This window comes from Pogona vitticeps, chromosome 7 (genome assembly GCF_051106095.1).
Source record: "Pogona vitticeps strain Pit_001003342236 chromosome 7, PviZW2.1, whole genome shotgun sequence".
NCBI classification, from domain to species: Eukaryota; Metazoa; Chordata; class Lepidosauria; order Squamata; family Agamidae; genus Pogona; species Pogona vitticeps.
Window position 1 is genome coordinate 16,384,405 of NC_135789.1, and position 133,225 is coordinate 16,517,629.

Genomic DNA, 133,225 nt, shown 5'->3' on the forward strand with positions numbered 1-133,225 from the left:
AGAACCCTCGGCTCTCTCGCATCAGGAGCTGCAAAACCTGGAGGCGTTTTAAGGAGGTGCTTTGCAAAAACACCGGAAGGGTTTTTGAAATTTTATTTCACGACTAGCTTCGTGCAATCTGTGGGAGAGGTTTCGAATGCGCTCCAGGAAACCGGATGGAAAGGAGCCAGTCGGATAGCTTTCGCATTCCTAGCATTCCCACGTAAGCTGGGAAGAAGAAGAAAGTAACATTGCCAAATGCAGCTGGCACCATGGCAGTGCCCGCTGCCAAATATTATTCCCCAGGTTTTGTTTTTTTCCAAGACACGCCTGGGAATTGTGCAGTTTGTGGGACCAAAAAGGCGAGCCGCATAGGGGTATTGCATTGAACGAATAAAGTCCAAGGCATTGGAAAACCCATAAAACGCAAGAAGCTGGAAAGGTCCATCAAGGTAGGAAAAGTTAAAGGCAGAAGGGAGAGAGGAGGACCCGGATGTGAGATGGATAGATTCCATGAAAGAAACCACGACCTATTCTCGGCAAAATTTTCAGCAGGGCTGTTAAGGATAGGACCTTCCAGAGGACAGGAATTTATTAGGGCCACTGTATGGGGGGAAGATGCTTGATGGCACACCATGGCATCCAAAAATACTTTGGTCACGTCACGAAAAGACCGAGGCAGGGAGACGTTTCCAGTTGATCCTTCGAGGGGGAAATTAAAAAAAAGAAGAGAAAGGCCATTTTTGAAAGAAAGCTTTAAATTAAGACAGATACTGCGGTTGTAAGGAAGATCCCCTATAGGGAAAGAATCAGGGGAGAAGCGTACATTTTGGGATACACACCTTTATCTTGACACCATTCCTGAAAGCTGGAATGTTGGCTCCTGTTCAGGCCCCTGTGCTCTCCCCCCTGGGCTAAATCTACCATTTCACCAGAAATTTGCGGGAAACTGGGTTTAGCCAGGGGCGGATTCGAACCCTCTCTTCTAGGGTGATGGCTCTCCTTTCTCAGCTCCTCGGGAGGAAACCACAACCTGCTTGAGCGATGAAATTGGTGGGAATCAGGAAGATTTAAAACAGCCCACAAAATTGCCTGCTGGCCCATTCATTCCTCGCCCGCTGGCCGACCTCGCAAGACCGGCGTGCCAATAAAATAGGCAGGAAGAAAACTTTGCTGATAAAAATTTATATATATTATATATATATATATACCACCTCATGCCACCTCAGACGACCTTATTCCTAAATGGACTTACACTCTTTTCTGGTCGGTTGAAAAAAACGGAGGGGGTCTGGCGACCCACCAGCCCGGACGCCTGGGTCCTTTTCTGGAGCCTACCAACGGGGCCCCCTGGGTTCTTAATTCATCCCTGGATGGATGGCTCCCATTTTGCTCGGACTGAAAAGCGGAGGGGATGCGGCGAACCGGCCCGGACGCTTGGGTCCTCTCTGGCGCCTGACAACCCGGACGCCTGGGTTCTTTTCCTGGAGAGGAAGCGGGGGGGGGGTGCGTGGCTGGGAGGGAGGAGAAGGTGGCTACCTGACTGTGGTCCGGGCGAGCCCGCTGGCTCCCGCGGAGGCGACTCCCAGCTGCGCCATCCCGGCGGGTTTGGGCACCGCCGGGCAACCGGGGCCAAGGCGGAGAAAGCGCGCAGGATCGGATCCGCCTGCCTGCGCGCCTCGCCGGCGTCGGTGGGTGTGTTTGCGGGGGAGCCTCCCCTTTCGTGCTCCTCCTCCTCCTTTCGGGGAAACTGAGGCAGCCCTGGGGCCGGGGAAAGGCGGCGGGAGCCGGGATGGCCATCCGATTCGGAGTGTGATCCCGCCCGCGAAGCGAAGTGACTCCGGATGAAGCGGAGCCAGAGGCAGGCGGCGGCGGCGGCGGCGGCGGCGGCGAAAGGGCGCCCTCTGGCGGCGGCCAGACTCAGCCTGCGGCGCTCTTCTCCGCGGGACGATGGGCTTTGTAGTGCGGGGCCGCGAAAGCGACCCTCGGGGAGGGATAGGTGCGCCCAAACGGGTGGAAGGAACTTTCACATTTCTAGGAAACCTCATGGGCCCTGGGGAATCATGGGCGGGAGGACAAGGCCCATCATCCCCAGTGAAGGTGGTGGGTGTTGTAGTGCGAACCCCCCCCCACACACACGCACAGGTAGGGGAAAGGTCGGATCAAATTCCCACTTTGTCCTGGGCCATCAGAAGGATGCAAACCCCCCTCCCCGATGGGTCTCAGGCGGCCTTGAAGACAAGGGATGGCGCTGTGTTTTGAAAAAAGGCCACTTTGGCCCAGGGCTTTGGCAACGTGCCTTGACCCCGGGCCCAACGTCCAAGGAAAAAGAGATATACTGTATAATCAGGCTGATGATGAGGATGATATGTCATCAGGTCAATTCTGACTGCTGGCGGCCCTTTCCTCCGAGAAAGAGTTTGAAATAGGTGATTGCACTCTGTTGTTTTAAATGTCTTTTCATATTGATTTTATGTGCCATTTTTAATCTAACACTTTTTTAAAAAAAAAAGTATTTCTCCATCTCTTATTTTTTGCCTTTGAATCTTGCCTTTTTAATGACGGGAGCAGCCGTCAGGCCCTCTCTGGGAGAAAGGTGGGAGGGAGAGATTTTAAACTGGAAAAACCAATATATCAAGGAATCAATAAAGTCAAGTCCAAGAGGTGCCTACGAACCGGAGTAAACCTCTGAAAGCTTCTGAAAACTGGAGTAACTTTGGTTCAAATGGTTGACACAAAAGCATCACAGCTCTGAGAAGTTACTTCGGAGAACTCACGTCCAACCACTTAGAAAAGAAAAATCAGAAAAGGCCGGGCGGTCCTTCCATGATGCAAGAACACGATGCTGTTAATTAAGTAATTATCATGTGCTCTCAAGTCAGCTCTGACTGATGGCAGACTTTTCCAAGGTTTTGTAGGTACAGAGTCTTCAGAAGGGGTTTTCCCCTTCCCTTCTTCTGGGATGGTGCAAGCTGGGCCCCCAAGGCTAACCAGGCTGGCTCTTCTCCCCCAAGAGGCACCGTGCAGGATTTGAACTCCTAGCCTCCAGCTCCACAGCCGGAGACCTCAGCCCTGGAACTACCCAGCCGACCCCTTAATAAGAATCTTAGAATGGCAGATCTGGAAGGGACCCCTAAGGATCATCCAGTCCAGCCGCTGTCAAGGAGGCCCCGTGAGGGATTCGAACCCCCAACCAGACACCTCAACCCCTGAGCTACATATCCAGCCACACACATACATGTAGACATGTTATAAAACTGTCCCAGCATAGACTTCTCTTGGCCAAGGAAGTTCATCAGGGTTCTATCATGGTTACCAACTGTGTAATACTAACATAGTTAGCACTTACATTAAGTTACTTAACTACTCAGTACTTAGTTAGTAGTTAGTTACTTTGTGCCTCCAGCTGTCCCGTCCATCAGTATCATCTTCAGCTTGTGGTGCTGTCGTGAAATGGGTGGATAACTCTTAGTCTGAATCCAGGGCCGCTTTATCGTTGCCTTTTCAAATATTGGAGAGACACCAAATATATTTCAGAACTGCCAGAAAGACGGACACGGGGGGGGGGGGATGGGGGGTTTCTAGTTCAAATCAAGCCTGAACGATCCCTGGAGGCAGAAATATGGAACCTGAGGCTGTTCCTACTTTGGGCCCATCGTGAGAAAGCAGGATTTCCCCGGAAAAGACGAAAATACTAGAGAAGATGGAAGGCAGCAGGAAAAGAGGAAGGCCGAATGTGAGATGGACCGGCTCCCTCAAGGAAGCCACGACTTTTGAGTCTGCAAGAGCAGAGCAGGGCGGCCGAGGACAAGACAGGCTGGCAGTTCATAGGCTCACCAGAAGCCGGATCTGACTTGATGGCACGTTAACAACAAGCTATAAAACCCAATGGTTTTATAACTCAGGGTGACCTTGACACAGGAGCAGGTTTTTTAAAAAAAGGAAGAACCGCAATGGCCGCACACACACAAAGGCCACCTCAAAAAAAGAAAAAGAAAAAAAAGAGCAAGCCTGTTTAAATCCAGATGCTTGAGGACTGGAAACTTAAATTTGGTTTCTTGGGGGCGATGGAGGAGAAGAGATCAGAAACCCTAGCTCCCATCAGGAGCCTCGGCAGCAGAAAGGAGAAAGAAATTGCAATTCGTGGCGACCCCGACAGAATTTGCGCAGGACACAAAATAGGGGAAGCTCAAGGTTCCTGTTACCACCTCCTAATGTGTTTCTGTGCCTGGGCAAGGATTCGAACCTGAGCCTTCTGCACCCTCCTTCGCCACCACCCTGGCCTCCAAAGCGGAGAACCCAGAGGCCGTGATAAAGGACCTCCTCTGAGTTTGCTGTCCTTTTCTTGGGGAGCTGCTCACGGCTTGAGGTCTCAGGCTGGGAGTTCGAATCCTCACCAGGTCTCCCAAGAAAAGGGCCAGCCTGGGTAGCCTTGGCCCAGCGATAGAGTCCCAGAAGAAGGGAAGGGGGGAACCATGTCTGGAGACTGTCTACCTAGAAAACCCTGGAAAAGACACCCTAAATCAAAATTGACTTGATTGCTATTTTGGAGCATAAATCGTGGCTTGAGCCTGGTCTGCAGAAAACCAGATTTTTTTTTTAAGGCCCCCTGGCGTAAGAGAGAGCCCAAAACCACCTCAATTTCAGGTCCAAAATGGAAGAGCATCAAGACAGGGGGCACTTACAGGTCAGGAGATCTGGCCGAGGTGGCATCTCCGGGGGATTTCTCTTGGTCCATCTCTTCCAACGACCAGCCGGTCTCTCTCCTTCTCCGCCTCTCTTCCTTCTGGCTCGGCTCTTCCTGCTCACGCCAGGTTGGTCCACGCCCCTGGGGTTGGGAAAAGTCCAAAGCTCAACCCGGCCAGGATTTCACCTGCCGCAGGTGAGACCAGGAAGTCCCAGGAGGACCGTTTTCGAGGGATCTCGGCCGGCTTGGCCAACAGAAGCCTTCTCGTCGCCCGTGGGCCAAGTTGCTGCAGAATCTGGATCCTCTTCGCCTGTCTTGTTTCTACGGAGACCACCGGCGGCTCGGCTCGCCTTTCCAAATTGGTTCCGAAAAGAAAGAGAGAAAAACCCACACGCTTTTTTGTAGCGCCGGCTGTGCCGTGCGCAGCGTGGCACCCGGCCTCACACGCTTACACAAACACACGAGGGGAGAATACCTCGTGAGCTTCAAATCCTGGGTTTTCCACCATCTCCCTCAACAGAATAGACCACCAAACACAGTTTAATGGGTTCCTCTTCACTGCTCCGGTATTTTGGCCGAACGGGCGGCTTTTGTTTCATTCCAGGGATTCGCACTCAGAACATTAGTGATCTGTGGCCCCGAAGGGCGTATGTGCGAGCTGAGCGATTAACTCTCCATCTCGCAAGAATAGGGCGCTCTCGGTGGGCTGTCTATGGGCCTCTCGTAGGGCCTGCTCAGAGTTTTGAAACAAGGGGGGGCACGATCCCACTTAAACGCAACCATCACCATCACCCACGGTCCGTTGGTGGAAGATGGGCTTAGGGATCCAAGAAAGAAACGCCTGCAAAGGGTCTAAAGTAATTAAAAAGAGTGTGTTTTGTTTGTGTTTAAACAGCAGCAAAACAAGATCAAGAGGGAATCGCCTCTTGCCACAGGGTTGCCAACTAAAAAGGCACAACAGGAAAGGAAATTGGGAAGAGGAGGGTAGAGGAAAAACAGAGGCACCAAGCCGTTGTGGGATAACCTCCAACCGTCAGCTAGGCTGGATCAAGACAGGTTTGTTCTTTAAACCAGGCCTAAACAGGAGGTTTATTTGGCTACCTCCAGATGGAAACCCTGCGGAATTAGCCCTGTGCAGCTCTTGCAAACTCAAAAGTCGTGATTTGCTTGCGGGAGTCAGTCCATCTCACATGGGGGGGTCTTCCTCTTTCCCTACTGCTTTCCATCTTTCAGCATTGCGATCTTTCCCAGGAAATCCTTCCTTTTCAGGATATGCCCAAAGGAGAGACTGGTTTTTGCCGCCAGAGAAAGGCTTGATTTGATTCAGGACCACTTGTAGAAACACTTTATTCTTTTTAAAAAAAAAAAAAATAATGCAATTAATTAAACATCAATACCGAGGATTCTGGTCTCACAATTCTTGGCACTTTTAAGCGGGGTTTATATTTTTCCTCCCTGCCTCAAATCATCGCAGGTGAAACTGTATCCAGCCAACACAGATCCGTTTAGAGCAGAACTCCATAGAAACCTACCACATTTTTATTTTTAAAAACTGGATTAAACCTCCTACAGAAGAAGAGCCCGCCCATTCGCTGGTTGTGCCAGCGAAGCAGCCTTTCCGCAGAAGATGACACAAAATCCAGAGAAAGCTGGGTCTGAAATGACCTTAAAATGATATTAAACTGCTGGTTAGTTCAGTGGCATGGGTCTGTGGTGGCAGAGCCAGAGGTGGGGAGTTCGAATCCCCCACAAGGCCGCCTTAACAGGGCTGGACTGGATGATCTTTAGGGGTCCTTCCCAGCTTTGCAATGCTAGGATTATTATAAGAGGACTCTTCAATCAAAGTCCGATTGCAAAGGAGATCAGGGGACCTGTACAATGCCTATCATCCACAGCAAGTAGGCACTGCCCCCCCAAAAACAGGCCACTCAGCTCCCATCGTCCCCTTTAGACACCAAGGGCTGTGATCTTCTTTTCAGACCAACCTTTCTGAGCTGGCTAGGCTGGAGGTGCAGATTTGCACCCATGGCTTTTGAAGGCAGCTGCCCCAATGCATCCGTTTCATCTTCTCAGATAGACTGCCCCGGCACAAGGAAGATCTCCGGTGTGCACACCGTGAACGTTCCCTTGTATGCCTTGCAGCAAATCAGCCCAGGCCAAATCAACACTGTAAAAAACACATTTTTTAAAAATGGGTTTCAATGCTTATTATAGAAATATGTTATCCCCCCCCCCATTGATTTGGTGTTGGTGGAGACAGGAATCTTGATGCACGCACATTAAAAAAAAGCTTTTATTGACATAACACACCCTGCTACATGATTCTCAGTTGTGGCTCTTAGTTATGTACAGAGTTCAATGCGTAGCAGGAAAGTAGGATCAGTCATGTGACTCCACGAGCTAATTTACTATGTCATAAATTTCTGCAATCATCTGTACAGCTCAGCATCCTTGACCTTGCCCTTGACTCTCTCTTCTGAAAATCATGGTTTATTTTTAGCCACATTTTGTTGGAAGCTGAGCCCCCGGGAGGGTCTCCCGGATGGAAGCCTTGAACCCAAACAAACAGGGAAAGCTTCAATAGAGAAGCTCCAGGACAGAAGCGGATTTTCTCAAGATGTCTAAAAGACTCAGTAAAGATTTCCTAAAGAGTTTTTTTGAAAAGGTGAAAATGGGTGCAAATTACAGTAAATGACATAATAATAAAAATAAGAAACAGGAGCGTTGGGAACAATGCCACTGTATTTTATATGATCAGCTAAACACCATCAGAGCTGCAAAAGAAAAAACAGGCAATATTAGGAACAGCATACATAGGACGCTGATATATAATTGATACTTCGGTTTTTGGTTAGAATGGATTACAGTACAACCTCTATATATGTGGGGGGTTCCAGGACTCACCCTGCAGATATTGAAAACCGTGGATGATAGCAAACGCTGTTTTAATAGTTTGCCCTCTGGCTCCATCAAGTGGTCACTTCTGCTAACTTCTTTAGAAATCTATATTTCTAGGCTTTTTTTTTTTTTTTTTAAATTTCATAGGGCAGGTAAGTGAATCCGTGGATACGGATCCCACGATTGCAGGAGGCCCTACAGTTATCTGTTATTTAATACCTGCCAAAGACCCACGTCTTGTATCTTTGAATGAAAATAATAATCAGGGTAGCCTTGATTTGAGTTTTCTTGATACGCTGGAGCGTTCGCTCTGATCCTAAACACTCTTCTGAAGGTGTAAGAAGACCTGGGTGTGTGTGAAAAATAGGTTTGCACACACTTGTGAACAAATATCTTCTTTGTGCTAAACCTCACAATCCAGTTTTGTTGATCTTGGCGAAGCGGCCGCACTTCAAATAGTTTCTGGCTTCCCGTCAACCAGCAGGTGGTAAATTCTCGACCTGGATCACGCCCAGATCAACCTTCCTCGAAATGTCCCAGAAAAGGGAGGGGGGAAATGACAGTTATACATAAAACGGTCTACCTGAGTAGGAGGAAGTGAGAGATGAGCCGAGCATCACGCGACCCGTTTACGTCAGCCAGAAAGAGAGGCTGGCAACCAGCTGGATAAGGAATGGGGAAATTACGTTCAATAAATATATTCTATATTTCAGAAAGGAATCAACTCTTATTAGTCCGGCCATCTTGCTCTGTTGCATGTTTGCAGACTCGCCTGAATCCCGATCGCCATAATTTCTGATGGGTGAGAAACTGATTTTCTAAGAAGGGGGCCGTATTGGTTCACCAGAAGAACCATCACCGCCGGTTCACGTAACCCACAAAGCCCAGAATTTGGGGCCTTGAAACCCTATGGAGAAGGAGCAGTGTGCCAGGGTGCACAACCAATTCGCTCCCCCTCTCACACACATACGACGTGGGAGGATTTGTTTATTGTAGATGCGAGGCGAGGAACACTGGCGAATGCATTCATGTGTCACGACGAGCCAGGGAATTGAAAATTCCAACTCGTATGGAACGGTTGTGTGCCGGTGTGCACAACTCACCTTGTTCCTGCTCCACCGGGATGATGCGCCATCGCTCTTGGGTTCCAAATGAGGAACAGGGTGTGGGCGATACATTCACACGTAACAAACAGTAAGGGACACGGGCTTATAAAGACATGGCGTGAACAAGTTGTGCACTCATGCACGCAACATTTTGCTCCTTAATTCTTCTGAGTTATTTGCTTCTGCTTTTGATGCAGGTTGGGAATACACAGCTTGTAATACGTAGAAACACTCAAAATCTTGTATGCCGACACACTTTCAGGTGATCTGGAAGGACCCAATCCATTACTTCTCCCCCAACCAAGTGAAAATATTTCTGGTTGATTTTATATATTTTTAAACTTTAAGATCAGTCATTTCGGGAACAACGTTTCTTTCACAGAGAATAGCTTTCAAAATGCTGGGGAAAAGGGATCCCACCATCACACAGAAGAAAATAAAACCAGATTCCTCTTTTCTTACAAGGGTATAATTTTTCTTTAATAAATAAAAAAACAAACACTTCCATTTATAATTTTTTACATGGCCTGTAGCGAAAAAAAGAGGCCCTGATCCGTCCATGGTCATGGGGTTAAGAAAGGAGGGGGCAATGAAGTCTACGAACTTGGGTGTTAGAGGGGGTGGAAGGAAGGGATGATGGAAGGAAGGAAGGTAGGAGCTGATGATGGAAGGAAGGAAGGGCCAAGAAACCAGTTTCCATCAGGAAACAAGAAGGAAGTTTTGTGCAAAATACGCCTTGTGGTCAAGGTGGGAGCGAAACTATTAGTATTCAAGTCTGCAGGAAAGAGTAACAGGGGAAACCCACTTGGCTCATGGACAGCCCGTTTTGGGTGGGGGTCTCCGATGCCCCCCGTCCATCCCTTTTTCTTCCTTTCCTTTTTGGTTTTCTCCTTGCTCCTCCACACATCAGTTGACCCCCGCTGGAACGCTCGCCTTCCGGGGACCTTCGGAGCTGCCCGGATCCGTCCCCCGCCAGTCCTGTCCACGCTGATGCCATCTGCGGGAGAGAAAAGGACGAAAAGGTTTGTTTTCAAGAAGCAAGACCCTCCGGGGTGGGGTGACGAGCTGGTAAAAAGGGCCGAGGATCGACCGATTCCCGGTCTTTAGGATCGCCTTTCTAAATTATAACCTTCAAAGAGGAACAAGGACCCCCCCTTACAGGCTAAGTCCTTTCCATGGGGCCGATCCTCCACATTTAGCTCAGTAGTGGCCAGACGGCCTTGAAACAAGGAAGCCATAACAAAAAACCACCAGGCTGGACTGCAGATCTTGAAGAAAACTGCATCATCTTGAGGCTTCCACAGAACGCTTTGTCATTAAAAAAAACAGCAGCAAAAATATATATAGGGCTTATTTTGCTGCTGTTTTCTTTTATATTTTAAAGACAAAGCATTCTGTGGAAGCCTCAGTTTCAAGGTCGTCCCATCTTAGTTTTCACAATTGTAATAGCCACCTAGAGTGGTCGAAATGACTAGATAGGCGGGGTATAAATACAATAAATAAATTTTTAAAAATTAAAATATATAATATAATATAATATAATATAATATAATATAATATAATATAATATAATATAATATAATATAATATAATATAGAACTGATGGATAGCTCAGGAGTTCAAGTCTGTGGCTGCGAAGCTGGAGGTTGGGAATTCGAATCCTGCGTCCTGGGAGAAGAGCCAGCCTGGGTGGCCTTGGGCGAATGCTGCACCGTCCCAGGGCGCCCCCAGTGGAACGAAAGGGTAAACCTGGGCATTTATTCTCTCCCTGGGAAACCCTGGAAAGGGTCACCATATCTCAGAATTCACTTGATGGCACACAGTTATTATTTTCAGTTGTGGTGCTTTTCTCCACAGCTTAAATCAAAGGCACCCACATTTCCAAGAGTTAAGGTGCTTTTGTTGCAGTATAAAACCAAAGGTGTGCAGATGTTTCTGTAGTGTAGTGGCTATCACGTTTGCCTCACACGCGAAAGGTCCCCGGTTCGAAACCGGGCAGAAACATTAACATTATTAGGGGACGTGGTGGCGCTGTGGGCTAAACTGCAGAAGCCTCTGTGCTGCAGGGTCAGAAGGCCAGCAGTCGTAAGATCAAATCCACGTGACGGAGTGAGCTCCCGTTGCTTTATCCCAGCTCCCGCCAACCTAGTGGTTCGAAAGTATGTAAATATGAGTAGATAAATAGGTACCACCTCGGTGGGCAGGTAAAACGGCGCTCCCTAGTCACGCTGGCCACATGAAAACGGAAAGTGTCTTCGGACAAGCGCTGGCTCTACGGCTTGAAAAACAGGATGAGCGCCACCCCCTAGAGTTGGACACGACTGTACTAAAAAATGTCAAGGGGAACCTTTACCTTTTAAAACCAAAGGCACCCAAATTTCCAAGAGTTAAGGTGCTTTTGTCCACAGCTTAAACCAAAGGTGCCCAAATTTCCAAGAGTTAAGGTGCTTTTGTTGCAGTTTAAAACCAAAGGCACTCAATTTCCAAGAGTTAAGGTGCTTTTGTCCACAGCTGAAACCAAAGTCGCCCAATTTCCAGAGATTTGCTTCGTTCCTTCGACCTTAATTCCAGTTGCCCCCCCCCCCAAACTGTAGTCTCCCTTTCCTGAAATGTGAAATCATGTGAAATGCTGGTTGGCACCAGAACCTTGAGCCTAGATCTCTCTCACACACACTCCCAAATGGCCCCCTTTCTCTCTTCCTCCACAGCCCAGGGTCGTCATCATCCCCCAAAAACGCATTCATCAAATGAGGGGGATCCTACTCACGGAACCGAATGCGGATCGGCCATATCATGATGCAACAGAGGCACAGGGTGGCCACGGCGGCCACGCCGCCCGTCACCGGCCACCATCCACCCAGTGATAGAACGCCACACAGCTAGAGCAGCACAGCTGAGTCCTAACGGTGGGGAAAAAGAGAATCGGAAAGAGGATTCAGTCGCACGGCAAAGAAGAACTTTTTGGCAATGGGGGCTCGGGAATCCCCTTCCGGTTGGAGTGCCCGGCCCAGTTTTGGAGAAGCTTTCTGGAGACCACCCCATGAAAAGATTTTTTAACTATTTTAAATTTTCAGAAAATTATTAGGAAATGATCAAATTATGGGGTAACATAGAAGGGAGGTAGATCTGGAAAGGGCCAGATTCGAGTCCAGGAAAGTTAAAGATGAGGACTTACGGGCAAGGGTGTAGGTTCTGGATCACCATGACGGCCACCCCGTTGGCAAGTTTATCTGTGAAGCTCATGGCCCCGTAAACGAAGGCGCCGCTGTGCTGTGGAGAGACAACGGGAGACGCCCTTGGCTCAACAGAGGATGGCGTATCGGAGCTGTGAAGTCTTCCTCTAGAGGAGAGGAAGGAAGGAAGGAAGGAAGGAAGGGAGGGAGGGAGGGAGGGGAGGGAGGGAGGGAGGAAGGAAGGAAGGAAGGAAGGAAGGAAGGAAGGAAGGAAGGAAAGGAAGGAAGGAAGGAAGGAAGGGAGGGGAGGGAGGGAGGGAGGGGAGGAAGGAAGGAAGGAAGGAAGGAAGGAAGGAAGGAAGGAAGGAAGGAAGGAAGGAAGGAAGGAAGGGAGGGAGGGAGGGAGGGAGGGAGGAAGGAAAATGACAGATAAAAGGAAGGAAGGAAAATGATGGATAAAAGGAAGAAAGGAGGAAAGAAGGAAAATGACAGATAAAAGGAAGGAAGGAAGGAAGGAAGGGAGGGAGGGAGGAAGGAAGGAAGGAAGGAAGGAAGGGAGGGAGGGAGGGGGGGGGGAAGGGAGGGAGGGGGGAGGGAGGAATAGATGGATAGATGGATGGATTGAAGGAAGGAAGGAAGGAAGGAAGGAAGGAAGGAAGGAAAATGACGGAAAAAAGGAAGGAAGGAAACCCCAAAGCTTAGGTATTTGGGAGAAGGCAAGCTTGCCCCTCAGCAACATACCGTGTTGGTGCCAATGAGGTCCGCCGTCATGGGAGAGGGACGTCACCAGGATCGTGGCTGAGCCGGCCCCAAGGAGAACCGCTGCCCCGTAAATCTCCACCCCGATCCGGTCAGCCAGGGCCACCCAGGCGGAAAAGGACCAAGACGATCAGCAAGCCGAGGAAATAGGTGAGCTGTTTAGAGAAAGCCGGAGACAAGGATGCTGAGAGGTGGGCTCAGCCGGGGACGAAGCCCTGGGCAGGATAGGACCCTAATAATAATAATAATAATAATAATAATAATAATAATAATAATAATAATAATAATAATAATAATAATAATAATAATAATAATAATAATAATAATATCACCAGATCTTCAAAAATGGCAATATTAGGAACAGTATGCATCCTGCATTGATATTTAACAGATACAGTGGTGCCTCGCATAGCGAGGTTAATCCGTTCCGGATTAACCTTCGCTATGCTGAAGCATCATTGAACGGGGCAGGGATTTCCATTGGAACGCATTAAACATGGTTTAATGCGTTCCAAATGGGCCAAATACTCACCGTTCAGCGAAGCTTCGTAATGGCCGGCAGCCATTTTTGCGCCCTCGCCTCGCTTAACGAGGGCGCGAAAACGCTGCGCGCGGCCATTTTGGGCCATTTCCGGGCTTCCGGCAGCCATTTTGGCCGCCGAACAGCTGATCGTCGGGCTTCGTTTTGCGAAGATCGGTAAGCGAAACGCTTACCGGTCTTCGCAAAGCGAATTGTGCCCTATAAGAAAAACGTTAAGCGATCGCATTAGCGATCTGAAAAAATGGATCGCTATGTGATTTCGTTGTTATGCGGTGCGCTCGTTAAGCGAGGCACCACTGTACTTGTTTTTGGTTAAAACTTGTTATCTGTTATATAACACCAGTCAATGCTTTTATACTTTTGATTGACGGTGCCTGGGGTTTTTGAATAATAGTAATAATGATATTTAATTTGTTTTTGGTTAAAAAGTGTGTCTGTTATACCATACTGCTCAAAGGTTGTGTCTTGTTATTTTTGAATAATGAAGCAAACCAGGAAAGGAGCCAGGTAGATTTCATGGGGCAGAGAGTTCCTCTGGCCACAATGACATCGTTATTTCTGTTAATGAAATCTTTCCAGTGAGAGCCAAGAGTAGGTGAAGGAAACCCCTGGGAGCCAAGAAATGATCAAAGCAGATGAGTCCTACACTGCAGGGGGAGTCTGACTCACTCACATTTCTGCCGATAATCCGGTTGACGCTTTTCATCAAGAAGGAGGAGAGGAAGCCGCTGACGTAGACCACCAGGGGAATGGAGGCGATGTATTTCTGGGGTGGAAAAGGAGGGGGGGGGAAGCCAGAATTCCCCATCAGGTACTTTTTGAGAACACAGTTCAAGACGAATTCTCTGGTAGTTCAAAATTACGCACCAATTAAAAAATTAAAAACTGCACCTCTACAGTTTTTGGGGCACCTCTTTTGAAACATGTTCAGATCTCCGGATCTTGTCTGAAGACCCGAGCCCCATCTTTAGAACTCCTTTGAGCAAACTTTAAAGGAGGGGTTAAAAGGCAGAAAAGCACAGCTAGCTAGCTAGCTAGATAATAAACAGAAGAGCTGGTGGTTTCAACAGCTAAGTAGCCGAAGACTACAGTGTGGTTCCCCCCACATCTCCGTCAAATAAAATTAGACCCACCTTTGGTAGAAACAAGGAGTTGGTTAGGTAATTTGCTATGTAGGTCTGGGAGAGATTTACGATGAGACGAGTGGACATGTACAGCATCGCCACCTTTTTTAAAAAAAGGGAGAGAGAGAGAGAGACCCACGGTTATATGACCAAGTGCTTGGCTGGCCGTGTTTTTGTGCCACATGGGGTTTGTAGTCAAGGACACCCCCCCCCAGCGGGAACCAGGCCAAGGGGAACTCCCCAAAGGGTCTCTCCAAAAAACAGAAGGGGACCTACGGCCCAGCCCGTTTCGTCTTCCACCCCCGGGGTCTGGCGGAACTCCCCACCACCAGAGGAAGGAAAGGATGATCTTGACAGGGCCCCTAGGTTGGTTGGCGGCAGGAAGTGGGAACGGGGATGGGAGGAGAAGGGGTCGGGCTGAAAAAGGATCATGCCATGCCCAGGCCACTTTTTTCTGGACCGTTCTGCAGCCTCTCTGATTTTTTCATCCCCCAAACAAAAGCAAAAAGTGTCTCCTGGAAACAGCTTCTCTTTTAAGACCAGGAGCAGCAGCTGCTGACGTCCCGGCCAAAATGAAAAAGGATATTTGATTAAAAATAAATATATCTATCTTCACACTCCTCTTGCTAGTTTTGGGGGTCCCCCCCCTCCAGCCTGTGGCAGGTCTCGGGGAAACTGGACGGTGGATGCAGCAGAAAGGCGGAAAGAGATCAGAACTCCCTGTTGCCTGCCTTCGCCTCCGCTCACCTGGTAAAAAGCGGGTTCCAAAAGCCAGTGTTTCCAAAGGAGGAGAGGCTGGATGCGGCCCCTAGTATCCCCTGGAGAAGGCAACAGCGGGGTGCGTTCCTCGGAGTCCGGGATCCCGGCCGACGGCTGGGATTTCTCCTCGGTGCCGAGATGGAAGACGAGCGAAAAGACGGCCCCCACCCCCACCACGATCAAGGAAAGGTTCTGGGGTGGAAAGAGGAAATTACAGCTCTGGGGAAGACTCCCCAAGACTACGACTTCCATGAGGTGTAGCCCCCTCAGCTAGGGGATTCTGGGCTCCCCGGCCTACGATCCGCCAGGGCACCTTTTCGTCCGCTGCAGTTCTGCCCAGTCATGGGCAATCTCCGAAAGGCCCCCGTCTTTAAGAGCAACCGCTCGGGTCTTGCAAAGTCCCCATTGTGGCTTCCTCAAGAGAATCCACCCCTCTCACATTCAGCCTGCCCTCATCTCCTACTGGCCCCCATTTCCCCCAGCGCCGTCTCTCCCAGCAATTCCTGACTTCTCGTGAGGCTCCTCCAAAGGATGGCCACAGCGCCGTAGCTTCTGCTGCGAGTTCGGGATTTGCCCACCTAAAACACCCACCCGGGACCTCCCGGCTCACCCGAAAGACAGGGATGTCGTGGTGCCCGAGGTGCTCGGCGTGGTCCTGCCGGCCCGCGTGGCCTGCCTCCAAGTGCAGGAGAAGCCAGGCCACTCCGTACACTGTGATGTTGGCCACGACAGTGAACGCATACCTAGAAACGGGGAGAGGAAGCTTTTCTTAAGGAACGTAAGAAGGCGAGAACGCCCCTCCTGGATGGATCGGATCCAAGGTCCTGAGCCTCCCCGTGAACCCCCCCCCCCAAAACTAGACAAAAAGGTAGCGGCTCTTCCTGGTCTCAGATCCTCAACAATTTGTAATGTAAGATAGACTGCTCCTACGCATGGAGGATCCATCCTGCTCTTGGAAAAGGCCTCCGTAAGAGCAACCCTCCAAGGTCACCCCGTCTAATCCCCCTTTCTGATCCCACAGAGGCAAACCCCTTGCCACAGGGAAGCTCGCCATCCGGCCACGGGTACAAATGCACCCCCCCTCATCTCCCATTCCTCCAGCAACTAATAGACAACAGCATTATGCTTCTGCTGTTAGGGGTGGTAACCTCTGTGATCTCCTTCGGGGGGCATCTTGTGGCAGGGAGTTCCACCGCCCACCCCTGTCGTGTCTGAAGATGCCCTGCTTCTTCTTCTTTTTTAAAAAAGCCATTTTGAATCTCTTTGTGGTTCCAAAATTCTCTAAACCTCTAACCACGGGCCACACTCGCCAGAGCAACGAGGGATTTGAAACCCGACAAGATAATGTTCCAAACCACAAAGACACAATCGCTCACGGCTGAACAGAAAGGGGCCTGTTCTTCTGGCAGATTTGAAAGCCACAATCTTCCGAGTGGCAAAACCCAAAGAGAGAGGGGGAAAAAAAATTAAAAATAAGATTTTCTCCTAATTTCAGAGTTCACAACTTTGGCAAAAAAAAAGAGTGAAAAAAAACTAATGTAAAAGTTTAATCAGCATATTTCCTGGAAGGGAAAGCTGTAAATGTTGCCACAAAGCTGGCCAGGTTAAGTTCAAATAATACAGTACTGCCCTCTAGTGGTATATTGCAATATTTTTCTTCACAGGATTTTTTTCTCTGGGTGGCTCAAGGTCCCTTCTGGGCAGGGATAAAGGCCTGAACGTGATCACAGCTGAATTTTGTGGAAATGTCTCCCCCCCCCCCAAAAAAAAAACCCTTTGAAAAGAAAAATATCCCAAAGAAAGTAAGTTCCTAGTCCTCATGAAAACAAAGTTAAAGACTAAAGAAAAGTAGCTAGAACGGTCTCAGGAGTCAAATGGGATTAGGAGAACTGGTTCCAGTAAAAAATCCAGTAAAAACAAAAAACAAATTCAGGCCTGCCTATTGATTGATTGATTGATTGATTGATTGATTGATTGATTGATTGATTGATTGATTGATTGATGGACTGATTTGTTGGCATGTCTGTCTGTTTGTCTCATTTATAGGCCACCTTTCTCCCAACAAGGGACTCAAGGCAGCTATTAAAAACACAATTATACATTTAAAAACAAACAAACTACTGTATACTAGTCATTAAAATACACTGAATGATAAAAAACTTTCCCAAAATGTTCCTGGAAATGGGTTTCCCAGCCCTTCTGGCCCTGGATCGCTTGGCCGTGAGGGGAGGATGATGGGACTTGCCATCCCCGACGAACGTACCTGAAAGCCGTCAGCTCCACTTTCTCGTGGTCGCTGGAGACCAGCTCGGGGATGAGGGAGAGGTGGGAGATCTGGGTGGCCGCCCACCCGAACTGGAAGATGATGATGAACGGAATGAAGTAGACCAGGGCGGCCCACTCGGGGGTCTTCTCCGAACAGGCGAAGCAGGGGTTAAAAATGAACGGGAAGGAGAGGAGAACGCAGACGGTGCCTGGCGCCCCCCAAAACGTGGGGGGGGGAAGGAAGGAAGGGAGGGAGGGAAGGGAGGGAGGGAGGGAGGGAAGGAAGGAAGGAAAAGATAGGGAAAGAAAGAAAGGGAGGGAGGGAGGGAAGGAAAAGATAGGGAAAGAAAGAAAGGGAGGGAGGGAGGGAAGAGAGGGAGGGAGGGAAGGAAGGAAAAGATAGGGAAAGAAAGAAAGGGAGGGAGGGAGGGAAGGAAAAGATAGGGAAAGAAAGAAAGGGAGGGAGGGAGGGAAGAGAGGGAGGGAGGGAAGGAAGGAAAAGATAGGGAAAGAAAGAAAGAGAGAGGGGGGAAGGACGGAGGGAAGGAAGGAATAAAGGAAGGAAAAGATAGGGAAAGAAAGAAAGAAAGGGAGAGAGGAAGGAAGGAAGGAAGGAAGGAAGGAAGGAAGGAAGGAAGGAAGGAAGGAAGGAAGGAAGGAAGGAAGGAAGGAAGGAAGGAAGGAAGGAAGGAAGGAAGGAAGGAAAAAGTTAAGCAAAGTTTAAGCATGCAAACCATCTTAACAACAAAAAGATATCCTTAATAAATATAGTCATCTTGGAATAGCAGAGCTGGAAGGAACCCCTAAAGATCATCCAGTCCAGCCCCTGTCAAGGAGTCCCCGTGGGGGGGGATTTGAACTCCCAACCCAGATGCTTAAACTCCTTAGCTATTCGGCAGTTTTTTTTTTTACTTTTTACTTTTCTTAGATTTTTTACCCTGTCCCCCTAAGACAAAGTCTACTTGGGGCAGCTTACACACATAATAAAAACATCACAATATAACAAATATAACAGAATCATTTAAAACCTCATAATTTGACACATTTTAAATCGTAGCTAAGATGAAATAGTTTAAAAAGATAAAGACCAGTTAATTGACTAACTGGAGGGAAGGCCTGCCTAAAGAGCCAAGTTTTTAAATGGCTTTTTAAAACACCCAGCGAAGGGGCCAGACGGATTTCTGTTCTGTTCGGAGGCTGTTCCACAGCCGAGGGGCCACCGCCGAGAAGGCCCCTCAGCCGTCCCTCCTAGCTATGCCGGGTGATTCGGGTAGATCTTGGTGGGAGAAGATGATCTGCCAAGTATCGAGGTCCCAAGCCGTTTAGGTTCTTAGAATACATGCTGCTTGTTTCTCTCTCTCCTTCTTCTTCCGCTTTCTTTCTTAGGGAGATTGGGCCGGATCCTGGCCACTCCCGGCCTTCCCCCCTTCCTTTGCTGTCTATCCTTTCTGGTTCTCCCCCCCCCCCCAGTGCCTGACCCACTGCGAGGCTCTAGCATCCGGACCTCTTCAGCTCTGAGGCAGTGGAGGGTGGAAAGACGGGTAAGATCAAGACCTGCTTATTCATCCTTTACTTTGCCAGGGTTAATAATGTCCGTGTGGGCCTTAAAAGAATACGTAATAAGTGGAATAGCCAATAAGTGTGGAATTGCTTTTAAACGCAGGCTTAAACCATCAGATCTATTTTGAAAGAATGTCTCTTCTTGACAAAACACAGCCGGGTGAAGACGAATTTAGAAGGAAGAAATTATGTTTCCAATAATGCTAACAAACAAACACACACACACTCAAAAACAGCCGCTTTAAAAAAGAAAACTCAAAACACAGCCTGCTACAATCTTCCCCGAGATCCAAACAGATAAAACAGAAGCAAGCCAGCGAAACCAAAAACGGTCTTAAACCATATTTTTCGCTCTGCAGCAGGACTTCCTTATCTGTGGGATCCGTATCCACTGATTCACTTATCCACAGTCTGAAAATATGAAAAGGAAAAACCTCTTTTATATATATACCTCCGCGGATATGGGGGGTTTCTACAGCAGAGGGAGGAAAAACACTCTTGCAGAGCGGGCTAACCGGAAACTAAACATGGATGTGAACCATCATTAGGCTGAGCATTGTAAACACGGCGCAGTTCAGTCACATACTCTTTTGGCGCAGCAGGATAAGTCCCAGGATCCGGTAAATAGCTAGAAGCATCGGATCTCACCCTGGGCTACTCAGAAGAGCGTCCCGGATATCACAAGGGGAAACAATCACACACACACACCCCGGTTCCAGCCAGAGATGCTTGGAGAGGTCGGCTCTTTGAAAATGGGAACATTTCCTTCACAAATGTAGCAATGCGCCGCGAGGAACAGTCTGTCCTTCCAACAGGCATGGTGCAAAGTTACATATTAAACCAACACCACACACACACGCACACGCACACGCACAGGTACACATTTTGCAAGGGGGAGGTTGTTAATAGGCCATCAAGTTTCCCCCGACTTATGGAGACCCTCTGAACGCACGATCTGCTCCCGGCGGCTCAGCTCTTGCAAAATGAAAATTAGGGAGTCGATCCATCACACCTTGGGCCTTCCCCTTCTGTCGCCTTCCCCCTTTTTTTCCTCCAGTATTTACGGACTCTTCCAGGGAATCCTGCCTTTCTCATGAGGTCCCCAAAGCTGGCCGAGCCTCCGTTTCCATGTTTTTGCTTCCAAAGAAAGTTCAGGCTTGGTTTGATCTTGGCCCTCCCACCGGTTTGGTCCTGTGAATAGGAAAACGCGAACCCTGGAAGAAACTCTGATTTCTATGGTGCCAGAAGAAGATTCTTGATTCTTTGAAAGAAAGGGTCTCTGCCCCCAAAAGCTTACAGTCTACAACACGGCAGCCCCGACTTACGGGGACCCTATGAAGAAGCGGCCCACGAAATATATTCCGCCCTTCAGAGCTTTGCTCAGCCCTTGCAAACTCAAAAGTCGTGGTTTCCTTGGGGTGGTGTGTCTGTCTCACATTTTGGCCTTCTTCTCCTACCGTCTTTCATTTCTCCCCGAATCATTGTCTTTTCCGGCGCATCTCATTTCCTCCTGATGTGCCATCACTTAACAGCCTCCGCTTCGTCCTTTTTTTTTTTTGCCGGGTTAGCTTTTTCGTACAGGCTTCCGAAATTCAAGTCCGCGTCACGCCGAGGCTGGTTTGGGATGATTAAGTGACTCGTGAGCGGAGGAGCCATACGCCGGAACGGCGTATGGGTGGAGAAAGAAAGGAAAAAATAAACCAAGAAGGATTTGTGTCTTAACTTGTTGATAGCTACGACAGTTTGCCCACAGAGCAGATAAATTTATCCCCGTCCTGTTCTAGTTTCAGCAGAAAAAGGAACTTGATTCTTGAAGAGAGGATAAAGGAGGAAGAAAATCACAAGTCACAGGGTGGGGGCCCACTGCTTTTAAATTCCTCTTTAAAATAAACTGTATCTCTTCTGCGCCTGCTCCCATCTGCTCCTTTATCAACTTCGAACACACCTTCTGACACGGTTTGTCTCGAACGACGGGCTTTCTCGTCACGTAAATAGAAAGTGCTGCGCTATAACACTAGACAGTTCATAGAATCACATTACAGTGGGAAGGGGGCCTCGGAGGCCATCCAGTCCAACCCCATGCTCAAGGCAAGGATCCACATCCAAGCAGATCAGAGAGAGAGGGTGATTCAGACCAGCGCCAAATAACGGGGGATGAGCACCTCATGGGGTTTGGAGACAAGACTTCTGTCAAGGCAGCCTAAAATTGCATGGGCAATTTTGGATTGATGTTTTTTCCGCTGCTTCCAGGTCTATAGAGCCTGTGTCCTGAGCATACTCCTGTACTGCAGTGAGTCCTGGACCCTTTGTGCATGGCAGGAGAGGAAGCTGAATACCTTCCATATGCGTTGCCTCCGACGGATTTTTTGTATCATTTGGCAGGACAAAGTTCCAAATAGAGTAGTCGTAGAACGAGCTGGAATTTTCAGCATGAATACATTACTGAAACAGCAACGTCTACGTTGGCTCGGGCACGTTGTGGGAATGGCTGATGGTCGGATTCCAAAGGATCTCCTCTATGGAGAATTACTGCAGGGAAAGCGCCCCAGAGGGAGACCACAATTGCGATACAAGGACATCTGCAAGCGAGATCTGAAGGCCTTAGGAATAGACCTCAACAGATGGGAAACCCTGACATCTAAGCGTTCAGCCTGGAGGCAGGCACTGCATCACGGCCTCTCCGAATTTGAAGAGACCCTTGCCCAACAGGCCGAGGCAAAGAGGAAGTCACAAAAGCAGCAAAACCAGGGAGCCGGACAGGGGACAGATTGGATTTGTCTTCAGTGTGGAAGAGATTATCACTCTCGAATTGGCCTTCTCAGCCACACTAGGCGCTGTTCCAAGTCCTCCATACAGAGCACGTTACCATAGTCTTTCGAGACTGAAGGATGCCTAACTAAAAAACCCTGTGGGCTCATATTCAGCTTGAGATCTCCAACGACTCTAAAATCCTTCTTCCTCATTTCCTTATTGATTTTAGTTTGAATGACTAACAGCTCTGTGGGGCCTCTCATGCTAAGAGCTTGCCCTGCACACACACAGACCCTTTTCTGCATTTGAACCCATGACATAAACAGTCCTAGGAGGTAGGACAGACAACGAGGTGGTGGCTTGGTGGGAATGCCACCAGGCTGTCTAACCAAGAGCAAATTCAGGAAGAACACTGGTGCCACTTTAGATCAACACAGACACTTCAATTTTTGCTTATAACTTGTATCTTTTATAGAATGCCCATCAATGTATTTATAATTCCGATTGATTGTGCTTGGTGTTTTTGAATAGTAGTCGTAAATTATTACCAATCTGCTCAAGTGAAAGCAGGTTCCTAGACCTCATGGCCGGGGTAAGAAAAAAAAGGCAGCATCTGCAAATCTTGTTTATCGCTGGCCGCAATCCTCATCGTATTGTGTGCAAAGCATTTCTCTTTGTTTCTGCGCCTGCCGGGGGGGGGGGAAGAGTCATTTTGGATTGATGTGACCCATTCGAGGTGGACTTTGGTAGATGGTGGGGAGGGAGAGAGAGCAAACTCAAAGAGGAAACCAGCCTGCTCTGAACCGTTTCCGTTTGCCTGGCAAGAATTTGCACCCATCAGCAGTTCAACTGGGGAGAGGAATCTAAGTGGGCTTTTGCCCGAAAGAAACAGAAAACACGACACGGGTCCCTGGCGCCGGAAATATTCCAGCAAAACATGTTTTCTTTCTTTCTTTGAGATCCAGGCAGAGATAGTTCCAAAAATCAAAAAGGAGCTCTGCCCCACTGTCTTCCAGTTCCTCCTGCTATGGAAGGCATCAGAAGAGAGGATGAGAATACTTTACACTCTTTGGTTTGGAGAGGGGGTCAGCCACAAGGAAGTGGCCCGGTTTCACTACCGCTCACCCAGAGATTTCTGAAACCTCGATTTTCCAGAGAAGCCACTTGCAAAAATCTGAGTTTAAAAAAATAAAATAAAAGTACACCAGCGGAAACCCCAGTTCTTGCCAGGTGTACTTGCTGGCGAGAAATAAATGTGCACAGACACATATTTCTGATGTAAAGTGGGGGGAAGACCTCGAGGCTCCGAAAAATGAGGTGGAGGCCCTCCTTGAGTTTCATAAATGTGGGGTCTAAGCTATGATCCAAGCATGAGTTGAACTCTGAAACATCTGGGCCTGGATAAACACATCCATCACCCACGTTTTTATAAGGTCCTTCTAACTTCGGGGGGGGGGGGAGTCCATATTTTTGTAAACTCCAGTTCAAAATGGACCGGATTCTCCTCAACCCTTTGAGTGATATTTACGGGGAAATTTTGAGAGGGCGGGAACTCAGAGACGGGGCGAAAAGATCCGAGTGTAATTTGTCTGGGTCAAAAGGCTGCTTCCCTTGGAATAAATAATTTTTAAAAATCCTCTTCCCGGGCTGGTCAAGGATTCAGGAAGAGGCAGGAGAGATGTTTGCTCTTACTTTTGGGAACAAAACACTGGACTGGGGGAGGGCAACAGACTTTTGATAAAGAGCAGATTTCCACGTTGTCTGACTCACTGGATGATGAGCCATCACTTTAGAGGCCACACAGCTACAAACAATACCACCAGCAAATGTTTAATTCCAGTGAGGAAGAACCATCCCAAAGCGAGGCCTGTCCTGCAGGGGTGTCACATTTCACATAAAAGCCGAGGGCATTCCCGGGCTTGGCTTGCTGTTTTCCTGCGCTACAGAGCCTCTCCTAAGAGATGTTCAAGACCCCGAGAAGGGGCCATGGCTACCCGGCATCCTGCAAACTTGTGGGTTCTGTGCGTGGATCCATCCCTCTCACATCCACCCTCCTCTCTGCCTCCTGCATTATTCCTAGCATTACTTGCTTTTTCCAGTAAGTCTTATCTCCTCATGACACGCCTCAATTACAACAGACTGGGTTTAGCCAAGTTTCAGCATCCAGAGAGATTAGGCAGCTCATTCCAGATCAGACGTCACACTACAAACCCCAGATTCCTCTGGGCTGGAACCATGCCAATTACAGTGCAAAGACACTCACAGCAGACTACAGTACCCATCACCCCTCACTTCTCTACCCAGCCTTCCCTCAAAGAGTCTCGAGGAGGCCTTTCACAGCAATCCTTTCTGTTCTCTTCACAACGGCCCTATGAGGTAGGCGAGCTGAAACCCGCATACCGGCCTCTGCTCCTTTGGAGAGCTTCGGAGCTCTGGTGCGAATCAAACCCTTCCTTCCAAATCCTGGGGAGCAAAATTTCTGAAAACAGGAATGGGCTAGGGGGCATCTGCCACTGGGCTGGACATGATAGGGGTGGTAGTTCAACATCTGTGTGATGGGACTTGTAGTTCAAGAACTTTTCTTTTAGACGTCAGCCTTCCCAAATCCAGCCAAGACCCCCAACCGACCCTTCTGGCTCTAGATATGGGGGGGGTGGTTTTGACGAAGTTGCCCCCGCCCTCGCCGCCAGTTACACTCGAGGCTTACCTGCCAGGTGCCAGGACTTCCTCCGGCCGTAGCGTCCGCAGCCGCCGGCCTGATCCGCCTCGTAGCCCACCAAGGGCGTGCACACGCCGTCGGCCACTTGCCCGGCCAGCAGGAGCGCCCCCGCGTGGCGGGTGCTGTAGCCCAAGACGGAGTGGAAATAGACCAGCAGGTACGTGAACCACATGGAGGCGCACAGGTCGTTCAGGAAGTGGCCCACGGAGTAACTGAGGCGGGCGCGCAGGGACAGCGGCTCGGGGTCGCCCATGGTCGCGGATCGGGACCCCACTGCCTTCCCAAACCGCGCAGCCCGAGAGCGGAGCCTCCCGGTCGTGCGCAAAAACGCGTCGGGGTCGCTCGCTCGCCCGCCCGTGCGTAAAAACGCACCGGCTTGGGCGCATCAGCTGGAGCGCACGAGCAGCCGGCGGGGGCGATTAGGGCGAGTGGCCCAAGGCAGCCCCGCCCGGCCGCCGCGGGGGCAAAGGAGGTCAGCAAGCCCGGCTAGTGCCCGGCCCTGCCTAGCCATGCGTCCCCGGGGGTGGCTTTTATGGCCTCTGGAAACCCCCTCCCCGGCCTCCAGGATTCCCCCCGGCGGCTCCGCGGCGCCTCCAGGCGGGCGAACAGGGTGCACCCCGGGCCACCCGGCTACCGGCCACTGCGCCGCCTCCGGCTTTTCCAGCTTCCTCGGGCCACGGCAGGGGGAGCCAGCCGGAGCCAATGGAGAGGCGGACGGGTGGAGGAAACCCCGCCCGGTCGGGAGGAGTCGGCCCGCCCGGGCTCGGTTTCTCCGCCTCCCCAAAGCGAGTGGGCGGCGAAGCAATCGCCGGGCCGAGCCGGGTGCGGGCTTTCCAGATCGTGGGCTGGTGGCCCAGAGAAGGGAACCCAGGCGGGCGCCAGGGCGCCTTTTCAACGGCGACAGTCGCCAGTCTCACGGAGAGAGACGCCGGCTGGACCAAACGCCGGTTCTGGGCTCCCCACGAGGAGTTAACAGGTGCCTTCGGCCGGGTTAAAAAAATACAGTAAATAAACGTATCTATCTAGCACACCAGATCGATCTGTTCCTTCTTTCCTGTCGGTCTAACTGACGGACTACAGGAAAAGAGGAGGACGGAATGTGGGATGGATAGAGTCCGTAAAGGAAACCACAAGCTTGAGTTTGCAAGAACTGAGCAGGGCGGTCGGACAGGAAATGTGTAAAGTCCTGTCCTCCAAAGCCCTGCTAATCTCTTGCAAAGGCAAGCTGGTGGCTTCCTTTATGGGCTCTGTCCATCCCACACTGGGCCTTCCTCTCTCCCTGCTGTCTCCAACTTTGGCCAGCCTGTTTGCCACGTTTCAGAGAGTCCATTTAGCCATTTTAGCTGATTTTCACCCCCACAACGCCGTAAGACGTTTGGCGTCTGTAACTCAGCATCTCTGCATGTCTGAGCCTGTTAGATCCCCTTGAGCTACCTTTAAAATCCAGTGCCATCTGTTCTGTCACGCTTCATATCAGCTTCTGAATCCATCCCCCTGAGGATGAAACTGGATCCAACGTCTCAAGTTTCTAGTCCTCAGTGGAAATAAGTCTTAATTGAGTGATGCCTTCAAGCGCAGAGACCGGCAACCTCATGAGGTGGCGTCAGGGCCGGTAAGGAGGCCATGGGTGACCGAAGACCTTGAACCCAGGCCTTGCTTGATTGTTTCTGTATTTTGGTGCTGTCCTTTCCAAAGTGGGGACATGAGAGAACAGTGAGAGGATTCCAACAAATACATTAAATGGATCAATAAAAGAAAACCACAGTGTTTTAAATGGAATCTTTAAAAATGCTCTCTCTTTTTAAAAAAATCCGTGGATAACACTCCCCCTGCAGAGAAGAAAACTCTGCTCCAGTTTTGGATTTCACTGCTCTAATATTCCACCCTTCCGATCACGATAGGGATCGTTCCGTCCCTACTCCTGGAATTCAGATGATTTAAAGTGTTTCATCACTTTTAAAGAGTGCAGAAATTTTGTACATCTAAAGGAGTGTGCTTCTCGGTCTCTGTGTGAGTCTGTTCTCAGTTTTGCTCCCTGGCCTTTTCTTTGAAAAGAGCAACTTTAGACAGGCTTCTCCATGGGGCCTTGTCTGTTGCACCCCTCCGGAGCACAGAAATGGGGTGTTTGGACCCCCTTAAAAATCCAACTTCCATGCTTCTCCTCCTCTGAACTTTTCCTTCCTTAAATTGCTTTGAAATTTTAATCACACAGTTTCGCCATCTGCCGCTCCACCCCCCAATCTTTGGATCCAGCCTGAAATGTGAGTGCTTTAATTTTTAAAAACGAAAATACATGGGGGGGAGGGCGGCTCTTGGAGCAAAAACGTGAACCAGCCTGATAAGTGGGAGGAGGAAGAGAAGAAAAATCCCAATAAGAGAGGTTAACAGCTTTCTTGAAGATAAGGCATAGGAAATAGGAAACTGAAACATTTTTGCAAAGAATTTTGAAGAGTTCTAAATTAAACAAGAGTGATATATAAACTTGTCCTCTATCTATCTATCTATCTATCTATCTATCTATCTATCTATCTATCTATCTATCTATCTATCTATCTATCTATCTATCTATCTATCTATCTATCTATCTATCTATCTATCTATCTATCTATCTATCATCACAACAGTAGGTATCTTACAATGACATGTTTTTATTAATAAATCTTCCACTTTCCGAAATTCCCCCCTCCCCCAATTATTCATGAAGATCAAACAAGACTGGAGAAACAACGGACAAAGCTAGATTTGATTTTCAGAGCTTTGCAAAAAAAAAATTTTTTTTTAAGAGTCATCAGAATGCAGGGAGATTCTCCATTAGAAAACGGAACTCCAGAGCTCACGTGGCTTTCTTTTTGGAACCACAAAGCCCATGACCCTGCCTCTGGGTGGGGAATCTGGGTTTGGAGTCCTAAAGGAGGTAACGTGGATGAGTTTACACTCCTACTGAGACCATAAAGATCCTTCTTAGGTTTTCCTCTTCCTGACTCTTCGCCTTTCCTCACAAGCTGGTCAGTTTGTTATCCTCCGTCTTCATTTTGTCGGAGGGCCCCTCGTCTGATGTGTCCACCACCAGGTTATCGTAAATATTCGGGGTCACTCTGCGGGAGGAAAAGAGAGGGAATAATGCCGAGTGGGATCACAGTAACGATGCTGGGAAAAACGGAAGCCAGTAGGGAAAGAGGAAGACCTAATGGGAGACAGATCAAAACCATAAAGGAAGCCACGACGTTTGAGTTTACCCAAGCTGAGCGGGGCTGTTAACGACAGGATTTTTTTGGGGGGGGGGGTTCATTCATTCCTCAGTGGAATCGGAAAGTCCTTGGCAGTACAGAAAGATCTTTACCTGAGTTCCACGTTTTGCCTCTTTGCCTCATCGTCCTCATCGTCCTTCCTGTGGAGGAAGCAAGATCGTCGCGAGAATTATGAAGGGGGCAGATAGAGGTGGGGAAAATACCAAGGAGAAAAGCCCCACCCTGCTTTACCTGCGTTGCTAAACTTTGGACCCCGGGTGCTTTTTTCCCGTGCTTTCCAAACAGCCAGAATCTTTGCGAATCTGATTTTTAAACGATTAAAGGCAGGTCCTGCTCTTACATGTTGTTTAATTTTGGGGTAGGTGTTTTCTTACTTTTAAAAAAACCTGAAGTAGAACCTCTTGGTTAGGAGCAGTATACCTGAGGATACCAGTTACTGAGAAGAAGACAAACAACCAGTACCGAGGGATGTTTACCATGTTAAATGGTACGGGGGAGGAATCTGTTTTGAATCCCCAGCAACCCCCACTGGGCAAGGCTGGCCCCATTTCTCTCCTCCTGCTGCCAAAATTTGACCTACCTCACAAGGCCGTCGGTCAGGATAAAGCACAGGTGCGTGGGGAGAAGTGACTTTATACCCCTGTCACAGCTGTCCCCAAATCGAAATGGTGGTGCTCTGGATTATTATGGGATGTGCGAGGGTGGTGGTCTCAGTTATGGATTTAAAGGTTTGGGAAGAGGGGGGGTTTAAAGTCCAGAGAAAGAATATTTTTTTAAAAAATAGAGACAGAAACATACCTCTTATTGGAGAAAAAGAAACGGTTGATGAGAGAGCCTACGAAGACCACCCCGAGGAAGCCCAGGACCGCCGCCAGCCCCACCAGCCACGGCTGCAGGGTGCTCGACCTGGCCGTGGTTCCAGTTCCACCTAAGCCACAGAAAGGACACCTTATGGAACCGAACCCGTCGCTCTCGGAAATGTTGTCTGCATGTTACCGAGCGGTCTCTAACGTGACCGGGAGCGCATCGTTGAGATTCAGACTCACACACACACCCTTGGCGCGGTGGTTTTAGGCGTAAACACTGTGCCAGGTGGTTAACTTATTTTCTTTAATCTGATTGCGGGTTTTGGGTGGGGGTAACAGCAAGAGCTATCCGGATTTGTCCCTTCGGACGGCAGAGCTGGAAGGGACCCCTATCAGTCATTCAGTCCGGCCCTTTCCAAAGAGGCCTGGGCGGGGGAATCGAACTCACCACCCCTGGCTCGGCAGCCAGAGACCCACACCTTTGACCTCTCCACGTTCCCTACATCCGTGGCCTCCTCAGAAACCGGACGCCGCCTTTGGCTCCGAACCATTTTGTTTAAAAAAGGAGGGGGAAAGGTGCCTTCGGGGGTCGAACCCGCCCTTCGGGAGCAACGGTGGCCGTCTCCGGGGTTTAGAAATGTTTTCCTGGCGGGGAAATCTCCGAGGTGCCCTTATGTGTGGCCTGGCCTTTCTGAGCTCACACCGGTCCTTACCTTGGGCGTACAACCCAGGTGTGAAGACGAGACCAAGGAGGAGAGGCAGAGTCAAGATTGCTTCCATGATGCTTTTTCCGCTTGGCGTCCTAGTGTGGTTATGGGAATACTTTCCCCCTACCTAGCGTGCACCTGGCGCTCCGGCTCCCCTTCTCCTGAGAAACTGAGATGTGTTTTCTCCGTGCCACGGTCGACTCTGGACCTGGAGCCAAAGGGCGCTTTATCACACCTCATTAGTACAGTGTGGTGCACGGGGATGATTATGGAACAGCTTGGCCTTCACGTGGGACTGGGGTGTAACCCCATGGACTTGTTATCGGGGCCGCAGTGGGAGGGCAACAGCCACCCCTGGGAGCAGCTCTCACCCACCCGCTGGGTCCCAGCATGGAGAGGAGAGAAGGAATTAAATCGTAAGCTTGCAGGGTGATATTAACACCAGACATGAGCGATGTACTTTACTGTAAAAAAAAAAGAGAGAGAGAGAGAGAGGAAGAATTAGAATGGAATTAATCAATATGAGCTTGGCAGCAGCTGGTCTCCCAGAAATAACTGTATATGTGGGGGGGGGGGGAATCCAAGGTTAAAGGAAGAGTAGAAAACAATTGGTTTTTTTTATTCCAATTTGCTCTTTATTATCTAGGGTTTGTGATTAGAGCAGCTTCAGGAAGTCAAACAGGGGAAGCTTCAAGGAGTCAAACAGGGGAAGCTTCAGGGAATTAAACAGGGGAAGCTTCAGGGAATTAAACAGGGAAGCTTCAGGGAGTCAAACAGAGGAAGCTTCAAAGAGTCAAACAGGGGAAGCTTCAAGGAATCAAACAGGGAAGCTACAGGGAGTCAGGTGGGGAAGCATCAGGGAGCCAAAAAGTGGAAGCTTCAGGGAGTCAAATAGGGGAAGCTTTGGGGAGTCAAACAGGGAAGTGTCAGAGAGTCAAACAGAAGAAACTTCTGGGGTGCTTGAATAAAGTGGCTGGTGACGATCTTCATATAAGCCAGGGCTCTGATCTTCCCAACTCACACAGCAGAGATCCAAAAAAATTATGTATTACTATTCTCCTTCTTTAGATCTAGTTGCCCTCCTCATGTGGGAATCCAGTCAGGTAGAAGATTTGATCATTGACATCCAAAAAGAGAGAGAGAAGGATGTTTCCAAAATTCACTGCTTTCTTGGCTCCCAAGGATCCGTGGGATTGTTTTCATTTGAGAAAGCCAATTGAGGGATAGTGCTGGAGGAAAGAATCCTAAACTCAGTGGCACAACGCCAAAAGGGGGTCTCGAATGGAGGGGGAAGGTTATGGGACAGACGGAGCCGACACTGAGCAGGTGTCCATCCCAGGCAGGCTGTGGGAGTTGTGACCTTCTCGCACCCACATGAAAAGTCTTTCTTCCTGCCCATCCAGGGGATTCATGGAGGATCCGAGTTCGCATCCATCTGCTTCCTCCTCCAGCTTTTTCTTCTCTTCAACTTTGGGCCCAAAAGCCCAGTCTGAAAGATGAAAGAGTACTCGGTGATTGTGCCAAACACAGCCCAGCGGGCCAGTATTACAAGCTTACAGCTATAAAATGCAAGTGGACTGCTCCGGAAAATACTGCAAAGCCATTCAGGGATAGTGCTGGAGGAAAGATCCGTAAACTTAGTTGTGGAAGCTTTTTATTATCTAGGGTTCGTGATTGGAGCAGCTTCAGGAAGTCAAACAGGGAAGCTTCAGGGAATTAAACAGGGAAGCTTCAGGGAGTCAAACAAAAATTGGCAGGAACTCATGTTTGAGTCCCACTTTTTCTCAAAGGAGGGCATAAAGGGTAACTAGCTTTCATGATGAAGGAGGAAAGACAGGGCAAGAATTAAATACATCAAATGTGTGAATCACATTGAGTGGCATAGTGAGCAGGTCAATAGCAAAGCGAGCTCCTTTAAGAGAGAAAACTCTGTTTTATCCTAGCCTGAGTTTGCTGCAGCTCTGTCTGCTCCAAATGAGCTTACTTTTGCTTTGCGCCCAAGTCCTTGGAGAGTTAAGTGCAGGCGTGGCTTAGAACTCTGCTCAGGAAATGGAGTTTTGAAGAAAATGTGTGTCTGGAGGGAAAACATCATACTGGCAGGAAACTCGCTCTTTCTAATGTGATTGTTAGAACGGACAAGAAGGACGAAGCACTCAAACTTGCCTGCTATTTATTGGACTCATCAGGAATGAAAAGGTTATAAATGTTTAACCCATTCCCTGCCGTTCCGGTGTCGAGATGGTACTCACCAGCGAAGTCATGCACCAGATCATCGATGAGGTGGCCCACGATGGCGTAGGCCACCCCAAACACGATGATTATGGCCATCACCAGGTACAAGATGTACCGAGGCAGCCGGATGGCATCCAGAGCCGGGGGTGTGTAGTCCATGAAGGGGGCGCCCCCTTCAGTCTCCTCCAGGGACTGCATCAGGGCCAGACGTGGCCACCGCTCTGGATTGGGCCCACCAGGCAGACCAGAACCGCTCGAATCCAGAAAGGACCTTTTGGGGGAGGAAAAAAATTGCTACCCTGAATTTCACAAAGAGGTGAAATCCTTTTTTCTTCTAAGCAGAAAGTCCTAAATTCAAGTTCATTTCCTATGAAATAAAATCTCAGAAAGCAAGCTGAGAATGCTGAATTTCTGTACCTCCCCTTTTTAAAACCCAGTAAAAAAAAAGCACTCAGTGCATGCTCAGACGCCATAAACACAGGCAACCACCTATTTCCGGCCTCGAGGCTCAATCTGAACAAATTATGCAATAAAGCTAGTGGCTTCTTGAGATGTAGGTTTTAGCACAGACAAACCTTCATGGACTCCAGCCTGTGCTGGATTCATTTCCGTAAAGAAATTAAAAAATGACTTGGTAATGTGCCAATGAATTCAAAAATTTTTTTTGCCCCCTAAAAATTCCAAACTTTTTAGAGAAAACTAGACATTTAAAAACCCACCTCCTTGGTTAAATAGCCTCGGCAGGTTTTTAGGAAGGCTAGAAAACCAGAGAGACTGGTTTGAGGGCAAGAGGAAACAAAACGAACATTTGCATTGACTTCAACTTTGGGGGGAAAAGAGCGAAAATGCAAACCAGGTCCCCCCCCCCCCCCGCTTTGAACTGAAGACCAAGCTCCAGGGCTTAATTCTGGATTTACTCACCCAGACACAGAATGTTGCGCGATTTCCAGAAGCCAAAACAGTCCAAGGTCACAGCTGGCCAAGAACTAACAGCGGACTTTTTCTGCCAACACTGTGGACAGGTGAGAAATTTGGGGGGTTCGGTTTGGTGGCTGGCAAATGCGGCGACCCCCCAATTTTTCCTTAGAGAAACCCTCTCCGATCCAGCCAGGAGACGCTCCGCCAGGTTCCTTCCAGACCTCTGAGCTGAGCCCTAAATCGAGGAAACAGATGGCTTCGGATCCACGCGGGGACAAGCCCTGGGATTGGGGGGGGGGGGTCGGATTTAGGCATGTGCTGATCCGGAAATGGGGAGGGGCAAGACATTTTGGGTGGGTCTGGAGAGAAGATGAAAAACGGAACCACTATTTTAAGCCCACGATCCCACCTGTCGCTTCACCCGTGTGCCTATATTTGAAGGGGCTCAGATTTTTTGCTTTCTGCGCCGGCCCACCGAGAAATGCCCTTTAGACCACGCACCATTACTTTCTTCAAAACTCCCAGGAAAACAAAACTCCCAGTCCCACATCTGGCAGCGTGGTATCACACCAGTTGTTATGTGCCATCAAGCCACTTCGTGGCAACCCGGTGAAGGAGCCGTCTCCAAAATGGCCCATCCTCCACAGAATTGCAAACTCAGAAGTCATGGTTTCCTTGAGGGAGTCCGTCCATCTCGTGCTTGGTCTTCCTCCTTTCCTGCAGGACTTCCACCTTTGCCAGCATTATGGTGTCTTCCAGGGAATCCTGCCTTCTCATGATGCACCCAGAGTATAAAACTGAGATCTTCCCAATTTTGGGAGGTTCTATTTCCAGGTCCCAACAGAAAGCTCATAATTCCCTGGGCACTGTGGGATATTTTTGTCCTCTCCTAAATCACAGACTCTTCCCCCCACCCAATGCGTCCTCAATCAGAGAGCAAACCAGCATCTTCCTCCCCTAAATCCAGGCTACCACCACCCGGCTCCTTCCCAACATATGTTAAAGCCCAGCAGGCCCGGGGCTGTTAATAGATTTATAAGAAACAAACAAACAAAAAATTGAAATCAAATTAAGAGGATTGCAGGAGATTGAGGTCTAAAGAGCTTTGGCAGAGAGAGAGGGCGCAGCCTGGGGGTTGGGGGTGAAAGCCGGCCTTCCTAGCCAAATGGATCCTGGAAAATATATATTTTTTTTTTCTGCCAGGAATTAAACATTTTGAGAAGGATCAAGCAAAACCATCGGCCACGTCACAGCAGGGGAAAGATGAGCGCCCAGCTCATTTATCTCCCAAGATCAATCTGTGACTGTATTTAATGTTTGATGTTCCTTCTGTTGATCTCGAGAGAAAGGCAGGATTACTTGACATTGCCTTACAAGGAGAGAAGAGTGTTGTCCAGCTAGAGTTCTCCAAAATAACCCCAATCCTCGTGGTTGTGAATTAAGATGATTTCAACAGAATACAAGGAAGCCTCTTATACTGAATTGGAACTGGGGTCCGACAAATTGAGAGGAGGGCAATAAGGATGATCTGGTGATTTGAAACCAAACTGGGCATGTTTCGCTTTGAGAAAAGACGACAAAGGGGTGACAGGAGAGCCTTTTTCAAAGACTTCAAAGGTATAACTACACAGGAGTGGCAGGATCTGTCCCCCATCATCCCAGCATGCCGGACATGTAAGAATAAACTCAAGCAACAGTTCCTCACTGTTCGAGCAGTACGACGACGGGACCCCTGACCTTGAGAGGTGGTGAGCCCTCCAACACTGGAGCCATTCAAGAGAAATGTAAGACAACCACCTGGCAGAGATCCTTTGATTGGTATTCCTGCATCAAGCAGGAGGTTGGACTTGATGACCTCAGGGGACCCTTCCAACTCCACTATTCTGTGATTCTGTTTCTACAGAATTTTCTGGCCAGCTTGACCAAGGAACCGATGTGTTTGGGAATCCAAATCACACAACCGCATGGGGGCTGGACCCCGATTTCCTGCAGACCTGCCCCAGCACAGACACTGCCTGTATCTCTGCTACCTCTCTAGAGCGACCCTCCCCCCGTTTCTTCCCAGGCCCAAAGAGAGCAGCGTTCTAAGTTCCTAGTCCCTCTTGTGTGAGAAATCAAGCCAAACACAGATCATAGAGAGACCCAGAAAGAAAGCATCGGCCAACACAAGGCTGGGACTATTTGGGTCGACGGCCCAACCTTTTGCAAGGGACATGTTCCAAAATGAGAGACACAGGGGAATATTTTCTGTTGCTTTATAAATACAGAAAAAGGGCGAGAAGCAGGTCCCACAGCCCTAAGAAAAAGCAATTGGGTTCCCCCCCTTTCCAAAAACTGCAGGATCACCAACCCAACTCCAAAGTTCTCCAAAGCAGAAATATAACCCTTCCCGTCCTACTAGAGAAAGAAGCAGGTCATAAATGATCATCCAAGGCCAGCTGGTTTCCCCGGTTCCTGTTTCTCAGGGCTGGTATTGAAGATTCTCCCGAGATAAACAATGGTAAGAGTGGGGGGGGGGGCAAAACCAGGACAGTGGGGCCAGCCCCCTTTCAGCCTGAAGCCTTCAGCTGGCTCAGCCCGTTGGCGTACTGGAGCTCGGGGCTGTTCTCGTAGTCGTACATGTCCAAGGCCACCTCGCAGCTCTCACGGACCACCCGCTCCTCATCCTGGGCGTACGTCTGCAGGGCGGCCAGGCAGGGGGCTTTGGCGATCGCGCCCAGAGCCTCGGCGCACTCGTGGCGCACCATGGGGCTCTCGGCCTGGCACTCCAGCGAGGCCGTCAGCTGCGGGACACTGGCCTCGTGCTGCATCTGGCCCAGGACGTAGGCGATCTCGTGGCGGAAGAGAGCGCTGCCACACCGCAGGCCTGGAGGGGAGGGAGAGAATAAATGAACTGGGGGCCACAACAATTCTCATCTTAAACGTCAGCTTCCTCTGTGTTTGTCTACCCTTGTTCCCCGGGCCGAGGAACCCCATCCCATTCTGAACCTGCCTGAGAGAATCCTGGTTTTTCCTCTTTCCTCCCCGTCGCTCTTTCCTTTCCTGCTGTGTCCCTCTGACAACCCAAATCACAGGGACCTTTTTATCGACATACCAAGCCCCTCACCGGTTTCACTGTTATTTCCATTCAACGTGGTCTACCTACGAGCCCTCCAGATGTTGTCACCGGTGGCTCGGCAACATATGGACGACCGCATTTTGCCAACCGGCTGTGCTTCCTCTCTCAGCCTGGCGGTTATGAGGATTAAAATGGGGGAAGAGAAGGACGTACTGGTCTTGCAGATAAAGGGGGTTCCTACTATATATCCCTTGTGGCTCAAAAGAGGAAAGCCACGATCTCTTCATGCCACAAATACAAAAGAATCGGTTTCAAGTCCTCCACGGATCCAGAAAAACATAGAAACCGCAAAAAGCAATCCATTGTGTGGTCTCTAGTGGCCAGTTTTGATAAATACGCCCTGGGCAATGTATGTCTATCAGGGAGGTGTTATTTAGTATTTTCCGGCAGTGGGTAAGTGAATCAGCAGATACTGATCCAGTGGATAAGGGGGTCCTGCTGTCATAAAAGAGACACAAACCCGGGCAGGAAATGATTCCGTCCCACGCTGTCGGGTGGGCGAATGAGGGGACTTCTGCTCACCGTCAGCGAGGGCCAGGACGGCAGCTTCTCCCCCAAGGTTACGCAGGGCAAACATGGCCCGGTAGCGGTCAAAGAGTGGCTTGGATTCGTCCAGCAGGGTCTGCCTCAGTTTCTCCACGTCCACCTCTTCCGCTGGGGGAGCCGGATCCACGGAGCAGTAGGGGTTGGCGGACGGCTCCTCCCTGTTCTCCTGAAGCCACTCGAGGCGCTTCACGGCCAGCTGGCAGGTCTCTGCAACCTGTGGTGGACGAGAAAGTGAAGCTATACGTCAGATGGCCTTTTACTCTTATTCATTCGGAACAGGGAACTTCCTGAGCCAGCCCGGCCAGAGAGACTGGCCTTGCCAAATTAAGCCTTCTCAGTCTATAAGCTTTATAAAGAAATAAAATTAAGTCTGTTCCAATGAGCCAACCACATAGAATCACAGAAACGTGGAGTTGGAAAGGGCCCTCTTAAGCCATCCAGTCCAACCCCGTGCTCAAGGCAGGAATTCAAGTCAAAGCAGATCAGACAGACGGCTGTCCAATTTCCTCTTGAAGGCCTCCAGGGATGCAGCACTCGACACCTCCTGAGGTCATGGATTCTGTTGTCGTACTGCTCTAACAGTTAAGAATTTTTTCCTCATACTCAGCCGAAATCTGCCTTCCTGTCACTTGCGCCCATTCTGACATGTCCTGCACTCTGGGAGGATGGAGGACAGATCCTGCCCCTCTTCTGTAGGACGCCCTTTCAAGTCTTTGCAAAATGCTCTCCTATCTCCCCTCTGTCTTCTTTTCTTGAGGCTTGTAAACATCTCCATTTCTTTCCAACTTTCTTCCTAGGACTTGGTTTCCAACCCCCTGATCATCCTTGCTGCACCTTCTCCAAACTTGCCCCAATTGGTCAGCATCCTTCTTGAACTGTGGTGTCCAGAACTGGACATGGGAGTCAAGATGACGCCTAACCAGTGCCAAAGAGAGGTGAACTAGCACCTCATGGTATCTGGAGACTATACTTCTGCTAATGCATCCTGAAATCGCATTGGCCTTTTTTGTAGTCATAAAGCACAGCATGCTAAATGCAAGATGCAGGAGCAGGGGGAAAACTCATGTGCTGAGAGAAACATGGCCGTTTCTTATTGAAAGATGCCCTGTTTCTAAATGTGTGTATCTTCCAGCTTGACTCTGAAACCATGCTCTCTCTGGGTGCCAATTTTGGCCAAAAGAGTAGGAGATAACAACGCTGCTAAAAGGCCTTCAACTCAATGCTGTCTGATGGATGGATCCGATCTCTATCCCGCCTCCCTTTCAAAATCTCAGGGTGGATCCTAACAGGACTGAATCAAAAGCATTTTAAAGCCCCTTCCATGAAGGAAGCACACGGTCCCTGCCTCTTGAAAGACCCATCCTCAGCCAGAATACTCCGGGACTACCCCTAAACTTATCTAAATAAAACAAATATTTTACCTCGACGATGGGATCATTGGAATATTGCTTCAGGACGTCCAGTACTTTGGGATTCCCAATCGCGCCTAAAGCTTCCCCTGTTGAAAGCAAAAGGGGAGTTTAAAAAAAACACCTCAAGGAGACCAGAGAGGCAATGAGAGAAACTTCGGACACTCTTATAGGCATAATAGTGGGATTCTCCTAAATATAAGCAAGATCCTGTTGGGTTTTAACACATACAAGGGAACATCAGAAGTGTTCTCTGGGACATGGCTGGTCCCACGATTGTCTAAGGCACATAAAATGGCACACTTTGTGCAATTCCCCTGAAAATCGGTTCCTACAGCTGGAGACCAGCCTATATATTCCTACCTCTTGCTTTTCTGCTTCTGGGTCAGAGCAGCTGGACGTCGGACCCTCGAAAATAATACAAAATAGCTGCTTTAAACTGAGACATGACACAGCTGCTACCACATAACACCCACTGTGATGGCCTTGACTTAGTGCCACAAATGGGCTCACGGGCTCCCTACCTGTTCAAGTGTATGTTGCCCATTAGGACAGTGAACGTATTGCTCAAAGATTTTTTTTATACAACTCAAGAGTTGGATCAAATTGATCAGTGACATGGCTCGGGCCTTGAAACAGAATGGAACCGGCTAATTTCACTCCCACTTTTCTAAAATGTAACAGAATTATTCTGCTTTCCTGAAACGTAACGGAACTATTCTGCTTTCCTGAAACACAACAGAATTACTCTGCTTTCCTGAAATACAACAGAATTATTCTTTCCTGAAACACAACAGAATTATTCTGCTTTCCTGAAACGCAATAGAATTATTCTGCTTTCCTGAAATGCAACAGAATTATTCTGCTTTCCTGAAACGCGACAGAATTATTCTGCTTTCCTGAAACGCAACAGAATTACTCTGCTTCCTGAAATGCAACAGAATTATTCTGCTTTCCTGACAAAATTATTCTGCTTTCCTGAAATGCAACAGAATTATTCTGCGTTCCTGAAATGCAACAGAATTATTCTGCTTTGTTACACCTTTTGTAAAATGGAAAATAATTACTCCACCTTCCTCAAGAGATGAAAACATGACTCCGTTTCTTTCCATGTTCCCCAAAATGGAATGAAACGGCACCCTGAAATGGCTGAAATGGAAGCACATAGAAGGAAACTGAATTCCACCCAATGTCAAAGGGTGCTGGACAAGCCGCTGGGGCTGATTCTGTCCCCGTTTCCATTGCACCTGCGGCACCTTCTTTTACCTGCTTCATGTCGGACCATGGGTTCCTGGCTTGCATCTTGCAGGACCTCCACCAGCACGGGGATGGCACTTTCGTCCCGCATCTGGCCCAGGCAGTAGGCCAGTTCGTGCTTGAGCAGGGCAGAGTCATCCCTGAAACCTTTGCTGATCCATTCCACAGCCGCGGCGCCCCCAAAGTTGCGTAGGGTGAAGAGGGCCCGGAAGCGGGCCTTCAAGGGCCAGCTGGCATCCACCAGGATGCGGCCGATCTGCTCCACTTCCTTCTCCGTCACCATGATGTCTGGGTGGGAAGACCCAAAGGGAAGACGGAGGCGCCGGGTTCAAAACTCAGAAGGGACCTAAAGAGGCAGTGGAAATGAAAGAGATTGCCGAGGTTTTAATGGGCTTTTCAAACGCTTTTTTACTTAGAAGAACACCGATGATGAACTACAGGATTCTCAGATTTCTTAGATCTTGTAATTCTCCATCCTGGGAATTACACTTGACAAACCAGCACCTAACTGTGGCTCGCCTGGGGAAAAGGCCTGAACTGGAAGGCTCTGAGGCCTAGCTCCACCCAAGCTTCCTGTTCCTGCCCCAGTGCTACCTGGGAAGCTTTCCTTCCAAATATGAAGCTAGGCAGAGCTAGGCCTAGTGCTGCTCAAGCTTCCTATTCCTGCCCCAGTGCTATCTGGGAATCTTTCTTTCTAAACAGAAAGCTAGGCCTAGCTTGTCCTCAAAGGCTTCCAGGCGAGCCGCATCTGGGTGGCCGTCATGTCCATTTCCCCAGAAGATGGGAAACCTCTTCTGAGTAGAAAATCCTGGAAGTAAATCGGAATCAGCTGGCCAGCACACGATTATTGCTTACACACTGAACTCAGATGCAGCTCCCGTTGTGTAGCAACCCGAAGATGACACGACTGTATTTGAACAAGTGTAGATGGTTCTACATGAAAAATAAAAATAAAACATCCTCTGAAAATAAGCCCTAATGTGGCGTGTGTTTTTTTGAGCAAAAAATTAATATAAGAACCTCTTATTTTCGGGGAAGCACAGTATATGTGATTATTTTTATTAAACATGTGTTACTATATATGTGTGTGTGTGTACTGTATATGTGTATATGTATATATGTATATGTATATATAAAAGATACATGTAAGCTTACAGAAACGTACGATGTCTAAATCTGAACTGATACATTTAAATCAATAAAATTAGATAATTATCGCATCTACAACCAAATGTGTAAATATATGTAAATCAGGGCGAAGGCACACCCTGCTCCCCCCCCGCCTCACCGAGGATGCTCACCTGCCCTCTCCCATCCCGTCTCCATGGAAACAGGGAGGCGACTAGCTCCCCCTCCCCTTTGGACCCACTCACCCAAAACCCACACGGCGCCATGCATCTTCCCGCGCCTGCGCACTCACCGCCCCAGCCTCTCTCCCCTCCTCTGCGCCTGCGCGCTTACTTCCCACAGCCCTCGCGCTTCCGTCGAGAGCCTTGGCGCCTGCGCAGTCGTGGCCCAGCTGGCGGAAATCAAGGGGCGGTCTGAACCAAATGAGCGTGGGGGGGTTGGGTGAATAAAACCGTCACCCCTTTCCCCTTTTCAAAGGAAAAAAATGAGAAAGAGAAAAGTAAAGGTGACCAGTCGAGCGCTTCTAGAAGCAGCTTGCCTCAAAATTGTAGCTTTCTTTTCACTCCCTCCGCGCGGCGCCCGAAATGGACGAGCCCTGAGCGAAGAAAAGGATGAGAGCATATTGGATAAAGCGCATGCGCATCGACACGGAGACGCCGGCGCCGCGCTTTCCGACAGGCGCACGCTAGTCGTATAGCCATAGACTTAATCTTTTAGAACCTTTTCTGCTGCACAGTTGTTATATTCCGGGTTCGCTCACAAATTCCCTCCCCCGCAGCATAAACTTTCTCATTCTTATTTTTAGAATGAAATAAATTTGCTTTTTAAATATTAGCTAGGATTTTGCCATTCCGTAGGACGTTGGACTGAGGGTCCAGCAATTCCTGTGTTCCGGGGTGTATATTTTGGCATGTTGAGATATACTCTGATGCCATACAATGAAATCCTACGAATATCCTCCAGGGTCAGAAAGACAAACCAGTGGGTCCTACATCAAATCGAGCCTGAACTCTCTCGGGAGGCAGCAGTGCTTGAAACGGAGACTCTCCTCTTTTGGGACCATCATGAGAAGGCAGGATTCTCCAGAAAAGACCATCCTGCTGGGAAAGTTGGAAAGCAGCAGGAAGAGAGGAAGATCCTAATGTGAGATGAAGCAACTCCATCAAGGAAACCCAAGTTTTTTGCATTTGCAGAAGCTGAGCCGGGCGGTGGACAACAAGATATTTTGAAGATTGCTCCTTCATGGGGTCATCATAAACCCACAAACACCACCGTCAGATCAAATCAAACCAAATAAATGAATAATTCCTTATCACGTCAGGATGTCATGCTTTGGGCACATCCCAAGAAGATAAGATTCATCAGTAAAGACAATCATGCTGGGAGAGCAGTAGCAAAAGAGGAAGACCCCAATGGGAGTCAGGCAGTCGTCCCCAACCTTGGGCCTCCAGATGTTCTTGGACTACAAGTCCCAGAAGCCTTCACCACCACCTCTTCTAGCCAGGATTTCCGGGAGCTGAAGTCCAAGAGAACATCTGGAGGCCCGAGGTTGGGGAACCACTGCCCTAAAGGAAGCCGCAACTTTTTCGCATTTGCCAAAGCTGGCCGGGGCTGCAGAGGACCACTTTTGGACAGATGGGTGAACAATGGCAGCTTGGACACAAGACACGGAGACCCCCTTTTCTCATTTTGTTTTATTTTATTTAACTGTTAACAAAATATTTGTATAGAGCCCCAAAGTTTCAAAATAGTGCAAAACACCTGACATGCATCCTACAGTTGTTTGGAACCAATCCACTTCAGGTACATTTTATGTACAGAACAGACGACCAGACGGCTGGAGGTGGGGGGGGGAAGGATCACATCTGTGCTACACAAGTAGGACCTGATGGTTTTAAGGGTTTGGTTCATTTCCCCCGCTTCCTACATTTGTTGAATTAGTTCTTGCTTTTTAAAATAATTTTGTCAATTTCAACCACATGCCAAACATAAATTAGGGAGCATATCAGTTTGGACTGGCGGGGCAGATTGGCGGGGGGAAGGGGGGGACCCCGGGGATCCCATTTTGTGTGGGGCAATGGGTCTCATCCTGCGGTCTAGGATGAAGGATGGGATGTGAAGTCCATTTGTGTAGAAGTGGCTCGGGAACCTTGGAAAATGTACACTGGAAACAGCATTGCAGGCTCCGGATGCATCCAGACGACACGCTGCTCCTGAATTTATCTGGCTTTTCCCACATTAATTTTATGGGGCGTCTTTCTTCCTTTCTCCCCATAGGTTTTTTTTTCTGCCTTTTTCCTTCCCACCGAAAGTCTGTTAAATTCGGGGTAAGATGCAAAATGTACAGAGTGTCTTTTTATTAAATAAAGTTGAAAAGTATCTTAACTCCAATGCATCCCCATATTCTGTTTTATTTTCCCTATCAATTCAGCTTTAATCTCTTTCAATTTTCTGATCAACACAGTTTGAATTTGATTTACTTTCCCATAAATACAGTTCAAATCCGCTTTAATTTTCCACTAACATAGTTTGGATCTCTTTCCAACCAATACAGTTTGCATCTGTTTTTTAGTTTTCCAGTCAATACACAGTTTGCATCTGTTCTCATTTTCCAACCAAAGCAGCTTGAATCTGTTCTAATGTTCTGATCAATGCACTTTTAATCTATTTCCTTTTTCCAATGAATGCAACTTTAATCTCTTTCTTTTTTCCAACTTTTTCCAGTTAAAAGCTGCACAAATTCTTCCTAGTAATGGCATAAAAAAGAAACACACAAAAAATGGTGTATTGCACCCCTGTCTGTGTAAAAACATTCAACTCACATTCTGATGTTTTGGTCCCAGGCATGAAAATATAGATATATTAAAGACATAGTTTATTATTTTCTAAGGACATGGAGTGTAGAAAGGAGAGAGGGAGAAAAGAGAGGCTAAGGGGGCTTTGAGAGAATGCCAAGAAAAGGAAGAGGGCCTGGAATTGTATATTGTTCGGATGAGATGAACTAAGGAAGGAGTTTGAAAGGAGGTTAAATCATTTCAGAGCTGAGAAAAGACATTTGTCTCCCAAATGCTACACACTTCAATTGGCCGAAACAGTTATTTCTCCTTCCTTTTGAATCAAGGATGAATTGAGGATGATTCCCAGGAATTTCACCAAATATTTTTTTTAAAAAAATAATCATTTATGGTTCGGATGAAAAGCCGGAGCGGATCCGTTAGCCCTTCCCAGCCCTGTATCAGAGCGCCCCCCCAGCCATCACTGAGTAGTGATGGGAAGGGCGTCTTTCTCTCTGCTTGGAACTTGGTGGAGAGGTCGGCAAGAACAGCCCACGAGGTTGAATTTTAGGGGAGAGTTCCCCGATTTATCTGGCTTACCAGGAGAGTTCCCCGATTTTTCTGGCTTACCCAATTTCTATCTTCCATGAGTTTCTGGAAGCTTCCTTGTCCTCCTCAAAAAATCCCCCAAAGGAGATTAGCAGACCTTTAGTTCTGCCCCCTGTTAAATTAAATTAAATATGGGCTCCCACACTCCCCTGGCGCTTTTTAACGGCATGGGGTTTACCAGCCCTTTTTTTGGGGGGGGGTGCTGGGAATACCGAGAGACATTGGCACAGATGGAAATCCATCCGCTTAGCCCCCCCTTCAAAAGAGTTAATGGATCCACTCCGGCTTTTCATCGGAACCCCCAGATCAGCAGGACAGACTGTTTCTAGATCTACTTCGACTCAGTGAGACACAGTTGCTCAGTGGGCAGAGTCGCCCCTTCACTGGAACTCATCACTGGAGTTTTAGTCTCTGGAAGGCTGAATGAAGAAAGGATCAGACTTTAAAACAGTAGAAAAATGGTTTTCTTAGCTGAAGATGACTGTTCCTTATGGGGGGGGAACACCCCTGAACCCTTCCCTTTTCTTTGGTTCAGACTACACTCCCTTTCAGCCAGAGTTTGGATAGTCCCTTTTAAATATACATTTGGCTCTCTTTCTTGGAGCCTGGGAAAATTTGTGCCAATGACTACAATTCCCAGGATCCCCTACTGATGATAGCCAAGGGGAACTCTGCAAATGGTCACTTCAGGAAAGGAACTTGGCCGAACTTTGGGTTAGCGTTTCTGAGGGTTTTTTCAAAGCTTTGTTGACACTGGAGTTACAATTTTTTGGAGTAACTCTTTTCTTTCCAGGCTCCCAAAGGTAACTAAAAGGATTTTTCAAGTTAATTTAGAAAACAACAATAACATAAATATGGATGTAGCAGCATGAGGCACAGGACAAGCCAACACTAGGGACAGTGTGGTGTTCCTCCTCCCTCATAAAATGAGGCCGTAGACCCATAACTATTGAAAGTAACTTAAATAGTTACTATTACGTTGCAAAAGGAAGGTAGCTCTCTCTTCCATTTGCAATGCATTCCAGGGCTCTTCCAGCAGAGTATTTGTTTTCTTTCAAGTACTGGGTTCTAAATTCATCTTATGACTACAGTAAGTCCCCCATATCTTCAGCGGATCGGTTCCAAGATTCGCCCCGTGGATGCAGAAAAATGCAGATAACAATGAACCCGATACATAGCATGGTCTCTGGCTCCCTCTAGTGCCCAGTTCTGGTCACTTCATCATTAGAAATATATATATTTCTAGGATTATTCTTTTAATATTTTTGGACAGCGGATACGTGAATCAGCGGATACTGATCCTGCTGATGCCACTGCCTCCCTCTTGATTTTGGCCCCTTTTTGGTTCCTTTTGGCGGCATGGTTGATTAGTCCTTTCACCTGGCATGGAATTCTGCCCTTTCCATGTCCGCAGGGCGCCTCCTGCTGAAACCTTTCAATGAGTGCTCAACGGACACTGGAAAGGAAGGGATGAAAATAAAAACCTCTTCCCCAAAGTGGATGTCTTTAAAAGATTTCTTGAAGATTTCTTAAAGAGGCTTTCTCACATGGCTTCCAGGAGCAGAGAAAGAAAAGTTCGGTTTCAAATCCGGGTTCATGCCAGGCTCTTTGAGCACCAGATGGGAGAAACGGGGGAAAGAAACCAGGGTTCCGTGTGCAAGCGCCTTCCGTGGCACTTTTAACTTTTGAAAAATGGGTCTGTTTGTCAGCCATGTGTTTCCTTCCTGACTCGATTCTACCCATCGAGAGGTGAGGGGCAGCCCCCTCTCTCCCTTCTGCCCCATTGTGGCTTGGCTGTGGAGACAGGGGAGTGCAGGAATTTGGCCACATGAATACATTTGGGAAGGTATGTCGGCAGGTGTTCCTTGGCAGTGAGAGAAAATCTCCCAAATTAAGGGGGCGAGGGTTTGGCAGGGAGGTTTGAAAACTCGTATGGCTTTGACATGGCTGTAAAAAACCAGGAAGAAGTGAGGAAGGAAGGGGAGGATATTTCTAGTTGATTGTGGGAGAAGGTGGGCCACGAACTCACGGCCACGCAGAACGGTGGCTTAGCTGGTGCTGCCCTCTTCGGCTGAGCGTGTGTCGGACTTCAGCTTGACAAACTCCTTGGCCACTTCGTCATTGTTGCGCTGGGAGAGGATGCGCAGCACGGTGAGCCCCGTGTCATCCATGTGGATGCGCCGGCCCAGCGGCAGCCAGCAGGCGCAGCTGCCACGTTGCATCATGTCCTTCAGCTGCAGGATGGCAATGCCCACCGTTCGGTCTTCCCGGGCGAAGCAGTAGTCTTTGACGCACACCTGGAGTTCGTAACATTCGGGACCTGTCTCTGAACCCAAGGTGCTGCGAGGACCAAGAAGAAAATAGAAAAAAAAACAGGGCAGTCAGAAACAACTGAAGAGGAAACGAGAGAAAAACGGGACAGTCAGAAACTATTGGGGAGGAAACGAGAGAAAAATGGGACAAGCAGAAACAAAGGGAGGAAACGAGAAAACTGGGACAATCAGAAACAACGGGAGGAAACAAGAGAAAAATGGGACAATCAGAAACAACGGGTGGAAACAAGAGAAAAATGGGACAATCAGAAACAACGGGAGGAAACAAGAGAAAAATGGGACAATCAGAAACAAAGGGAAATGGACAATCATAAACAACGGGTGGAAACAAGAGAAAAATGGGACAATCAGAAACAACTGGAGGAAACAAAAGAAGAATGGGACAATTAGAAACAATGGGAGGAAACAAGAGAAAAATGGGACAATCAGAAACAAAGGGAGAATGGACAATCAGGAACAACGGGAGGAAACGAGAGAAAAACGGGATAATCAGAAACAAAGGGAGGAAACAAGAGAAAAATGGGACAATCAGAAAAAACGAGAGGAAACAAGAGAAAAACGGGATAATCAGAAACAAAGGGAGGAAACAAGAGAAAAATGGGACAATCAGAAACAACGGGAGGAAACAAGAGAATAATGGGACAATCAGAAACAATGGGAGGAAACAAGAGAAAAATGGGACAATCAGAATTACTGGGAGAAAATGAGAGAAATGGGAGAATCAGAAACAACGGGAAGAAACAAGAGAAAAATGGGACAATCATAAAAAAGCAAGAAAACAAGAGAAAAACAGGACAATCAGAAACAACGGGAGGAAACAAGAGAAAAATGGGACAATCAGAAACAAAGGGAGGAAACAAGAGAAAAATGGGAGAATCAGAAACAACCGGGAGGAAACAAGAGAAAAATGGGACAATCATAAAAAAGCAAGAAAACAAGAGAAAAACAGGACAATCAGAAACAACGGGAGGAAACAAGAGAAAAATGGGACAATCAGAAACAAAGGGAGGAAACAAGAGAAAAATGGGACAATTAGAAACAACCGGGAGGAAACAAGAGAAAAATGGGAGAATCAGAAACAAAGGGAGAATGGACAATCAGAAACAACAGGTGGAAACAAGAGAAAAATGGGACAATCAGAAATGCTCAGGAAGGAAACAAGATAAAAACAAGTCAGTCAGAAACGCTCAAGATGGAAACGAGAGAAAAACAGGGCAATCATAAACAACCAGGAAGGAAACAAGAGAGAAAACAGAACAGTCAGAAACAACCAGGAAGGTCTGGGTGTCTCGCTCCATCAGAAGAAATACTGGAATATATTTTCCTCTCGGTGAAGATGGGGATTCTTATCAGAATGCCCTGAAGTTCAGAGTCTCAGAGCAAACTCTGTGATTTGAGATGCCACAACGATAGAAACCTGCCACAGTCCGAGGCGGAAAGGGGAAAATGGAAAAACAACTCACAACTGGACGCTCTCGTTGTATTTTGGGGACCAGCTGTTGTTCTTCGACTTGGTGGCAAACTTTCTCTTCTTGTCGCTGAGATGAGGCCCAATGATGTTGACTTCGATGAATGGCCGGAAGATGCCAGACGTTTGCCACTTCAGATCATTGGCAGCCACCACTTTCGGAAGAAGAAAAGGGGGAGAAACAGGCATGAACTCAATTTTGAGGCGACCCTCGCCTTTGCCCAAATCTACTCTAAATATTTCAGGGGGTTGGAAGCCACTCGCAACCATAAATCTTCACAATGCCTTATGAGGTAGGTGTTTGCTGTAATCCACATGTTTCTGTATCCATGTGGGGCTTGGGACCCACTGGATTCTACGGTATTTATATTCTTCTTTTTCTCCCAATGGGAAAGCCAATATGGGTCCCGAAGAATGAAAACTACGCCACGCTCTTAGTTCCAAATGCCATAAGAAACCATGCTGGGGGGGGGGGAGCACAAGCCGTTTCAAAGTAGGGGTTATTATTAGCAAGTAACTAATTACTGGTAACTAGTTCTTTCCCTGCTGTGGGCTGGCTACGACATCTGTAAATTCAGCTTCCCTCCACCTCCACCATCATAATGGCCCTGGAATAATTCTTTGCAATCGAAGTTATGCTTCCACACTGACCTTTGACTGTCACCTTGTGTTCCCCTGTGCCCGGGTGGGTGAAGAGTTCCACGTGGATTGAGACTTCCCCAACCGGATCATCCACTCCGGAACCTATGTGCCAAAGATAGCCCCCCCCCAATGCAGATCAAGAAGTCAGCTGGCTCATTGATCCCCCCCAACACACCAGCCCCAGACAACTTCTAGACTCCGTAAACAACGACTCCGCACCACTCCGCCACAGCTGGTGTGCCTTTTGTGGGCGAGCCAGCTGAGGAGCATGGGTGGTGTAGTCCACCAGAAGTCTGGAAGGCTGTCCTGCTCCCACCGACATGAGGATGGACCCAGGGCATCCGCTTGCTATGGAACGTTGCTCATTTCCGGGCACGCTCTGGTTTTTAGTTTTAATGGTTCATTCTTTGGTCCAAGATGGGCCGGAGCTGTAGATAGTGTGATTCGTTATCCACCCCACCCCCCGCCTTCCCGGGAAATGAATGAATTCATTGATTAATTAGCCCGGAGTTCCAAGGTCACAAGCTTCCGCCGCCTGAGACACCCACAGTGTAGGTAGACCGATCCTTTGTGGTGCCGATCACAGGCTTATCCTTTTGCCTCCCTGGAGGTTTTCCACCCCTGGCCCCCCGCCCTTCCAAAAAGAAAAAGAAAAGCATGGGCCGCCATTCCTCAGGCTCCCTCTGCTCTAGATGTTCACATGCAGGAAAGGTAAGGTGGGGGGAAAGAGGGGGCAGGAGGGGGTGGCCCACGGTACGATCCCCTGGCTTGCACCTTTGGGCCAAGCCTAAGGAAAGAATAACTTTTCCAGTTCTTTAGAAGGGGTGGGTGGGTCTTTTGCAAAGTCAATGGCTCTCAATGGCCGGTGGCCGTAAAATGAGCCATTGAGAGCCATGGACTTTACAAAAACCCACCCTTGGTCTTTTGTAGAATCGCCTGGTTGGTACATAGAGATGAATGCCAGTTTCTGCTTCTTAGCTAGCCGATACCGACATGGGTTGACTTGTGCCAGCATTCACAAGTGACAAGATTTTGGAACAATAATGAATTTCTTTCAACAATGGGCTATCAGGGGTATATTGCTTCCTGATCTTCTCTTCTTTCAGAGAAACCTTCCTAGCTATTGACGGTTTCTAATTTTTATGTACTTCTCCTTCTTTTATTTCTAGCATTTGGAAATACAGACCCCCCATCCGCGGATCAGTATCCACTGATTCACTTATCCGCTGTCTGAAAATATTAAACGGGAAATCCCTAGAAATACTATATTTCTAAAGATGAAGTTCCCAAAACTGGCCATTAGAAGGAGGCAGTGACCCTAGCATTCACTATTAAAATCGCAATCCCTGTTATCCATGTTTTTCAGCATTCTCCACACATACAGGCGTCCTGTTGTACTCTTTAATTTATTGCTGCCATTTTATTGCCAGGGGTTTAATGCCACCTTAGCTGCACTTTGCAGGGCAGGCCCCCCTTGAGAGGATAATTGTTCTGAAGGGTAGCAAAGGGGGAAAAGAACATTTTAAAGGAAGGAAAGGAAAGGAAATAGACAACAGAATGGGATTTTTTTCTGGATCTGCAGCCTTCCCACCCCCTACATGCTCCCATCTCCAGCATGCCTCGTTCCTTTCTTGATGTAAAAGGAAGAAAATCCATACACACCATTCCCCCCCCCCCGACCCTATGTCCAGTGTCGCATGCTTGGATTGGCTTACAGTGGTGTAGTGGTATATCTGTAAACTGTGACAACTCCCCCCCTCCCCCCAGCCATCCAGTAAGGAGAGTCTGAAATTGCAGGCTTAACTGGATCAGGCCATAACCATAATGAAGGAGCAGGTGTTTTTTAAAGCCAACGGCTCACAATTACCCATTGTAATATAACAGGGGATCCCTTGCCATGAGCAAACAGCCGAGCTCGGAGGATGCAGGGAAGGCCAAGGGCGGTGGCGGGAGGTCCCTGCTCCCTAGCAGGGCCCAAGGACCGGATCCGGGGAGACCTTGTTCCACTACACCACTGCTCACTCCATCTGGACCACCAATGGGGAGGGGGCCTGAGGCTCAAAACAAACCAGCCGCTTTCGAGGGCTCAACGCAAAAGCATGGGTGCCAATCTCCTTGGTAGGAACCTGATCCTTTTCTCCGCCTGGCGAGGTTTTAGTGCAAAAAGGGTCTCATTCTGATGCACTGGATGCAGTTGCACTAATGAAGCCGCAGCCTGTGGGGAAGGAGCGCCTGGGGATTGGGGGTCCCCCCACCAAAGTCCTCAGCCGGAAGGGAGAGGGGGAGCGATGGGGGCCACAAAACGGGCGGCTAAGGGGTGCTTCCCCATCTGTCTCCCAATCCGAGGCTCAATCGGGGACTTCAGTTAGCTCAGGCCAGGGCAAACCGAGGGGTGGGGGTGTCATGGGGGGGGATCCGGAATGGGCACATGTCAAGAAGGAGAAGCGGGTTTGGGATGATGGAATGGCACCTACCCTTCTCTGGACATGTCTCCTCACTAATGAGAGTAAACCTAATACCTTTTCCGCCATGGACTTATCATGGGGAAAGGGGTGCGAGAAAGAGAGGAAGAGGGAGCAGCCGTGAGGAGCGGAGGCGGAAAGAAGGGGAGAAAGGCAGAGAAAGAAGAGGAAGAGCGAGGAAGGTGGGAAGACGGGGAGGGAAGGGGAAACGAAGGGGAAAGGAAAGAAGGAAGAAAGAAAGAAAGAAAGAAAGAAAGAAAGAAAGAAAGAAAGAACGAAAGGCGGAAAGGAAGAAAAGGAGGAGGAACAAACAAAAAGACAGAAAGAAAGGAAGAAAGAAAGTGATAAAAAGGAAGAAAAGAAGAATGTATGAATGAAAGGTAAAAAGGAAGAAAGAATGAAAGATTAAAAGAAAGAATGGAAGGCGAAAAGAAGGAAGAACCAACGAAAGGCGAAAAGGAAGAAACGAAGGAAGAGTGAATGAAAAGATAAAAAGAAAGAAAGAAGAATGTAGGAATGAAAGGTAGAAAAGGAAGATGAACATAAGGTAAATAGGAAGAATGAAAGAAAGATTAAAAGAAAGAATGGAAGGTGAAAAAGAAAAAAAGAAGGAAGAATAAATGAAAGATTGAAAGAAAAAAGGGAATGGGGAAAAGAAAGAAAAGGAGAGAGAAAAAGTGAAAGAAATGTAGAAAGAAAATAAATGAAAGCAAAGGAGAAAGAAAGAATGAAAAATGAAATGTAAACAGACAAAGGGGGAGGGAACAAAGAAAAAAAGAAGGAAGGAAAGAGAAAAAAGAAGAGAGTCATTAAAGAAAAAGAGAAAGGTTAGAAGGAAAGTAGAAAAGAAACACAGAAAGAAGGAAGAAGAGAAAGGAAAAGAGGAAGGGGGAAAGAGAAAGAAAAGAAGGAAAAGAAAACAAAAGGAAGGAAGGAAGGTTGGTTAAATATATAAGGAAATGTAAGAGAAGGAAAATATGGCAGAGGAGATATGAAAAGAGGCAGGAGATGGAGAGAAAAGAGAAGACCAATCAGCACACTTACTGGCCCCAAAGAGAAAGCTGGAGAAGTCAAAAGATATATTACAAAGAAATAAAAGCACAAAACTCCAAGACGCAGGGTGGCAGAAAGGTCCCTTTGCTAGCTACGTCAGCCGCGTGCCTGAATCTCTAAATGGGCCGAGCCAACGGTCTCTGTTTTGCGACACCCATAGAAGAGAAAGCCATTCCCTGCTGCTGGGCCCAGGGTTATTAAGAATCCAAGGTAGAATTCTCCTGGACATGGAGGCTCCACCGAGCGACTACACACCCTGGTCTGGCCAGATCCCGAAACCCAAGGAAAGCCGACCGTCTCGTAAACAGTTTTCGCCACGTTGCTTTCCTCTGGAGCGTGACTCCCATGGGTGGGTACAAGAGTCCCCCTTTCTCTAAGCTGTGAGCTGGAAGGCAGCTGGAAGGTTTCAGAGGTAGACTGCCCCTATAGAGGGAGGCTCTCTCCCAGCGGCCATTGAGTTAAGATGTCGCTTTCTGCCTACCGTAAAGAGCAGGAAGGGAAAGCTGGTGGGGGGGGGTTAAACCACTCCTGTCCTGAGCTGTTCCCCACCCGGATGTTTCCTAACAAGGGTATCTGGCCCCGATCCGGCTCGGTAGAGGTTGCTTACCCTGAGCGGATTGTGTCTGGACAAAGGTTTTGATGAGGAGGTCGGTGGCCTGAGTGTAGAGCGACAGGGCGTAGCGGAGCGACTGAAGGTCCGGACTTTTCTCCAGGAACGTTTTCTTGAGGCCCACGCCTCCCGCGTGGAAGTATTGCTGACGGGAAAAACATGGAATATGGTTGGGTCTCCAGTTTATGAAAAGAGGAGGGGGAAGCTCAGAAACACAATGGTTTCAGGCTTCGAAACCTCAAACGGCCTTCCCTGCAGCCCATTCTACAGGTGATCTCGCTGACATTCATGCCACGCTCTGATCACTGGACCAGACTTCCCCATAGTCTCAAATGTCTCAGGATTGTTTCGCAAAACACCCCCTTCAAAAAAATCTTTGCCATCATCCTGGAGGTTAGGGGGGAAGGCTGTTGCGAGCCAGAGGGGTGTTCTTCTGGAGGTGGGCTGGAGAGGGATTCGAACCCAGAACCGCTTGACAACCTATCCACTGTCTCTCGATAGGAACCCTGAAGAAAAAAGCGATTCGTACAGAGATGGAGGCAGGCGCTTAAACTCAGCCATACGTCGGCTTGAATCCAGGGTGCAAGTGTGCACGGCCGTGCAAGGGGTACTTAGATACCGATCCTGCGTCATTGGGACACTGACTCCACTCTGGATTTGAGTCTGAACATTACACAAAAGTTCACTGCACCCCCAAATTAAGGTTCAGGGTCGTAAAGAGACCTATTTGGGTTTGACTGGACAGGACCCTGTCCAGGGTGCTGAACGTTGGAATCAGTTCAGGACCTTGGCCAGCTCCTCTTAAAGTTCAGACTCCTCTTAAAGTAGCCGCCCAGAGTGGTCAATTGAACAGATGGGCGGGATATAAATAAATAAATAAATAAATAAATAAATAAATAAATAAATAAATAAATAAATAAATAAATAAATAAATAAAGCCAGAGTGAATGTCCTGCCTTTGTGTGTGTGTGTGTGTGTGTGTGTGTGTGTGAGAGAGAGAGAGAGAGAGAGAGAGAGAGAGAGTTTGTAATAATTCATTACCTTGATAGTGTCAAGTGCTAGTTCCACCACTGCACATTGTTTGGGAGTCAAACTTTTCGCTTCTTCACGCACCATGTGGTCCTAGAAGGGGGACAGCACATGTCCTTTGGTGGTTTAAACAACAACAGCAGCAGCAATATTATTTCGCTCCGTGTTTTTTTTTTGGGGGGGGAGGTACCCTCAAAATTGGGAGGCTCTTACCTTGAGTTTTGAAAGCTGACCCAACTCCTTGGCTGCGTTGAAGATCATCTGTGTCCCCTGGAGAACAGGAAGGAAGGAAGGAAGGAAGGAAGGAAGGAAGGAAGGAAGGAAGGAAGGAAGGAAGGAAGGAAGGAAGGAAGGAAGGAAGGAAGGAAGGAAGGAAGGAAGGAAGGAAGGAAGGAAGGAAGGAAGGAATCAGGAAGGAAGGAAGGAAGGAGACAGGGAGAAATCAGGAAGGAAGGAAGGAAGGAGACAGGGAGAAATCAGGAAGGAAGGAGGGAAGGAAGGAAGGAAGGTGACAGGGAGAAATCAGGAAGGATGGAAGGAAGGAGACAGGGAGAAATCAGGAAGGAAGGAAGGAAGGAAGGAGACAGGGAGAAATCAGGAAGGAAGGAGGGAAGGAAGGAAGGAGACAGGGAGAAATCAGGAAGGAAGGAAGGAAGGAAGGAAGGAAGGAAGGAAGGAAGGAAGGAAGGAAGGAAGGAAGGAAGGAAGGAAGGAAGGAAGGAAGGAAGGAAGGAAGGAAGGAAGGAAGGAAGGAAGGAAGGAAGGAGACAGGGAGAAATCAGGAAGGAAGGAATTTATTTAAAAATTTTCTCCCCGCCTTTTTCCTTCAAAAGGACCCAATGCAGTTTACACCATTGAAAGACAATATTTAAAGCCCTAAAAGGTCTGCTTGGCCAGGCAATAGGGGCAATCCACCAGAGTCTCCCTGCTGGCCCACGGATGAGGCCACAGGCCCATGTGGTCTCCGTGGCTCTAAGCCAACCTAGTCTTGTCTGCAGAATGGAAACATTTCCTTCGTAGTCCCGGATGGTCTCATTTTTCGGAAAACCAGAGATTTCGATAGGTGCTGGAGAGAAAGGGAGATCTGATGTAGGAAACAGTTCTAAAAAGGCACCTGGTTTGTAGCCTGAGAACCCGTTTGTGTAAAAAGCTGATGGAGGGATGTTAAGAACCACCGCAATATATTGCAGCTTAGAAAGCTGCAGAAAGGAGACCCGGTTTGCAGCCTGGAAGAAGCGGAGCTTTTTAACCCAGAAAGTTCTCATTGCAAGGCTTTGAAATGGTGGAGGGGTCTGAATGAGGCCTGGTTTGTAGTCATAGTTTGCATAGCACCGAGCCCCTGGGCAGTCAGCCAGGTCTGCAAACCGCTGGCTGCAAACCAGGTCCCATTCAGACCTTTCCAGCATGTCTCAGCCATCAGATACATGTCAGGTCTGCACCTCCCTCTGAGAACAAAGGTTTCCAAATCTGGACACCTGGGTTTTTCTTGGGACTACACACCCCAGAAGTCATAGCTAGTACGGCCAACGGCCAAGACGCCTGGGACCTGTAGTCCACGGATGTTCGGGAATATTAGAAACTGCTTTTCAAGGGTCTGCTGAGCAAATGAACACTGAAAGAGGCAAGCAGGAAGAAGCTGTTTCTCCTGCCGTAGCACATTTTTCACATTTGTTAGAATTTTTCCATAATTCAAGACTTGAGGAGGATGGATAAGAATTGTGTTCCACATCATTTTTGGTCCTGTGTAAAGGTCTTTGTGTTCAGAACAAGGGGAAAAAAAGAGGAAAAGCTCAGAATCCAACTTTTTAAAACAAGGGAGAGATGGAGGGATGTTAAGAACCACCACAATATATTTAATTTCTTAAAGGCACATTTTCAGCCTGTATTGTTCCCCTTCCAATCGGCACCAGCACAAAACATTCCTGGATTTCACAGCTCCCTACACAGATGAGAAACGGTGATGTTTAGCACAGTGTAAATCACAGTTTCTCCTTCTGGGTAGCCGTGCTTCATGTCCCGTTACTGGAGCCAAATTTCTTAGAAATAAAAGTTTGGCCCAAAATCCGGGGCGGAGGTGGGGTGGGGATGGAGCCAAAGACCTTGGCTGGCCTGGGGAGGGGGGGGGTTCCCATCCCTAAAATTTCCCTCCTTAAAAAAAAACCATGAAAAGAAAGAAAAGGTAGTCTCAGCCCCTTCTCTGCCTTATTAAAAATCTCCCCAAGTCCTCTTACTGTCCAAACCTCATTGAGGACTAGCCACCTATGATGGCAACATGTTCCAGGCTGCAAAGTCTCCCTTTGTGCAGCGTGTTCATGGAACTACTATGGACCACACAGCACCTCCTGGAAAAACCAGATTTTTTTGAACCATGGGAAAAACGCCATCCTGATACCCCCCCCTCCCTGGTAGTTTTCCAGGAAAAAAGAGAAATCTCAGCATTTTCTTCTGTGTGACAGAGAACCCCCTGACTGTTATCTTCCTAAATCAGCCTTCCACAACCTGGCCCTGTCTCATCACCTTTGACCTTTGTCCTGGGGTTGGACCTGTTGTGGGGGGGTTGAACTGCCCATAAATATATGGACCTTGTTATGCCACGTGCTTTTAAGTTTTCCCTGACTTATGCCCTATGAATGAGTGCTCTCCAAAACCTCTGTCCTCAACTGCACGGCTTGCCCTTTGCAAACTCAAATGTCGTAGCTTCCTTTAGGCAGTCAGTCCATCTCACATGCAGTCTTCCTCTTTCCCTGCTGCCTTCTGCCTCTCCCACCATGATGGTCTTTTCCAGAGAACTTTGAAAGCCATTGTGAATTCTCCATAATGGAAGGACCTCCGTTAGGGAAATGCTCAAATTCTCCTTGCTTCCAGAGCTTGGGGGAAGTCTGTCTATGTTCCTGGTGCAAAACACAGCCACAAAGTACAACCCATTGCCCTGGGCTACACCTGAACACAGACCTAATGCCTGTATTATGTCCAAATCCATATCATCATGCGAGCAGGGAACATGAATCCTGGAAACATCGCTGTCTGTACCCCCAAAGGCTTAAGATGCCCATGCCTGTACTAGTCATAGCAGCAAAGTTCTGGACTGAGCAACAGCTAACAAACCCCAAGCTTGCTTCGTTAGGACAGTAGGACACACACACCCCCATATCCACGGGAGATTGGTTCCAAGCTTCCTTGTAGATGCTGAAAACTATATATAAATAGCAAATGCTATACTGTACATAGCACAGTAAAAGGGGGAGGGGAATGTTTTTTAAAAATATTTTCACCATGTATTACCAAAAATGGACATTAGAGGGAGCCAGAGGACATGCCATGTATTCTTCAGCATCACACTGGCTCCCTCTAGCGGCCAGTTCTGTTAACTACATCATAAAAATACAAAGTTCTACTTGTTTTTTAATATTTTAAATATTTTTCAGACCATGAAGAAGTGAAACCATGGACACTGATCCCACGGATACGGGGGTCCTACTGTAACTTCCCCCCCCCATATGAACCCATAAAAGTGAGTGCCTGATCCACCACTGTTTGAGACTTCCTAAAAAGAGAATTACCACCAATCCCAGGAAGTTCAGCCTGCCAGTTCCTACGTGGGTTTCTCCATGCCCCTTCTTTATCCACCCGGCCCACCTTCCCCCAGCTCTCGAACTGAGAGCCATCTCTGTCCCGCCATGCAGACAGACAGGCAAAGCAAAAAAGCCACGGGACAGACTCGGGCTGGCAACGTTTAGGTTCGCTTTTGTGGGGGAGGGGGACAGGGATTTTTTGGGGTTTTGCCGATTTCTTTTTAGGGAGGTGGGAGGATTCGAAAACAGAGCTCAACAGACAACACTCCAGCCAGTTCCAGGTAAGCCAGACACCTGTTCCAGAGAGAAGGACAGAGGGAGACGGACGGACGGACAGAGGCAGACTCAAAGGACCACAGGCAAGGAAGGGAAATTTCTGTGTACAAAGAAGGATCAGTGCGTAGCAAGGGGTTAAAAAAACACACACACAACTAAACAGGCTAATATTTTAAAAGAGAAAGGTTCTTACTTCAGTGTGGCTGATGGGTTTCCCCCTACTCTGAAAAAAGAACAACAATATTTATACCGTCACGACACCCGAAATGCCTCATGCTGACATCAAACCTCACTCTCGCTAGACGCTCTCGAATGGCTAGGTTCTAACCCTAACCCCCCCTCCCAAAAAGCAGGGGGGCAGATCTAATTCCTTTCCCCCCAAAATACCCCCCTTTTGGTAAATCTTACCAGTTGACCTATCCATAATTTCCCCAGTTGAGGATGTGTCTTGTCTTCGGACAGGGAGTGGGAAAATGGATCGGATCGGGAGCGTTTGTGTATTTTGAGGCGGGGGGACCATGGGGTAGAGCAAAGAGCCCGGAGTCATTCACGAGGCAGAGCAGTACCCCAATCCCTGGTGTTAAATCTGGGAGTTTGCACATCAGAAAAGAAGTGGGGAAACTGAACCAAAAAAAAAAAAAATCTTAAGATGCTGCCGAGTTAGTGCGAAAGGAGAAGGAGACTATGTTCTTTACATTAAGAATGGGTATTTCTTGTCCTGCTGCAAAGTCATTTATTTACTCAAGGGGTCGCAGCACCACTGACTTCTGATCCCGGGAATAAGAAAGGGAGGGGGAGAAAGAAAGGATGGGAAGGGCAAAGAAGCAGACTTCCTGCATTGCCCTTTTAAGAGGGAATCACAGAAACTTATGCCATTGGCCTTTTAAAGTCCCTCTCTTACTCCCTTCCATGTATCTGCTTTAGGAAGTCAACTGGCAGAGAAAAGGAGGGGAAATATAGGTAAAAATGAAACAGATGTCCTCCTCTCCAACCTGCATCATTTGGTCTATAATCTTGCCGTTTTCTTTTCCTGCAGAGTTGGAAATGCATAAATATTGGCACGGATCTAGACAAGGATCAGGTGGGAGTATCTCCAAAGGGCCAGGAGGGGGCAGGCATGAATCTGAGCACCCTTATTTGGGAACAAAGCCAGTCCATGAAACAACACACATCACTAATTGACCTTAGAGGCATAAATCAATAACTTCCTTTACATTTTAATGCATTGCATTCAACAAGCCATTGACGGAGAACAGACAGAGGGGATTGATAAGGGGCTTGTTTAACCCTCTCTGCCCTCCCCATGCTGGGAACGTGTTGTTCAGTGCCTTCCCCCAACTGCTCCCTACTCAGCCGAAAAAGACCAACAACACACAGAAACACACACCTCAACAACACCAACCACAGAACACCTCTGAACAACACCCCAGCAGACCTCTTCCATTTTCAACCAGAGTCACACTACATGATACAGTTAGCGACATCATTAGAAGCTGAACAGTATCTTTTTCCTACTGGGTACGTAGTTCCTTCAAAGCTCCATGCCCAAAAGGTATGGAAAAAGACACCCATCCTTGCCTCTTGATGACCCATTGCAAACTGATTTGCAATCTCTGGAACCAAGGTAGCCTTCTCGATGGACTGACAGGTGTCTTTTCTCTCTGCTTCTAATGATGTGCTCCCTGCACTGTCTAGCTGGACCATCAGTCATTGGAAGTGGGATGAGGAGGTATGGCAATGGGATGAACAACCTCATTTTGGCCTTTGCGCAACAGACAGAGAGAAGAACGGCTAGTTACCTTCTCAGTCCCCTTGCCGTGCTTTCTTAAGAGAGTCCCCTGTAGAAACAATATGACAAATTGATCAATGCAGCATGGGAGGATGAGTTATCCAGAAAGAAGAGATGTTGAAGGCGCTGGTGATGGGTGGAAGGGAGGAAGGAGCTGGTGATTGGTGGAGGGAAGAAGGAGCTGGTGATGGGTGAGAGGAAGGAGCTGGTGATGAGTGGAAGGGAGGAAGGAGATGGTGATGGGTGGAAGGAAGGAAGGAACTGGTGATGGGTGGAAGCAAGGAAGGAGCTGGTGATAGGTGGAAGCAAGGAAGGAGCTGGTGATGGGTGGAAGGGAGGAAGGAGCTGGTGGTGGGTGGATGGGAGGAAAGAGCTGGTGATGGGTGGAAGGAAGGAGCTGGTGATGGTGGAAGGAAGGAAGAAGCTGGTGTTGGGTGGAAGGAGGGAAGGAGCTGGTGATGGGTGGAAGGAAGGAAGGAGCTGGTGATGGGTGGAAGGAAGGAAGGAGCTGGTGATGGGTGGAAGGAAGGAAGGAGCTGGTGATGGGTGGAAGGGAGGTAGGAGCTGGCGATGTGTGGAAGGAAGAAAGGAGATAGTGATAAGTGGAAGGAAGGAAGGAAGGTTAGACTTGAGTATGGATGTAAGGAAGGCATACTCATGAACAGTCACCCCAGGACGTTCTCCAAAGTGGATCACGATAATTCCTTCTGTCCTTTGTCTGAACTAGAGAAGTGATCCATGAGAGAGAGGGGATGTCAAGCCAGGAAGGGGAAAACCAGGGAAGATGATGGCTCCCTCAAGGGCATCTTCTTAGGATTGCCTGGGTTCAGAGCAAACATCCTTTTCCTTGGGATCGTGGGAGGCTCCTGAGCTAGGTGGCCGATTGGATTTGCCATGGCTGAGGACGTGGTGGGAACTTTGGGACAAGGCCAACAGGAAGGGTGGTAAGTATGAAGGGAGAGGCATGAAGGAGGAGGCCGTGAAAGTTTGTGCCAAACCAAACTTGTTAGCCTCCTGGATGTCACAGGGCTCTGGGCAGCATCCACAGCCACAGGCCACCCCCTTGAAAAGTGCCGAAGGGCAAGCCGGAAGCTCGTGCCAATGCCACGGATTCAATGGGCGTGCTGTCGTGGGGATCGTGGCCTTATCTCCTTGGGGACCCTCAAAGGAGAAGGCCCCGGCTGCCGTGGAAGAGTGCTGTGCCAACCGTAGGTCTGCACAGTTTGCCCGAGCTGGTTTCGAAGGATCTTTTTTCTGCTGTGGGAAGGCAGTGCAGCCGGAAATCGGGAGATGGACGGGGAGAGAACCACTTCCAAGGGCAGACCCAAACAGCAAACTTATCGAAAGAACAAGTCTCTGGCGCTTTCAGCCCAGACATCACCCAAACCCTCCCCTTCCCGGGACATCCCCCAAAATAAGAATCTAACGGAGGTTGAGCAGAAGGAGCAGACTTTCCAGGGAGACGTTGAACAGCTGGCGTGAAGCAGCTCAGCAACAGAGGGGAAGGTTTGGCAAAGGAGGTAGAGGGGGTTTTTCGGGGGGGAGGGAGGTTGCGCAGGTGCAGGAAGAGAAAGGCACTCGAGGTGCGTGGGGGACGAGGGGGAGGCAGCCACCACAGAACGACAGAGAAACCAGCTGGAGTCACCGAGGGAAGGGGGTTTCGGGGAGACCAGACGCCAGGCACACGGACGGGAAGAGAGAGACACACGGAAGACAGGGGGAGGTGGGGGGGTGTCCTGAGATACTTACAATCATCTGCCAAAGTGAGGCGAGCGGAGCAATTGGAGAGAACAACCATCACATAAGCAGACTGTCATCTACCCCTCAGCGCTCCCGTCACCCTTCCAGCCTGACCCGCCCCCCTGCCCCCCCAAAAGCCAGGGCGCAATCTTTCCCGACACACCGACTCGACCCACACACAATGGGGGCCCCAGTCCAACCCGCAAAACAGAAAAAGCCCCAGGAGCTAGGAGTGTGAAGGACCTCTGCCCATGCCTAGAGGGAAGCAGAAATATTGTGTATGTATTCAGTCACTCATCTATCTATCTATCTATTTTATACCCTGCCTTTCCACTAAAAGGTCATGCTCAAGGCGGGTTGCAAACTTAGGGAAAGAAGGAAAACATTGGAAACCACTGTGACACAAATAAAATGAATACTGTACAAAATAATAGCAACAGCATTAAAGAAAATTAATAAGCTCTTTTACACCTGCCCCCTTCGTGAAACTGTTCAAATCAAGCAGAATTCGTATCCGAATGGCTCCAGACCCCCTTAGGAGCAAGACGTTTTCCGGGGCAGCTCCTCTCTCTTGCCTTTCCAGACTTCCCTTTGCAAAACCTAGAGTTGCTGTTTCCTTGTCTGGGATTTATTGAATTCACACAGAGAGGCGCTTTTCTCCAGGACCTGAAAAGGCGTTTATCTTGTTTTGCTGTTCTGCAAAACAGGAAAAACGCCAGCTCTTCTGAAAGGTGGAAAGAGCTGTAAAATCATAATTTCTTATGGAACTTTAGTGAACGCAAAAATGACCGTGATGGAGAGATTTTAGATGGGTATGTGTGTCTTCTGGGGGGGAGCAAGTTCACTACACAAAGATCTAAGACAAATTTGGTTTTCTTCACATATACAGTTGGACCCCTGTAGCTATGAGGGATCAGTTTGAAGCCCCCGCCCCTGTGGATGCTGAAAACCGTGGAAAAGAGCATACCCTATACCTAGCATGGTCTCTGGCTCCCTCTAGTGCCTGGTTCTGATAATTACATCATGGAAATAAGTATTTCTGGGTTTTTTCTTTTCTTTTTTATATATTTTCCAACAACCAGCCGATAAGTGGCTACCAGTTTCGCGGATACGGGGGTCCTTCTGCAAATTATATCCCCCCCACAAAAACCAACTAGAAATGTGTCAAAAAGTAATTTATGCTTTTCTTCATTAAACAGTCCTGGCTACATATCCCCAAGTCCCCAGCCTCCATATATCTTGATCTGTCCACCTGTCTCCTAATTTTTAAAATGGGAAATGTGAGTTTTCCACAGTTTGGTTTGCTCCTAAGAGCTACTCTTTATTGAAATCGAGGCCTGCTTCTGAAGTTCTCCGAAAGTGGAATCCAAGGGGTGGTTAATGGACAGAATGCAATCCTTGATCATGTGCAATGTGCTCAGAAGCTCCCCCCGCATGCACACTAAGGCACTGTGGAAAATAGACCCAGTAGTTCCTGAAGGAATTTGAACCCTCCATGACCCAATTATAGGATTATTTGTGACTGAAGCATAATAATCACAAAGCTGTGTTTCCTGCCTGAGGCTTTGAGGGATCTAGAAGGTGCCTGTCCCTTGGGTAGAAAACCCAGAATGGGGAAGGATAGGCTTTGTAGTCCAAAAAATTTGAAAATTCCATTCCTGGCTCAGACATCAGGCAGTCTGAACTCCGAATTTATCCCAGCGATCTACAGCATTGAATCCCAGCCAAACAACAGGCTCAGAAACGTGGCCGACTCCTTTAAAGTTCATGGCAAAACTCGGAACGGATTCATAACACCCCCCCTTGCAATGTTGCTGCCAGCGTCCACTCCTCCTCGGCTCACCATACCCCCAACACAAGCATCAGGCTTCACCTCCTTCTGCTCAAAAAGTCAAGCGAAACAGACCGGCTCAAAAACTGAAGTCAATTTCCTGCTCTCGGCCTCCCCAAATCCCTGGGAATGAGAGTCGAGGGCCATTTTTTTGGGTCCGTGCTAGAGAATCTGCAGGGCTGGCAAATTTTAAGAGGTCCCGGCTCAAAACCGGGGCCGAGGGGAGGAATATCTGCCTTTTAATAAAATTGATGAGCTACATCGAGACATACATGAGAAAATCCGTAACCTCCACCCCCATGCTTTAAAGCATGAATAAACCTAAACGCCTCTTGCTATTGGCTTAAATGCAAAAGGATGGGGGGTTTGCAGAAAACCTACAGACGAGTGAACCGTTAGCATTTTGGTCATTTTTATCCTGGTTTGGCTGGCCTTGGGGAGAAAGCTAAGAGAAACCGTGGAAGTCCCTGGGGCAATCTGGATTTCTGCTAGGTCTGCATCCCACCCCCCACCCCAGGCTTCCAAACAAGCTTTTTCTGGAGATGTACATTCCAGAACTTAATCTCAGGAGGGCAAGCCAGTGAACTATGAGGGCTAGAAGCTTGTTTCCTTCAAAATCAACCTTGACGACCTCGAGATGATAAACTGGATGGCCAGTAGATATTTCGGTGGAGACACTGAGACCTTCTCATGATGGTCTGCCATGCCTTTGGGGTTTCAGCGACCCCCCCCCCCGCCTGCTGGTCAGTGACTTTCAAGGGAGGGGGAAAGGGTTGGTTCTATGAACCCAACACCGGCGGGAGACTCACCGTCTGATCCGTCAGTGGCGGAAGAACGATGGTCTTCTCCATGGTGTTCATGACCAGCTTCCAGAGTTCCTTCAGCACTCGCTTCAAGACCGTCTTCTCGCAAATCTTGGCGAAAAGGGTCAGGCTGGGAGGGGAACCGTCGAGAAAGGGAAGGTGAGCGGGCACCGTCAGGTTTAAGGCGGAAAAAGCAACTTTTCAAATGTGTTCAAAGACGTCTAAAATTTATAAATTCAAAACATTTATCTCTTGCTTTATGTCACCAGATCTTGCGGGGTGGGGGTGGGGGTTAACAGAGCCAAATAAAACAATTAAAAAACATAAAATTTTTGGAATAAGTTGAAAAGTTCTAAATCGCATCATATTTTTTAAAAAAGGATAGCTCAGGGGTATAGGTTTCTGGCTGTAGGTTGGGAGTTCGAACCCCCTACTACCTGGCCTCCTTGACAGGGGCTAGATAGGATGATCCTTAGGGGTCCCATCCAGCTCTGCCGTTCTAAGAGTACTACTATTATTAAAACATTGAAGCCACTGTGCTAAAAGCTGTGCAGGCCATGATACTCAACCATCGAAAAGCTTTAATAAATACAGTGGTGCCTCGCTTAACGAGCGCACTGTATAACGACGAATCCGCATAGTGATCCCTTTTTCAGGATCGCTAATGCGGAGGCATAGCATCGGTCCCTATGGCAAAAACTCGCATAGCGACAATCGGTAAGCGTTTCGCTTACCGATCTTCGCTTTGCGATGCCTGCGGATCAGCTGTTCGGCGGTTACAAAATGGCCGCCGGAAGCCCCAAAATGGCCGCGCGCAGCGTTTTCATGCCCTCCCCTCGCTTACCGAGGGCGCGAAAATGGCTGCCGCTATGGAGAAAATTTCGCTGAACGGTAAGTTTAGGGCCCATTGGAACACATTAAACGATGTTTAATGCGTTCCAATGGGTTTTTACATTCTGTTTAGCGATGTTTTCACATAGCGAGGGTTAATCCAGAAAGGATTAACCTTGCTATGCGAGGCACCATTGTAATTTGTTTTCACTTGGCACCAACATGAGGCCCGTTTGGCACCAGTTGAGCCTCCGAGCACCGCTTCTAAAGGGTGTTAAACATGTGAAACCCATTTTAACATCATCCTCTTATCAAGCCAAGCAAATGTGGTTTTGTTCTGGATTTCTGTCTCAGTGCATTTCCAAGGGTGCAGTATCAAAGCCGGTCACTAGGGGGAACCAGAAAGGCTTTCATTGTATTTTCCTGGCTTGTGCTTCAGCTCAATGCCATGTATTAGGAAATATGCAATTGTAATAAATTGTAGCAGCCAAAGAGGGGAAGTGGAGAATCCTTAAAAACAGACAAAAAAAAAGAATATTCTAATTTTCGGCAGGTACTCACTTGCTATCCAGAAGGTCCATAATAGGTTGTAATACGTTGTCGGCGTCTTGTGCCACACTGCTGCAGGCGCTGGCGGGCACATTTCCGGTGCCTTTCACCTGGCTCAGGATGTCTCCCATCTGCTTCACACAATCCTCAATGTGAGGCTGGAAACTGGACAAAACAAGAGGAGAGATCTCGCCAGAGGTTCGGCTAAAATCCAAAATGGACAATTGGCCCCAAAGTTTCCAACCCGTGGCCCCCAACCATACCACAAAACTTGGTAGCTTGCTACTGAGGGCAAACTGAACCTTCTGAAGCATTGGGTGTCTCTATGAGTGGAGTTGGTTTGTTGTTTTAACATACCCCTCATTCTGGGTTTAAAATGGGAAAATTAGTGCTATATGGAGGATGTGGCACTATGCAGATGGAGGATTTGTTGATTTGATTTAATTTAGTTTAATTTAATTTAATTTCCAGATCACTCAGGGGTTGAGGTCTCCAGCTACAGAGCCTGAGGTTGGGAGTTCGATTCCCCCCTCCCCCCGCGCGTGCCTCCCGGGTAGGGGCTGGACTCCATGATCGGTACGGTCCCTCTCAGTTCTGCCGTTCTAAGATCATTAATTTAATTTACAGAAGCGGCTTTGATTCCTGGGATCCTGAGAATCTTCCAAGGGCATTGACGGACTGGGGAAGACAATCGTGTAGGCAAAGAGGAGGAACAAATGTGAGATAGATAGACACCCTAAAGAAACCACAACTTTGAGCAGGGCTGTTGAGGACCAGCCCTTCTGGAGGCCGACCATTCATAGGATCATCTTAAGTTGGAGGGGACTTGATGGCACATAATAATGTATTTAAGGCAAAGGATTTCTCGTAGGTTCTTTTTCAATGGCCCGTCGGTCCTCATCAGACTTACCTGGTGGCGAATACCCGGCTTAGCTCGTCTAAGACATTGTTGAGTTTCACCTGGAGTTCCTTGAGGATGTCGCTGGCTTCTGTGTCCAGCTGAGAAGACCAAAAGAGACCGCCGTTCCGGGTGCGAATCTTCCCCTCTGACACCCACCCACAAGCTCTTAGTAGCAGCCCTAAATTTCAGCACCTCTCCATCTACATCAAGTTGGGAATCACACATTTTGAGGACCATTTAGGGTCCCAAAAGGAAGGGGGTAAATATTTATAACACTTTTAAGGGGGATTTCCACCCCAAAAGATCATTTCTCAGGGGCGTATGATTCAAAAGTAGCTACTGGATTGTATACACTTGATTTGAACTAGAAAATAGTTTAAAGCAAAAGTCATTGGGGATTTCTTCTGCTCCCGTTGGGAGGGATGGGGTGAGTGGTTTCGGGGTACGGAAATGGGGCCCCAGATCGGTTGATATAGGATCGCACGCACGCCAACCCTGTTAATCACGGCAGATGAGAAATGCACACCTCTTTCCCTCCCATGGCTTCAAACATCTTCTCCAGCTGGACACGGAGTTGTTGAATGTTGTTCATCAGGATGCAGGGCTGAAATTTCAAAAACAAAACAAAACACAAAAACAAAACTCAGATCCTTATAGGGTCAGGACCATCACAAATCCAGGTGGCATTTTTCCTTTCTAGAAGTCCCCTGAGATAATTTTCCTCCTGGGAATCCACCGCACGCTGTGGGTTCTCCTGCCCGTGCTATCGGCCCGAAAGCTTAGCCTATTTTAAAAAAAGCTTTATCCCACGTCCGTAATACGGACACTTTTGGGGTTCACGGCATTTACAGCTGCTCTTCTGGGATCAGTGGGTCTCTTCTCTTCCCCTGCCCGCCCAACCTCTGTCTCTCTGCCGTCAACGTTCGGGAAGCATACATGGGGGGAAAAGCACTTATTTCCGTGTTTCCTTCCAGATTGGTTTGCGCAGCGCTTCAGCGGCGCTTCTCTGTGTTGTAGACTATGGCACTGGTTCTTAACCTTGGGTTACTCAGGAGTTTTGGACTGCAACTCCCAGAAGCCTTCACCACCAACTGTGGTGGCTGTGGTTTCTGGGAGTTGCAGTTCAAAAACATCTGAGTAACAAAGGTTAAGAACCACTGGACTATGGGATAATGATAGAATCATGAAGTTGGAAGAGGGGCCTCGAAGACCATCGAATCCAGCCCCCTGCTCAAGGTAAGAATCCAACTCAAAGTAGATCCGCCAGTGGTTGTCTCATTTTCTCTTGAATGCCGCCACAGTGCTGTAGCGTTCACCACCTCCTGAGTCCCATTGTCATACTGCTCTAACAGTTAGGAAGTTTTTCCTGAGATTCAACCGAAATCTGGCTTCCTGTCACTTGAGCCCACATCGTGGCATGTCCTGCACACACGTCAGTGGATCCAGATCCATTCCGGGCTCTGCTCCGAACTTTACAGGGCCTCCACGGGCACCCCAGACTTGGGCTTAGCCACGCCGGAGAGCGCCTTTAGATTTCTGGACCCAAATCGGTGATTTCCTGGCAGCCGGTGGCATCTGAGCCCCTTCGCCCTCAGTGAAGTACTGCTTCGTATTAAGTGTTCCAAGAAACGAACAAATTATATGAGAGCGAGCCCTCTGACTCACCTTGACGGTGCTGGCGACTGGCTGCTGGGGAGCTGCATCTCTTCGCTGCTGTTGTGACCAGGCAGGAGGGGTGGGGAAATTAAGAAAGAATTTTTTTAAAAAATGAAACAGATAATTGGTCTCTGGTCACTGGGTGGCCAGGAAAAATAGTTTAATTTTGTTTTTAAGAGAGGTTTTGCTCAGTAAGTTCTCTTCTGCTGATCAGGGGGATTTGGAAGACAGTTATGCCCAGGTTTCTCCCTGTCTTATTTATTTTGATTGATTTATTCAACACATTTTACCCCACTTTTGTCTTAAAATATAGCCCAAGATAGGATATATATGTCTGTGCGTCTCTGTGTGTTTAATTCTTTTTTAACATTACAATAATTTATTGCTTTTCACTTTTTAATACCAACTACTAATACAATATTTAAAAAAAGAATTAAATAAATAAATATAAAATACGTACATATTTAATAACTAATAATATTTTACTATTGCTTTTATATTATATTATATTATATTATATTATATTATATTATATTATATTATATTATATTATATTATATTATGTATGTTTATGTTTGTGTTTGTGTGTGTTTAATTATTTTTAATACAGCAATAATGTATTGCTTTTCACTTTTTAATACCAACTACTAATACAATATTTTTAAAAAGAATTAAATAAATACATATGAAATACATACATATTTAATAAATAATATTTTACTATTGCTTTTATATTATATTATATTATATTATATTATATTATATTATATTATATTATATTATATTATATATGTTTATGTTTGTGTTTGTGTGTGTTTAATTATTTTTAATACAGCAATAATGTATTGCTTTTCACTTTTTAATACCAACTACTAATACAATATTTTTAAAAAGAATTAAATAAATACATATGAAATACATACATATTTAATAAATAATATTTTACTATTGCTTTTATATTATATTATATTATATTATATTATATTATATTATATTATATTATATTATATTATATTATATTATATTATATTATATTATATTATATGTGTGTGTGTTTGTGTGTGTTTTATTCTTTTTTAATACTGCAATAATTTATTGCTTTGCACTTTTGAATACCAACTACTAAACTAATACAATATTTTTAAAAAAGAATTAAATAAATACATATAAAAATACATACATATTTAATAAATAATAATATTTTACTATTGCTTTTATATTATATTACATTATATACATATATACATCTTACTAGATATCTCCTACCTCTTAGTGCTTTGATGTTTTTAGTGTTTTTAATGCTTTTATATTGTTTTTATGTGTCTTAATTTAAAAAATGTATCTTACTTTTTTTGGTCAATGACCGTAATAAACATTTATTATTATTATATTATATTATATTATATTATATTATATTATATTATATTATATTATATTATATTATATTATATTATATTATGTACATGTGTTTAATGTTTTTAATACTGCAATGATTTACCGTTTTTCACTTTTTAATACTATTAATCAAATATTTTTTGTAAAAATTAAATAAATACATGTAATTTAATACATTCATATTTAATACATATTAAATACATACATTAATAAATAATGATACATACATATTTAATAAATAATAATAATTGTATATAATACTATATACAAGCAATAATAAAAACGCATTGGAAAAAAACAACAGGGATAGAACCCGTTTAGATGTGTGCAACTAAAATCCAACTCAGGAAAAAAACAAGGGGGGGGAATATGACATTTCTCTCTGCAGCGACTAAAGGGGGGGCGGTCTTCTTCAGTTTTTGAAAAACCTATAAAATCTATATGGGGCGTGTGTATGATTGCTTGTGATTCCAACCCCAGTTAGTTCCCTGTGGTTTGTTTACAGGGTGGACGTTTTCCTCCCCTATGAATTTTGTAAAGGCATACCCACTGGTTGACCTTGAACCCTCCCTTCTAGCATCAGCCGGTGGGTTGGGGGAGAAGCCCAGCCCGCCCGCCCCTCCTGAGCCCTGAGGCTACAAAGCGAGATACGTTACCACTTTCTCTTTCTCTTTCGAACAGTAAGAGGCAAAGTCCTTAGAGATGATCTCTGCGTATTGAAGGAGGACATTGCTGATGGTCTGAAAAATAACAAAGGACAAGTGAAAGCTGGAAGATGACCCGGGATCTTAGTGGCAAATAATCCCCTCCTTGGATCAGACCCAAAGAGGAGACCGGCTGGTTGCTGGACTCCATCTCCCATCATCCCTCACCTATGACGATGGGGACCATCCCAAACATCTGAACACCCTTAGGTTCAACACCCCCATCTATCTCTTCTTAGAGGCCAGTGGTTCCCAACCTTGGGTAATCCAGATGTTCTTGCACGACATCTCCCAGAAATCCCGGCCAGCACAGCTTGTGGTGATGGCTGCTGGGATTTTTAGTCCAAGAACACCTGTGGACCCCCAAGGTTGAGGACCCCTGTTCTAAAATAACATCAGCATGGCCTTCCTGAATCAGTATCAACACAGAAGAGCATTCCATGGGGCAACCCGCCTGCTCCTTCTTTTAGTCCGAATTTTAAAAGAGTCAGCTAAGATTCTGGACATTTTTTCCAGAAATATAGCATTTGGCACCTGGCTACCTCCTGGAAAGTTCAGAGTAAAAGCTGGACATGACCTGCCACCCCAGGGACATCAGGATCATTGGTGTTTAAAAGAAGAAGAAGAAGAAGAAATGAGCTGGCCCTGGATTCAAATCCTGTACCCCAAGGTTTCTAACCCAGCCCCCTGGATTTCCCTGTGAGAAAGACACACAGTGTATCCACCCTCCAACAACAGCCACTTGGAACAGCTCGCCCCTCTCCTTACCTTGGCGAACCGGCGCATGTAGTGGCCCACAATCTGCGGGTCAGGGCACTCCAACTTCTTGATGATTTCAAAGCTCTGGTTGAGTTGGGAGAAGACGTCGACCACGGAGCAGGAGAAGAGGGCATGCTCTGACGTTTGCTGGAACTGGTAGGAGACCCAGAAAAAAAGGGCGGGTGAGGAGCTGAGCGCTTATGAGAATATCTCAAGATGTTCAAGAATGGAGCTGTCCAGGGTGCTGAACCTCTTAGATGGGATAGGTGGATACTTGTAAAGTTCAGGCCACAACCTGGACCATCAACAACTCACTAAGATCAGAACCACCCATCTCCTCTGAGGAAGCTCTCGGAGACCACGCATGTATGGAGAATTTAACCTCACGATAACCCTGCAAGGTACGTATGTACACGACCCCCCCAAAACCTGTCAAAAGGCCATCTCTTGTTATGACTGTTTTGGAAGTAAACACAGGCCAAGAGCTGGATTTCCAAATGGACACTTTACCCCATCCTTCTTGTCTCTTTCCAATGCTCCGTGTAAGAAATCCCTGGAAACTTCCTCGTTTTCGTCCAGCCACTGGATCACGAATGGTTCAAACCATCTGGAGAAGTGAGAGAGGGATTGGAGTGAAGAAAAATAGATTCACTTGGAAATTTCTCTCATAGGTGGGGTAAAAAAATCCCCAAACCCTGGAAAGAGATATTGATGCTGTGCTGATATTTCTCCTCTGAGCTCTTCCGTATTTTCCTTATCTAATTCTCTGGATCAGCCATTCCCAAATTTTTAGCTTGGAAGTTCTTGGACTACAACTCCCAGAAATCAAAAGGTCAAGATTTATGGGAATGGTCATCCCAGAATCTATGGGGCTCAAAATTTGGAAACAGTTGCTCTGAATCTTTTTTTTGTCTAGGATACTGGAGAATTTTAAAAGAAATGATGGGGTGGCGCTTTCTCCGTATGGACCTGACCCCTTCCATTGAACCCGAGGATGTTATTATTACTTTTTCTCTCCCTCTGCTTTCTAAACTTCTCGTTGAAAAAAATAATAATCTCCATAAAAGCCACCGAAAAGAATGCAGAAAACAGAATAAAAACGTTGCAGATGTTCCCACATGTATGGGAGGATTTAAAAACCTCCGTGTCGGGTTTTGAGCAGGAAAGAGGCCAATCGGGAACTTACGCCGGATACTCGGGGACCCGGCTCTTGAACGCGGGGAGGTCTGTGACGTATTCGTTGTACAGCCACTTAACTTTAAAGTGCAAGTTCATATAATCGGCGCTCTTGCACAATCGGTGCTTATCGTGTTCTATAGGACAAGCAGGCAGAAAAACAGAGAGAGAGAGAGAGAGAGAGAGAAGAGGGTGCAATTAGACAGAAGCCCACTTTTAGAGAAGACATTGAGATACAGAACCTGCATGAAAAGTCCAAGGTGGACTTCACGGTCTTGGCCAGACCCACTTCCTAACAGGTATGTTGATATCTTAGCTGTCCCTTGGATACAGACCTGGCCAAGTGAAAAAAAGGACAGAGGACAAGCAAGAAGGAAACAAAATCTGGGAAGCCACCTCTCCAAAAACCCACCACACCTTCTTCTCCAGCCTCCAAAGCTGAGAAGCTATGATTCTGGTTGTGGTCGTTCCTTCCTAAACCAAAAGTAACTAAAAAATAATTCATGGAGCTTGAGACCCGGAAGAAGCCAACATTTGAGCTGTGTGACTTTCCTTCTCATCCCTTTAGTCTGGTTCCAAGTGACCATGAATGGTCTTCTACTGACAATCCAGGGTATGTGGTGGAAGTCGAGTTAAGGCAACTGGACTTCTTTCTTACTGGGTTGAAACGTTTCACTCATCATGCATGAGTCGCTTGGATGAGTAGCAAAACGTTTCAGCCTAATAAGAAGTCCAGTTGCCTTAACTCAGCTTCCAGATAACGCCACCTTGGATGACTGAGAATCTTCACAGATATACTAAAACTTAGAACTGTGATTCCTGACCTCGGGCCTCCAGATGTTCTTGGCCTACAACTCCCAGAAATCCTGGCCAGCCCTGCTAGGGATGAAGGCTTCTGGGAGTTGTAGTCCAAGAACACCTGGGGACCTAAGGCTAGGAACCAACAGGTCAGGCCATACATTTTAGGGCTTCCAAACGACCTCATGGACACTTACCTTCCATTGCATATTTCATATCCTGAGCGAAAAGGTTCCACATTACTTCGGCACTGATCTTCCCGACGTTTAGCTCTTGAGGGAACCTGGTAAGGAATCAGAGATGGAATGAGATCTTCTCATGAGGTTTTCATCTCACAGATCAGGGGCCATGAGAAAAGAAAAGCCATCATTGGAACATCTCATGAACTTCAACCACCCTAATGAAGAAGCATCTTGATGACACAGAAAGACAAGAATGAACTTTATGAGATTCTTCTTCCAGAGAAGAAACCAGGTAACCTTCTCCTTTACTTGATGGTAATATCCACAAAGCCATAAGTGCCGTAAGAAGCCAAGATGGCAACCATCAACTGGTGCCTCCTGATCAGGCTGAATTCCGAGCTGGACTCTGAATCACTCAAAACCTTCTGCCTTACATCGATGAACTTTTCCCTTTCCACACTTCCAAATTTTTCATTTAAAAAACAGTCGCAAGGTTTGCTGTTAACTCTCTCAAGTTCTTCCCCTCAGATTTAGGGAAGAAATTTGCCAGCTTGGGAAACTTCAGGTCAAAAACCCATAAGCAAACTTTGGGGCCCACTCTCACTTTTGCAAGCAAGATCAGCATTATTTGGGGGAGGAAAAACACGCACACCAAAGTCGTCGTATTGGCGGATGGCTTGTTGATGGGCACGTTGTATTTGCCAGCTTGCCTGGGCTGTGGATCACGCAGCTGGTTGGCATAAAGAACAGCCTTACAACGATGCAAGGCGTTGGCTTTACTACCTTAGTATGCACGGATTTCTGGCCCCAAAGCATACCCAAACCAGAAATTATGGGATCATTCTCTCCCCCCGCCCCATCTCCCATTCTCGTCCTCCGTGACTCTGTTCACCCTTTTTGCTGTCCTTACTGGTTGAGGCAAGGCGTGTATGAATTCTTATCTTCCTCAATGATCGACACGATCAAGGTGATCAGCTTGGACCAAAAATCCAGATTCTTGATGCTGGGCCCCTGTTCTTCTGGCGGGAGTTCGCCCTTCTTGGTCTGAGGAGGGAAGGATGGGAAAAAGGGAGGAAGAAACGACACGTCGGATTCATCAGGACCAGTTTTGAGCGGGAGGCACATTTCCACTGACTATAAGAGCAGATTTGCACCTCTATTAAAAAGTCACAGGGCCAGCCGCACCATGGGGCAAGGTGGGGCAGCTCTACTCAACAGGAGATCTGGGCTATCGGAGAACGGTGGAGCTGGAAGGGACCCTGTGAGATTGTCCGGTCCAGACTCTGTCAAGGAGACCCAGTTGGGGAATTGAACTCCCAACATTTGGCTCCACAGGCAGAGACCTCAACCCCTGAGCTATCCAGTTGTTCATTAAAGACAACTACCACCACCATCGCCATCTTAGAATGGAAGATCTAGAAGGGACCCTCGAGATCATCCAGTCCAGCCTCTGTCAAGGAGGCACCGTGGGGGATTCGAACTCACAACCTTGGGCTCTCAGCTACCCAAGGACAGTTTTGGCCATGGTGATGGCATTTTCTTCTCTGGCTTTTGGGGAGGTGCTCAGATTGATTTCCAGACTGCCCCACTCACCCTACGTCTATGCGTTGTTCACACAATCATGCAGCTCACTCACCGGGTCCGTTTGATACTCCCGACTGTACAGCTCATGGCAGTTGTTGAAGATGTATTCGTACGTAGAGTTGAGGCAGGCCTTCACACAATCCTTGACGACCTGGCTGGCTCGGGGTGGACTCTGGAGCTCTTGGACCTGAAGAACAGTGAGGGGCGACTGACCACGCTTAGAAGCCGAGATTGGCCTCCATAGAGCTATGGATGCCAAGCCTTTAAGATACCTCCAGGGACAAGACTGGCTGGGAAAGGCAACCGCGCCGTGAAAAGTGGACAGCTAGCAGAAGCCACAGCCTCTGGTTCGCAAAGGGTGAGCAGGGATGCTGAGGAGAGTCCCTTTCGGTGGTTGCTCACTCGCGGGATGGATGGAAGTCAGAAGCGACCTGATGGCATTTAATAATGACACAAGATGGCTTGGTACACCATTCTCCAGAGACATACATCTGAAATCTTCCTTCCTTCCTTTCCTCCATCCATCACCAGCTCTTTCCTTCCTTCCTTCCTTCCACCCACCCGTCCATCCGTCCATCCGTCCATCCGTCCATCCGTCCATCCGTCCATCCGTCCATCCGTCCATCCATCCATCCAGGAAAAACAAGGATCAAAGCCACAGAAGTAATGGCGGTGGACAAAAGGTCCAAACACCGTGACGTTCCTTCCAAACCCTTGGGTGACCACAAGGGACTGAAGGCCATCTTGACCACTTGTGTGCCCTGAAATCCTGTTTGGGGATGAAGCCCTCAGTCGATCAACCCCAACAACAAATCAAAGACCAAGTGAAGCAAAACCTACCTTCATCCGGAAGAAGGTAATGCTGGTCAAGAGGTCCACCGTGGATTTGAGGTCTTGCAACCTCTCGGGACTGCTGGCAGGGAAATTATTCTGCGGGGGAAGAAAGGGGACAAGATGGAGGAGAGTCATGAGGTGCCCCCCAACCCGAGGAGGAGTCACAGACATCTCAGGACCCTGTTCGTCTCCCTTTTCTTTGGCTGTGAGGATGTTCCACCTCCTCTCCAGGAGGCCTTTTAGGAAGTCTTTAGTCCTTAGCACCAAAAGATCAAGGTGGGTGGCCGTGAAAGGCAGTGTGGGGCAGTGGTGAGAGGACCAGACCAAGATCTGCCCATCAAGACATGAAGTCCAGACCAGCCCTGGACAAAAGCACTGGAGGAATGAATGAACACAATGAATCAAATCCTCAAAATAACATCAAGGGTTTAACGCACCCCTTTCCCTATGGCTTCCCCTCGATAAACAGACACTTATTTTTATCACCTTCCTCTCTAGAACACGATGCTTCAATAAATACCTTTTCTTAACGTAAGCTCCTGTGTTGATAACAATGGCTTCTGTTTTCTTTGGATTTAACTCTCCTATTTCTCTGTATTTAGCAATTTATTATTTGGATATTCTTTGTATACATATTTTTAATGGGCATGATTTTGGATCGTGTTTCACCAGTTGGCGATTTACATCGCTTTGTTGCCTTTTATGTGTCTGAGCTCACGGCAGAAAAACCAAATAGGGCGGAAAACTAAATACATGGTTCTAAAAAACCTTTCCTTTCCATTTCTAGAGGGAAGTAAGTCAGCCCGATCATCTCCTATACCATACAGGTTTTTTTTACATTAAAATAGATACACAGTTCATATAGGAAAGTAGTAAAATTAGAATTGGCCAACAGAAACAGTAGAAAAGAGATTCAATTTTAAGCAAGCACTTGTCTATAGTATCGTTTTCCATATATAAACAAGGCTAAGAAACTTGCTTCTTGGAATACGTATTTACAAAACATACATATTTACATCAGAAGAATCATTATATTTTTGGAAAGACATGGTGCAAATGATATAAATTAAGATGAAATTATCAATGAGAATACACACACAGAAAGAGATATTATCATAGATAGATAGATAGATAGATAGATAGATAGATAGATAGATAGATAGATAGATAGATAGATAGATAGATAGATAGATAGATAGATAGATAGATAGATAGATAGATAGATAGATAAATAGATAGACAGACAGACAGACAGACAGACAGACAGACAGACACACACACACACACACACACACACACACACACACAAATATGTGTGTGTGTATCTATCATACAGAGAGAAAAAGTATATATGATATATATGTATATATTATACACATACAGACACACACACACACACACACACACACACATATACAGTATATACAGTATATGCAGTATATATATTTGTCATTTATGTTTTTGGTATGTTTTGTTTTATTAATAAAAAATCTACAAAAAAGGAAACTTGCTTTTTAAAAAGTGGGTTTTTATGTGTGTGTGTTTCTTTAAAAGAATGCACTTCTTTAAAAATCTAAAAGCATGCCACTGGTCGAACACATTCTGAAGAATCTGCCTAGGTCCTCACCCGGTACATTGAGAGATCGATCCGCAGAGAGTTGTGTAGCTGGTCCAGGAGTTTGACAAACCGTTCTTTCTGCAGGAAAAAAACGGCCCCCAAAGGCAGGTAAATGAAGTCAAAGAAGAGAGGCGTCTTCCCCACCCTCAGCACCCATGCACAATATACCCCCTCCCCTTTCTTGAAAAATAAAAATCTAACCCTACCGGGCTGGAAATTTGCAAGACTTAACCATTCAGAAACTAACCCTGGCTTGGAAAAACAAATCAAAACATGGCATGCATTTTGGGGCAGAAAACTGGGTGTGTGAAATGATGCTCGATTCCTCCCTCGGAGGAGAGGTCCATACACTACCGGGGGAAGAAATAGCCCAGTGTACAAGTCTGTTTATTCTGTTGGGGGGGCCTCCGTCTACAATCTTCCCATCTTCGCCTTTCCCCACACACAAGGGAAACCTTAAATGAAAAACCCATTGCTCAGGGGTGCCCCCTGAGCCAGTGGCCAGAGAGAAGTAATGCGGCTTATGAAATTTAGAGGATTTTTTCAGAGGAAATGGCTGGCCGTAATAAAGTTTTGTATCAGTCCAATTTCCTCTTTCCTCACTAGCTGCTCGGCTGGCAACCCCCTTCTTCTCGTCTTCTGATGGGTTACACCATGTCAGCCCCTCGACTCTAAGACACATGCTTTGAGCCAGATTTTAAAAACAACCACAGCTGGTATCAATAGATCCAGGGTTGCATATTTGGCCCCATACCCATGGGTACCCCGAAACAGGGCTGCTCTTGTTATGAAATAGCCCCGCTCTCTACGATCGCTTGTAAAAATTGAGCCTAAACCATGGTCAACTCTCGTTCCAGCATGTTTGAACCAGAAACAAAGCAAAGCCAGCGTTTGCCAAAATCAGCACTGAGGACACTTTGATTGGTGGGATGACACTCTGTCTCCCGTTGGCTCGGTGATCCTTTCTAAGCTTATCATCCGGGCTCACCGGTCTTTTCTAAGCTTATTGTCTGGGCTCGCCGGTTTTCTTGAAGTTTATTATCTAGGCTCTCTGGCCCTCTCTAAGCTTATTGTCCGGGCTCACCGGTTTTCTCAAAGTTTATTATCTAGGCTCGCTGGTCTTCTCTAAGCTTATCGTGCGGGCTCCCCAGTCTTCTCTAAGCTTATTGTCCAGGCTCGCCGGTTTTCTCGAAGTTTATTATCTAGGCTCACCGGTCCTCTCTAAGCTTATTGTCCGGACTTGCCGGTCTTCTTTAAGCTTATTGTCTGGCCTCGCCGGTTTTCTCGAAGTTTATTATCTAGGCTCTCCGGTCCTCTCTAAGCTTATCGTCCGGGCTCCCCGGTTTTCTCTAAGCTTATCATCCGGGCTCGCCGGTTTCTCGAAGTTTATTATCTAGGCTCGCTGGTCCTCTCTAAGCTTATCATCCGGGCTCGCCAGTTTTCTCGAAGTGTATTATGTAGGCTCGCAGGTCCACTCTAAGCTTATCGTCCGGGCTCGAAGGTCTTCTCTAAGCTTATTGTCCGGACTCACCGGTTTTCTCAAAGTTTATTATCTAGGCTCTCTGGTCCTCTCTAAGTTTATCATCCGGGCTCACCGGTCTTCTCTAAGCTTATTGTCCGGGCTCACCGGTTTTCTCGAAGTTTATTATCTAGGCTCGCCGGTCCACTCTAAGCTTATCATCTGGGCTCGCCGGTCTTCTCTAAGCTTATTGTCCGGGCTCACCGGTTTTCTCGAACTTTATTATCTAGGCTCTCCGGTCCCCTCTAAACTTATCGTCCGGGCTTGCCAGTCTTCTCTAAGCTTATTGTCCGGACTCACCGGTTTTCTCAAAGTTTATTATCTAGGCTCTCTGGTCCTCTCTAAGTTTATCATCCGGGCTCGCCGGTCTTCTCTAAGCTTATTGTCCGGACTCACCGGTTTTCTCAAAGTTTATTATCTAGGCTCTCTGGTCCTCTCTAAGTTTATCATCTGGGCTCGCCGGTCTTCTCTAAGCTTATTGTCCGGGCTCACCGGTTTTCTCGAACTTTATTATCTAGGCTCTCCGGTCCCCTCTAAACTTATCGTCCGGGCTTGCCAGTCTTCTCTAAGCTTATTGTCCAGGCTCGCCGGTTTTCTCAAAGTTTATTATCTAGGCTCTCTGGTCCTCTCTAAGTTTATCATCCGGGCTCGCCGGTCTTCTCTAAGCTTATTGTCCGGACTCACCGGTTTTCTCAAAGTTTATTATCTAGGCTCTCTGGTCCTCTCTAAGTTTATCATCCGGGCTCGCCGGTCTTCTCTAAGCTTATTGTCCAGGCTCGCCGGTTTGCTCGAAGTTTATTATCTAGGCTCGCCGGTCCACTCTAAGCTTATCATCTGGGCTTGCCGGTCTTCTCTAAGCTTATTGTCCGGGCTCACCGGTTTTCTCGAACTTTATTATCTAGGCTCTCCAGTCCCCTCTAAACTTATCGTCCGGGCTTGCCAGTCTTCTCTAAGCTTATTGTCTGGGCTCACCGGTTTTCTCAAAGTTTATTATCTCGGCTCTCCGGTCCTCTCTAAGCTTATCATCCGGGCTCGCCGGTCTTCTCTAAGCTTATTGTCCGGGCTCACCGGTTTTCTCAAAGTTTATTATCTAGGCTCTCCGGTCCTCTCTAAGCTTATTGTCCGGGCTCACCGGTTTTCTCGAAGTTTATTATCTCGGCTCTCCGGTCCTCTCTAAGCTTATTGTCCGGGCTCACCGGTTTTCTCAAAGTTTATTATCTAGGCTCTCCAGTCCTCTCTAAGCTTATTGTCCGGGCTCGCCGGTCTTCTCTAAGCTTATTGTCCAGGCTCGCCGGTTTTCTCGAAGTTTATTATCTAGGCTCGCTGGTCCTCTCTAAGCTTATTGTCCGGGCTTGCCGGTGTTCTTGAAGTTTATTATCTAGGCTCGCTGGTCCTCTCTAAGCTTATCGTCCGGGCTTGCTGGTCCTCTCTAAGCTTATTGTCCGGGTTCGTCAGTCCATCTTGTTCCTGCTGGAGATGATAAGCAGTGGAGACATTCTGTTGATTCAGATTAATACGGCTTCCTGAATCTTGGGAGATCTTGATGGCGGTGGGGCCTATGAAGACGGTCCTAAGAACCCCACTCTTAGTATTGGCCACAACATTACTATGGTTCCCGGGAAGGCTCTGATGCGGACCAATTTTCTCTCTCGGTGAAATGAGCAAACCCTCTGTCCTGTTTGATTTACAGAGGTTACCTCCCAAGACCTAACCCTCAAAAGGGAGGACTTGCAATCAACCCTTATTCTGTTAGTGTGGGGGGAGTTATTTCAACCCTGTGTGGGCCATTCCCCTGTCCATTAACACTGGGTGGTGATTCTCGCCACCACACCCCATTCCACCATCCTGCAGCCCCACCCCAAGACTCCCGAGCAAAGCAGAAAGGGACACGGGATTTAGCGTTGCTGCGACATAGCATGCAAACAGTGAACACAGTCCTGTTAGACAAAGGTCCCCCCTGTCTTTTCCCAAAGGGAAGAACCCCAATCTTTCCCCTGATCCATGGAGGATAAGTAGCCCAGAAGTTGCGGCTGGCGGGCCAAATCCACTGTTGGTTTTACTTTAAAGCCACTAGCCAACATGCTGTACCTCTCTTTTGTGTGTGTGGGGGGAAGAGGGTTTCACATATTGGGCAGTGGCCTCGTAAAGTTTGGAGCAAAACCCAGAGTGGATCCATCATCCCCCTGCAACATCAGAGCTCCCTACTAGCGTCCACGGTCCCGTCCCTGAAGTTCCTCCTGCACGCCCACTGACATATCTGCAGCTCTCTATCTATCTGGCGACCTGTCCCAGAGCTCTCTTTTCTTAACGGTGCTGTGCATGTCTGTGAATGCATTCCACATGTGTGTGTGTGCGTGCATGGATGAAACTCTGTCTAGTGGAGAAAAACAGGGCTACAACGTGCAGAATAACCACAGTGGTGGCCCACAGAGAGCCACCCTGGGCAGAGCACGAGCCACGCGTGGGTCCTTGGTGACTGCAGTGTGGCGATATTAAGAAGCGAGAGTGGCGCCTCCTTATTCGATGAGGAAAAAGCAAGCAGTGGCGGCGAGAGTCTCATGTTCTCGGCTTGCTCGTCTGCGCCAGCCATGTTCCTTGTTAAACCTCTTTCCAGGGAGGACTGGAAACAGCGCCGTGAAAGCTCCAGTTCCATAAAGGAGGGGTAGGTGGTGAAGCCATGCTCTGGGTTTTAGTCCAAACTTTACATAGTGCTGAAACCTGACCCCCCCCCCCAATGCAGATTCAGACTCTTGGAGAGCATCTTTATAATTCTGACCGGAAATTGATTCCTGACCCTTCCCTCCCATTACAAAACCAGCTTCCACAGGAACAGGGCTGTTGATTCCGGAGATAACCCATGTTTCCTATTCATGTCACCTATTCCTATGTTTTTATTGCTGTATTTCACCTTTCTCCCAACCTGGCTTGGTTTGCTCTGGGTACCTCTGTTCCTTCCAGACCTCTCTTCTATCTCACTAGAGATATAAACATATCTCAAGTGCTCTAGCTTCTGGTTGCCTCCTCGGGACATCGGTGTATCAACCCCTGTGATTTCGATCTCCCTCTGCCCCCCCTTTCAAACCTCCACTTGCCCAGCCCCCAGCAGAGACTTCCCCCCCATTCATCCTGCATCCTCCTCTAGCACTAATGCACGAGAGAAAAAAGAGAAGCGGTCCTTGCAAAAAAAAATGAGCGCATAGATGCACATCCACCACAACACAGCCTCCGTAGCACGCCTTAGCACCGGCCATGGCACACAGAGGGTTAAAGCGACACAGTCTGGTAATTTTTGGGGGGAAGAGAGGGAAAACACGCCCAATTTTTAGGCTCTCTGAGAGGAAAAAAGAAGAAAGAAAGAAGATTTGTGCAAAGCCTAACATTCGCTTTATCAAAACAATTTTATCTGTACTTTTTTCTTTTCTTTTATGCAGCTGCGACTCAAGACATGGGAACAAAAAGATAGACACTTTCTGTCAAAGCCTAGTAGCAGAACAGAAAATGACTATGTACAGAAATGCAGCAAGAGGCAGGTTAACACACACGAGTCAAGGATACGACATTTTCCTAAACCCATCCCAATTTTGGCTGTGCTCCCTATCATCACCGTCATCATCCTCGATTAGTGGAATTTGATAATTCATGGGTAGAAACCCTTATTTTATGCTATGCGCCAGGGCCACGTATTGGCAACGATCTGCCTTCGACCTTCAGCTACGAAACAAATCCCCAGAAAAATGTGTGTGAACCTGCCTCTGTAGATTGACTTTGAAAAAACCCCACAATTTCTCCCCAAAGCTTCACTTCAATCAAAACACAGTGGCTGGGTCAATCCAAAGAGGGAGCCAGGATTCAAGGTCAGTCCCTCAGTGCCGGAGTGTCTGAGAAGGGTATTTCCATGCACCCAAATTTTTGCTCCCGGTCGCACTGCTCCATGGGCTTTGTTGTCTTCAAGGTGGGATATACAAGCACCATGGGTTTTGTAGTCTTTAAGGCTGAATATGGGTGCTTCACTAAGGTTGCCTACACCAAGAGGCTACGTACTGTAATACCTTGGTTTATGAATTTAATGTGTTCTCCAGGACATTTCGTTTTGCAAAAAAATTCGCAAACCAAAATGCGGTTTCCCACAGGAAGGAATGCACGGGGGCGGCGCTATAAACCTCCCAGGTGCAATGCATCCTGGAGAAACTTGCTTCGTATTGTGAAAAAAAAAATTCGTAAAACGAGGCATTATTTTCAATGGATTTTCTTTCGCGAACCGAAAATCACGTTAACCGAGGCATTCGTAAACCGAGGGAAGCGTGTATCTGTGGTCAGAGGGTATTGGGGCACACAAACCTGGCTGATGCTGGTGGATTTTTATTATTATTATTTGCTACTAAACAAAGTGGCTGGGGGCTGGAAAGGAACAGAAAAAGCGCAGGATGGGTAGCTCATATCTTTATGACTCATCAGTGTCTCCTTTTCGGTCTGCAGTGCCTATCGGCCTAGCTTCCCAAAGGGGAAAACTTGGCACAAAAGATTTGCACGGAAGGGTTTTGTGAAGGGAGGGGAAAACACACCAGCGGATGGATTTCACTCTTGAGTCCTGGGTTTGAAGCGTGAGCTGCATCTCGGAGGTGGGACCCTCCTGCAATCTGTCTCGACCAAAATCTTCAGCCGTGGTAGGCCGCACGTTTTCCCCACACATCGCTCGGAAAACGTTGGTTAATAAAAGCATGGAAATGCCACTATCAAACGTGTAATTAAGATTGCACTGAGGAGACCTCAAAAACGGCTCCCTCTTCTTTTTAATAACCCTGCCGTATATCTTCCCCGCGTCTCAACCCCATCACCTTTCGGAAACCTTCCTGATTCAAGGAGTTGGTTTCCCCGGACTTAAACGTCCACAGAAGCACCAACCTAGGAGTGAATACCAATTATTGCCCCCTGTCTTAAAAAAATAAATAAAAGATAATGGGAATGAGAATGCAATTCATAAATGACTTATTCTGGAACGATATTATAGAGGATTCTTTTGATCCCTTGAACCGACTGGGAGGTTTCCATCAAGTTTCAGGGTGTAAGACTAAGGGCTCTATCAAAAACAGTCGCCACAGAACCTAGGAAATGATTTTTCTTCAAATTCTCATGTAGGGGGGAAAAAGTCTGCTTTTAAAAAATTGGGAGGTTTCCAGAAAAAAAATCTCTCTCTCTCTCTCTCTGACTTGCACTGCATTATGGTTTATTCAGAATCACACTGCCTCATGGTTTGGGGAGTCTCTACGTTTCCTGGCTTGAGCAGGAGGGTTGGACTGGATGGCCTTAAGAGGACCCCCTTGCAACTCAATTATTCTATGGTTCTATGAAAAGTTGGACATGTGTAGAGTCCTATTCTTTCTGGGTTTGGAGGTAGATTCATTGTAGACCTGTGGAAATAACCGAAAGTAAATCCATCCCTGAATTTTATTTTATTTTATTTTGGCTCACTTGGAGGTGGCCTTAGATCCTCATTCCGGGTCAAGACAAGGACAGAGAGAGAGGGGCAAAGTGATTCCGATCGGCCTTAACAGTTGACATCGTTGCAATTCGCTTTTTGGCTCGTCGACCTCACGGTCGGAGGCGGCAATGTTTTTGGCAAAGCCCTTTCTACCCCGGTGTAAACCCCCCACCCCTCACCCCCGCCCCAAGGGTAAAAGTAAGAAATGAGTGTTCTACGCACCATCGGACTTACCCCGAAATTGGACGCTGCGAAGCGGTCAGAGGCAGACACATTGGTTGAGGCAGTAGTGTGAGCATAGTACGCATTGATGTTGGCTAGCAGGGTGCTCATGACCGCTGGAACTCCAGGACACATGTATTTCGAGGAGAGGCAGGCAAAGTGGCTGAGAGATGAGAACGAAAGGGGGACATTTCAGACCTCCCCTCCTTCCTGTTTCCGAGAACGGGGTGGCAATGGGTAGCCCTGCATCACTGACGTCTGGACTTCCCAGAGAGTGTTTCCCGCCTGGGAGGGCGAGATATCTAAGCAGCAGACTTCACGTTGCTTTGGTGGGGAAGAGAGATAGGGTGGCTAGGGTGCCATAGCCGGGCAAGAGAGCAAATCGAGAAAGTTCCTTCCTTCCTTTATTTATTTATTTTATTTATATCCCACCAATCTGGTCAATTACGACCACTTCCTTCCTTTCTTCCCTCCCCCTCCCATCCATCAATCTATTCCTTTCCTTCCTTCCTTCCTTCCTTCCTTCCTTCCTTCCTTCCTTCCTTCCTTCCTTCCTTCCTTCCTTCCTTCCTTCCTTCCTTCCTTCCTCCCTCCCTCCCTCCCTCCCTCCCTCCCTCACTTTCCTCCTTCCTTCCTATCTATTCCTTTCCTTTCCTTTCCTTTCCTTTCCTTCCTTCCTTCCTTCCTTCCTTCCTTCCTTCCTTCCTTCCTTCCTTCCTTCCTTCCTTCCTTCCTTCCTTCCTTCCTTCCTTCCTTCCCTCCCTCCCTCCCTCCCATCCATCCATCCATCCATCCATCCATCCATCCATCCATCCAAAGCCTTCGCAAATATTTTCCTTCCTTCCTTCCTTCCTTCCTTCCCTCCCTCCTTCCCCCTCCCATCCGTCCGTCCGTCCGTCCGTCCGTCCGTCCGTCCGTCCGTCCCTCCCTCCCTCCCTCCCTCCCTCCCTCCCTTCTTTCTTTCTTTCTTTCTTTCTTTCTTTCTTATTGTTTCACACCATGGTGGTGATCCCCAATAATTAGACCATGAAGTGTTTGGGTTTTTTTCTTCACATTTTACAACCCACTGAAAATTCAAATGCACCCCCCCCCTTTCAATGGGATTGATCAGCTTCCAACTACCCCCTCCTACCCTCTCTCCTCTGTACTGTGTTCAACCAAAATCCACATGGGACGTTTCCATCCCAATGTGTTACAAAAATGCACCCGTGTGTGTGTGTGTATGATTTTAGCCCCTTCAAATCCGATGCTTCTGAAACCAGGGGATATTGTCTAAAACTCTATGGACGAAGGTCTCTCGGGTCGCGGGGGGGGGAATGCCCACTCACGTCATTGCCTGATAGATGGACTCCACTCCGTATCTCATTGCGAACTCGTCCACAATCTCCTGAGCTGTTTCATCAAAGTAGACTTTCCAAGCATCATCTCCTTTTGCATCCGGGATCTTTACCACGCCGTTGTTCTGGATGTCCGTCACAAAATGAAAGAGGTTCTGGCGAGGCCGTGGAGGAATTCAAAGAGAAGGGTCAGAGACATGCAGCGGGTCCAAGCAGAAATCAGAAAGTGTTTCCGGGTTGTGTGTCTTTTACAATCAAGTCCATTACCGTATTTTTTTGCTCCATAAGACGCACCCCCCCAAAAATGTGGGGGGAGGTCTGTGCGTCTTATAGAGCGAAGGCAGTGATTTTGCCTGCGCTGGCCCTGTGGGGGTGGGGGGGAGTGTCACAAGTGAGCCCTCCAGGATCCTTGCGACGCTCCCCCCACCCCCGCACGGGGCCAGCGTGGGCAAAATCGCCAGTTTCTGGGAGTCTTTTGAGGCTTGGGAAGCTTCAGGAGAGTCCCAGAAGCTGGCGATTTTGCCCCCTCTGGCCCCCCCAGGGGGCAGGGTGAGTCTCTAAAGGGTCCTGGAACACACCCTAGGACCCTTTGGAGGCTCACCCTGCCCCCCCCGGGCCAGAGGGGGCAAAATCGTCCGCTTCTGGGACTCTTCTGAAGCTTCCCAAGCCTCAAGAGTCCCAGGTGGCGATTTTGCCCCCTGTAACCCCCAGGGGGGGGCAGGGTGAGCCTCCAAAGGGTCCTAGGGTGTGTTCCATAAGATGGACCTTTCCATAGGGCTCACCAATTTTTAGGAGAAGAAAACGGATTATTTTTTCCTGTTTTCTTCTCCTAAAAATTTGATGCGTCTTATGGAGGTGTGTCTTATGGAGCGAAAAATACGGTACATTAAACCAGTGGTTCTTAACCTTTTTGAAAGAAACGCCCCCTTGAGCCATTGAGGAAGTTATCATCGCCCCCCTCCCCACGGTGATGATATTTATTTATTTATTTATTTATTTATTTATTTATTTATTTATTTATTTATTTATTTATTTATTTATTTATTTATTTATGACACTTAAATCCAATGACCCCTGAAAACAAAATTCAATTCCAAGAAAATGAAATGCCCCCAAAAAGTAACATTTAATGATTTACGTAGTTGCAAGCGAATTTTAAGACGCAAAAAGAAATATAAAAAAGGGCATAAAAACAAACAGCAATGCAGGAACTAAAACTTTCAAGACAAAAACTCTGAAACTAAATAAAGATTGGAGGAAAATATATATTCATGCACACTGTAAAAAGGCCATCTTCACAGGTTTAGCTTGCTCCAACGCCCCCCTACTGCCCCCCTTCTGCTCCAGCGCCCCCACACCGCCCCTTTTCGTTCTACTGCCCCCCTAAAAAATGAAATCGCCCCCTGGGGGGCATTATCGCCTACATTAAGAACCACTGCATTAAACTCTCCAGAATATAATAGCTGACTGTGTTGCATGCTTCGTAAGACTTACCTATCCCTCTATATATACCTAGATAGGATCTCCCTGACACTTGTCTACTAGTATCTATATATTATTTACCTGCCCGTCTAGATCAATAGAGTTTCTACCTGTCCACTGGATCCATCTGCCTGTCTACTGTCTACCTGTCCATCCATCACACTGTGAGAGGTGGAAGGCAACAGGAAAAGAGGAAGACTCAATACAAGGTGGACAAACTCCCTAAAGGAAACCACGACATTTGATTTTGTAAGAGCTGCACAGGGTAGCTGATGACAGGGCATTTTGGAGGCTACTCATCCACAGAGTCACCCTAAATTGTTGGTGACTTGACGGCATATCATAACAAGAACATTTTTAATGCACACTCAAGCAGATTACAGCAGACATTTAAAGAGGCGGTGATTTCACAGTCTTACACCCCACTCACCTCGTGAAGGCAGGTGTACTGGACATGGTAAGGTGCTACTTTCTCTTCTCCTTTAATTTCCACACTGATGTGCAGCCGGATCGCTCCGGAGACGGCCGATTTGTCCGTCCGCTTGTCTGAAAAATTCAAAAGGGGGGGGGGGAATGGAGGAGAACAGGCCAGACGGGCAGAGAAGTACATTGAGGGTTCTGTTTCGGTCCTGTGGTGATCTGAACAGATGGCAAAGCTTCAATTCCTTTCTATTTGGGATGTGGAAAAATATAAGCAGAGCTGGAAGGGACCCTTTGGATCATCCAGTCCAGCCCCGGTCAAGGAGGCCCAGCGGGGGATTCAAACTCCCAACCTCAGGCTCTGCAGCCAAAGACGTAACCCTCCCCCCCCCCCCAAGCTACCCAGCAGAGAGAACTCAAAAGGGATTGATGTACTTGTACAAGCCGAGGAAACTGAGCTTCCTGCATGTCTGGGGTTAAGTGTCCACACACTGATAAAGGGAAACAGGGGGTCTTTGTAAAAAAATAAAAATTAAACAATCCCTTTTACTGTTAACCCCTGTGTAGCTCGTAGGTGTTTTTCCCATGAGGAATAGCTTCGTCCACCCAATTTCCACTTAGCATACGGGGAAGGAATCTTTAACTTGCTTTTGGGGGAATAAATAACCATGCAGGGAGCAGACAGAGAAAAACAGATGACGTCCCTCCGATTTACAATGCCACGTTTTGGAAAAGTTGAGTGTTTGAGCTCTCGGATTTTTACTGGTGGGCTGCTCCCCAGGGGATCCCTGAAGGTCTAAGCATCTTATTTGGATGAGGCTGGATAATAGCAGTAAGTACTGTACCATCATCATCATCATCTCAGAAGGACAGAGCTGGAACCATCTAGTCCAGCCCCTGTCAAGGAGGGCCTGGAGGGGGAATCGAACTCTCAGCATCTGGATCCACAGCTGGATGCCTAGATCACTGAGCTATCCAGCAGTTCGTCCACTTTGTGTTCGTGACTGCTTACCTAGGTTGTACCAGACGTCCATTTCCCCACTCAGCGTCCGGACCTCAATGATTGTCTGACCCAGGAAGTCGTCGGATTCTCTCTTAAAGCGTTGCTTCACTCTTGACTTGATGTCATCATCTTCATCCCACACCCGGACTTTGATCCGGTCGGAGGAGTTGTGGCATTCACTGGTGGCGGAGGTGGTGGAGAAAGAATCGCCATGTGAGGAGGGACTCATGATCCCAGGGATCAACCTTTCCCCCTTTTCCAACTTTCTACAGAGAGAACGTGCTCTGGCCATCAGATTTGGAAATGAAGCCCATATTCCCCTTCTAATGACTGATCACAAATGAAATCACGCTAAATGCAAGATACGTAGGTGAGGAAAATGGTATGTTGTGATCTTTCACTCCTGGAGCGAACTCTTCTTCTAAAACAATGGTTCCCAACCTTGGGTCGCCAGATCTTCTTGGACTACAACTCCCAGAAGCCTTTACCAACTGTGCTGGCCAGTATTTCTGGGAGTTGTGGACCAAGAACATCTGAGGACCCAAGGTCGGGAACTGCTGGTCTAAGAAACATGCTAAATGAATCACCCAGTTTGAACATCAGAGAGGCATGGGATGGTGAGTGATTGAGGATTGACTTACAAGTGAAAATTCTCCTCCCAGACGGGGTTCAAATTGCCGTAGATGGTTTTAGTTCTTTTCTTCGTCTTCCCAACCTGGACGGTGACATAGGGATCACTGGAGCCAGTTTTATCCTTCGCTTGGAGGCCTTGCGCACAGACCACTGACGGGTGTGAGCACGTCGCGAACACGGCCGTGGTGAGACACGGGATAGAAAGTTATAAGAGATACAGGGGTGGTAAATCAAAGAAAACAAAAGAAATCAAGAATTAGTAGCAGACAACAGAGAGGGAAAAGATGGAGGTAGAGGCTGGCATTTAAGAAGACTCCGTATATAGTCTATACCTCTTTCTTCTTGTCTGTTCTTCCCCATCTCTCTCCCCTCCATGTCCTTTGTATCACCATGCTTGACAACCGACTATTAAACCCTGAAATCTTGCACCCATTTTTATCTTTTAGTCTAACGAAAACAAATGGCTGGAAAGAATGAACAGGGGGTTTCGAGATCAAATCAAGCCAAACTTTCTCTGGAAGCAAAACTGAGGCTGTTCCTCTTTTGGGCCCATCAGGAGAAGGCAGGATTTCCTGGAAGAGACCGCCATCCTGGAGAAGGCAGAAGGCAGCAGGAGAAGAGGAAGACCGAAGACAAGACGGATTGACTCAATCGAGGAAGCCACAAGCTTGAGTCTACAAAAACTAAGCAGGCCTCTTGAGGATAGTACCTTCTGGAGAGGACTCGTTCATGGGGTCACCATAAATCAGAGGCAACCAACCAAGTTCAAGTTCCCGTAGATTGCTTTTATCGGAGGGATTTGATGGGGGACTTGAATTTATGTACTTTAGTTTACTGGTCAACACAAGTGTTTCGCCGTTCTGCTTCCCGGTATGCAAGAGACCACCCCCGCCATGCGTTACCTGTAATGCTGATCTTCGCTGACCACTTCGAAGTACCATCCAAGACGCTCTGTTTCACGGCCTTCATCTGTTGGGTATGGGTGGCTTTGGCGACCGCAAATATCTCCTGGATCAGCTCAAAGATTTCCGGTTTATTCCGCTCCCGAATCTTCATACGGTCTTTCAGGACCATGATGATGTTCTGTGTGCGGTCTTCGGCACCGTGCTTCGAACTTTTCTCCGCTGCCCCTGGGCACGGAAAGATTAGGGCCGGAATCAGGTTTCAAGAGAGGTCTCATCATCTCGTTATCGTTACTCTTATCGGCCACGTTGTGGTCCTTCATTATCATTGGCCCAAATCCTACGCACCCGGAAGCATAACATAAATGATGGAACCGTTGTTGGTGGGGAATAGTTGCTGCAGGAGCTGATTTTTTGTGGAAGTCCATGTTCAGCGCAATCTGGGTAATTTATTTATTTATTTATTTATTTATTTATTTATTTATTTATTTATTTATTTTATTTCTATCCCGCCTATCTGATCATATTAGACCACTCTAGGCGGCTTACAGTAAAAGTAATAACTAAGCGCTATGCATGCGCACTCCACCAAGCTCTTCAGCTGTCGTGCAACGGTAGACAGCGCAAGCACATTGTCTGGGTGTAACGCGGGTATAACTCCACGTTACAGAAACGTAAAGAGGATTCAGGCTGCCGTGAGCCAAGCCGCACAACTCAGCCCATGACACAACCGACGGGCATTGTTCTGACTGAGGAACCTGCAGCCGTTGGCCACCAAAAGTTACACGATTTGTGTTACACCCTCAGTAGGATTTGGGCCACTGTGATGCTAGTTATTTCATGGAGAGAATTCCACCCCTTTGGTTCATTCAGAAATCCAGTTTGCTGGTAATGACTGGAGTGGGATGCGAGGCACAACGTGGGCCACCCCAACCAAAAATATGATATAAATCGAAAGGGTGTCCACTAGATTTCACAAAGACTTTTCTTTTAGTCAGGAGGACAATCAACGGGAAGGTTTATATTTTGCTGCTTCTAAATCTGTTTTTACGGCTGCTTTTACCTAACCCTTTTTAACGGAACGTTATTCATTCTTCTTTATATTTGAATAATTTACTGTATTTAGCTTTCGATACCGTGTTTTCAACAATGTAAGCCACTTCGGGGTCCTTCTTGTGGAAAATATTAAAATATTTAAAATATATATATATAAATGAATAGATTTCAGCCATGACAAAAACAAATTCTTTGATTTTCAGAAAGGCAGAGGGGAAAAGGGGGGGGGGGGAGGGAGACAAATCGCCTGGCTGTCCTTTAAGACAGTGGTCCCCAACCTTGGGTTTCTAGATGTTCTTGGACTTCAACTCCCAGAAATCCTGGCCAGCCGAGGGGGTGGTGAAAAGGCTTCTGGGAGTGGTAGTCCAAGAACCTCTGGAGCCCCAAGGTTGGGGACTGCTGCTTTAAGAGATGGGACATAAATTCCAAATGGCTACCTGAGGATTGGATACCATTCATGCTGATGCTGTCTACACCTAAGATGCGAACCTGGCCTCAACACCATCAGCCACACTTCACGTCCCACAATCTGGGAGATGAAGAAGATGACTTATCATTGAAAGCTCATTTTTTAAATATACAGTATATGAATTCTTAATAGTCGATGAAAGGTATCATCTGCTCCTGCATTTGAACAGTGACAAAATCATCATCATCATCATCATCATCATCATCATCATCATCATCATCATCATCATCATCATCTTTTTATTATTATTATTATTATTATTATTATTATTATTATTATTATTATTATTATTATTATTATTATTATTATTATTATTATTATTATTATTATAAGCCTTGTTCTGAGTTGCCTTGAGTTTCAGTTCAGAGAGAAAGATGACACGGAAATTAGTGCGACCAACTATTATTATTGTTAGTGTTAATCATCTATGAAGAGTCCCGAGCCCAAAGAGGCGACTCTCACTCTGTAAGCAGTCGGCATTGAGGAGGTCTTGGCACTTCTCATGGCACTTCACCCCGCACTCGGTACACCTCATGCCTTGGCGGGCGATGCCCCAGAGGAGCCCCTCGCACTCGTAACAGTAGGTGGGCGTGGTGGCTGTCCACACCTCGAAGTTGTGGGGCGTTGTGCAAGATATAGGGTAGATTAAGGCTTGTAAGGTCTTCTTGTAAACATGGTTTTTCTGCCAGGAGGAAACAGGAAAAAACAGCAACACTGTTAGAGAACGCTAGAGAATGACATTAGACAATCCGCTCTGGTTTTTTGTTGGAACTTTCTGGTTGCTGGCCTATCCTACCAAAGAGGTTCAGGAAAGTGGATAGCTCCCATTAAGATCAGACCCAAACTGGGAATGGATTCATTGCCTTTTATCCTGGATACGTCAAAGTCATATTGCTGTCAGCTGCTCATTTGATGGTACAGTACTACAAAGGACCTTTCAGTACTATAGGACTGACATGAAACGAGCCAAAAATACTTACTAGCTCTTCGTTGTTTAAAGTGCTTGATGCGAGTGCTGACGTGATCCCAGCTTTCCGGGACTGAACCAAAGACTGGAGCAGGGGAAAAACACAAGAAACAACCAGGTGATTCCAAACAAGAATTTTCCTTGTAGCTGGCGTAATGGGCCTTAGCGCATATGTGCTAACCTTAGAAGTTACAGGAATACGGATGCTAATTTATGCAACAGCGGGTATGTGGTGGCAACGTTAAATAAAATCTCTTCGTGTAAGTTGATCTATGCAATGGCAGGCAACAGGAGATGGATTTAAGCCCGGTTGAGCTAGGAATCAATTCGTCATGAAACAATGTAACATTTGTTCAGCTTATAGGAACATTCCTGGAATCCATATGAGATATTTTTCTAAGACCTGACCTTGAGCTTACGGACACAGGGTCAATTTCAAACCAAAACTGTGTGTGCTGATATCTGGGAGGGAGCATATGTGAGACCGAAAGGCAGCACAGAAAATGAAAATGCTATACTCACCATCGCCTGGACCGTGATGGGTGATGGCCAGATAAGAATGGGAGAGAAGGAAAGAGGAAGGTAAATTATTACAAGGACTCGGAAAATGAGAAAATTATTTCCTTTAACTCCTCAAGGATTAAGAAAAATCAAGCACCCCGTCCCAAGGAAGATTTTGAGGTATTGGAATGGTTCGTCCTCCAGAGGTTGACGGACACCAACTCCCATTGTTCCCTAGAGGTCAGTGCGATAATGGGACCTTGGAATCCAGCTGCTAGGCTCAACCAGAGTAGATTGTGAAGAGCACACAAGATCCCCAAATGTGGGACCTGAGAATGGAAGATTAAAGGGATGAGTGTACAAGGAAAGCCTAGAGGCAGATGCTCGTTCACTGTCAGGGGCGAGAAGCCATGGCAGCTGGGGAGCACAATTCTAGAGAATTGGGTCCCAAAAATCTCACATGGGGTCCTCCAAGTTATGAGCACATCTTTTTCTTTAGATCAGCCCTGGTGGGTGGTGGGGGAAACCTTGGGACCAAAAAGCTCCACCTTAAAGCAAAGCAAAAAAGCAAAGTGTGCTTTTTATATACCACCCATAGAACTTTAAGCACTCTCTGGGTGGTTTATAATTGTAATTATGCCAGCTACACATAGTTTACACACGCACCCCAGCAAGCTAGTTACTCAATTTCTCAGCAGGATAGAAGGCTGAGTCAGCCATGACCTGGCTACCTGAACTCGGAATTGAACTCAGGTTACGAGCAGAGTTTTAACTTCAGTACAGTAAGACCCCCTGTATCTATGGGATCAGTGTCTGTGGTTCCACTTATCCACAGTCTGAAAATATTAAAAATATAAAAAAGGGGGGGAAAACCCTAGAAATACATATTTTCACGGTGTATTTATTAGAACTGGCCACTAGAGGGAGACAGAGAAGGCTACGTAGCCTTGTTGTTGAAAAATACTTACTGTATTTTTCCATTTATAAGACACCTCTGTTTATAAGATGCCCTCCCCCACGTTTCTAACACAAAAATTAAGAAAACTTAGCTTTGGGTATTCAGCTCTGGGCTCAGAATGCTTGGACATTATGAGTCCCTGTTGAATCTCAGCCTACAGGCTCCACCTCCAACGAGGTGTGTTCCAATTGGTTTGTTCAGCATCAGCTGACATCAGTTCCGTAAGGCTCGTGATTGGAGGACGCCTGTTTGCAGAGGCAAGGTACGGGTCGTTTTGTTCTCAGCTTACTTCCATGTATAAGACACCCCATCAATTTTTAGTGTAATGATTTTAGGAAAAAATAGCATCTTATCCACGGAAAAAAATACAGCTGCATGGTCTCTGACTTCTTCCAGTGGCCAGTTCTGGTAATACATGGTGGAAATCCGTTTTTTCTGGATTATTTTTGTTTGTTTTACCACACTAGGTATAGTGTTCATTATTATCCACAATTTTCAGCATCTAGATGGGGCTTGGAAGCAATCCCCCCATGGATACGAAGGTCTCTCTGTACTAGTTTAACCACTGCACCATGGGGCAACATCTCCTCAACACCTGTATTTCTCCTGGTTCAGGGAGGAAATATCTTTACCCCTTGGATTTCTCCATTTGGGCTGGAACATTGCATAACTATAGCCAATTCAGTGGCGCTCTTATGGGTATGGGGTTTGGGGGGGGGAAGGTGTGTTCCATTGGGGAGTGGCTTTCCCTTTCACCTTGTTCTCTCACCAGATCACTGATGACTAGCGGAAGAGATTTACGTCCAGGCCTAATGTCGGGCATACTGTCAATGCAGCGCAGAAACTTGACAGCCGCTCCCCTGAGGATGGGGGAGGAGAGAGAAGGCAGCAGCCACAACACCATCATCACAGAGAAGCAGAAAGGCAGAGAAGAAGAAACAAAAAGAACGAGCCGTATTAGCAAAGCAAAGCGGAAGCTGGTTAATGAGGCGCTGGGCCCTGGAGCCGTGGTAATGGAAAAGGGGAGCTTTGGACGACCCCCCACCAAACTTATGGCCGGTCTGGTCTGGGTGCAGAGGAAAGAATGGGGTTATCCAGGCTTAGATTCTGCGCTTCCGTTACATCTCCTGTTGAAAGGTGCCCAGAATCGTTGTTGTCGTCAGGAATGGGAACTGAAGTCATGGGACTTGGTCAAGTTGGACTTAAGTCGCACGGCTGGCTCGACGTGAACTCAACTCGCTTTCCCCCCTACGATTTGAACTCGACTCACGACTTGGAATCAACCCACCCCTCTCTTTTCCTTGGAGAAAAGAAAAGCTTGTTTTTAATAGGGACCCGGACTTGGGACTCGGACTGAAAGATGCGGCCTCGAATTCGGGACTCGGACCCAAAGACGTGGACCTGGATTTCAGGTTCCGATCCAAAGACTTGCCAATATCCCTGATAGGAACGTCAGAAAATGACCAAGTTAAGATCATTTGTACAACATTTGGATTCCAATGGCCAGGCGCCTGGAGCCTAATACACCAGTTTTCCAACTCCTGCATTTAGCCACGGAAAGAAATCCGTTTCCCCAAATGTTGAGTCTGGGCAACTTTTTCAGAGCAACAGCCAACCATGGTTGAGTGTCTGGGTGTTAAGAAGCCATTGTGGGTCTGAAATGCATCCCTCTTCCATTAATTGGGCTCCAGGGGAGGTGGGGGGGCAAACGTGTTAGCAGCACTCCTCTGTTCTTGGAGCGTATGAAGCCAGCTGCTGCCAGGGCAAGACTCAGAGAGAGAGAAACCAGAGAGCGAGAGAAGAGAGATGTCAGGAGAAAACCTCACCAAATCGCTAACTAGAGGGATGGGTTTCCTTTTACGAATATCGGGCATGCTATCAATTATGATCAACCCGCCACCAGGCCTGGAAAAAAGGATAAAAACAGTCAGAAGGTGGAGGAGGAGGAGGAGGAGGAACAAGGAAATGGATGTGGAGGAGGAGAAGATGTGGGACAGGACATGCATACACCCTAGGTTGCTTTGACCAAAATGGGTTCACGTAGGACGCCCTCACAGCGAGCTTGGAAGAGAAGACGCCAGTTGGACCGGATCCTCAGTGGCAGGGGTGAGGAGCTGAGTTGTGGGACTCGTTCTCAGGTTGGACTTAAGTTCTGCAGGTGATTTGATCCAGACTCAACTCCTTTTTCCCCCCCTTTTCAATGACATAGACTCAACTTGTGACTCAGAAACCACCCACCCCTCCATTTTTATGGGGAAAGAAGCTTGTTTTTAGTAGAGGCTCCGACTTGGGGCTCGGGACTTCATATCAAAGGCTCCGACTTGGGACTCGGACCCAAACAATGGCCAACATCCCTTGTAGGTGGGGCTGTTGGTACATCCCTCAGCATCCTCCCCCACATAACTTTTTTTTTTTTTAACAAAAGAGTCCATTTTGGCTCCAACTAGCATGGCCGTCTGGGTTTTCAGAGGCCACGTTTGGGAGCCATCTCAAACCCCTTCCGCTCCTCCCTTCCAGAAAAAAAAAACCTGGGGGATGCTGAGTATAGAGCAGGGAGAGCGGGTGACCCCAGCCCTTGGGTGGTTAATGAGTGTCTTCCCTAACGGCTTCCACGCTGATCACAAACCAACAAACCTCCCTGGGCTCAGAGACACGGCCCAAGGTTATGGGCTTTACCTCCCCAGCTTCCCAGTTTCAAACCAGACCCGACGGTCCCTCTCACTCACCCGCCTTTGAACCACAAGGATTTCGACTCCCCGTCTCCTTCGCCACGAGCCTGCGAGACAGGAAAAGGCAAAGTTAGAGCCCTCAGACTTGGGCAGGAGGGTTGCACAGAGGAGACCATGTGACAGGTCCCAGGAATAGTGGGGTGTATGTGCGGGGAATAAATAGAAAAGAAGGAAGGAAGGAAGAGAGAGAGAGAGAGAGAGAGAGAGAGAGAAGGAAGGAGCAGACAGACAGACGGACGGACAGACAGATACTGTAGATAGATAGATAGATAGATAGATAGATAGATAGATAGATAGATAGATAGATAGATAGATAGAGAGAGAGAGAGAGAGAGAGAGAGAGAGAGAGAGAGAGAGAGAGAGAGAGAGAGAGAGAGATATGAGAGAGAGAGAGAGAGATAGAGAGAGAGATAGAGAGAGAGAGAGATTAAACAGAGGTGGTATAACCCCTGCTCTAAATAGTGATGGTGGAGATGCTCGACCTCCACAACCCAAGCCTTTCAGGAGGCCCTGAGGAGATGCCAGCCCTCCCTGACCAAGGCACACCAGCAGGGGATGTCCCAGACGGGAGCTTCTCCCATGGAGACTGCCTAGAACTGAGTAAGCTTTTAAGGGGACCACATCGTCTTCTCTGGTCGGGGCCGGCTTCCTCGGCGCCCAACCCCTGCGGCCGCTTACCTGCCTTCACGCGGAGCTCCGAACCGAGGGGGGCGCGGAGGCACAGGTGGCGGTGAGGCTGAGCAACTGAAAAGTGACGATGGGGGGCGGCCCTCCCGCGAGGGGCAGCTCGTTTGGGGCCGAGCGAAAAACGAAATAAAGAAAAAAGATGGCGGATGGCATCTAAAAACCAAGCAAACAAATGATAAGAGGGTCAACGCAATTTGAAAGGAAGGAAGGAAGGCGAGGAAGGGTGGGTGGTGGGAACAGGCAAAGCAAACCCAAGCCGGAGAAAACAGAACCATAAACGGGCTGAATAAATAAATAATAATTAGCAGAAGCACAATGAGGTATGGAAAACAACACCATCTGATGCGAACAAGTCTCGTGGTCATCACCGGCGCCCCGTGCAGAGTTTGGGTTGGTGTTTTGTGTTTTTTTACCCCCTTGGTGTAGATGAGGTGCCGGAACATCTCTCTTCCCAAAGGCCCACCTCGCCACCTTGTTGTGAGTCCTAGAAGGCTACCAGGTGCGATGAGAGGAACCAAAGGGACAGACGTGAAACTGGCAGCGCACCTTACGGGGGGCGCGAAATCCAGCGAATTTGAAGCAACCCCGGTTCCATCAAGGGCGATCCAACATCCCGAGACATTGGGTCTCATTCAGAAGCCAGACTGGGCGGTCTGGGAATTTGACCTCTGAGCAGAATGATTTGGGGAGCCTCCCCGTACAAGTAGTGGGGAAAGGGGGCGGGGCTTCCAGCTTGAAGGGGTGGTGCTTCCAGCTTGAGGGGTGGGACTTCCAGCACAAGGGGCGGGGCTTACAGCTTGAGGGGCGGGGTTTACAGCTCGAGGGGCAGGGCTTCCACCTTGAGGAGGCAGAGCTTCCAGCTCGAGGGGAGGGGTCTCCACCTCCCTTATCTGAACCTCTCCGGGGTGGGGGGCTAGGGTGTGTTAGCCGCCACCCCGGGACCACGCTCACCTCCTGGAGCTGCATGCAGACTTTGTTGAACGCTCGTAACCAGTTGGCCTTGGCGCGGGCTTTCGGGTCCACCGGCTCCGCCTCTTCTTTTTCCCTGCAAGCAGAGCACCAGGGGTCAGCATCGCGTGGGCCGCCTCCAGGGTCCCAGAGAAGGGCCAGAAATGGCCATGAGGCAACCCCGGGGGGCCTGGGCCTCCCGAGCATCTGCTCAGAGACAGCTGTGGGAAGGAAAGGGCCACTTTTCTGGACCACGCCCAGCTGGTGGCTGCCAGGAGGGTTCCCGTGAGGCCTATTTGTGTCCTTCTTCTGGGGTGCCGGGGCTAGGTTAAGGGTTGCTTTCCCCAGCTTCGGCCCCACTCAGGGGCGGTGGGGATCTGCTATTGCCAACTCGTCGGATTTCATAGGCAGATTGGCTTCAAGGAGAAAACACCGCCATGCCTTACCTGTCCTCTCCCTTGGGGAGGATTTCCTCTGGACCTTTCTCCTGTCCTGGTGCCTCTTCCACAGGTTGGATCTCCACAACATCATCAGCCTTCTCTTCTTTCTGCTCCTGCGGCGGCAGCGGCGGGATCTTCTGCTGCGCCTGCACCGGGGGCTGCGGCTTCGGCTGCGCTGCTTTTTGCTGAACGGGTGGCTGCTGCGGGGTTTGCTGCGGTGGAGTCGGGGGTTGCTGTCCTGGGGGTTGCGGCTTCGGGGGTTGCACCGGCACCACCTTCTGTGGCACCGGCTGCATTTTCTGCTGCAGCGCCTGTTGCGCCGGCTGCGGCTTGGATTGCTGCTGCGCCTGTTGAGCTTTTGGTTGCTGCTGCGCCTGCTGCACCTGTTGAGCCTTTGGTTGCTGCTGCGCCTGCTGCATCTGTTGAGGCTTTTGTTGCTGCTGCTGCTGTGGCGGCGGCTGTTGCTGCTGGACCGGTTGCGCCTTCTGTTGGGACATCAGGAAAGGTGGCGGTGGTTGCTGCTGCGGGAACTGTCCCTTCGGTGGTGGCTCTTGCTGCTGGTGCGAATCCCGGGGAGAGGAGGGGAGCTCCGTTTCCCCTACATCGTCCTCTGGGTAGTAATCCTCATTCTCGCTGTACTCGTTAAACTCGTCTTCCTCCAGATAAAGGTCGTCTTCCTCCTCCTCCTCATCCCAGTAGGGAGAGTCTTTATGGTAGCTCACCGAACTGTGGCAAGAGTGATACGAATCCCCATCCCGCTCGTCGAGGCTGACATCGTCTGGGTCAAAATCGTCACTCAGCTGGGAACTCCCTTGGCTCAACTCCGCGGAGGAGGCATAGCGGCTGCTCCCTGTGGGGCTGTGGTGAGGGGTTTGGCGGGGAGCACGGAGCATTTCGAACCGGAGAAACAGGGAGGGAGAGAACAAAAGAGACACAGAGGCAGATAAAAGGATTTACAGGGGCCCCAGTGGGCCCAGTTGCCACCGATGCCTAACACTTCCGACCACCATGGCCGCCTGCCACCTCGGGTGAACGACACCTGCTCTTCCACCCCGTACGAAAGGGGGCTTCTCCCGTTCCCACACCTCATTCCATCCCAGCCATATTCTAGCACTGGCGCATGATCGAACCATCGCAACGGGTGCCCACGGTCAGACGGGCAGATACCATGGGACCGTTTCCTAAAACTCTTCCACGGGGCCCCACTTTTCCTCAAACAAACTGGGTGGCAGAAATGTGGCGAGATGGGTTGAGAAGCCCTGAGCCTTATGCTCCGCTGTTTGTGATCAGGTCTACTGGCGAACCTTTTTTTGGCAATTGAAGTCTTTCCCCAGATACACGGCCGTTCTTTACCGGGAGCCATGGGAATCGGATCTTGTCCACCCTTTCCACTACAAGTCATGGAAACTAAGGGGTCTTCTCTAGTCTAGTCTTAATCTTTCCCCATAACTATGTCCACTGTCCTCTCACTGGTCCCACAGATCCAGCCAAGCGACCACCCCTGATCAGCTGCATGTAGAGACAAAGAGGGTGGACACAGAAACACCAACACTGCCTCGCCTTTTACAGATCCTCGCTCACACCACAGTCACAGGGATGTGACCACACACAGTACGACAATGGCTACTTCTGCCCATCAGCGACTGGCAAAACCGAGGGAGTGATCCACGGACTCCAGTGAATCTAAGTTTGAGTCCTCTTTGCATGCGGGAAGGAGGAAATGAAAAGTACATAGGTCTCTTTGTCCCATGAGATGGAGGAGTTTCACAGTGCCCCAACAGAAGAGGGGTTTGGGTTCAATTTGAGCAGAACCGCACAAATCATGGTTTAATGCCAAGGAGTTGCATGGCTTCAAATAATGGACTGCCTAGAGATTTACAGAGCAGAAGCACTCGATGGATTGCTCGTATCTTTTCGAACCATCAAAACAGTCCCCTTGAGTTTTTGACTGCTGTTTTATGGGCCCTCTGATCAGCTAAGTGGGGTGGCATGTTCCCCCTTCTCCCCCACATTCTCCAGTTAGTGAGCAGCAGATCACCCACAGAACAGACACAGAAACTGGGGGAACGATACACAAAGAGGATTCACAACGGGTGGGAGAGAACGCCTTCAATCCCAGGAGATAACACTATGGCAGCTGGACCAAACTGCCTCTGAGCAAGCGCAAAAGACCTACAGGAAAGCACATGCAGACATTAGTACTCCACATGCCTGGATTAGACCGAAACCACACTTCCAGTGCTGGCGATGGGAAAAGAGGACGCACGGAGGGCAACCTCACAGAGGTGCCCACCAGCTCAGTCTCAGCTTGGTATTAAACAAAAGAGCTTTGCAAACAAAGTTGCAAGCTTTGGGCAACTTAGAACGCCGGCATTGCAGTATGATGGCTGCTACTTGGTCGCAAAGGCAAAAGGCATGAGCACCCCATCCAGTGCTTCTGGTCTCTAGACCAGAAGCACTGGATGGGTAGCTTGCATCTTTTTGAATAGCCAAAAAAAAAAAAATTAACATTGTTTGGGTGAAAAATTAGGATCGTATTTTGCCAGGAGGAGACAGTGGTAGCCACAGCTGGACAGAGGCTAACGGCCTAACCCAGGCTGCAAAAAAAAGAGAGAGAGAGAGAGAGAAGGATCAAGAACCACAGCACTTCGTTAAAGGCACATGGCGGAAGACAAGAGAGAGATAAATATATAGAGAGAGTGTGACCCACCTATCAGATAGGTCTAAGGAGCGCCTGCTCTCGAGGGAGGGCTGGCGGCTCGTGCGCCGGCTGGACCCGGACGCAGACTCAGCGTCACTGTGCCCGTTTGTGGCAGAATCTACACTACCGTAGCGTCTGCCGGGAGGGGAGGGGGGAGAGGAAAAGGGTCAGCAATGCATACCGAATGCCAGAGAGGGACGACCCCCTTCCCACCGTACCCAGAGACCACACTGAATGCCAGAAGGAGGGGTTTGGGGGAAAATAAAATTAAAAAAATGATTTTCTAATAAAGGACCGAGGATGGGGGTACTGGAGTTATACCCCTCAGCACCTTGTTTTTTAGGGGGGGGGGCGGATTCAAATCCAAGTCTGAACTTTACAGATGAGGCAGCAGGTCATTTCTCACACCCTGGCCCGCCCGACGGGGAAATCCTAGGTCCTATCTCCCCTGTACCTGATCGGCCGGTGATCGGAATAATCCGTTCCGTAGCCCTGCATCGAATCGGCGTAGGAGTCCCGGGAAGCTCTCTGCTGGTGGCGGATGGGGTACTGATGGACCGAAGCGTTGGGCTGGGAGGTGGTGTAATACGGGGGAGGGATGCTGTTGCTGGTTTCGCTGCGGTAGTCGCTGTCTCGATCATCCACCGTGCTGTCCGGGTCTTCGTCTACAAAGAGGCCCCGATATCAGGACGGGAGAGATCAAGCTACCATGAAGGTTGGTGGCGGCGGCTACTGAACCCCTCCCCCTGATGTTTGGGGCCCTACCTCCCATCAGACTGGCTGGTCCTGTCAGCGATAAAGGACCACGGGCATGATGAGTAAAAATAATCAGAAGGCGTGAAGCTGGACCACCAGCTACCACAGCAGAGCATATACACTTGGAAGATGGACGGGCTTCCATTGATAGAATCATGAAGTTGGAAGGGGCCTCTAAGGCCATCAAGTCCAACCCCCTGCTTGACGCAGGAATACAAATCGAAGGATATTCGCCAGGCGGTTGTCTAAGTTTCTCTAGAAGGCCTCCAGCGTTGGAGCGCCCACCATCTCTCAAGATTAGGGGTTCCACTGTCTTACTGCTCTAATTGTGAACCTGCATGGGGGTGTGTGTCTCCATCTACAGATGCCTGACAACGGCGTTCGGACTGGGCAACCCGTCATGCCCATTTGTGCAAGCCGAAAACCTGCTCAACACCACGTCATGCATTTTTTGCCCAAGAACACAAGGCTGGGAACCACTGATCTCACAGGAGCAGAATTCAGGAACGGATGAGATCCGTTGGGATTTACAGAGCACGAAATTAGTTCATGGTAAGAAGCAGAGCGAGAAGTTATGACTATTGGGGGGGGCACCCAGTGAACAATGACGTGTTGAGAAGTTTGGAAAAGGGGAGATTTAAAACAGAGTTGTGTCCATAGGTTGACATACGCTACGTGCTCCATTTGGGAGGCTGGAGTCAGGATGAGTGAAAGGAAGGGCATGGGGGAATGTACACGAGGAAGCCACAGGTTAGAGACTGGAGAACCCATCAGCCTGCAAAACTCTCTCTCCCCCCCTCCCTTGCCCCTGTTTCTCGCAGCTTGTGAGGGAAGAAGGCACCATACACTCGTCACGTTACCCCTGCCTGATCCGACAAGCGTCCTCGAGGCTAACTCCATCACAACCTCTCTGCTTACATTGGGGTGGACAGGTCTGGGGTTAGCGTGACCCCAGGATCTTTGCTTCATTCCCTTCGGAAATGGGGTGATCACAACGCAATTTTGGGAAGGGGGGAACCGGTGTTGGAGCCGTTGAAAATATTTTTTTCGGGGTGGGCTCACTGAACGGTTTTGAGGTATGGTTGTCCATTTCTGGCAACATTCTGTTGTTTTTCTCATTAGTTCTTGAACAGCAGAACGCGCTGCATGACACTAGCGCTGAACAAGACGCAGTTCCTATTCCGGAGAGGCCGGATCATGGCTGTCATCGTCACCGGCTGAAATCCAGTGGCACTCGGGGTTATCCTAAAGGGTTATCCCTTTATGAAGGATTGCCAGCCATGAACACCCAGGGCCCCCCCCAGCGTGGCAAGCTTTGATCTGCGCCACTCAAAAGAGGGACAATGTTGCTCAACATGGACGCAACGGCTTTGGGGGCAGATGACGTCCGTTTCAGTGCCTGAGTGGCGACCGCTGGCACAGCTCCAAGGTAGGCGGAGCATCACCCCACAACACAATCCCAGCCATTGTATGGTTATTATTACAGTCAGCTGGTTCAATTGCCCTCCACGTGCCTTCTGAAAAAAATTAGAATCCTCAAGTCGCAGAATCTTAGGATTGGACGGGGGGGCCTCTAAGGCCATTGAGTCCAACCCCACCCCCACCCACCCCGCTCAAGGCAGGAATTCAAGTCAAAGCAGATCTGATAGACTATGGTCCAATTTTCCTCCTGAGGTCATGAGTCCCATCGTTGTACTGCTCTAACAGTTAAGATGCTTCCCCCCCCCACCCCGATATTCAGTCTAAATCTTACTTCCTGTCGCTTGAGCCCATTATCACATGCCCTGCACTCTGGGATGATGGGAAACAGATCCTGCCCCTCCTCTGTAGGACAGCCTTTCAAATAGCTGAAAAGTGCTCTCCTGTCTCCCCTCCTTTTCTCACGGATAAACATGCCCAGTTCTTTCAGTCTTTCCTCCTTCTAAAGCTTGGCTTCCACCACCACCCCCGATCCTCCTTCTTGCACCTCCTCTGAACTTGCTCCAGTTTGTCAGCATCCTTCTTGAAGTGCGGTGTCCAGAACTGGACTCAAGAGGAGGCCCAATACATGGCTCACAGGATATAGCGGCAATATTGGATGGGGTGGGAATAACCCTAGATTTTACCTCAGAGGGGCAGAGCAGTAGTCAGGGGAAGTATTTATGAGGGCCCTAATTGTAAGGAAGAAGTGGAACAGTTGTTGGATACTTACTTTGCTGATCGCCCCATCCAAAATAATTCCAGTTGCCTAAAAAAATAAAAAAAACAGAAACGAAGACATGTCCCTTTAAGAGACAAGCCAAGCCTAAATATATTATTTTAGCCCTAAAATGGAGACGACATGGATGGTTATACCAAGGGAAAAGATGGTCGCCCTGCAGTTGGATGGGCTCCGGAAGATCACAAGCAGATTCTGAAGGTGTCCCTGTCTACTGATCTTCAGAGGTAAACTGCCTTTGAATGTGGAGGTTCCATTAAACCATTAAAGCTAAGGGCATTTTTGACGGATCTGATCCACGCGGGACAGAACCTATTCTGCCTGAATGTTCAATCTCCCAGGCTAAACACAGAAAGGTGTAAAATCTTCTCCTGGCCTGCAAGACGGGACAAAGGCTTGCACTGACCTGAGAGACAGTCTGGATATTTTCAACACTGCCTTGAAAAAAACAAACAAAGGGGGGGGGGGAAACTTCTGAACGTGCAAAAGAGCCTCGTGCTGCAATGGTTAAACCGCTGTACTGCAGCCAAAACTGTGCTCACGACCTGGGGTTCAAATCCCAGGTAGCCGGCTCAAGGTTGACTCAGCCTTCCATCCTTCCGAGGTCGGTAAAATGAGTACCCAGCTTGCTGGGGGGGCAATGTGTAGCCTGCATAATTAAAAATTGTAAACCGCCCGGAGAGTGCTTGTAGCGCTATATAAGTCCAAAAATAAATAAAATAAATAAATAAAAACTGAAAGCTCTGTGGATTGTGATTAAATACGGATGGATTATTTGAATCACTCTGGATGGATGTCCTTAGTTTCAGAAATTTGGGGGGGGGGAATGCTTAACAGAACCTCCATGTTCAGGAGCAGTCCTCCTCCCATGATTCAATGCTGAGGACCAGTGACTTGTCATTTCCCCCAAGCTCTGATTACGGACTTCCTTTCGGGCCATTCCCCCGCCCGTTCTCAGAAACAAGGTATTGGGTTAAAAGAGGTTTTCTCCTCAGTGATCTTTTCCGTGATGCTCTGATGCGACCGTGCGACTACTGTTTTGTTCTTTCGAGCAGAGCAAACGTTGGCCTGTCACTCCGATGATAAGCAAAACTGTCTCTCCCCACTGTCAATGCCCCTACCCCGGCGCCACTGGCGCCCCTTTTTACCCCCTCTGCCTCCCACAGAGAAAAGCACCCCCCCCCTTAGCCACCGGCTTCATGGCCCACCCGAAGGTGCTCCCGTTCGTTATTCTGCAGCTCAGAAGAGGGCAGGGAAGACATTGGGAGAGAAATGAGGGGAGAAAGACACAGAGCGGGGAGGATAAGACGACGGGAGGATGGAAGTTACGGCAGCCAAAATAGTAACTGCTCGTTCTTTGGTCCAGTTCTCTTGGATGAGAGAAGATGACCCCATCCACCACGATCCCCTAGCTGTCCCTTTGGGGCATTCTGAAAACGGACGGTGGATGCGGCTGGAAAAGCCCACCCTGAGTTATAAGAACGCCCAGGAGAGGAGTGGCAAACGAGAGCATCAATACTTACAACATTGTGAGCCGGGGACCGGGAGAGGTTTCTCCTGCTCGTTCGAGAAGGAACATCATTGGGACCGTGGTGGTTTTCAAGGTAGAGAGGCGTTGGCGGCAGAGGAAAAGAAGCAAACACAGTCAGGTGTTGGCTTGAAAACAGTCACAAGAAATCCACTCCAGACCCCCGGGTTTCTCTCAGAAGAACAAAGCAAGACGAGAAGCACAAGCCGGGTTTTTGGGGATCAAAATTCAACCAATTGGAGTCACAGAAATGATCCACAGAGGTGGAAGGGTCTCAGGTTGGGAGGTGTGGGGTTGTGATATTCTATTGTACAGTAGGACACACACACACACACAATTTTTGGGACCAGCATCCACTGATTCACTTATCCGCTGGCCGAAAACACTAAATAAAAAAACCCAGAAATACCTATTTATATGTATTTCCAGGGTGTGCTTACCAGAACAGGACAACAGAGGGAGACAGAAGTTGTACAACGTATAGTGTCCGATATTCCACATTTTTCAGCATCCGTGCATGTGTGTGTGTGTTCCTATTGTACATAATGTTTACTTTTTGTTTCACTACACCTCTCTGAAATGATCAGCTGCATAAAAGCATTTGTAAATAAAATACATCAGGCCTATGAGAAATTGGGCAGAAGCTAATTCAGAAGCCAAAGATCATTAGTTCCCAGCTGTGGATCCCCAGAGGTTCTTGAACTACAACTCCCAGAAGCCTTCACCACTGTGCTGGATGGGAATTCTGGGAGTTGTAGTCCACGAACCACCAGGGACCCAAGGTGGGGAACTTCTGCCACAGATGAATGAACAGCCATGAGCCATCAAAGATGGGCTCCTATGTTATCTTTCAATATCGGTAGCTAAGGGAAAGATGAACTATCGCCAAGGGCCACCAGCGGTTGGTTTCCATCTAGAGTAGACCCACAGAATCTCTCACAAGGTGACAGCAACACTTCACTGAGTTAAATGGACTACTCTCATCTAGACAAATGCTGGATTGATCCCCTCATGGCCCGTTGTGGGCTACCAGAAGCAATATTATTAGCCAGCGGGTAGTGGGGATCAGGGCCTAGAGAAACTTTCAGACTCATTCACCAAGCCTTACTCCTTGTGTTGAAGCTGTTTCACGTGTGATTCTGTGCATTAAGAAAACATCATTTAAAACAAACACAACTCGGTAAAACTACATGGACAATCATATGATTCTCAGCGTTGCTGTTTCCAAGGACGACTTTTTTTTATTTGCAGCGTTTATCAGGGCACCAAAGTAAATACTACCAAAAGAGAACCTTCCTTCCATTATATCATCTATTTTTGCAGGGATATATGCTCGTGTAGAGGTACCCATTGAACAGGGCACAAATCATCTTACAAATGTAGAAATGACAGACGAGAATGCTTTTTCGCAGTGCGTGGGGGGGGTCTCAGCAGCGCGTAGAAGCACTGGCGTGCCCCAGCAAAACACAGCACGAGAGAAAGCTCCCGCCAAGTGGGCCAAGAAGGCTTTCTTGATGGTGTCATCCCTCTGCGTGTAAGAGCGAAATGCTACGCAGAAGGGCGAGAAATTTGGGAGAAAATTGGAGAAGGAGGTGTTTGTGTTTGTTTACAGCATTCCTGTTGGAAATCGGAGAGAGGAAGAAAGAGAGAAACAGAGGGGTTTAAAATGTAAAAAAAAATAACACGCACATCACAAATGCGCGCACATACTCTTATGTCATCCTGGTCTCGCATCGCATTGAGCCGCTCAAGTTCCTTGACCCAATAGCGTGCTTCTTCTTCAGGGATATCTACAAGAGGAGAGGAAAAGCAAAAGGTTTGAAAGAAGAAAGGCTGACAGCAGAATCAAGCAAAAACCAAATCGAGGGCTGTCTGGTCAATTCTGATTTATGGCGAATTCTGAACTTTCGGGTGGGGGGGGGAACACTCAGAAGTGGTTCACCAGGGCTACGAATCTGGGTGAGATAGGACACAATTCCACAAGAACATCATGGTGGGTGGCAATGATCACCCTTGTACAGTAGGACCCCCGTATCTGTGTGGGATAAGGTCCAACCTTCCCTGCGGAAACTGAAAAGTGCAGATGATAACAAACATTACCTTAAGAGTGAATGCTATGCATAGCTTGGTCTCTGGTTCCCTCTAGTGACCAGTTCTGGTAATGACATTTGAGAAATCTATTTCTCTAGCAAATGCTATGCACAGCATGGTGTCTGGCTCCCTCTAATGGCCAGTTCTGGTAAGTTCATCTCGAGAAATTTATATTTCTAGGATTTTTCTTTTAAGAGATTAAGATTTTCAGACCGTGGATGAGCAAATCCTGTGGATACGGGGGTGGGTCCTACTGCCTCTGATATCAATCAGATCTGGGTGCACCCATGAAGGGCCCACAAAGTCTGGAAGAATTAATTATCCATAAAAGCAGAATGCTTTGTCAAATATGTTCGGATGCATGTAAGTTCTTTAGAAGAAAACACATCCAGGCGCATGCCTTTGTATTCTGCCTTGGGCAGACCCTCCCACTTTGAAAAATTTGTACCCCCCACCCCACCCCACCCCACCCCAGCGGCCACCATACCGAGTGGAAGCTCAAAGCGAGTATCTAACTGGATGCGATGGAAGGTGGGATCCTTCGTGCCGGAAATTTCATTGTCTGTCATGATAACCTGAGAGTCAAGGGTTAGCCATTCCCCAGGGCCATCCTGTGGGGGGGGGGACAAAAGGGGTTCAGATCAAAGAGAGCTCACCACGAACCCATGCTGTCCACTGACTCCCATGTTTTGATCCTTCAAGGGACCACCTTCCACGAGGTCTCCCCTCTAGACCTACCTCGTTCGATTGCCGGATAGTACTTAATGGGATCCACACGGTGCCCACCATGGTGTCCCAGATCAGGCCTTTGTTCCACACTTCCACCGTCAACCCAAGATCGAGCCGGTTAATCTCACTGCAAAACGGGACCCAAAAATGGCAAAGTTAGTGTTGTCGTCTTCCACATTTCCGTTTGGGCAACATTTGAACTGGACTCAACCTAAATGTCCCATCCCCAAATCTGGGCCCATTCTCTCCCCTTTGTTCGGGTCAAAATTGAAAGGGTGGGGCTATTTCCAGCACACACACACACAAAGATAGGATTCTGCTAGCCTGCCCCATAGATCCGAAAGCGGAGGAACTTGGAATGAAGGAATTTCAAAGCTTGTAGTTTAACACCCATCCCGGGATAATTTAGGAGCTTCTCTGCATCTTGAGGGACGTGGTGGCGCTGCGGGCTAAACCGCAGAAGCCTGTGCTGCAGGGTCAGAAGACCAAGCAGTTGTAAGATTGAATCCATGTGACGGAGTGAGTGCCCGTCGCTTGTCCCAGCTCCTGCCAACCTAGCAGTTCGAAAGCATGCAAATGCAAGTAGATAAATAGGGACCACCTCGGTGGGAAGGTAACAGCGTTCCGTGTCTAAGTCGCACTGGCCATGTGACCACAGAAGATTGTCTTCGGACAAAACGCTGGCTCTATGGCTTGGAAACGGGGATGAGCATCGCCCCCTAGAGTCGAACACGACTGGACAAAAATGGTCAAGGGGAACCTTTACCTTTTACCTGCATCTCCAGCCACCTCAACTATTACAGTCCCTAGCTTGAATCTTCAAAAGACCAGTTCTGGGGGATATTGAAAGGGTCTAATCAACAGAAATTAGATTTTCTGGACTACAAATCCCATGATTCCCCCATTCTGAGAGTTCTATGTGACATTTTTGACACACCTGACTTTGGCTCGCCTGGGTGACAAGGCCTAACCCTTAAGGCTTTGAGGCCTACCTAGGCCTAGCTCGGCCGAAACTTCTACTTCCTGCCCCAGTGCTAGCTGGGAGCTTTCTTTCTCAACAGGAAACTAGGCCTAGCTAGGCCTAGTTCGGCCTCAAAGCCTGGGAGGCCGTGTCTCCCAGGTGAGCCACATTTAGGTCTCTGTAAAGTAGGTGGGCCTCACAGAATGGAGAATGACAGTCTCCGTAGTGCAGAAAATATGACAATATCATGCAACACAGGTCTATTTTTCCCCTAGCTTTGCCTCTTCCTCCTGGTTCTGTCCAATACTGGGTGCTAGGCCTTGCACCCCATCAATTCCAGTAAGTGCCAGTTGCCATTGTTCTGCCTTGACTCTCTGTTGTCCCGCAACTTCTAAAACACAGCCACTCCTGGGGGGGTGGGGGGAGAGACCAGCTCTCCTTTGTGGACTTACAACATGAAGTCTTGCTCCCAACACGGGAGGTTTCCGCGCACAGCGATGGTGGTACTCTTCACATTCTGAACTTTGAGTGTCACGTAAGTGTTGAATTTTTCTGTCAGGGAAGAAAATCAATGCATGAAGGTAGGAAGTAGCAGGCATCAGGAGAAGATGGAGGAGAAACATGGCAAGCTTCTGACCGGCACAGAACTGTTTCGACTATGTGTACATCCAGATTTATCCCGCCTATGAGACCAGCAAATATTAAGAACATCTAATAAGAACATGCATTCTATCCACCACTCCCAACGAGATCAGGATTTAGAATTAGGCCTTTAGCCTTCATCACGGATAATGTATGCAAAGAATTAATGCTTCCCTCTCTTTCCTCTTGTTTTCTTTCCCCCCAGTTCCTGATGGGAATCCCAGACTCTTGAGAACTTTTGAAGCCATGATTACAAGACCCAAAAGAACATCTAACTTGGCATCCTGTTCCTACTGTCATAGATCACTATAAAGTCCCAAAGAGGTCTTAATCTCAAAAGCAATACTTTGTCCAGATTTCCCAGCAAGTGGTTAGCTCGAGCCATACTGTCTGTGGAGGGGGTCACATAAGTTCATGGTCAAAGCCATTGCTGGGGTGGATGGACCTCAGAAAATCCCAAAGTTCCTCTGTAGACTATTTCTGTACCAAGCATGCTCCAGTATAGATTTTAATCCACCCCTTTCCTTTTCCATATGGACTCATATGGGGATTTTTTTCAATCATGGATGACCAATGACAACCAGAGGCCACCAGAGGGCGCTCGTTTTGCATCGATCTTTAAAGCTAAAGCCTTAGCATTTTTTAAGGCTCTCAGAATTGCAAACTTACTCCAAGTTAGCAAAGTTATGCAACATTTCTAGGAGTGGCCGGTTTACTTCAGTGTGAGACTTCTGCGGATTGCAATCCACTTCTTCAGACACAAAGACGGGATTATAGGAAGGCCGCAGGTTTATTATACTCAGTGTTCATGGCTATTTGCTATCCTAGGGTTTGAACCAGCCTTTATTTTACTCATCGACCACGTGGTTGTTTTTCTTTTTGATTCGGTAATGGTACAGAAGAGAAGGAAACGATGACTTACCTTGGGGGCCATCAAACTTGGCTTTTTTGACTGAAAGGAAAGAGAGAGAGAGAGAGAATAAAATGATTACTTCCTTAATCCAATATAAATGTTTCTGGGATGTTTGTATAAGGGCAGGGGTTCCCAACCTTGAGTTGCCAGAGGTTCATGGACTACAACTCCCAGAAGTCTTTACCACCTGCCATGCCAGCCAGGATTTCAGGGAGTTGTCATCAAAGAACCTCTGGTGGCCCAAGGTTGGGAACCCCTGGTATCAGAAGAAAATATTATCTCTAAGGATCCGATTGCTTAGAAACACATGGGCTTTCTCCTGCTTCCATGTTATCCCTCCAGGCACGTCTTTCTTCACATTTCTCTTCCGTAACCACCTCCCAAATTCTGATCCAGCTGGCTGCCCGTAGCTTTCTGGAACAGGTTTAGAGACGGTGAGAAGACGCCAACGCCCACGTTCTTAACCCAAGACCCACATCTTGACCAACAGAGAGGCATCTGGAACTGGCAGTTCCTATTGAACGATGAAGCTCTGAACCACGTCCTCCCGGCCGGCCACCGAGTAATAGATATGCAGCGCAAAGAAAAGCCGAAAACCACTCAGTGTTTTGGCACAGAGCGGTCCTGCCAAGAGGAGACATACATACACAAGTGTTCGAACCCCGTTTTGTAGAGTCTCCTCTGTTCAAGCCAGGATTAGCAACAGACGGGGTGTGCGTTGGATGCTTCCCTGGCCGAATGAGCATCAGTCTCATTTCTGGCTGACTCAGGCAGCCAAATCTCTCAGATTCGCCCCAGACGACACTGATGACACTGACTCAAGTTACAGGACTCGCTATCAAATCAGTCTCAACTCACACCAGCAACTTGGGGTTGTTTTGTCCCCCCCCCCTCAATGACTCGGATTCGAGTCACGACTCAGAACCCACCCGCCCTTGCCTTTTTTTCGGGGGGGGGGGGCAGGAAGCTTGCTTTCAATGGGGACTTGGGCTCGGGATTTGAGACTTGGTACCAAAGATTCAGACTTAGGGCTTCGGATACAACAGCTTGCCAACATCGCCGGAGATTTCCCTTCATCGCCAACTAGGAAACACCCCCCCCAACCGAATCGTCCATTGTTTCAGAGGGAAAAGCCGGTTGTTCTTTATCCTGTGCTCATTCCAACGTTCTCCTTGCAGGCGAGTCAGAAGACCCCGGGTTACCTTCTTCTTCTCTCTCTCTCTCTCACACACACACACACACTCCTGGAGAAGCACTGACCTAGTTTTCCAGGAGCCGGGAGGCAGTGCCTTAGGGTAGGATCCAGCAGCACGTCTCCCTTCCTCACCCTCACTGAACTCCCACGCTCTGGCGTGACTCAGGCTGAGCTCAAATCCCCCCCCACCTCTCTTCCACTTCCACGCAGGCCACTTCTACTCCCGGATCTTCCCCGCAGGCGCCAAAGAGCCAGCGTGGCGTCGGGACTCGGGACCTGGATTCGACACACACAGACACCGTGGGGCCAGCTTATAGACAAGTGAGATCCATCGGCAAATCTAACTGTCAGGAGTAGAGGGGTCATCGATGTCAACCCTGTGAGCCCTTGCTACTTTTTAAAATGTCACCCAACCTCATTTGGCTGATAGTCCCTCATTTCATGGAACGACAACGCCTGGGCGGATTTCGAAGCAGAGCCTCTCGGGGTTTGGAAGATGGCCGATCCATTTGGAAACTGTTATAAAACATCCACGGCTCCTTTTTTCTTTTTAAGAGAAGAATATACAGTCAGATGGTGAGGAACGAACTCAGAAATCTAGCCTCCGCAGCCCAGGAGGGGGAAAACCGCTCCATGCCAACAAAAAACCAGAGGGAGAGATTCCGAGAGCGCAGACCGAAGGTCAAGGAGCAGACGAGAGAACCATCTTGAACCCGAGATACAGCTGCCCCTCTGGTGTGTGTGTGTGAGTCCCGTTCGCAGATTGATGAGGCGTGTTTCCAAAATTCGCCACATCCGGTTTGCCCCGTTCAGCGCTTCCGAATTCTATCTTCCCTTAGTCGAAGAATATAAACTCATCATACTCAAAGAGTCGGAAGGGATCTTAGCAGTTGGGTAGACCAGGATGGGAAGGGAACCTCCAGAAATGCTCAACAACAATCAACATTTGCAAATTTTAAAAGTCAAATGTGGGGAATGATGATTATTATTATTTTGACACTTTCGGGGGGCACCCATGATCTGTTTTAGCTCTGTAGGCAGCAGGGGCCTTCAAAGCCAGAGGTGGCCTCTAAGATCGGAGGGTCAAAAATTTGGAGGTGGGACAAAGGCCAGGGTGGATTATGACCCTCCAACGTTTGGGTATGGTCTCCCACACTTCTAGATCTCTGAGGAAGCTTTCAGACAAATCCCGGGCTCAGTCTGTGGTTTCAGATGAGGAAACCACGGCTCTCCCAAAAAGTAAAACCATCAGAATTCTCCATGGCATTGTTTCTTTTCTCTCAGTTTTCACTTTGCACGGATCCGGAGATGGCTTTTCCACGTTTCAAATCTAACTCAACTCCATTTGAGGAGGGGGGGCTCATGTTCAAGGGGTGGGCGGGGCCAATGGCAAAAGGGGTGGGGCCAAACCCACCAAGGTGATCTTTTACCTTGAAGCTCTTCCCACCAGGAAGTAATGGTGAAGAGATGCCGTTGAACCTTTCAGAATGGGGAGAAACAGGGCGGGGAACCCCATGGTATCGCAGGGAACCCCACGGGCTACAGGCTCCTGAATGGCATGACTTGTGCAAGAACCTGAATCCGGTTCCCATCTTTGTCTTGGAAGCAAAGGATCCTGGCGTTGGAAGGGGCCTCGAACAGCCATCAAGTCCAACCCACTGCTCAAGGCCGGGATTCAAATCCAAGCAGATCTGACTGCGGGTTTTCCCGTTGTCTCTTCGATCCTGGACTTAATAGCATGTGTTTTTGGGGCAGAGAGCGATGGGTGCTTTCCTGCTGTCCACAGATTTCGGACGGTTGTGATTTTCTTTGGGAGGCTGCTTCGTTTTCCTACAAGAAGGCGAGAATGCCGAAGTGCAGATTTTCAACAGGGTTGCAAATATTTCTTCCCCACTGCAGGCGGTGGCCTAGTTTTTAAAAATGCACCAGCCTAGCAGAGAGCGAGAGCGAGCGAGAGATCTATTTATTCCTGAACAACATCCACAGAAAAACACATATAGGTGGATGCATCATCATCATCATCAAGGCCTTCAACTGACAGCTCTCCCCATGCTCAGACTTGCAAGCCATATCAGTTTGGGCTCCGCCACTGAAAAGAGTGTTTTTTTGAAGACAGGATTTCTTTACAAGAGAACCAGCCAAGAATGTGGCCTGGAGCAGGTGGGTTCCTCCAGAGATCTCCCACGCCAGGTCCCATCGTCCTGCTCCCAGGTGGCTGATGGGAGGCATAGTCCAAAGTATCAAGGGAATGCTGAGGTTGGCCACGGACAGCTGCTTCCTACCCCAAGTTTACGAATGGGGTGAGAGGAAGCTCGTGTTCGGAGGCCGTACTAGGCGGTCTCCCTTGGGCCATCCCAACTGATTTCGCCGCCTGAGGCAGAGCAGCAAAGAGCAACCCTCTTGCCAAATCAAGGTGTGCCACCATCATCAAGGGAGACGATGAGGATGATCGTTATCATTTTAGAATGGCAGAGCTGGAAGGGACCCTACAGATCATCGGGGCCGGCCCCTGTCAAGGAGTCCTCGTGCAGGATTTGAACTCCCAACCTCTGGCCTAATAAAACAAGGAAGCTGTGACATGCTGGATAGCCCCAGGATTTTAGCCTCCATCTGCAGAGCCAGAGGTCAAGAGTTTGAATCCCCCACTGGGCCTCCTTAACAGCCTCGAACCTTCATGTGAAGGAATAGCAGTCAACCTCCATGACAAGGAGATGTCTACCAGAGGTTCCTGTACACGTCGATCGATCGCTTTGTACGGATTTTTGAGGGGAAGAAAGAATTTCAGACTCGGGGCCCAAACCAAGTCCCTCAAGCTAGCCTGCCGGCGCTCAGCAGCAGGCAGATCTTCACCAGGTGGAGTCTCCTCCTTTGCTCCCCATCAAGTTTCGACGCTTCCTTAGGGAAGGGGGCCTCAAAACACTGAATTTCCCCCACTATGACTCACAAGCAAGAGGGAACACGCCCGTCTGCCAGCAGCCCGACAGATATTCTAATTGACTCACTGTTAAGATCAAGTGGAAATTCAAATAAAGCAGTGACGGGAGGCATGTTCCGGGGGTGGGGGGTGGGTGGGAACTAATTTAATCCGTTGCCACAGAGGCTGGGTGGGGAACCAAGCTTATTAACCCCAAAGTCTGTCAGAATAAATCGAACCTGTTCCATATTTAGACTGGCAGGTTAATAATCTTAAAAGAACCATCATTTCCTCACCCCAAAATACATGATAATAAGCTCCTTTCTCAGCAGTCTAAGCTGCCTCTTCCTTTCAACGCACAAAAGAACAGAATTCCCGTTCTGGGGGGTATATTCTGTTTTTTGAAGCTCCTCCCCCTCCCTGAGCCACACCCCCTTTGGCCACGCCTCCCCCCAAAACTCTTCCATGGATTACTGGCTTTCCCTCCTCAGAGCCAATAATGGTCCCCATGACGAGGACAATAATGTCCTTTCCATGTGTTTTCATGGGATTCTCGTCATGGGGACCGATATGAGAGGTCACGGGGTGAGAAGATATTCTGGGGCGGGGGGGGTAAAGACAAACAAACGAGGCCCCGGACGAATGAATTTCATCCGAAAACCTGGGCATTTGCAACATTCAACCACAAAACCCACTGAAAGGAGCACCCCTTCGCCAAAAGGAATCACAGATATGGCAACATTCAAGTTGACCGCCAAAGCTATTGTTGTGCGTTATCCATGGCGACCCTAATAAGGGTTTCGAGGTATGGAAGATCTTCAAGGAATAGTTCCCACAGTCACCTTCCGCACTAGTGAGGCTCTACTGCTGAGCTGAGATTTGAACCCAGAACTCTGGAGCGCCAGGCCACCACACCATCCACAACACCATCCAGGCTGCCGGTGCTATTATTAACTCTCCTGGAACAGTGCCTTGTCTCGCCCTTCATTCATAAATTGTCCTCTACAATGGCTGTCACTTCCTGAAGCAACCCGAGACAGCTCCCTTCGGCAAGCTCGGCCTGGAGGCTCTTTCACAAACACACGCACACATGATTGCACCCGTTTTGCAAAACGGCACCCTTCAGGCTTAGATTCCCCCCCCCTTTGTCTCATTCCTCCAATCACCCAGCCGGTGCCGTCTCCGGACATTCTGCCGCCCGAGGTAGCTGCTCCCCTCGAACTTGGGGCCAAGGGCGCCACCCTAACCCAGGGTGAGATCCACCACCCGTGGCCAGTGTTTAGAAGCACCAATTTCGTTTGGAAATCTAAGAAGGGATGCATATATGATTCAGTGGAAGCAAGGGAGACATAACAGGCGTTTGCAAGAATCCAAGGCTTTCACTGAGCACAAATCTCACTAATTTCAATTTTTTCTCCCCCTCCGGCCGTCACGCAAACCGCTCTTCCCATACGGCCTCTTCCTGCAGCCTACGGCTTAGCAAGAAAAGAGGAAGGAGGCAGGAGAAGCGACCAGGACAGATTTTGCCTTTTGGAGGCCATTTGAGTCGATGCCTGCAAAGCCTCCCTCGGGATCGTCATCCCCACGTGCTTGCGGGTGATTTTTTTCCCCCTCAATGACAGACGCCCATTGAGGCTTCTTCCCCTCGCACGTTAAAAGGATTTTTTTTTAAAGAAAAAAAAGGAAGCCATCAGGCCACGTCAGCAGCCAGGAACTGATCGGCCACAGGCCTGGTTTTATGAATCGACGCCGAGCCAAAGCAAAGATCGTGCCAGGCGAACGAGAGGCAAATCTTGACGTAGATTTGTCAACCTGGCTCTCAATATTTTTTTTCCCAGTACCAGCCTTCTCTCACTGCCCTTTCCTTGGCTAAACATATTGGTGCTCTGAACCTCCAAATTGCTTTGCCAGATCAAATCCCTCCCCCAAGAAAACCCCACACCAACTCCTGCCCCTCTGTTTCCAACAGCCACCAAAATGTGCCATGTAAACCACCAATGTCTGGGTGTGACCACCACCAAAACCGATGGCTTTTGCCTTTTTGTCGGTTGTCATAGGTGAAATTTTAAGGTTTGCGTTACCCATCATCCCGGATTTCTGTTAAGCAGACTATGGGAACTTGCGAATTTAATAATTAAAAAAGAAAAAGAAAATCCAGTGGCAGTGAGTACCACAGGCTGATGGGTCAGAACATTACAGTGATCAGTCATAGGGGTAACAATATCGTTATTAGTGGTCTTTCTGTCTGTCTGTCTGTCAGTATGATTGTGATCATGATGATTAAAGGTTACAGGCCAGAAACCTACTTACAGGAACTTACAGCTACAATGTAATGCTATTGTTCTTTTATAATAATGATGATAAATAATACAGTAATCTGTGTTGTCTTTCTGGTTTTAGGGGTGGACTCGTCATTTCTTCAAAGACCTTCCATTTTTTTCAAGATAGATAGATGGATTGATAGATGGACGGACGGACAGACGGACGGACGGACGGACGGACGGACGGACAGACAGACAGACAGACAGACAGACAGACAGACAGACAGACAGATAGACGGATAGATGGATAGATGGATAGATGGATGGATGGATGGATGGATGGATGGATGGATGGATGGATGGATGGATGGATGGATGGAAGGAAGGAAGGAAGGAAGGAAGGAAGGAAGGAAGGAAGGAAGGAAGGAAGGAAGGAAGGAAGGAAGGAAGGAAGGAGCGATTGACTGATCGATCGATCGATAGAGTTGCCATCATCTCTGCAGTTCTAAGATTATTATAGATGTTTATATATATACTGTGTACACACACACACACACACACACACACACACACACACACACACACGCTCCCTTCCCAATGATCCTGGCCAGCCCCTTCTCTGGAGAGTTGTGGCGGGGCGTCGAACCCGCCCCTCCAGGTGCCCCAACCCACCAAGCTGTCCATCTCTCTGTCTGTTGATCCCTGTATCCATTGCTAGAGCGAGCGATCGGCTGCAGTTTCGTGCCTCTGATTTCCTGAATCAATTCAGGGCAAGCACACACCATTTTATGTGCACCTATGGAAAAATACATCGGTGTGAGAGGACCCTCGCTCCTTCCACTGCCGGGGAGGGGAAGCAGAGGGGCACCAGGACCCCAGGGAGAGAAATAAAAAATTGATCTCTGATCCCCTTCTACCCATAGAGCACTGAAGCCCCTGATCAAAGCCTAGACAAGGGTCCGAACCTCACAAATCCACACCCACCACCCTCGAATCAGGTTCGATAAGGGAACACCCCTTCCCTGCAGAAAGGAGGAAGCGAGAGGAAAAGGGGCCTTCCTTGCACACCCACCCCACACATGACCCCTCCTGGTCTGGTTCTCTGTTTTGTTGACAGCCCAGAGGTAGGTGTGTGTGTGTGTGTGTGTGTGTGTGTGTGTGTGTGTGTGTGTGTGTGTGTGTGTGTGTGTGAGAGAGAGAGAGAGAGAGAGAGAGAGAGAGAGTGTTGGGGGGAAGGGAGCAAGAGCAAGCACTTAGCAGGAGAAAAGCAAATAAATGCAGAGCCTTCTGAATGGAAGGATATTTCTAATGGAGCTACAGAAGCATGCGGTCTGGCTTTCCACGCCTCCGTTTTCCACGAAGGATGGGTTGTGCAGGATCAAATCCAGGCAGAGATCAGATCAGATCAGATCAGATCAGATGGATGGATGGATGGATGGATGGATGGATGGATGGAAGGAAGGAAGGAAGGAAGGAAGGAAGGAAGGAAGGATGGACGGACGGAAGGATGGACGCACAGATGGACGGACAGAGGGGGGTAGGACAGCTATACTAATTCAGATCTAGCTCAGATCTACTAGAGAGATCCACGTTCAAGTCCGGAGAGACCCAGCCCATCTCAGCTCCCCGGCGTGCCCACATGCCACCCTCTTCACCAGAGGATTTAAAAAAAAAACCCAGATCTCCATCTGTGGCATTTTCTTCTCTTACCTCGGACACAAAGCAGAGACATGGTGTTTTTCCCTTCGCCTCTCTTTCTCTCTCTCTCTCAGTCTCTCTCTCCTCTTCTGCTCCAGGCCCGGTCGTCTTGCGGCTTCTAGCAGCCGGGGCTGAGCGGTAGGGCCGGGCTCCAGGTCCAGCGGTGGGGCAGCGCGGGGAGAGGCCGGCGTGTGCAGTGGTGGGGGCGGCGTGCGCTGGGATCTGGCATCCTCCTTTGACCAAAAAAAGCCACACACACACACACCACCACCACCCCTCCCGGCTCCTCTGGCTCGTCTTTCTAGCAACCAGCCATCTTGGTTTCAGAACCGGGGGGGCGGTGGACAGCTCCTGACGTCAGGGTGATGATGAAAAAAGGCTCAGGGAGGGATGTTTGGGGGGGGGGGGGAGAGCAAGCAAGGAGAACCGGGGAAGGAAGAGGGGATTTCTGGAAGATCACCTGATCCACTGAGCCATTAGATCTTAAAGGTATATCTTCTGGATGCTCTCCTCCCCCCCCAAACACCTCTTGGTTGCTTTTTGCTCCAAATTACCTGTCAAAATGCGGGGATCATTGACTGCTCAGTGGTAGGGCAGATCCACAAGCAGCCCCCCCCCATTTCCCTCTCATGCTAGACCTGCTGATCTCTTCTTCCTTAGGAAGCATGCACATCCATGCGTGCCAGAAAACATGCTTCCCGAAACGGTGCCGAGACACACACCCCCGGCATTTTTTCCCCCTCCCGGGCTCAGGAAGATCCATGCTTTTCATCCAGAATCCTAACCCTAACAACCATTTTAGAATGACAGAGCTGGATGGGACCCCCAAGGGTCATCCAGTCCAGCCCCAGTCAAGGGGGAATCCATGGGGGGATCCAAACTCCCAACCTCTGGATCCACGTCATGGATAGAGGCGCATCATCATCATCTTAGAATGGCAGAGCTGGAAGGGACCCTTGAGATCATCCAGTCCAACCCCTGTTCAAGGAGGCCCCCGTGGGGGATTCGAACTCGCAACCTCAGGCTCTGCAGACAGACATCTCAACCACAGGTGACCTGTGTATGCATAAAGCAAAATTGTTAAGTTGTGGAGTGAACTTGTTGATAGTTAACAAGGTCACGGCTGCTCACGACCAAGCTGGGGATTCGAACCCGGGTTTCGGAACCCCCCTAGCCCCAGCAGCTACACCATCTTGTTACCGCTCCCCATGTAGATTGCTGTACCACTGTACAAAAATGAATGGACTGACTGTAGAGATGTTGAAATGTGGGTTTTTTAACTAGTCTCTCTCTTTTTTTTTAAGTGTTTTTTGGTGGTTTTAATAGTGATAGGTGCTTAGCTGGTGGTTTTTTTTTAAAGTATACTTTTTAGGGTATTTTCAACTGTGAATATTGTAGAGTTGTAGGTCTTTGAAAACTGACTTGGGAAGGGGGGCACAGAAATAGCCAAATAAATAAATAAATAAATAAATAAATAAATAAATAAATAAATAAATAAATAAATAAATAAATAAATAACCAACCAAACAAACAACCAAACAAACAAACAAATAAATGTGGCATTGGGTGTTCTTTCAGAAATAATTTGAGAATCTCTTCTCCTTGAGATGCTAGGAATCTACACTGCGGGGAATGTGCTGTGTATACTCCAGAGGGATCGCTCCATCCGGCAGGCCCCTTTGCCGTTGAAAACCCTCCCTTCCAAACAACATGACAGAAGAGCCAAAGAAACCTGGGATGGCTTTTAAGAAGGATGATGGCAATTTCCAGCTGCCTTCAAGCCACGAAATCTACAAACCGGACCGATCAAACCAGGACCCAGAGCCAGTCCGAGTGTCGGGAAGGCATCATCCTCTTCCTGTCCAAAGGGAGAGATTCCCAGAAAGCCCTGACTGGATGGACCCTGCCGGGAGCATCATTCGAATCCTGATGGGCTTCGCCTTTGTTTGGTCCAGAAGGGAGATGATGCTGATGCTGCTTCCTGAGCAGGAGAGGCAGAGCCATCGCTCCCCCTGGTGGGAAACAGGAAGAACTGCGGGGACAACTGGGTGTGTCTCCTGTTCCGAATTTGGAAAGCAAAGCAGCATCTATGGGGGGGGGGGTCGAGCCAGAATTGCGGCTCTGGAATTGCTGTCAGGCTGATCTCACCCATCCGAAACCCCAAAACGCTCCCCGAATCCCCCAACTTCAGGCTATTTGTACAGAAACAAATAAACCCATGCAACTGTTGGCCATATTCCCTTAAATCAGAAACCTGAAACACAAGCAAATGAAGCAAATCAAGGTCTAAAACTGGAAACTTAATATACCTAATAATGGTTACAGCTCTGGCTCAGGCCGGCCCTGCACCTTGACCCCAGCAGGTTTAGCAGAGGCGACCCTCTTTCTAAAATATAACAATTTGGCTTACGGGAGCTCATGCGAACAATAGCAAACCCACCCACCCCCGGCCATTAATTCACATGATCCATATTTGCACAGTGACTCCATCAAGGTGGAAAGGACAGGTTTGATGCCGGGGGTGAAATGAATCCAGTTGGCGAATCCACTTAGATTCAGAGCACAAATGATTTCGGTCTTTTGAAGATTCTAAAGACCCTCTACCCGATAATGGACCTTTTGCTTACAGATACATCATTGGGTGCTGTCACGTTGGTTCTGAGTTAATAGGGATGTGGTAAATTAATGCCCTCCAAAAGGCCCATGGAGGTCCTGCAAACTCAAGGTTGTGGTTTCCCTAATGAGTCCATCCATCTAACATGAAGCCTTCCTCATCTCCTGCTGCCTTCCCCCATTCCTACCATTGCCGACTTTTCCTGGGAGTGTTATTTATTTATTTATTTATTTATTTATTTATTTATTCATTCATTCATTCATTCATTCATACCACCCATCGGACTGATGGTCCCTCTGGGCTGCTCACTCCGACAATAGTACAATTTTTTTTAAAAAAAAGCACAATCACAGTGGAATTAAATTTAAATTAAATTACCCTCCATTGCAAACTTTTTTTAAAAAAGCTCCCGGAGCACAAAAAATTGAACATTTTAAAATTTTCCAATGCAGAAGAATCTAAAAGGAACACATTTTCATTAGCATCCATTAATTCTAGATAATAATTGTGTGCTATCAGGTCCATTCTGACTTATAGAGATTCTCCTCCAGAGATTTTCCAGGTAGAGAATACTTTTGAAGTCGTTTTCTCGTCCCTTCTTCTGGGAGGGGAGCCCTGGGACGGTGCAGCTTGTGCAAGGCCACCCAGGCCAGCTCTTCTCTTGGCGAGACCTGGTGAGGATTCGAACTCGCAGCTGTAGACCTCAAGCCCTGAGCGGTTCCCCACAAAAAGGACACAAGGGTCTCCAGCAGCAAACTCAAAGGAGATCCTTTATCACGGCCTCTGGATTCTCCACTTTGGAGGCCAAGGTGGTGGTGAAGGAGGATGCAGAAGGCCTGGGTTCAAATTCTCACAGAAACACTTTAGGAAGTGGTAACAGGAACCCTGAGCTTCCCCATCTCCTATCCTGCACAAGTTCTGTTGGGGCCACCCCAACCTGGAAGAGGTAGGATCACGCCCACGTTTTGTCTTCCTCTCCCTGGTGAGGCAGAGGGTTGGATCCGGGGCTTCTAAGCTCTGGGTCTCCTCCTCCACCAGCACTACCAAGAAACCAAGCTTCCAGTCCTCAAGCATCTGGATTCCTTTCAGCCATGCCCCCATGCCTTCAAAATCCAAGGGGGATGGGGGGGGGAAAGCACCTCGCGTTTGCAAGAGAGGAGGTCTTGATTGCAAGCCAGAATATTTTGTTTGGATTTGAAGGTCTCCTCCAAGGATGCAGATAGATGGTTTTTGAAACACTACATGGTTTCCCAAACTAGTGACACAAGCCGAGAGGTGGTCATCTCCATTTTGGTAAAAGGAATGGCTCCAGGGTTCTTTTGAGCAGAATCGGAAAGGCACGCACAGAGAGAGAATAGATGACAGGTTAAGCTGCGTGCTGGAGGGGCTTTGTGGTTAGATAGAATTACAGGGGACTTTTCCTGTAACATGGAGGGGAAGCATTTAACCCACATCTGAGCAGTCTTGGGTGTCGTCGTAATGGCAAGAAGGCCTAAGGCAGCACGGTGGAGTGGTTAGAGCAATGGGCCGGTGGCCAGCCTGTGATCCATGAAACTCGACAGGATAATTTTGGGGATCAACTCCCTCTCTCTAGAACAACCATCCACCCACCCGGATCCACGCCACGAGCAGGTGTCATTTATTCCCAAACTGATAAGAGTCCATTCAGAAGGGGATTGGGCTTGATGGTCTTAGAGGCCCCTTCCAACTTGGTTATTTTATGATTCTATGAATAAACGTTATCTCATTAACACATCTGCACACATACCTCCCACAATGGTGATGGGTCAAGAGCCCTTTCAAAGCAGGCTTGATGAATGCCTGGAACGAAAAGTATATGTTGGTGGTCAGCCACGGAAAGCAGGATTCCCTGGGGGGGAAAATACAATAACCCTAAGAAAGGTTGAAGGCAGCAGGAAAAGAGGAAAGGCTGAATACCAGATGGACAGACTCCCCAAAGGAAACCACAGCACTTGAGTTTCCAAGAGCTGAGCAGGGCGGTGGAGGGTGAGATATTTTGGAGACGACCGCAAGTCAGAGGCAACGTGACAGATCAAAGCAAGAAGGCGGGAGAGCTAAATGAAACCTCCAAGTCCCAAGGCAGTCTATCTGAAGGCCAGGCATCCCCACCTCTGGAAAGGGCAACCAGCTCTCCTGCTTTTACGCACCCACCTTCCCTCTCTGTCATCACCAGACATCGGCTCCCTACCCTCTTATTCGTTCAGATATAAACACAGAGGCAGGAAAGGCGGGAGATGTGTGTGTGTGCGGGGGGGAAAGACTCACAACAGTTCTGAGAAACCCAGTATTTAGCACAAGTCCCCTCAGTGATTATTATATTCTCCCGGAGACACAAGCTCTCCGTCACACCGCCGAGCCGGATTTTCTGACCACCCAGAAACCAAAACAGGAGGATGAACTTGGTGGTGTTCACCAAGTTTTCCTCGATTTGATTTTTTTAAAAAATCGATTATGCTTTCTCTATTTTTCTCCCCCGATCAGAAAACAATTTTAAGGGAGTCAAAGTGTGTTTTTAAAACCTTCTTCTGCGCAGATCCTTGATTTTTTTAACCGGACTTCCAGAGGAGAGGGCTGGGTCGATTATTAAATTATTTCATTTCCCCCTGGCTTCAACCCTTTCCCGTCAAACCGAGGCGTCTTTTGAAAGGAGGAGGGGGAAAAAAATCCAGGCTGGCCCATTTTTGATCTTTCTGCCGGAAAGATGCCGATGGAAAGCAGCCAGGAACGGAAAGAAACCTCGAGAGCGTGGCGCACCGGGTAGAAACGGGCGCAGCTGAGCGGTGTGTTTTCTCCAGGCCTTCATCCAGTGGCATGGAGTTCTCAAGACCCACGGGGATGACCAGCCCGAGCGGGGAGGGCACAGTGAAATGGCAGTTATGTTACGACATGGCGGCTAAGACATGGTGGATGGTAAGTAGAAGGGGTTCACAGGGGTGTGGATTCTGGATTCCCGGGTATACAACTTAAAACTCCTTTTCTGCCCTAAGAAAATAAATAATGATTATCCCACCTTCTCTTGGAATCTCAGCATTTACACTCCAAATTGCATTCTGTACCAAATCTCAACATTGAAACTCCAAATTGAATGGATCCAAATTGACTTTCAAACGGAGCTTCAAACATCCATTCTTGCTCTTTGGGAATCTCAAAATTTATACTCCAAATTGAACTCCAAACCGAATCTCGAAATTTAAACTCCGAATTGAATTTCTCCGAATGGAATCTCAAAATGTATACTCCGGATTCAATGAAATTGAATTTAAACTTTGAATTGATTTTGCCTTTCCACCCCCTTGCAAAATTATATCAGACCCTATCTGTACACAGTCCTTTTCTGATGCAAAACATTGCTTGTGCGTTGTGGTTTTTGAAGCCGGAACAGTTAATCCTTCAAGCCGCTCCTTGTGTTTTAAAGCATTTCCGAATAAGATGGTTTGCAAACAATTGAGATGGTGTTAATCAAACAGAATTCAAAAACTTTTCAGTTTGATCCAACCGATGTCTCCTATTCTTTAACAAGTTCTGTTCGAAGTACGATGAACTGCGGCCAACGCTTGAGTTTATTTATTTATTTTACACCCCGGGAAGGGGGTGATTTTGTGGGAGAAAAGTGGGATCTGAAAGCTGATAACAACGTATTTAGCGCCAAACCCTCATTCACATGGACCGGTTGTGCTTGTCGTGAACTTAAATTTAGACGTTGCTATATCCTGTCAAGTCACCTTTGACTTAGCGGCAGTCCTATGAATCAGTAATCTCCAAAACCTCCAATCCTCAACTGCCCTGCTCGGTTCTTACAAACTCAAAAGTCGTGGCTTCTTTTATGAAGTCAGTCCGTCTCACATAGGGGTCCTCCCCTTTTCCTGCTGCATTCCCCCGTTCCTGGCAAGAGGGTCTTTTCCAGAGAATCCTGCCTTCTCGTTAAAAAATTCTCAATAAACTCCTCCTGTTTAGGCTACATCAGGAGACTAGATCTTTAGCGACAGATAGGTTTCTGGGATACTTTGACCCCAGTGCCAAGCTTCCACTGTTTTGAAGTGTGATACATCTTCACTTTCAGGGCCTTTTTTTCCAAACTTGTGGGGTGCCATTTGTTAACCCTACCTCAGGCATCCTTGGGCCTTGGTAGACATCCACCACATCATTGTGCCAATCATATCCACAGGTCTCCGTACAACAGAACAGCTGAAATCTGGGAGAACCACTTGTCCTTGGTTCTAACTCTCCAGCAGAAAAGTCTGGGAACACTCAGGTCTTTGAGAAACATAGAATTATGTGACTTTTCTGAGATTCTTTAAGGGGGTCAGAAAGCAAGAGAACAACCTACTCAGCCCCATAATCAAACAATTTGCAACGAGGGTGGAAGGTTTACGTATCCTAATTGCTGGTCTATTAGAGCCGAGTCTGTTTAGAGACTGGTGCGCGGGGGGGGGGAATCCAGCTGGGTGGGCTGAATTCCTGGCTGGTTGGTGAGCCAGAAATGAAAGTCGAAGGGCCCAAGTCTTGGTGGACCCAGTTGAATGCCCCAGGAGATGCCAAAGAGCACCGATGTTTGAGGAATGGGTGGAAGAGCCTGGCATGTTTAGTCTGAGAGAAGGAGGCTGAGAGGTGACGTGGTGGCCGTCTCTTAAGATCTGAAGGATGGTCATGTGGACGATGGAGTAGGCAAGAAGGTTGAGAGGTGACGTGGTGGCCGTCTCTTAAGATGTGAAGGATGGTCATGTGGACGATGGAGTAGGCAAGAAGGTTGAGAGATGATGTGGTGGCTGTCTCTTAAGATGTGAAGGATGGTCATGTGGATGATGGAGTAGGCAAGAAGGTTGAGAGATGACGTGGTGGCCGTCTCTTAAGATGTGAAGGATGGTCATGTGGACGATGGAGTAGGCAAGAAGGTTGAGAGATGACGTGGTGGCTGTCTCTTAAGATGTGAAGGATGGTCATGGGGACGATGGAGTAGGCAAGAAGGTTGAGAGATGACGTGGTGGCCATCTCTTAAGATGTGAAGGATGGTCATGTGGATGATGGAGTAGGCAAGAAGGTTGAGAGATGACGTGGTGGCTGTCTCTTAAGATGTGAAGGATGGTCATGTGGACGATGGAGTAGGCAAGAAGGTTGAGAGATGACGTGGTGGCTGTCTCTTAAGATGTGAAGGATGGTCATGTGGAAGATGGAGTAGGCAAGAAGGTTGAGAGATGACGTGGTGGCTGTCTCTTAAGATGTGAAGGATGGTCATGTGGATGATGGAGTAGGCAAGAAGGTTGAGAGATGACGTGGTGGCTGTCTCTTAAGATGTGAAGGATGGTCATGTGGATGATGGAGTAGGCAAGAAGGTTGAGAGATGACGTGGTGGCTGTCTCTTAAGATGTGAAGGATGGTCATGTGGAAGATGGAGTAGGCAAGAAGGTTGAGAGATGATGTGGTGGCCGTCTCTTAAGATGTGAAGGATGGTCATGTGGATGATGGAGTAGGCAAGAAGGTTGAGAGATGATGTGGTGGCCGTCTCTTAAGATCTGAAGGATGGTCATGGGGACGATGGAGTAGGCAAGAAGGTTGAGAGGTGATGTGGTGGCTGTCTCTTAAGATCTGAAGGATGGTCATGTGGATGATGGAATAGGCAAGAAGGTTGAGAGATGACGTGGTGGCCGTCTCTTAAGATGTGAAGGATGGTCATGTGGATGATGGAGTAGGCAAGAAGGTTGAGAGATGACGTGGTGGCTGTCTCTTAAGATGTGAAGGATGGTCATGTGGATGATGGAGTAGGCAAGAAGGTTGAGAGATGACGTGGTGGCTGTCTCTTAAGATGTGAAGGATGGTCATGTGGAAGATGGAGTAGGCAAGAAGGTTGAGAGATTACGTGGTGGCCGTCTCTTAAGATCTGAAGGATGGTGGACAATGGAGTAGGCAAGAAGGTTGAGAGATGACGTGGTGGCCGTCTCTTAAGATCTGAAGGATGGTGGACAATGGAGTAGGCAAGAAGGTTGAGAGATGACGTGGTGGCTGTCTCTTAAGATCTGAAGGATGGTGGTCAATGGAGTAGGCAAGAAGGTTGAGAGGTGACGTGGTGGCCGTCTCTTAAGATCTGAAGGATGGTCATGTGGACGATGGAGTAAGCTTGCCTTCTGTCACTCCAGACCTGGAGTCATAGGTTCAAATGACAAGAAAGGAGATTTCACCAAAACCTTCAGAAGAATGTCTTGAGTTGGAATGGAACCTGCATGGCCCCCTGGATCAGAGGTGCTTGATCCAGGTGCTTCGTCAACAGGTTGGCCTTGACAATCCTTAAGAGTCCCCTTCTAGCCCTCCCGCTCTATGATTTGAGGTGCTCTGGTCGCCTGTACTGCTTCAGGCCAGTTCCAAGATGTTGGTTCTTACTTTCAAAGCCTTTGGGCCTCAGTAGGTGTCGAAGAGTCTTTCTCCGAGAACTTTCAGCCCCATCACCCGATCCTTCCAGGATCTCCCAAGCTGCCACCCCAAAGAAGGCCAGGAAGTCGTCAGCCAGACACGGGGGCCCTTTCACCCCTGATTGATCAGTAGTGGGCTGCTTTCTTTGTTTATACATGCCTCGGATTTTCAACGCATTATTTAAGGTGGATTTTGTTTCAGTTAGGGTTCTTTCCACTGGATGTAAACCACCCAGAGCCGTGTTTACTGTCATCAGTGCAGTATATAAGTTTCATAAAGAAAAGAAAGAATACATTCAAATTCCCGGGACAGAATCGGGGCGATTTCAAGCACGAGGATCGACGGCAGGACTTCCCACCTGCCGTCCCAGTTCCATGACTCTTCACAGCCATGGTTAGAAGATGATGGGTTAGATGATGGGTGGATTTAAAATATTTTTAACCCCACCTGTCAAAGGACCCATGGGCCCTTACGGCAATGGAAAGGCAATACTGAAAAGCTGGTGACCTGGGGAGACCCTTGCCCTGTTTTTCCTCTGTTGGCAACTCGGTCTGCGCCTCCGATTTCCTTTTGCGCAATCGGAGAGGCATTGCACCGGCCCGGTCATCCCTTCGAACCCAAGCCATCTGTTAGCAATTCAGATCTTGCCGGGAGTGGGCTGACCAGCTGAGGTCAAAGAAGGCATTCATTAAATTTTCCAGCAGGTCCCACAGAACAAGCAGGCGGAAACAAGGGAGACGCCTTTTAGAGAAGCTCTCGTGGGGTCCTAAAACACCCAAAGTGACATACCTGTTTCCTTTCTCTACGGAGACTAGAGTGAAAGAGCAGCGGCTTTCCCAGCGGCCACAACAGTCCGGTGTCTTCTAGTTCGGACAGAAACCTGGAACGTCTCACTTTTGGCATTCATGGCTCAAGCGATTGGTTGCAGTCCACTTTTGTTCACTTGGCTCTCCTGGAGACCAGGCTTGGAAAGGAGTGGGAATCCCTCTCCAGTGCCCTCTACTGTCCAGGTTTGACATGACACTTTGAAAAATACTAGCAAAACTCTAGAGAAGAAAAGATAAGATTTCCCTTGCTCTCAAGGATGGATAAGAGAATGGCATGAAATCTGACATAACTATCAACGTGTTTCTAAAAGAACTTATAAAGAAACTTCTGAAAGTAACTAGGTATTACTCATTAAACCTAGTTACTTGATAACCCAAAAGGAACAGTCATTATTAGTTACATTACTCAAAGTAGTTAGTTATAATTGCCTGTGTTTCAGATTTTGCTCTTTTGATTCCAGTTCCTCTTAGGCAGGTAGCGAGAAAGTTAATTTATGAGATAACATACCCTGGAGTTTCTTATTAATTGTCTTCCTTATCTCCTGTGGTTGCCAACTTCTCTAGTCTGGGTCTGCTCCTCTGCATTTGACAACAGCCGAGTCTGTAGTTCTTCCACTCCATACTCGATCCGCACAATGGCTCTGTGAGGTAGACCAGGAAGAGAGAGACAGGGGAACTTGCTGCTTATTTGGGGAATTTTGTGGCTCTATGGGACCTCGGAGTCCCCAAATCACAACATAAAATTCGAGCCGTGATGCTATGAAAAAGTGGGCAGGATCAGAGCCTTGTGAAAAGTGCAGGGAAGTGGCTTAGCAGGACTACAGAGTGAAAATACAGTTTCAAACCCTCACTCTGCCATTATTTACTTTGTGGACTATCCGACATCAATTTCACTGAACAGGGGGGGGGGGGCATTTCAACCCACCTGCCTTCTTAAGAAAGGGAGATATTAAGAGAAATATCTGGAGTGGCCACTGAGTGGCACTCCAGGAGCATTAAGCTTGTGTTTTGAAAAATGAACAGGGGAAGACTTGAAGTACAGAACTTTGCCACGAGGCGGCAGGCGGAATCTCACCAGGAGGGGCTCAGAATTCCCAGATCAAAACTCCCAGATCAGGAGATTAAAAAATAAAAATAAAGGAAAAAAAGGTTCTCATATTAGAAACCTGCTGGATTTAAAAATCCATTTGATCGTATTGATCTCAGATTTCTCTTGTCGCCTTCAGCCCAACTTTGAGATATTAGAGTAGCTTAACGTGTATTAGAAAAGGCACGGTTATGTGGGATGGGACAATGTCCTTCTGCGGGATTCACCCTTCTCACCTCCGTCCGATCCTCGTTTTTGGACGGAGGACAGGGATAGGTGTTTGCCACGTTCTCCACGAAGACAGACCACGCAATTCACGAAAGATGCCGTTTGAGATGCCCCGGAGTGTCCCTGTTACATCTCTGCGTGAAGCTGGCCTTCTCTCCGTTCCCTCAGAGGGTCCGTTCCCGCACCTTCCTGCATCTGCAAGGGCTGCAACCCTTAATCCCACCCTTCCAGGAACCCCCACCTCGAAAGGAGGCCACTTGCCACATCTCTGCCTGAATCCTCCTTCCGATCTCGCCTCCTTTCCACCACCACCCCCTTTGCGACCGGAAGAGAATCCATTCTGGTTCGCCCGGGGAGGCTCTTCATCATGCTCATCCACAGGCACGCCATCCTCTTTGTGGCCCCCAGGGCCACCGGCTGGCATTTCGGCGCTTCTCCTAACAGGGACTCATGCAGGAGCGCTGCGGGGAACCTCTGGCAAAAAAAAACACCCCCATACACACTGCTTCTTCACCGGCTCGTTTTCTCTCTGCCTTGCCCGATAATGGTGAAAGCAGTCTCCAGGTTGAACATGGGGGGGGGGGGGGAGAGCCGGGATTAAAACTTGGGAGGTCAGACTTGCCCGTTTAGTGAAGCAAACAGAGACATTCCTTTAACACCCTCGTTGGCCCCTTGAACCCGGTGCCACTGGGCAGAGACTCCAAATGTTGGCCTCCGCTCCGCTTCCTGATCAGCAGACATCAAATCCCAGAACATGACTAGGCCAGAGTGTCCAGAAAAAACAACAACACACACACACACACACACAACCTCCGACCTGGATTTTTCTGTGTTAGCTTCCTGGCCAAGGTTGCTTGTTAAAAAGTACCGAGAAAAAGAGAGGGTGATCCAAATTTCCCCAGAGATCACTTGGGATCTTCCCAGTCGGAAAGATTAAACTTGGGCAACGGATGGACGGCAAAAGGGGGTAGCTTGGGGTCCCAGCCATAAATATATGGGAGGGCACTAGGGCCCCTTCTTCGGCCCCATAGCGAGCCACCTCTCCTGGTTGCTGGGTTTCGGGAACTGTAACCTGTTGAGCACTCCGTTTTGCTTAGAAATACTCCCTTTTGCCAAATCAGCTTTTTCTCTTCGCTGGGACTTTTCCTCTTCACGGGGATTTGGGGACTACGAGTCCCAGCATCCCCCAGCCCTGTCCCCCGAGGGACAGCTGTTGGGGATGATGGGAACTGTGATGCCGCAGAGGGGGAAAGGAGTCCTGACTGGTGCAGAAAAGGGCCTGGAATCAAAATAAGGGCAGTGTTTCAGGAGGCTTGGGGAGGAAAGGGGGATTCTGGGGTTTATAGTCCAGGATAATGTGGGGGGGGGGAATTTGAGGGGAAGCGCTAAGGGAAAGTAGAGACGGAGATGGTGATAAGATTTGGGAGATGTTGTTGGCAAAAAAGGAAATTATTTCCTAGAGGGGTACAAGCTTTTGGCTATGCCCTTTGGGGGATTTTGGGATTTGTAGTTCAGAAACACAGATTCCCCTCCACACACCTTCTCTTTTGCTCAGCAAACGTGCCTTGCTTTTAAAAAAGAAACTTATTATTATAAAGGGGTGTTTTTTTTGGTTTAATTCCGTTGGACTCCCAGGCGTTCAGTTTTTCGCTGCACCTTTGTTTTTTGAAATAACGGGTGCTGCTCCCCACCCCCCAAAGTCCCCTCTTTGGGAAGAAATGAAGGGAAATCCATTGAACCAGGCATGGAAAGGAGGCGAGAGGGGCCGAGCGGGAAGTCCGTCTGTTTAATGACTAACAGTTGCCAAGTATTTAATCCGCGCAGGGCCTTTAAGCACAAGCTGTCCCCGCGGTGATTATATAAACCGCCTCTCCTCTGTTTGTTTAATTCAGCATTGCTTAAGGGAGAGGGAAAAAATATATATTAATTTTTTACCACTGGGCCAATCGTAGAGGAGGGAGGGGCGAGGGTAAAACAAGGGCAGACGCGGCACCAGGGAGAGCCAACTGCCGATCCTCCTCCCCCCCTTTCCTTTCCTCTTCGGCTGCAACCTGCATGACCCCTTCTCACACCGCTTTGCAGGGCTTCTGGCATCCACCTCAGAATGCCGTCCCAAAATCACTATGAGCTGCGGTTGCCAACTCCTCCAGTCTGGGTCTGCTCCTCTGTGTTTGACAACCGCCGAGCCACTTGGTTCACGGCCAGAGAGACAGAGAGAGAGAGACCCGGTCATCCTGTTGCCAAATCTCACCGGGATGGAAAGACACTGCCCAAGTGCACAGGAGCCGGGTTGGCTGAAAAAGGTGGCAACCGAAACTTCAGGTCTATTCCACAGTGGCTGATGTCCAATCAAAGACTGGGTGGCATGAATGATAGTTGTAGATGGCACAATGATGCCACTTTTAATCACTTCTGTCCTTGTGATGGCCACAGCTCCCCCCCCCCAATTCTCTGGACCGTTTCCCCAAAATCCAAACTTCAAAGCCTGTTTGAATGAGACAGAACCCTTCTGAAGAAATGTTGCCACTGGAGAGTCCCTATGGAAAACCTGACGGCTGTTTGGGCCATCCAGATGTGGGGCACCATCTCCGAACCCCTCGGCTACCAGACGGGGACGAACCCCCCCCCCCGAGAAAAAAAGGAGGAGAAAACAGCCTCTGGGAAAAAACACACACAAGAAAATGAGAAAGCAGAATAGGACATGGTTAGATGGTGTTCATGCTCTTAACACCAAATAAGAAATTCACCTTTATATTTGGGAACTCTCTAAATGTTGGCGCCCCAGGGTACACCTCTACAAAATGCATTCTGTAGAGGTGGGTGCATCTCGCTAAGAGACTAGTCCACAAGAAAGCAAGCGGATCGTTGCCACCTGTGTGGTTGGAAAAGCCATACGCGGCTGGATCCGAGGTTCGCCGTTGTCTCGCGGTGGCCACTAGAAGCTGTGTTCTGCTGCTAGCACACGACCCCATTCCTTTCCGGGGAGGGGTGGCTAGGACAGTGTTCGGGAGGGTGACCACCTCCTTCCTTCTGGCCAAACGCCGGGGCTGCAGGGCCGAAACCTTGGAGAACCGTCCGCAGCGCTTGCGAATGTTCTCTAGATGATCTCCTTAATCTCGTTACCCAACGGGATTATCCCGGAGACAGGGCGAGTGAATGGCTGGGTGTTTTGGGGCCACGGAGGGCACAGACAGAGCAGGACACGTTAAGGTCAGAAGCGGGTAAACACGGGTGCAGGATGTGAGGAAGACAGATAGCTGTCTATTTCTAGCTGGGATCCCTCTCGGCGATGTCGGATTGTAATTCGGCTCTGTCCCGTTTTGCGAGTGGTCCTTTTGCTAAAGGGTACAAAGACCATACATTTAAGGGATACACATTTTCCCCCACCAAAGGGGCTTGGAGGCCATGCACAATAATAGGGCAACATTGTTATTGTCTTAATTCGGGGATCGGTCTCGGGCCTTCCCATCGGGATTCCTGCTGGACTTTGAAGCTGTCAGTTTGTCAATTCCTCGCATTCGAAAACCGGTGTCCCTGAAATCTGGAGAGCCAAGAAACACTAAAGAAAGGATCAACCTCGATAATTATTAAAGAATGAACTTTTTGAGTTTTGCACTAGAAACATGAAGAGTAGGACCTATTGGCCAGCGCTGGTATAGTGGAAACTTCCATTTCATTTTTGAAAGATCTGCCAACCAAAAGGAACAAAGAGAACTTGAGATTTTTTCAGGGAGGGGGCTTTAAATGCAAGAGAATACAAAACGGACCAATTTAATCATCCCTACTTCCCAGCTGCGGTCATCTTTGTAAGGCAGCCTGTTTGCCCCTCCGTCTCACACCAGCCCAATGGGTACGTTTGCTCCCGAGAAAACACGGCAAGCCCTTCTTGTTCGCCTGGAGGCTCAGTGACTCAACACATGCGTGTGCTTCACCCGCCCAGGTGCCTTGGAAGTCCTGCGTCAGTCATATGCCCAGGCAGGTAGCTAGCCGACTTCTCTTCCTCAATCCTTTCCCTGGGAAAATAATATCTCCTGCAGGGC

General features: G+C 48.1%; 5 protein-coding genes and 1 non-coding gene across 12 annotated transcripts in view; 1 reads left to right on the plus strand and 5 right to left on the minus strand.

Moving 5' to 3' along the window:
• LOC110079332 (GRAM domain-containing protein 2A) overlaps positions 1 to 8,244 on the minus strand; it is a 17,313-nt gene extending 9,069 nt beyond the window's left edge. Inside the window, exon 1 of one of the 3 annotated variants that reach the window (XM_020794291.3) lies at positions 4,665 to 8,244. In XM_020794291.3, coding sequence (XP_020649950.3) covers positions 4,665 to 4,717 — 53 coding nt within the window. In that variant the 5' untranslated portion in view covers positions 4,718 to 8,244. Of the gene's footprint in view, positions 1 to 1,518; positions 1,843 to 4,664 lie in introns of those variants that run through there. The other 2 variants (XM_072978107.2, XM_072978108.2) reach the window with 2 other exon arrangements.
• An 879-nt stretch (positions 8,245 to 9,123) lies between these two features.
• On the minus strand, positions 9,124 to 25,013 carry MFSD12 (major facilitator superfamily domain containing 12). The gene is given in 12 exon segments (XM_078378843.1): positions 9,124 to 9,667; positions 11,438 to 11,570; positions 11,846 to 11,940; positions 12,585 to 12,614; positions 12,616 to 12,723; positions 12,725 to 12,757; positions 13,817 to 13,909; positions 14,277 to 14,369; positions 15,015 to 15,218; positions 15,637 to 15,769; positions 17,290 to 17,500; positions 24,310 to 25,013. Coding segments are annotated over 11 exon segments (1,326 nt in total). The 5' UTR covers positions 24,575 to 25,013; the 3' UTR covers positions 9,124 to 9,667; positions 11,438 to 11,509.
• Positions 10,602 to 10,674, plus strand: TRNAV-CAC (transfer RNA valine (anticodon CAC)). The gene has a single exon. It is a non-coding gene; the product is annotated as a tRNA-Val (tRNA).
• Positions 25,014 to 26,576: 1,563 nt separating the features above from the next.
• SMIM24 (small integral membrane protein 24) lies at positions 26,577 to 34,380 on the minus strand. 3 transcript variants are annotated; one of them, XR_013537921.1, is made up of 6 exons: positions 32,236 to 34,380; positions 31,332 to 31,585; positions 29,089 to 30,571; positions 28,368 to 28,497; positions 27,662 to 27,709; positions 26,577 to 27,416 (listed from the first exon to the last, which is right to left on the minus strand). XR_013537921.1 is itself a non-coding variant. In XM_078378845.1 (4 exons), the coding sequence occupies exons 1-4, from the start codon at positions 29,153 to 29,155 to the stop codon at positions 27,317 to 27,319; spliced, it is 345 nt and encodes a 114-aa protein (XP_078234971.1). In that variant the 5' UTR covers positions 29,156 to 30,380; the 3' UTR covers positions 26,950 to 27,316. The 3 variants fall into 3 exon arrangements, 1 of the variants encoding a protein (XP_078234971.1); XR_013537922.1 differs by lacking the exon at positions 32,236 to 34,380 and having other exon boundaries at positions 31,332 to 31,971; XM_078378845.1 differs by lacking the exons at positions 31,332 to 31,585; positions 32,236 to 34,380 and having other exon boundaries at positions 26,950 to 27,416; positions 29,089 to 30,380.
• Positions 34,381 to 34,473: 93 nt separating this feature from the next.
• On the minus strand, positions 34,474 to 40,281 carry DOHH (deoxyhypusine hydroxylase). Of its 3 annotated transcripts, none has more exons than XM_072978111.2 (5): positions 39,983 to 40,281; positions 38,572 to 38,908; positions 37,318 to 37,394; positions 35,873 to 36,110; positions 34,474 to 35,098 (listed from the first exon to the last, which is right to left on the minus strand). In XM_072978111.2, the coding sequence occupies exons 2-5, from the start codon at positions 38,843 to 38,845 to the stop codon at positions 34,782 to 34,784; spliced, it is 906 nt and encodes a 301-aa protein (XP_072834212.2). In that variant the 5' UTR covers positions 38,846 to 38,908; positions 39,983 to 40,281; the 3' UTR covers positions 34,474 to 34,781. The 3 variants fall into 3 exon arrangements, with proteins under 3 accessions (XP_072834212.2, XP_020649910.3, XP_020649909.3); XM_020794251.3 differs by having other exon boundaries at positions 39,864 to 40,281; XM_020794250.3 differs by having other exon boundaries at positions 39,936 to 40,280.
• Positions 40,282 to 43,865: 3,584 nt separating this feature from the next.
• On the minus strand, positions 43,866 to 118,174 carry UNC13A (unc-13 homolog A). The gene is made up of 43 exons (XM_078378852.1): positions 118,019 to 118,174; positions 109,948 to 109,977; positions 108,836 to 108,935; positions 107,432 to 107,549; positions 107,181 to 107,304; positions 106,292 to 106,392; positions 104,598 to 104,631; positions 103,069 to 103,104; positions 100,576 to 100,786; positions 97,427 to 98,278; positions 96,984 to 97,077; positions 95,343 to 95,392; positions 94,443 to 94,521; positions 91,171 to 91,242; positions 90,653 to 90,872; positions 88,666 to 88,893; positions 87,772 to 87,913; positions 87,140 to 87,309; positions 86,138 to 86,253; positions 84,217 to 84,380; positions 82,901 to 83,051; positions 75,678 to 75,746; positions 74,057 to 74,146; positions 73,269 to 73,403; positions 72,543 to 72,676; positions 71,648 to 71,733; positions 70,663 to 70,789; positions 69,987 to 70,083; positions 69,486 to 69,629; positions 68,670 to 68,753; positions 66,628 to 66,675; positions 65,489 to 65,566; positions 64,972 to 65,060; positions 64,074 to 64,226; positions 62,688 to 62,811; positions 58,318 to 58,356; positions 56,712 to 56,741; positions 52,884 to 52,940; positions 52,683 to 52,763; positions 51,639 to 51,786; positions 47,526 to 47,618; positions 46,870 to 47,029; positions 43,866 to 45,413 (listed from the first exon to the last, which is right to left on the minus strand). The coding sequence occupies exons 1-43, from the start codon at positions 118,038 to 118,040 to the stop codon at positions 45,122 to 45,124; spliced, it is 5,472 nt and encodes a 1,823-aa protein (XP_078234978.1). The 5' UTR covers positions 118,041 to 118,174; the 3' UTR covers positions 43,866 to 45,121.
• Positions 118,175 to 133,225: the final 15,051 nt, after the last annotated feature.

Bases quoted from the DNA above. Each gene is read 5' to 3' on its own strand.
- SMIM24 (XM_078378845.1), bottom strand. From the start codon at position 29,155: ATGGAAGCAATCTTGACTCTGCCTCTCCTCCTTGGTCTCGTCTTCACA. The intron at 28,498-29,088 runs GTAAGGACCGGT...TCTGTGGCTTAG, and splicing joins ACCTGGGTTGTACGCCCAAG to GTGGAACTGGAACCACGGCC. The intron at 27,417-27,661 runs GTAAAGATCTTT...TTCCTCCCGCAG, and splicing joins AGGCAAAACGTGGAACTCAG to AGTGACCCCGAATATTTACG.
- DOHH (XM_072978111.2), bottom strand. From the start codon at position 38,845: ATGGTGACGGAGAAGGAAGTGGAGCAGATCGGCCGCATCCTGGTGGAT. The intron at 36,111-37,317 runs GTAAAATATTTG...CGTCCACCACAG, and splicing joins CCAATGATCCCATCGTCGAG to GTTGCAGAGACCTGCCAGCT. The intron at 35,099-35,872 runs GTGAGCAGAAGT...CCTCCCCTCCAG, and splicing joins CGTCCTGGCCCTCGCTGACG to GCCTGCGGTGTGGCAGCGCT.
- UNC13A (XM_078378852.1), bottom strand. From the start codon at position 118,040: ATGTCTCTGCTTTGTGTCCGAG. The intron at 72,677-73,268 runs GTGAGTGAGCTG...TTCCCTCCTCAG, and splicing joins GGGAGTATCAAACGGACCCG to ACCAAGAAGGGCGAACTCCC. The intron at 70,084-70,662 runs GTAAGTTCCCGA...TCACTTCTCCAG, and splicing joins CGGGTCCCCGAGTATCCGGC to ATGGTTTGAACCATTCGTGA.